This window comes from Danio rerio, chromosome 4 (genome assembly GCF_049306965.1).
Source record: "Danio rerio strain Tuebingen ecotype United States chromosome 4, GRCz12tu, whole genome shotgun sequence".
Classification (NCBI taxonomy): domain Eukaryota; kingdom Metazoa; phylum Chordata; class Actinopteri; order Cypriniformes; family Danionidae; genus Danio; species Danio rerio.
Window position 1 is genome coordinate 74,485,893 of NC_133179.1, and position 127,912 is coordinate 74,613,804.

The window sequence follows — 127,912 nt, forward strand, 5'->3', positions numbered from 1 at the left end:
CGCGAGTATCGGTTTGGGAAACAGCGTCTGTTTATCACTATGGAGCGCGTCAGCTGACAGTCACGCACCGCTATATGACTGTTGATTACCGTAAAGTGGCTGTAGGTATTACATTTTCAGCCGGTGTGCTTAATGACGACAGGGAAGCACAGTGGTCCACAGTAAAACACCTAATAGTTGAATAATTTAGTATGTGTGAAACAGGAGAGAAATGACAGTCTGCGTGATTTATTAGCTTATTACGGTTGTTCAGCTACAGACGCTTACGTCGGCGCTGTCATTACGCGGTTGTCGAGGTGAGGTTCAAAATGCAAATATGGGAAAGTGTAAATTTAATAATGTGACAATGAGGCAATGTGTATATTCTGCAAATAGACCTTTTCGTTAGGGACCATGGGCCTAAAAGCTGCCGAGTCTCACATGAAAGGTGGAAAGCAGCAGCGGTAACTTGCGTTGCAGCAGCTAACGTTAGTCATAGCGGGTCCAGGGTAATCCCTGCATTGTTTGCAGCTAGACCTAACAGTGTTACTAGTTCAGACTAGAGCAGAAGATTCTGGCCAGAACCCGAGGGGTTCGGGTGGGTTCGGACTTAATTTCTTATCATTTTAGACAGGGCCGGGCTTGGGTTTGCGCAGTAAATGAACAGTCATGTGATGCATTTCAGTTAGCTCGAGAAAGTAATCCAAACGTTTGTTACATTAAAATCCATCCCTGCTGAGGTGAAACAAATGATGACGGAGAAGTCAAAAAGAGCGGTACAAAGAAGTGGGAATGATGGACACTTCACGCACCCAACGACTGCAGCTTTGCTCACGTAGCGGGAGGGGCGGAGCTATAGGGTTAAGTTAAAGTTTTTAATCTCTCTGTAAATCAATCCAGAGTTCAAGTTTCTACTTCGAGTTGGTTGAACCTCCTTACTGAAACATGCCTGATGTGATTTATTTCCAGGGTGTCCGCGGGGTCTTAAAGTATTAAAAGTTGATAAATCAAATAAAGGTTTTTAAAAGTCTCAATCCTGTTTTTACGGGGTCTTAAATTTATGTTCAAGTGTTGTCCAAAGCGTTTGACTCCAAAAAAAAGTATAAATGTATTTATTTTCCTCCTCTGTGGGGGTGATGTCAAGTAATTTGCGTCAAACGGGGGGAAGTGATGTGACACTCTCTACATGTAGTGAAACCAGCATGGCCCTGGGGCTATAGCAAATCCAAGGACCCCCTTTTATTTTTTTCCTCAATTTCTGTTTGATGGAGAGCAGATCAGGAAAATATAAAGCTTAAGGGGCTAATAATATTGTCCTCAAAATGGTGTTGTGGACAAAAGGAGTTTATTTTAATTACTTTTGTGTATTTATTTATTTTTTACAAAAATGTTTAGACTAACAACAGATTATTCAATCTTTTTCTCTTGTTTGACACCATATACTGACCAGGCATACTTCTTTTTTACTGTGCTGCACACTTTTTAGAAGGAACTGCTGACAAGAGGGAAATAGCTAAACAAGAATAACTATAGGGCAGAGGCCCTTGTTCCAGACTGCTGGCTAATACAAAGTCTGGACATGTCACAAGATGCATGATGCTTGTAGAAGTTGTGAAATATGTTGAAGATGCACTTCACTGTTCAGTTCTGGTATGCAGAGAAGGGTTGCAGAAAGAGGAAGTATGTCTGGGGTACAAGAGTCAAAGGACTGCAGAATGACTGATCAGTGATGTTACAGCAGAACTCCACCTGTTGATATCAGTTCTGTATATATGCTGGAGTCAGGGAAATGCAGGTTATTAGTGAACCTCTTGAATGTAATTCTCGTATTGCATTGGGGTAACATAACCCAGAGCTCTGTCCTCCAATTATTCATTTGTATCTAATGAATTACTAATATTTTTGGCATTGAAGAAAACCCTCTCCTGACCTTTTCTTATTGAACACGCGTGTAATTGGCTTGATATTCCAACAGTGTCTAAAAAATTAAAAACTGCTTTTATTATAGCCAAAATAAATTATCAGACATGCTGTGAACATTTCCTTGCTCTGTTACACATCATTAGGGATATTTGAAAAAGGAAAAAAATCCAAAGGGGGGCGAATAATTCTGACTTTGACTATATAATTGTTGTTGTTTAGTATTATTAATGATAATAATTCACTAATTAATATCGTCTAATTTTCCATCATTTGATTTATAGTTGATTATTATATATTTTTCTATTTTATTAAAATAGGGCTGCAAGTAGGCTATACCAAATTAAGTGATGACGTGAAACAAAGTTTATAGATAAAACAGGCTGCAAAAATCGGCAAAACAAAAAGCATTTGCAATAATTCCTGCATTATTCCTTTATAATAAATCCATTAAATAAGGGTTTAGCTTTAAAATGTTTCTGTAGAACTTTAGCTGACTATAAACCCCTAATAATATACTATCTTTAATATCCACGCTTCTAATATTCAAAATATTGTGGTATATTATGAGTTGCAGGCTAGCATCCTTTTATTCAATTTTTTTTTTGCATCAGATTTCAGATGTATAACCAGATGAAAGCTAGTGCCAATATTTAATTCCTCCATATCACTGTCAATTTCATTTTAAGGGGCAAAGTGCACATTAATAAAGTTTGCTTTCTAACTGGTTCAGTTAGGCTTACTCTAAAGAAATACATAGCCTACTCCACAACGACGGACATTTTGATTACTGCTTTTGATAACTTCTGCTGTGGGCATGCGCTGGTTTCTTGAGTCCAGCTGTAACAGCCGCATGTCAGAGACTTCACTTCAGCTATCAGTCCATTCAGTATCATTCCGCCTATCCCAGCTTCTGTTACTACATGTGCAAGTTAATCAACGATGAAGACTGTGAGAGCCTACCTCTGGCTGGACGGTTCTCACGGTAGTGCTGAAATAAGGGAGTGTCCTGGGAAAATTGGGACATCTGATCACCCTTATGGGTGACTAAAACAGGGCTAGTCAATATTCTGATTGGGCTACAGCCTCTCTGAGCCACAGTTCAGAGCACTTTGAGCGCCGGTGTCACTGTTTTTAAACAACAGCAGGAATACTTCACATTATTGACGAGGGAAAGCATAACGCAAAGAAGCGTTTCTGCATCATAGCGCAAATTAATAGCCAATCAAGGGCCCCCTTCTTCCATGTGCCCTGAGGCTTCAGCCCTACCTAGCCCTGTGCAGCCCCTGTGTCAAACTTGGCCCGCGAGGCAATTTGTTCCTGCGAATAACAGCAGCTATAGTTATAAAGTGACGTATATTTGTTTAATACAGGGCGTATTGTTCAGAGCGTGAGTCACCTGACATTTAGCGAGTGAGTGGTGCGAGCAGCTGAAAACATTTGGATGCTTTGAAAGCTTATCAACGCCATGTTTCTGTTGCGTAACTGCTGCAACTAAAAGTTTTGCCACCTGTGCGCTAGTTTAAAGTTCCAAACTTATAGCTACACCAAGGCTAATAAGCACACACACTGGACTAACTATAGCAGCGGGCCGTTCACATATCACAACTTTCCATGGGCAAATTAGAATGTATACCAATATGCGCGCACCGAGTAGAAAACATCACGCTGTAGCGGTGAGAGTTGTGTGGCTTTAAGTGCGATGTAAACAAAAGATACGTCAGACGAATTATTACAAATTGCATATTATGATTATGTCTGTACGAACGCAGATAATAACAACCGTTAATTTAAATACTTACCTAATATATCGCTTAATTTTACATTAGATTTGCTGTTGTTTCATCACTCATATTGTCCTATCTCACTTGGGATACTTCATGAACTGGCCCCCATGACAAACTAATTGAATAGCCCTGCTACAGAATGAAACTGACGGCAAAATGGGAGAATGCAAGTTTGCAAACTCTTGGTTGGAGAAAGCCAAGATTAAACAGTGGCTGAAAACAACAACGTGATTTATTCTTTCAAGGTTTGCTTAACTAAGTTTTGTTGCTCAATTCAACTCTACAACTGTTTATTAGCAACAGTCAGTGTCCCTGCAGGATTTGGCCCCAACTTGCCTCAGCACACCTGCCTGGGTGTTTCAAGAACACCTAGTAAGACCTTGATTAGCTTGTTTAGGTGTTTGAGGGTTGGAGCTAAAATCTGCAGGACACCGGACCTCCAGGAACCAGTTTGGTGACCCCAGATTTAGACTTACTTCATTTAACTAGCATCATCATATCTGAAATCTGATCTGTTCAAAGCTTCAGCAATTTCTTTGCTGTTCCAGGGATCTTCTGAGCCAATTTTGGGAACAATCTGACAGGTTTGAAGATATTATGAACAAATGGTGGCATCTGTACAGCATGTTTAAATGTAATATATTAAAAGTGTTCGGTTTGGGGATTAAAATGTACATCGTAAGACAAAGGATCCAATAGGAAAACAAAATATTAGATAACAATACCTGCATTTGTTATATTCATCTTAGATCTGACACTTTTAAAAGAGGAGATTCAAGAGCTGAATGATGTCAAGGAAGAGGAAGACCCGAAGGCTCAAAACACACCACAGAAACATTTCAAACGCCACTATTGTGGAAGAGGTTTCACTGAAAAGCGAAACCTTACAGTTCACTCAAGAGTTCACACTGGAGAGACGCGCTTCTCCTGCAAAAAGTGTGGGGAAAGCTTCAATAAGAAAGACCTATTCGAAAAGCACAAGGAAATCCATTTGGCTGTTATTTGCCGTCATTGTGGACGGCAGTTTACACAAAAATACATTAAAACCCACATGAGAATTCACACCGGGGAGAGACCTTTCAGATGTGGTCAATGCGGAAAGAGTTTCGCTCAGAGGAGCACTCTTGACACACACGTGATAACCCACACTGGAGAGAGACCGTACGCTTGCTCTCACTGCGGAAACGGCTTTACCACGAAGGCATCACTAGATTGCCACATGAGGATTCACACCGGAGAGAAGCCTTTCACCTGCGAACAGTGTGGAAAGAGCTTTAGCGAAAAGGGAAGCCTAACAATCCACATGAGATTTCACACTGGAGAGAGACCTTTCGTTTGCTATCAGTGTGGAAAGGGCTTCGTTATTAAAGGAAACCTCGACAGGCACATGATCGTTCACAGTGGAGAGAAACCGTACTCCTGCCCTCAGTGTGGAAAGGGTTTTAAACATAAAGCAAGGATAGGTGTCCACATGATGATTCACAGCGGAGAGAAGCCTTTCGCATGTGATCAGTGTGGAAAGAGCTTCAGCACCAAAGTACATCTTGAATCTCACAAGAGGGTTCATTTGAAAGACAACCGTGTAAAGTGCCATCAGTGTGGGATGAGTTTCCCAGACGGCAGTCAGCTTAAAGATCATGTCCAAACTCACATCGGACAGAAACCTTTTATGTGCCCTGAGTGTGGAAGATCTTGCTCGAAAAAGCCGAGCCTCAAGATTCACATGAGGAGTCACGCCGCAGAGAAGCCTTTCACCTGCAAACAGTGCGGGAAGAGTTATTGTGTTAGAGGGGTGCTTAACGTCCACATGAGGATTCACACTGGGGAGAAACCTTACACTTGCAAACAGTGCGGGAAGAGTTTCTTATATCAGTCAGACCTGAAACGTCATTCGAAAACTCATTCTGGACAGGAAGATTAAAGCTGTGGTCACACTAGAGCAGTGGTAGGCAAACTCTGTCCTGGAGGGCCGGTGTCCTGCAGATTTTAGCTCATGCTAGCAGCGTTGTTGAGGTAAGTTGGTTTCTAGAAAGCCTAGTAAGAGCTTGATTAGCTAGCCCAGGTGTGTCTGATTAGGGTTGGAACTGAACTTTGCAGGACACCGGCCCTACAGGACCAAGTTTGGACATGCCTGCACTAGAGCAAGGGTTCTCAATCTAGGTCCTGCAGATTTTAGCTCTAATCTTAATCTGACACACCTGGACTGGATAATTAAGCTCTTACTAGGCTTTCTAGAAACATCCTTGCAGGTGTGTCGAGGCAAGTTGGAGCTAAAATCTGCAGGACACCGGCCCTCCAGGACCGAATTTGGACCGCCCTGGCCTAGGTCATATGATGACTTCAGTGCAATGGTCTTAAACTCAATTCCAGTAGCTCTGCACAGTTTAGCTTCAACCACCCCCAACTCAAACCTGCATAATAGTCTCTAGTAGTCTTGAGAACCTTGATTATTTGAATTAGCTGTGTCTGATTAGGGTTGGAGCAAAACTGTGCAGAGCTGCGGCCGTCCAGGAATTGAGTTTGAGACCATTGCCTTGGTGTCCTTTCTCTTCAGAGTTTGCTGTTGCTTTTTCTGTATGCCAAATGATTTTTTTCCTTAATCTTTTCCCGCCCATCGAAGAGGCACCGGACCTTTAAGACCGAGTTTGAGAACCCCTGCACTAGAGTTTGAGAGTGCTTGATCCTGTGGGCCAGCCTGAACACCTGCCAGTGCCCTGCTCACACCTGCAGCTTCTCCACGATGAACGTCCAGTGTTTTTTAGCCTCTGATGCCTGGACTGCAGCTCTACACAAAAAGTTTGGCCAGAGGAGATGTGGTCATACCCAACTGTTCCTTCACTTTAGTCAATTGGTGAAGTTCTGTTCCTCCACTGCCACCACTGGCTTGCTTGGTTTAAGACTTGTTGATCTGCGGATTGGATTTGCTCTTCAGTGTTTGGACTTTCAGCAGTGAAATTTAAACCACACTTGTCGAAACTTGTCGCACAAGCTTGTGTTTCAGGTCTGACACATTCGTGTTCGTATAAATGGAAGTCTGTTGGGTGAAAAGTGCAGTGTGGCCACGGCTCAAGGGTCCGTATATCCTGAACCAATGCAAGGACCAAAATGTCATTTGTGTATCTCACAGGTGTGACAGTTTAGCTTTAACTTCAATCACCCGTCACACTTCCGTAGGAACTGTGGGACACGCTACATAAAGATTAAGTCACTGACGTTACATTACAGTGTTCATGTTGATGGAATTGAAATATTAAATGCAAAAATCTTGAAAAGAATATGTGAGGACAATTCAATTCACAATTCATGCTATTAGCAAACCATTAAATAACGCTATTAGCTTAATAAATGCTTCTCAATAGTAAAGTAGTAGTTGGGTTTAGGATTTGAGTAGGATTAGGGATTTGGTATAAAATAATACTCTATTAAATACCAGTTAATATTGCTGGAATAAGCTAGTAGTGATTATCATTAATTGTGACTTAAGCTAAAGTGTTAGCGAATGTGTTTTAAACACTCTAGAAACAAGATAAGTAGGATTTACTGGTTCCTTCATTAAAGATTTACATCACAGAAAAGGTTTAATTCTTCATGTTTGACGCTGCTAATGGACGAAAACAGTGCATTTTAATCTGTCCAAATCATTCATACAGTAGTTAATAGGAGCCAGTAATTCACTTATTATAGACTGATTTCATGAAGCCGCCATTTTAAAAGCGAAATCGAGGCTGCGGTGGAAGAAACCCTGAAGTCTCGCCTGGAGTCACACAGGAACGTTGTGTACCTGGCTGTATATCCTTTAAGCGAAGAGAAACCAACACAAATTTATAATGTCACCACCTTCCGAGTGACCCGAAGGTCCGTTCTGAATGGATAGTGAAAATAAAAAGGGATATCGGACCTCAGTTTCAGCTAAGTTAAGGGAAATGGCACTAGCTAGCTAACGTTATCCTTCCCAAACACACATTTTAGATGCCATTAATCAAACTCAAGTTAGTGAACTGATTCCTTCAGTATATTAGACTCATCACGATACTAAATTTCAGTTTTGCCACACGGTATATGAATTTCTTCCCACTGCAGCCTCACTTCAGTGTTTAAAATGCCGGCCACGTGAAATAAGCGTATTAGTTACCCTCTTTAACACAGACATGTACAGGCATCTTAACCAAAGTCTTCTTTAATACAATAAAAAACAAACAGTTTTATAATGTACACATAAAAATACAGTACCAGTGCAAAACACCATTACATTTGGTGATACCTGATTCAGTTTGAGCCACTTCTTCAAATTTAAAGCGGAATTACGAACACATACACACGTTCAAGTATATCAGCGGTGTGAAGTAACACTCAAATTAGTGTAACTGGCTAGGTTTTCTCAGGAATTGTGCTTTACTAAGTAGTTTTCTAAATGTGTACTTTACTATGTTTACTTGAGTACATGTTTAGTTCTGTATCGAATGATGAGTCCTGCGATTCCCGTCCAATCAAACAGCATCATACAGAACAACCTCAAGAGACTACATCAACACACGCAATGACAGAGAGTGTTTAGATGCACGTCACTACTGAAAAGATGATGAATATCTGCTGCATGAGGACTGATATGGCCTTAAGCCTGATTTATACTTCTGCGTCAAGTGACCGGCGTAACCCATGGCGCAGGCAACGCGAGTGGCTGTGCATTTATACTGCTGCTGCTGTCTCTGTTGGTCTGCATTAACACTTCCGAAACGCTAGTTGGCAGTGAGGTGTTAATGCTCCTCTGTGTCGAGTTTCCTCGCTGCTGTTCTGCTTTTCCTGAACACTTCCGGGATGTACAAGTGACTCAAACTCGCTCATTTTGAGGCAGGAACCGGCGGACGTGCAACAACTTTAACTATGAGTTAAACACAAAACAAAACTTTCCATCCGGAGCTCCTTCACGGGACTCCACACTTGTAAACAATCGCTCGCGCCTTTCGCGTGGCTCTCGGTCCCGCCCAGACTCGTCAGCGCTACCAAGCCGACCAATCACAGAGCTTACGCTACGCGTCGTTGCGACGTGTAGTTACAATTTTTGAGAGGTGCACGTCAGCGACGGCGATGGCCACGGCAAAGGGCTATGCGTCAGCGCCGTAGCATACGCCGGCGTTTGACGCAGAAGTATAAATCAGGCTTTAAACAGTCACTAAATGCACTACAGAATGTTACGTTTTCAAACAAACACACAGATTCGATGTAAACACATCACACTGTAATACTCACTACTCCTGAGGGCTACTTTTACTCATACTCATTACTGAGTAATATTTATAACAGATACTTTTACTTGCACTACATTTTTGGGCAAGTAATGGCACTTTTACTAGAGTATGATTTTTCTTGTGTACTCTTTCCACCACTGATAGACACACACGCACACACACACACACACACACATATATATATATATATAATGCTCAATTGCTATGGCATCATCTCTCTCAAAACAGATGAAAAAATACTAACAGCATTGCTTTTGACTTAAATTGTGTGAAATAACTACATTTGAGTCTTTAAATCTGATAATGGCCCATATCATGTGGTCAGTCGTTCACACCATAACAGATGCTGGAATATTCTCCAGAATTGTAATTCTTCCTAGTTTTAATCATAATATTTTTAGTTTGAAAGATCAGTTAAAGTCTGTAACAGCAGTGCTTCTCCATGACGAGGCTCCGTCAGTCAGAACGAGGACCTGGAATATGAAGGATTATTAATAATCATGTTACATATTCAGTGTTTCAATATAATATATATCTTGTAAAGTATAAAGTTAGCGTAATAATAATAAAACAAAAACTTACCATCAGTAAATTGCTACTAGATTCTTCTCTATCGAAATAAAACAGAGTAGTTAATGGAAAAGTAAAACACAGGCCACTGTATTGAGTTTGTTCAGTAGCTGTTGTGCTGACAATACACAGGCCAACGTTTTAAATGATGTTGCTGGGCAACTTTGAGAAATGATGTCATCAATCACCAATCAGGTGAGGTAATGACAACTAATTAGTACAATGGGATTCAGATCTAACTTGATTATCAAGATGGCCAGTCATCTGCTGTGTGTACGACTATTGTTTATCCATTGTTTAGGGTTATTTTTTTTAAACTGTCAAGTCAACGCAACATAATTCAGTTCTGTGTACAGCACACTGTTGGAAATAACCCTGCTGAAAATAACAACTTAGGCTGGTTTTAGAGGGGTTTTGGCCTTCCAGGCTGGTTTCCAGCCATTTCCAGCTTGGTCTTAGCTGGTCAGGCTGGGGAAGACGAGCTAAAGCCAGCTTGACAAGCCTAGCCAAGCTGGGAGCCCAGCCAAAACCAGCTATTTCCATGATGGTCATTCCAGGATTTAGCTGGTCATTTTCCAGCCTGACCAGCTAAGACCAGGCTTGAAATGGTTGGAAACCAGCCTGGAAGGCCAAAACCCCTCTAAAACCAGGCTGGTCGACCAGCTAAAACCAGGAAACCAGCTTAGGCTTATGAAGGTAATTGTAATTATTCTGTGTTTGTCTGAGGTAATTAGTCTACTGAAATGTGTATATTCCATTCAAAGTATGAAGCGTATCGGTCAGTTCTTGTCTTAAAAGCTGACATGTTTTTATCTGGGAGCGCCTGGAAAACGTGAGTGCATCTCCAGCAGTTGATCTTCTTGCACAGACATGCTGGATTCACCTGATTTGTTGACAAATGGGTTGTGGATCTATTCCCTGGCAGTGGAGCCAGCGGAGCAAATATAGCCCGGCAACATTGCTCTAAAGGTTGCCCTGTGTGTCATCAGCATTATAGGTGAGTATCTCCACTTTGTCTCATATCTCCAGACCTGTTTTAGTCTTGTAGTAAATGTATCCAGCGGTGGCAATGATGATTCCCAGCACCGCGGAGGCATCTCCGGCAGCAGATAACAGCTGAAAATCCCACTCAAACTCATGGACAGGGGGCTCTGTGGGGGACACATGGCACTCATTATCACTGTATTCACTGTAAACAGGGGCGTCTGAGCAAAGAGAGGATACAGGGGACCACCCCACACCAACATCAACTTTAATGTTTAACCTTGGATTTTGGTGTAATACAAAATAATTCGCCAATTTAGCAATGAGTTGAATGTCAAAGTGTTGTGACTCACTCCAGTCAATGACTACAGGTCCGGTCAAGCTGGAGTGCTCCACCATACAGGAGATGGTCTCTCCAGATTTGGGGCTGAACACCAGCTCAGAGTGACTCTGGTAGTACCAGTCTCCATTGGGCATCTGCTCGCTGGAGGTCACGTCTGACACCACTCTTCCATCTCTCAGCCAGGACATTTTGATTTGCTGAGGGTAGAAGTCATAGGCACTGCACCTCAGCAGATACGGGTGTCTGCTATCGCCCTTCTGCACCAAACTCAGGTTCACCTTCGGCATCACTGAACCAACAAACACCACAGTCAACATCTGAGCAAACATTATTATGATAACGCTTTACATTGGTGTTCATGAGACTTCTTTATAATCATGATGTGGCATACAATCCTAAATCAGAAAACCTTGGGACAGTATGAAAAACTTTCCTGTCGTTCAGACTAGCAACACATTCCAAAACAGCTGTGACAGGAGCAGTTTAGGGCAGTAACCGGGTCAACTGGTGAATGATGATGTGATGTGAAACAGGTGATGTCAACAGGTGATTGTCATTATCATTTGGTATAAAAGCAGCATCCATAAAAGGTCTGGTCCTTAAGGAGCAAAGATGGGTCGAGGATCTCCAGTTTACCTATAAACATGTTGGGAAATTACTGAAATGATGAAAAACAATGTTCCTCAGAGAAAGAGAGGCAGACATTTGGATATTTCACCTTTAGCAATGCATAAGCTAATTAAAAGATTTAAAGAATCTGGTGAAATTTCAGTGCTTAATGGACAAGAGCGCAAGCCTAAGCTGAACAACCGTGATCTCGTGATTCCCCAGGCGGCGCTGCATCGGGAATCCTCATTCATCGATAACCCATATCACCACACGGGCTCAGGGTTACTGCGGTAAACCTTTTAGTTACATCCACCAATGCCAGTGAAAACTGTAGTGTGCCCAAAGGAAGCCCTATGTTAACAGTGTCCAGAATCATCGTCGATATCTCTGGGTTCGGAGGCATCTTGGATGGACCATCACATAGTGGTAAATACATTACTCTTCCAACTTTTTTGAAATGTGTTGCATGAACCAAAATTGGGATACATGTTTATTTTGAAAATAAAAATCACAAGGAACACATTAAATAATGTCTGTCGTATTGTCTGCTATGAAATACAAGTCAACGTAATTTAGAAATCAATTCTTTTTTTATTTGCGTCTTCCATACTGTCCCAACTTTTTCTCGATTTGCTGTTGTTATAAATGTAAAGGACATTTCATGCATGCTTGTGACAACAGTCAATAACTGTTATTCTCTCAGTCGTCAATTTAAATGCAAAGATGACACTGACCCAGCAGTTTAGTCTGATTTACAGCAGGACCCAGCATTTTTTAGTGCGTTCAAGACTTGGATTATCAGTTTTTCTTTTTTTGTTGTTATTTTTAATTGTACTTTCAATAACTTTATTTAAAATTTAACTAATTAGGTTGTGAGAATTGTTGTTGTTTTTTCCTCTACAAATGATATTTAGTCATTTATTATTATTAAAGTCTTTGACTTGGGTTGACAAATCATTATTTAAATTATAGGCTAATTGAGAAGAATATCAATTGCCTTCAAACAACTTTATCACTGTGTCCTAAACAGATACGACATGAAGACATGCGATTACAAATATATTCTCCGCTTTGTCTGCCCGGTGCTTATTATACAGTACAACATGGATAATTCAGCTTTTTAGGCAGGGAATTGGGCTCACAGTGGGAATCCTGTCTTTGTTATGACAACCTGCAATAACATCCAGCTGCAGGTCCGTAGAACCACACACATTTCAGGCACACACGATCTAGGCAAACTATATATGGTTACAACGAATGTTAATGTCATCGTCATCAATATTTTTTTATATTGTTAATCAATAGCGTAATAAACAATAGTGTATACTATTTCACAAATATGGCGATCATAAGCAACAAGCGAATGGGGTACTATTGTTTCCGATCGCCATTGATTATAATAGACTGGTGATTATTAGGCATTATTATTATCAGCTAGTGTGTGGTGTGCTGTGGTGTCATCCATCCCCACACTGGTAGTGAATGAGGAGATTCCCCTGAAAATGTGTAAAAAGCTTTGAGTGTCCAGAAAAGCGCTATATAAATGTAAAAAATTATTATTAAACAAACTGTCACGAATCTTTTTATAAACATAATGAGGCCATTATAACTGTGTCATGAATTTTATCGTTTTAATTGACCTCAACTGCAGTGCTTCAAATTGAATTCGTCATCACGTCATTTTAATGAAGACGTTATAAACTGTCTTAAACTATAAAATAATAAACTATAGACGTTATATTTGACAGAATACTGACATTTGACTAAAATATTTTAACCACAAACTCAGGTTGTTCCACTGAAAAAAAGTAAAATATTATTGATACCATTGTAATGGCCTCATGATGACAATCATGTTTATGACAGATTTATGACAACTTATGTTGCCTTGATAATGTCATAACAAAGACAACTCAAACAACGTCATCTTTCCATTATAAATGACAGAACTGAGCGAATGACACTTGGTGACTGTATACTATAAGCATGTATACAATCTCATTTATATTCATGACAGTTATAAATGTGTTATAACAGTCTTATGAACACCGTCTTGAGGTAAAGTGTTACCAAAATGTATTATTTCAGCCGTCATTTCTCTTGATCATAAATGTTTAAATCAATAGATCTGAGTGTTGTCCCACACACCTGCTTTATCAAAGACCGCTGATTCGTATATTTCAGCATTATGTCTGCAGAATATATCAACTTCAGCTCTCAACTGCTGTAAATAGGCTTCATTTTTGTTAAAGTTCTCTGCAAATTTAACTCCTTGCTCAGTATAACCTACAAAAATCCCCACAGTGCTGTTGAACTGAAGAAACATCCATTTATTGAAGTTAAAGCTGAGAATGAACACCATGTCACTCAAATCAGGATAGCTGTAGATGCACTGTGACCACGTGGAGAAATAATATCCATCTGCTGAAAAATAACATCTTCATTAGTATATTTAGACAATAAAAACACATCAGCAAGCTTCTGTTAGTCATATACACTCACCGGCCACTTTATTAGGCACACCTGTCCAACTGCTTGCTAACGCAAATTTCTAATCAGCCAATCACATGGCAGCAGCTCACTGCATTTAGGCATGTAGACATGGTCAAGACGATCTGCTGCAGTTCAAAGCGAGCATCAGAATGGGGAAGAAAGGGGATTTAAGGTACTTTGAACGTGGCATGGTTGCTGCTGCTAGTCAGGCTGCTCTGAGTATTTCAGAAACTGCTGATCTACTGGCATTTTCACGCACAACCATCTCTAGGGTTTACAGAGAATGGTCCGACAAAGAGGAAATATCCAGTGAGCGGCAGTTCTGTGGGTGCAGATGCCTTGTTGATGAGGTCAGAGGAGAATGGCCAGACTGGTTCCAGCTGATAGAAAGGCAACAGTAACTCAAATAAGCACTCGTTACAACCGAGCTCTGCAGAAGAGCATCTCTGAACACACAACACGTCCAACCTTGAGGCGGATGGGCTACAGCAGCAGAAGAGCACACCGGGTGCCGCTCCTGTCAGCTAAGAACAGGAAACTGAGGCTACAATTTGTCATGTTATAAAGCCTGAATCATCTCAGACTGGTTTCCTGAACATGACGATGAGTTCACTGTACTCAAATGGCCTCCACAGTCACCAGAGCTCAATCCAATAGAGCAGCTTTGGGATGTGGTGGAACGGGAGATTGGCATCATGGATGTGCAGCCGACAAATCTGCAGCAACTGTGTGATGCTATCATGTCAATATGGAGCAAAATCTCTGAGGAATATTTCCAGCTTGTTGAATCTACGCCATGAAAAATCAAGGCAGTTCCACACAGTCCAACCTGGTACTAGTAAGGTGTACCTAATAAAGTGGCCGGTGAGTGTACACCTACTTACTTACATTTTTTGACTTGTTTCTAGTCAAAATATCCAGCAATTCTGAAATCATGAAGTATTATATAGACAAGCAAAACTTGTTTTAGGAAATAATGAGTGAAAATGAAGCGAGTTTTTCCTTAAAACAAGCCAACGAGAATAATCTGATGTCCAAAGGAAAATCTAGATTATTCTTCTGACCACATTGGCAGATTATTTTGCTTGTTTTATGGGAAAAACTCACTTAATTTTGACTCATTATTTCTTAAAACAAGACAAGATGTTGTGCATGTCTAGAATATGCCTCTATAGATTTAAGAGTGTTTAGATATTTGGACTAGAAACAAGTCAAAGTTTGTAGTGTATTTTACTACATTCGATGGTACAGAGAAATCATAACAACAATGATAAAGAAAACATGCTCACACTTTATTTTGAAGAACAATTCTCACTATTTACTTTCACTTTTAGCTCATTATGAGCTCATTATTTGCTTATGAATAGTTATTAAAGCATTAGATTAGGATTAGGTATTGTGTAGGATTAGAGATCATGCAGAATATGAGCTTTATGAGCGCTAATAAACAGCCAGTCTTCATAATAGGTAGACATAAAGTAATAGTGAAAATCGGTACTTAAACTAAAGTGTTACCGAAAACATTTAAAGTCTTAGCAGTTCCCAAATAAAATAAAACACATTAATAGTTCATCAGTATAACTACAGCTACTAATGTCCTCAGAAACTCTAAGTTTTCTCACCTGCTCCTGTGAACACAGACAGCATTAATAGGAGGTTTGCTGGTGACATTGTCTCTCTCTCTCTCCTCAAAACACAACTGAACAGACAAAAACACTGAGCTTTCTAATGTCACGGTCTGAAAACATCCAGCCAATCAGAGAGCTGCTCTACATGAGTCGACTGTCGCTAAGCAGATTTCTGCGTTCATTTTTAAATCATATGCAAAACCTGGTTTAACAGATTAAACATGACGACCTTTAAACTTACATTCCTGAGGAAAAACCCAACACATTCTTATTGTGAATACATGGCCCTGTATACTTTTCTAGACAGTGCAAATTATGTAGGCAGAGGTATGTGTGGCTGCATTTTGTCTTTAAAAGGAATGCTATGGGGTGATATGATGCAATCTTTTCACGCTAACAGCTGACTGCTTACCGCCGTGTGGACGGCTTGTGATGCCGGGGTTTGAGTCCAGTGAAGAATGGTTCCAGCAGCTAAAACAGTTCAAGCAGGTAAATAAGAGGCAAACAATAAAATAAACAAGTAAATGACGGTGAGGATATTGTAAGAATCGAAAACGGGGTAAAAATCAGGCGGCCACGAGGACTTTCCTTTCTCTGAATTGCTTTTCAAGACATTGTCCACTAGGTTTAGAGATGGGGTTAGACACGGGTCAATCAGTGCATTTTAAAACACTATTAGTTGGGTTTATGGAAGGGGATGGGTGGGTCAACCGGTGCTTTCACAACAATATCGGTTGGGCTTATGGAAGGGGGTGGGTGGGTCAACCGGTGCTTTTAAAACACTATCGGTTGGGTTTATGGAAGGGGATGGGTGGGTTAACCGGTGCTTTTACAACAATATCGGTTGGGTTTATGGAAGGGGGTGGGCACGGATCAATTGGTGCTTTTGAAAACACTTTTGGTTGGGTTTATGGAAGGGGTAGGCACGGGTCAACCTGTGCTTTTGAAAACACTGTCGGTTGGGTTTATGGAAGGGGGTGGGTGGGTCAACCGGTGCTTTTAAAACACTATCAGTTGGGTTAATGGAAGGGGGTGGGCACGGATCAATTGGTGCTTTTGAAAACACTATTGGTTGGGTTTATGGAAGGGGGTAGGCACGGGTCAACCTGTGCTTTTGAAAACACTGTTGGTTGGGTTTATGGAAGGGGTGAGCGCGGGTCAATTTGTGCTTTTGAAAACGCTATCGCTTGGGTTTAGGGAAGTGGATAGGTGGGGTTATCGGTCAATCAATCAGTCAGTTGACAGCGGCCTCTGGTGGATTTATGTGAGAACAGCAGGCATGAATGACACTCGCAAGACAAATTTGAAATCTGAAAAAGCATACACAGCGCCCTCTGGTGGATTCACAAAAACTGCAAAAAACGTAGCTCCTGAGATGTATTTGGTGCTCTCCGGAAATGTATGCAGGGGTGCATATCAATAATGTGCCTGGGTTGGAAAAACCTTTAATAAGCACTCCACGCTGTAAAATAAAAACAAACTAATAACTATGGTAAAAATGTGGCAGCCGTCACAAATATAATAGAAAAGGTCAAAGAAAGTTCATATTTTTACAATAAAATTCTGTATTTATTGATAAAGCTTTTATTTTTTCAATAAATTACCAATATTATTTCTTTATAGAGTCCTACACCAATGTTTTAAAGTTCTAAAATCATACCTCTGTAAAGATATGATGGAAACTATATAAAATACATTTAAAATTTTACAGTAAACTACTGTATATCATTAAATTATAGTGTCATACGTCAATATTATAAAGTATTAACATCATACCTTTACAAAAATATGACTTAAAGCATAAAATAAATGTAAACCTTTTACAGTAAACTACCGTATATCAATAATTCACGGTAAGACTTTATTTTGATGGTCCATTTGAGTATTAGTACACTGTCTGCTCCTTCAACAGACATTTAACTGACTATGAGAAACTTAGCAAGCACATGTCAACTTACACTAACCCCAACCGGGCAGTCTACTTATAATCTAATGAGTATTAGTTGCAATGTAACTTAAATTCAACAAACGGACCATCAAAATAAAACCTGACCTCTAATTTATAGTTAAACTGTCATAACACCAATGATTTAAAGTGCTAACATCCTTTATAACAAGTATGATAGAAAGTGCAAAAGAAAAAGAGTTACAGTAAACTACCAATTATCATTCATTTACAGTGTGATACACCAATGTTTTGAAGTATAAACATCTACACGTTATGCCTTTGTTACACAGACAAAAGCACAACCACAAGCCTGTGAGGATGTGAAAGTGAAAAGATGAACTGAAGCTCATCGAAAACAACCTTTCCCACAGTACAGTGAAACACATCATATAATAACATACAGAATATTTAAGAGGAGCTCAGTGTAATTTACATGAAACATTACCAAACTTACAATTAAAGTAATGCGATAAACATCATTTATTAACATTAAATATAGCAGAAAAACTCTACAAATAAAAAAAAACTACAAATAACCACAGTAAAGTCGACAAAACATGCAGGGAATTGTTAATTTAACGTATAATTTAAGAAAACTTACTGCTAACAGATTTGTACAGCTGTTTTTACTATTAAATCATGCCATTTTTTAGTTTTGGAGGACTTTTTTTATTAAAGTTCAGCAAAAGTAGCATGTAATAATACATACACACTCAGAAATAAAGGTACACGGGCTGTCACTGGCGTGGTTCCTTTTCAAAAGGTACCTAAAGAGTCCATATTAATATCTCAAGGGCACATATTTGTACCTAAAAAAGTACAAGAGTGTTCCTATTAACAATTGTAGGTACTAATATATACTATTAAGATACCAATGTGGACCCTTTAAGTACAAATGTGTACCTTTTGAAAAGGACAGCCTGTGTACCTTTATTTTTGAGAGTGTACAGAGGCATTTCTAATGTTGGTTAAGTCCAGAAAGAGCCTTTTATTAATACTTAAGTTCAATATTGCATCAAATACACTGATTAAACCATCTGATTGACCACAGTATTTAGCTGTTTATTCATTTCAGAGCAGAATCAGAACAGAAACTGTGCTGAATGTCAGTATCAGGGCTGTTTACATGTACAGTGTGCATTCCTCTACATTTGATCACCTCACTAGTGCACATTTCCTTATTCTTTAGCACAGATAACATCATTCTCTGCTGTCTGTGATACAGGGAAGTGGTTTTCCATAAAAGATTGCATCTTCATATTTTTACTGTAAAGACTGCTGGCTTCAGTTGTTTTTGGCGTTATAGAAATGCTGTTATAGCAGGTCTGGCGTGTTTATGACCACCATTATGGCCGTCAGTTTTTATCAATACAGTCTTTCAACCATTTCCAAGCAAAATGCAAAAGTATTTAAACATATCTATTACAAAATACACAGGGTAATTAATGCTATCTTTTTAAGGGAATTTAACTATTGGTGGGGATATTTCAGTAGTCAGTGGATGTTGGTGGGGACACGTCCCCTTCATCCAAATCCATTCCCCTGATTTACTATAAACAAACAGTGAAAATACGTTTACTACAGTATTTATTAATGTTTGCTAATGTGAAGTTGCTCGCTGTTAGTTCTCAGTGCATTGACTAATGTTAACAAGCATGACTTTGGATGTTAATAAGGCGTTAGTAAATGATGAACTGCTGTTCAAGACTGATCATCATCCAATTTATCATCATTTTAGAGTGTGACTAGATATATAAATGACAAATCAGTGGTAAAATATCTGCTTTATATCATTGTAAAGTGCTTTCCAGTTAGAAGTGCAAAGCAATACACACATATTTCAGTAAAACTGGACGTAGATATTTAGATATTTATTGGAAATATGGAAAAATAAGACACACAACACGTCCAACCTTGAAGCGGATGGGCTACAGCAGCAGAAGAGCACACCGGGTGCCGCTCCTGTCAGCTAAGAACAGGAAACTGAGGCTACAATTTGATTTGTTTCTAATTCAGTTGTTAGCATCATACGTTTCTGTTTTTCTACACATTTCAGTTACGGTTTGTTTGTTTGTTTTGCTATTGTCATGGTTGTGTAGACCTGGATGTTAATGGATCCACCTGCTTCGAATGCTATCACTTTATTGAACGGACGTTATCAGCTGATAGATATGGGCCAGTAGGGGCCTACTTGTAGGCTTAGAAGGCTGTTATCATCCATCCATATGGTTAATGAGCAACACTAATAGAGAAAGCAGATCTGTTTTTACATTACTTTGAGGGTTGGGGTAGGGGTAGACGTTAATAAAATACAATTAATGGGACATTTAATACATAACATAAATAATTCTCGTTAACTTCCGGCCACACACCCCTGTGGATGGATGATTACAGCCTTCTGAGCCTACTAGTAGGCCCCTGCTGATCCATATTTACACCCATTCAGACAGATAGTTACACCCGCCAGATTTTAGCCTGAACCCGGCCCCTCCCGCTTGTATTCCGCATCTGTTGTCCCGTTGCCTGACCCGCCTTGTTTTCAACCCCGCCGCAGTTGTTCCCATTAACGAGGGGAGGGGGGGGGGGGGGTGTACAAAACTGAAAACCACCTAGCTATACAGAGTCTATAACAAGCTGTCTGTATAAACACACACACACACACAGACAGCCTCATGCTCCCTCTCATTCCCACACACACACACACACACACACACACATAGACAGCAACAAACAATACAAACAACAATCAGCGATATTGTTAGACCGCCCGCTCCCATCCAAAATTACACCAGTTAGCGTCCGCTTCCGCACTTTATTCGGAAATTTATTCCTGTGCTGCAAGAAATCTGGTCGGGTCCCATGGTAATGCAGACCTCTATTTCAGTCAGCGTGGTCTGCTTTCAATTAGATCGTGGTTGAGGTTAGCTATATTAAATCCAGCCTGATCTCACGAGGAAACGTGAGTATTTTACGTTTTGTCAGTTTAGTGGCTAATTTGTACGAATTCGATTTTAATTCGAACATGATTTTAAAAAGGAGGCGTGGCACCCAACCCCACCCCTAACCGCCATTGGGAGTTGAGCAAATCATACTAAATTGCACGAATTAGATCATACGAATTATCCACTAAATCAAAAAGTGATGAATTGCCGTCAGATTGCGTTGATTAAATCAGTAATGCTGTTAAATAGTTGGTTTTACTGCTAAGATGTTCAGTGTATTATGATGCAGGTCTTACAATTTCTCATGCAGAAACGTTTATCTCTCTACAATGTTCAGAGTATTGCTAGTTTTCACTGTAAAAACTTTGCTATTGAGATGTTCAGTGTATTTTGATGCAAGAAATGTCATTAAAGCTGATTTTATTCATTATGAAAATAAACGTTTTGAAGTTATATGAACTGACACCTGTGGTTTTTACTACGCTGTAAAAAGTGATTAGTTACGTAACGCAAGTAAACCAATTGCCTTAAACGCAACAAGTTGACCACAAAGATAAAGTAAACCCATTGTAACTTAAGTTGACTTCAATTTTATTATTATGCTTTTTGATAACACATTTTTTTAAACTCAACTAATCCTTTTTTACAGCGTCAGACTGTTTTAACACGTCTGTTTTTAAATTATTACTGTAGTTATTGCAACATATACGGTGCTTCATTAAGTCCATCTACAATTATAACATGTATTGAATTTAGAAGACACAGTGAGTCTGGAAGAGCGGATTTATTTTAGTTACTGTCATTTTGCTAGATACAGATAAGCTGGGGAAAAAAGTAATTCGTTTACTTTTTTTAAGTGAATACAATTTGCATAATTATAAAAAATTAAGTCCCATTAACAGTTCCAAATTACAATGGGTTTACTCACATTATTTGTGTAAAGTCAACTTGTTGCTTTTAAGGCACTCTGTTTACTTGCTTTAAGCAACTAAACGCTTTTTACAGTGTAGTTCCCATGTTGCCATACAATTTAATTATGCATAATCAAGACTGTAGGTTAAGTACACTTTACTAGCATCGTTCCTCAGAGTACCGTTTCAGGTGAGGTAACTTTACTGACCTAAGTAAATGTGACTCAATATGAGCAAGAATGACTTTTTCTATATTAGTAAATACTAACGCGATAGCGTTGCGATTGCTTAATTGAATTATGCAAACTCGTTGAATTCAAGCAAGTAAACGAACAAATGACTTTTTACAGTGTACTTGTAAAAGATTGAAGTTCCACAATGTGTGCAGTTTATGACTTCTTTAGATTAAGCTTGATGAATTGCAGATGTAATGTTTAAAGCTGAAAATCGTTTAGATTTGATCATGGATAGTGTAAACAGCAAGCAGCGATATATGTCATAATCTTCAAGCTGAATGTTTGGTTTATTATGATAGAACAATATCTGGCTGATATATAACTATTCAAATCTGGACGTCCATAAACATGAAAATACCGAAGAGCAAAATATAGCAGCCTGATCTCACGAGGAAACGGAAGAATTTTACGTTTTGCCAGTTTAGTGGCTAATTCGTACACATTCAGTCGTATGAAATTGTACGATTTTAAAAAGGAGGCGTGGCACCCAACCCCACCCCTAAACCCAACCGTCATTGGGGCATGAGCAAATCGTACTAAATTGTACGAATTAGATCATACGAATTAGCCACTGAATCAAAAAGTGACGAATTGCTGTAAGATTGTGTTAAAAATACGCATTTATCCTTATTAAAATGTACATTTTAATATGTTTACAGTAGAACATTTACAGAACGTCTCCATGACATTTCATTTAATGATTTCTGGTATTAAAGAAAAATCAGTCATTTTTATTCAACATAAAACAAATCAGTCCCACTTTATATGAAGTGGCCTTAACTACTACACACTTCAAGTTTACACTTAGCTGATGATTGATAGTAAAGCTAGTTTGGCGTGCTGTCCTGGGAGAGAGCCCTGAGCTTATAAGATCCTCGAGCCCTGGGCTCCCTCCCGTTGCAAGGCGAGAGGGGAGTTTGAGCTCAGGTAGATCTCGAGGACTCCCCCTCTTGCTTGTTGTAGCTAAGTGTCAGATATGGATGCTGAAAGGTGTACTCAGAGTTTAGCTAAAGTATTTGGATTAATTGTTTAGGGTGCTTGTTTTTGAACTGTGGGAGGAAACAGAAGGACCCGGGGAAAACCCATGCGACCACGGGGAGAACGAGCAAACTCTGCACAGAAATGCCATCTGGTTTGGAAAGGAATTAAACCAGGGGCATTCTTGCTGTGAGGCAACAGCGCTAATCGCTGGCCACCGTGACGCCCGTTTGAAAGGAGGGAAAGTAGGGTTGGGTGGGGGGGTTTCTTCAAGACGAAGCTATTGAGATAAGAAAAGTCTGGTTATTTATAGTGAGTTAAGGATCGTCTGATAGGATAATCAGTCATTAGCTAAAGTTGGAACAGCCATGAACGATCATAAGCACGGGATCCTCTCGAAATTTGTTTATAAATAAACTTCACTTAAAACACCATAATGTATTGCAGAACACAATACTGGATACAGGAAGGGTCAGGTTTGGTGGAATGGGTAGGTTTAAGTGTGGGTTGAGATGTGCCGGTAGTCAAGAGTGTAAATAAAGATGTAACTACGTTACATGTATTTAATTAATCATAAGTACATGCACTTACACAATAAGTACATACTGTAGTAACAAATGATTCACTTGCATTTTGCTTAAGGCCACTTCATATAAAGTGTGAGCAACACATCAAGCATTAAAGCAGACCTTTGTGTTTCCGTAATTCATCCGTCATCTGAAACCACACACAGATGCAGGGTGTGTCAGTAATCAAACTCCCACTCAGAGTTTCTTTATTGGTAGAACTGCATTAGTTTCTTCTTGCTCACTGCCGTGTCGGAGACGTCAGCTGTAGATCCTTTAATAAAGAAATAGATCCCCGTGGCCAGTCCCAGCAGTCCCACTGTAAATCCCAGTCCAGAGAGCAGAACCGGAGTCAGGCAGGGGCTCAGGACGCCCCCCTGCGGCACAACTGAGGAAAGATGGAGGACAGATGTTTATTAAGAGAGAAAATGCATGTTTATCACCAGGGCCAGACTCAACACGTGCAAGCTTTTGCTCTATTTATGTGCAGAATTTTGTAATAAATAAATTGGTAATCTGTATCGATAGTATAGAAGCTGGAAACCTAACATGTAATATATATATATAAGTACAGAAATTGTGTTTAGAAATATACAGGAGGGCTAACAATTGTACATCATTCACACAAAAAAACCTAAATGTCTATATTTTCATTGGTTCTATCTGTAATCCTCTTCTCACCCCATAGTTTGGTCTGCGGTTGTTCCTGGAGGGCTGCGTGGTTGACCGTGCAGCCGTAAATGTCTCCCGCTGCAGGACGGATCTTCAGGCTGGAGAACATGTGGAAGGTTTGATCGCTCCTGGGCCGGTACTGGCTCACATCCACTCCTTCGGTCACCTTCACATTATTCCTGCTCCACGAGACGTCCACTGGCGGAGGGAAAAACCCGGTCACGTGGCAGATGAGCACATTATCCACACCCAGCAGCACTTCATTCCTGGGGTAGATGGAGGTCTCTGGAGGCTCTGTCAACACGGAGAACATTTACTTCCAAACAGTGTCATGTAAACGTTAAAGAAACAGTTCACACAAAAGGGATCACTAGCTGTGTTTGCATTCAAAGATGCTAATTAGATTCATGCGCACAACTGTAATATTGCATAAAAGCAGCGTCAATACAGTTTTTTACATTTAATGAGAAACAAACGAGGACTAAATCAACACTTCTTGATGAACTGTCACAGAACCAACCCAAGCTCATTCTGGAAATGTACGACGTTGGACGACGACCGGGATCGAGTCCGGGGAACAGCAGGTTCCGAAAATCAGGTAAGACGAAAAACGGAATCCGAAAAATAAGGGCGAGAACGCGGCAGGATCCGAAAACGCGGCCGAAATCAAAGACGAGGGCTTTTGCTTTTTTTTTCTGGACGGCTTTTGTGAACCGTCGCTCTGGTATAGGGAAGGAGGAGAAAGAGGAGGGCGGCCAAATCGGCGGCTATTCGCGCGAGAACGGCGCGGGCGCAAATGGCGCGCACTCCAGAGAGGCGCCCGAGACGCGAAAAAGCGCGCACAGCGGCCTCTCACGGATCCGCGAAAACAAAAAACGCTCGAATACCTACCTCCAGGGACATAAATCGCGGTCCGCAGAAACGTTTGCGGGGCTACGTTTCCACAATGAGCCCGGGTTGCACAGAACTGTTGTTTAATGTGCCACTCTGGCGTTTGTTCTCTAACAAATGAGCTGCGCCTCAGAAGACGAAATGCAATGAACGCGGTGAATGTGGTGGCTTCTGGAGGCATGAGACGGGAGCGCAGACAGATGCTCAAGAACAATAATAATAGACGAAGACTAATAGTGAAGCACTGATGACGGACTGACAGAAGGCTGAGGCTTTTTACAATAAGCACAACAACATTTCACATCTGCAACAGTTGAACGCTGGAAACACGGAGAGCTGCAGATCAACAATAATGACGCGAAGACCCTCACACACATAAAGTCAAGCAAAGTCATTAATTGACAGGGGTATGATGATCTTCCATAGAATCGTTATTGACTTGAGTTTCTTCTGTTGAACACAGAAGATGTTTTGAAGAAAGCTGATGGCACTGACTGACTTCTATTGTCATTTTTTCCTAGCATGTAAGTCAATATGCATAAGCTAAATTAATTTACTATTGAAACTAGATCAGATCTTATTTAGATATGAGAGTCATGTTATTGACTGTCCAGCCTGATCTCACGAGGAAACGTAAGTATTAAACGTTTTGTCAGTTTAGTGGCTGATTTGTTCGAGTTCAGTCGTGCGAAAATGTACGATTTAAAAAAGGAGGCGTGGCAGCTAACCCCACCCCTTAACCCAACTCTCATTGAGAGATGAGCAAATCGTACTAAATTGTACGAATTAGATCATACGAATTCATACGAATTAGCCACTGAATCAAAAAGTTACGAATTGCCTGTGTTGGACTGTCTGGGTCCAGGAAATCAATTGTCCTGTGTAAAAACCAGAGGGATGCTTTTGAATTTGCCTACTACTCGAGTAGGAACTACATTTGAATTTACTACATGGCGTTTAGAAAAGTATAGCTGTAAAGTATGAATGTGAACAGTGTGGATTTACATTTTTCCAGTGGTGTAAAGATGAAAAATCATACTCAAGTAAAAGTACCATTACTTGCCTAAAACGGTAGTGCGAGTGAAAGTATCTGTCGTGAATATTACTCAAAGTATGAGTCAAAAGTAGCCCTTTTGAAAGTACTCAAGATTAGTGAGTCGTTAATATTACAATGTAAAAACCTGTGGATGTGTGTAAACGTAATATTCTGTAGTGGATTAGATAGACCACCAGGAACACATCATCATAAGTTAATATTAGGTTAGATTTAGGTTGTGATGTCAGGTGACCCAAATTTAAGTCTAGCCAGCGTCCAACATTATTTTAATGTCCAATAATGACGTTGATATTTGGTTGATTTTAGGTTTTGTTAGAAAGTGACCAAAGTCCATCGTTGAGCCAACATCTTAAACCAACATCATATTGACAACAAATACTGACATTTATTCATCAGGTGACAACCAAAATCCAATGTCGGATATACGTCATAGTGGTAACGTCCACCCAACGTCAAGCTGTAACATCATTAGACGTTGATATTTGGTTGATTTTAGGTTGGGAATTGACGTCGGGTGGGCACTTCAGATCATGTTGAAAGGGGATGTGGTTACTTTACACAACTAAAATCAGCAACTGCACATGTTTAAGTTCAGTTTACTTCGATTATGACTTTAGTCCGATAAATGTAATCAAGCATTGCTGTTTGTATGGTGTAGATTTTAATCAGAGCATTGTATTCATCGCATTTAAATTGGAGCATAGGTGTCCATGTAAACATACTGACTGTTGAACCCGATTCTCATGATCTAGTTTTAGATCTTATTAGATATCTTATTTTCAACATGTTTTAACTTTGCCAATACAGCACTTCGGATCCAGCCAAAGTGTTGAAAGTGCTCTATTAACAAAAAGGGGAGTCAATGCGTGCCATCAACCAACATTCTTCAAAATTTCTTCTCAACAGAACAAACAAACTCATAAAGGTTTTAAACACACACACACACACACACACACAGATGACGTAATATTCTCTATTTGTGTGAACTATCGTTTTATGAAAAACTGTATACTTCACAATAAACACTCATGTCGTACCCATTTCCTCAGGAGGGCTGTTGTAAGCTTTAATAGAGGTGGCTAGGTTTTGTTTGCATACTTCTTGATCCGCAACACTCTCTTCATATGCTCCTGGGAAACTTAGAGGATCTGCAAACTCAGGCAACGTAGCTACTCCCTGCTTTAGTTTGAAGTCAGAATGCCACATCTCCTCTCCCTCAGATCCATACAGCGCCTCCTTTTCTGTGTCGGAGCATCCATTGAACATGAAAAGGTTGTGTTTGACTGAAATAAGAGACAGTGCATTAGGAAGATCCACAGGTTAGATTTTACTATGCACACAAGATCGAATTGTTGGTCATTAAATTAAAGCACAAGCATTGCAATGATTTAAAAGGGGAGTTCCTCGGGTTTCATGGTTCTAGACATGAGTTCTAACAAATGAAGATATTTTGAAGAATGCAGCTATTCACTTCCATGCTAAGAAAAAGACACTGTGGGTATTAATGTGTGCCAGCATCCAGCATTCTGCAAAATATCTTCTTTAGTGTTCAACAGAAGAAAGAAACTCAAGGTTTGGAACATGTAACGGATGAGTAAATGATGACTGAATGTTCAGTTCTGGGTGAACTGTGCTGTTGTATTATAATAGTATGCATTATCAGCGCTGTTCTGATGATTTTATGCATAATTTATAAGTTATATGACTGTTTAGAGGAGATGCTGTAGTGTCCCTGATGAAAAATCCAGCTTAAACCAGCCTAGGCTGGTTGGCTGGTTTTAGCTGGTTGACCAGCCTGGTTTTAGAGGGGTTTTGGCCATTTCCAGGCTGGTTTCCAGCCATTTCCAGCCTGGTCTTAGCTGGTCAGGCTGAAAAATGACCAGCTAAAACCAGCTTTACCAGCCTGGTTTAAGCTGGATATAGCTGGTTTTGGCTGGACTCCCAGCTTAGCTAGGCTGGTTTTAGCTGGTCATCTCACAGACTGACCAGCTAAGTCCAGCTTGGAAGTGACCAAAACCCCTCTAAAACCATCCTGGTCGACCAGCTAAAACCTAGGCTGGTTTAAGCTGGATTTTTCAGCAGTGGTACTACATTGTTTACTAGAGTAAACTGGTGTATTGAAGTATAATATAGCATAGAGTTGTAGAAAGCTATACAGCAGTGGGTCATTTGTTTATATGACTATAGTTGTTGACTATCGTCACCACAACAGATTAAATACTTCACTATAGTGTTGTTCAAAAACCCCTGTTTACTATAGATTACTACAGTATTTCTAGTACATATGAAAGCTTAATGGTGTAACACATCATACAGAGTTTTCCTATTACAAATCCTCAAATGAAGTTACCTCGAGCATGGGTTGAGAGGACAACAGTGAAGGCGAGTAGCAGCAGGTACAGCAGCTCCATCTTTGCAGGCGACGCTGGAACAAACAGAGGAACAAACTCGAAGCGAATGTGAGCAGACTGTAATTCTTCTGAGCTGGGTTTCAGTTTCGTCAGCTCATCCTCCACTCACAATCTGGCCTCGCCGTGAGCCTGCTGTTTCTGGGGAAAACCAGATCTTCCTGTTTCAGGAAGCTGTAGCTTAAAGGTGCAGTAGGTGATTGCCTCCGGAAACGTGTGTTGCTTAAAGTGTCTTCATATTCCAATAGTAATGATTAAAGTTAATGATCTAAATATATTTATATATATATTTTTATATTTTGGGAAAGGCATAAAATTAAAAAGTGTTCATCCAATTAAATAGAGTCAGGCTGACATCTCTCATAATTCCGATAAGTAGCTCAAACTGTCTGCGCTTCACTGTCTGAGCACTTAGGTTGTAATGTTAACTCACAGCTCTGATGTGAACGGCTGAACACACACACACACACACACACACACACACACACAATAATCAACACACTTGTGTTTTGAATTGGAAGTTGCATAATAATAGTTGTGTGCATAAAATGTCGTTCACAAATACAAAATGACAGACACACGGGTGCACGGCAAATTTGATAGCATCTTCGCTCGACAACCACAAGTCGGCACTCACAACCTCTCAGATTCGCCAGTTCAACTACGAATCTCTCGCACACTGACTTTTGCTATATAGTACTATATAGTTTACCATGCACCTCTGAACATTCGCTCTGAAATAGCATGTCAGTTTCGCCTAGTAATGAGCGCCCTGCTGAAAAATCCAGCTTAATCCAGCCTAGGTTGGTTGGCTGGTTTTAGCTGGTCAACTAGCCTGGTTTTAGAGGGGTTTTGGCCATTACCAGGCTGATTTCCAGCCGTTTCCAGCCTGGTTTTAGCTGGTCAGGCTGGAAAATGTCATAGCTGGTTTTGGCTGGGCTCCCAGCCAGGCTAGGCTGGTCAAGCTGGTTTTAGCTGGACATTTTCCAGCCTGAAGAGCTAAGACTAGGCTGGAAATGGCCAAAACCCCTCTAAAACCAGCCTGGTCAACCAGCCAATCATCCTAGGCTGGTTTGAGCTGGATTTTTGGCAGGGTGTAATTCCTGCACGCCTCCGCCAGACAAGCACTAGTCGCTTTTAACAGATGAGAGAGGGCTCTTTAGCTGTGCTCGTGTTTCAGGAGGCGTGGCTCTAGACGGTAGGGGAGGGACTGTGATTCAGAGATTTATGCTAAGCTGTTAGCATTGTGGAAGATCACCCATAGATATATATGTAACTGAGGCCAGCTAGTAGGTGCTGTGCAGGTAACCCTCACTCTGACCTCTAAGAGGTGGTCTAGCGACAGATGCTAGAGGCCATGGTCTTTAGCCTCCTTGGTAGAGCAACGACTCCCATGTGGAAGGTCGCTGGTTTGAAACCAGCTCAGAGCAGGTTGGGTGGTGTAGAGCCGGCGGGCTTACATATACACTAGATATCGCATAGGGACCCTGAACATGTGTCAATATCGCCGCCATATTTGTACAGTGCTCCCTGGACAAGTGTACTACAATCGCACTAGTCAAGACAGTGTTATTACGTGAAGATGCTGGACTTTAGCGCTGTCTACAGGTGTAGTGACGAGCAAACAAAGGCAGAACATTTCATAGGTAAGATTTAGTTCTTTACGTTTGTGTATGTTCTGAACTTTTGTGCTAATCAGGTAACGTTATTGATGATAACAGTCACTTACTGCATTCACCATACGGCAAAGCAGCTCCGACTCGCACTAAACACTCGGCTTATGCTAGTGTTGTTGAATAAAATCAGCAAACAATGCAAAAGAAATATGACAACGAGATGCTGCGCTGCCAGAAACTTGTATTATTGTCGGCTAGTGAAGGAGTCGCTCATAATGGAGATTCATTCACAAATGAATCGCTCCCTCCATCAGTATGAGGAGTGAAAGCAGGAAGAGGAGCTGTGTTTCAGGACATGATTAGATCAAATTTAACAGGGAGGGTGAATAGTACATTTCCATACACACTAACACAAGCTTTTTGTCAGGAATGCCCGTGCGGTCACTGATCCATCAATGTAGAAAAGTGATGTAAAATTATAAGTTTCGTAATATAAAAAAAATTGCATACTGACCTCCGGGAAATCTCCCGATCATAGATATACGTTTATATAGGTGTTTCTCTGGTTCTGGATGGCCACAGTCCTCCACTGAAGCTTGGTCCCGCATTCATTTTAAAGGAGCGCTACCCTGTACTAAAATGGCGGCTCGATTGATGCATTCCTTCTAATAGACAACAACAGGGTAGGCGACAGCTAATGTGTGTGTATATATATATATATATATATATATATATATATATATATATATATATATATGAAAGATGACCTACTGCACCTTTAAGATGTGTTCAGGTCTGGACAGATCGTCAGTTTACATGAGTCAATACACACGGTTTAGTGAATTGGTGAACATCTTTGTTGATTCGTTTTCATCTTCCCAGAGGAGTATTTCCTAGCTGTGGCAGAATCAGGGAACACACTAGCATTGAAATCAACACAAAAGCAAAACACTCAGCTTTAATGCGCTTTTTAAATAAATAAATAGCAGCTGCTCGCCATCGTGACTGCAGTAAGATCCAACGAACAGCCGATTGCTTTCACTCCAAGATGGCGGAATCCGGGGCTGTTTCTGGGCGCTGCTGTTGCAAAGGAACATTCTATTGAGTGTCGACTCTTGGTCATTCTAAGCTCTTTGTGGCTTCAAAACGTTTCACATTAAGTAAACAGTTCACCAAACTCACCGCTGATAAACTTCACTGCCAATCAGTTATTTCTGATGAGCACGTAAACACAGCAGCCAATCAGTGGGGTTTAAGAACGCGCTCAAATGTTTGGAGGAAAAGGATGTTTTTAAAATGTCTGTAGCGATTGGTGCCAAAATTTAGTATCAGGACCACCTTGGTCTGTGATGTTAAAAGTATTCAATTGTTAAGCCATTACGTAGTCCTTATTACTGAAGCGTTTAATGACTGACCACATGGGGTTTGTTTCATGTCTTAAAGCCCAGCAAAACTATTGAATAGTGCAGATATTTTTTTTAAAGCAGCTTCAGACTTGATAATTTCCTTTCGTTCCGAGAACATGATTACATATTAAATAAAAAAAATATATATATAAAATTCATTACCTAAATGACATGTCCTTAAACGCCTGTGTACAACATTCTAGAACCCAGTCACAAGAAATCTCATTTATTGATTCGTGTTCAGACAATTAGCTTCACTTTTTTTCCAGTTTCCTCAACATGACTATTAACCTATAGTTACAATAGGCAGTATCTTCCATTTCTAATAATACAGGCCAGACAGAATCTGCAGACATTTTAGCTGAGGATTTTATAAAAAATAAAATAACCCAAGACCTCATTTGCATTAAAGTATTTATTAAAAGTAAACCCCAATGTAGGGACATCAGCAAATTTGTCTGAATCCACAGCATCAGACTGGGCGGCCTGTAAGAGAAGCAAAACCAAAGCTTAAATGAAGTGTAACACAAGTTTACAGAGTATAACAACTGACCTTGAGGACTGCGTCCACTTTGAGCACTAAGTCCATTTTGAGCACTGCGTCCATCTTGAGCACTGCGTCCATTTTGAGCACTGAGTCCATCTTGAGCACTGAGTCCATCTTGAGCACTGCGTCCATCATGACCGCCCCGTCCATCTTGACCACTGCGTCCATCTTCACCACTACGTCCATCATGACCACCGCGTCCATCATGACCACCGTGTCCATCATGACCTTCTTTATCATGACCCCCACGTCCATCATGACCACCGTGCCCATCATGACCTCCGCGCCCATCCCATCCATCATGGCCTCTATGCCCATCATGGCCACCCCGTCCATCATGGCCACCCCGTCCATTGTGGCCCCCACGCCCATCATGGCCACCCCATCCATCGTGGCCCCCACGGCCATCATGGCCACCCCATCCATCGTGGCCCCCACGCCCATCATGGCCACCCCATCCATCGTAGCCCCCACGGCCATCATGGCCACCCCATCCATCGTGGCCCCCACGCCCATCGTGGCCACCCCATCCATCGTAGCCCCCACGCCCATCGTGGCCACCCCATCCATCGTGGCCACCCCATCCATCGTGGCCCCCACGCACATCATGGCCACCCCGCCCATCGTGGCCACCCCGTCCATCGTGGCCACCCCGTCCATCGTGGCCACCACGTCCATCGTGGCCACCACGTCCATCGTGGCCACCACGTCCATCGTGGCCACCACGTCCATCGTGGCCACCACGTCCATCGTGGCCACCACGTCCATCGTGGCCACCACGTCCATCGTGGCCACCACGTCCATCGTGGCCACCACGTCCATCGTAGCCACCACGTCCATCGTGGCCACCACGTCCATCGTGGCCCCCACGTCCATCGTGGCCACCCCGTCCATCGTGGCCCCCACGCCCATCATGGCTACCCCATCCATTGTGGCCCCCACGCCGATCGCGTCCACCACTTGCTGATGTCAGCAAGCTGGAGCTCAGAAGCGTCACTGAAAAACAGAAACAGAAGAGCCAATTACACCTGTGCACTGCCAACCACATGATTAACAGCACAAAACTTAATCAAAATGAAAACCTTTGACAACACAATAATAAAGCTAAACAATATCTTCACTGCACCAGTTCATCAACTCACAAGCAAGCAATAAGCCGAGCGAGCGCATGATTCTGCTGTGGTCCTCCAAGGTGCATGAAGTCTCTACTGACTCTACTGATATTTATAAGCCGCTGGTGTGAGTGGTAATGAGTGACACCTGTGCCCCACACCTGTATGAGGGTTTGTCTTAATCGCTGTTTTCCCTAAAGATTAGGCAAACACATGCATTAAAGACCCCATTTGTCTGATTATAATGAAATATGGGCTAGATTCCATCTTCTTCATTGTGTTCATTAAAATCAGATGTTTAATCTACACTGAAAAGTAGTAGTGGGCAAAGCGAGGCTTCATGAAACACTGAAACAGTCAAAGCAAATGTACCGAAGCTTCGAAACGTTTCGAAACCCCACTCTACAGTGACATCTAGTGGTCATATTTTAATGTATTGCACAGGAACAGCTTCAGCAAAAAAACAAACAAACAAAAAAAAAAGAACAGTTGAGCAAATTGAGTTATTAAACCCCGCTTTGTAGCATTGAACCTTCGAGTGATATAGTGGAGCGGTAATGTTTCCTGGCTAGCGTGCGAGGATAGTGGGTTCACATCCAAGCTGACACAGCTATTTTGAAATGCTTTAATACTAGTCAGTAATGCTTTGTTCTTGTCTCGTTTTGTTTCAACATTGGTCTGACATCCGAATAAACACTTTGTGAATAAATTTGTCTTGTTTTGGTCATAAAACAGGGTTGTCGCTAGATCAGACACAGTTGTGACCAGAAGTTAACAGGAATTATTTATATTATTCATTAATTTCCCATTGTATTTTATTAAGGTCTACCCAAAACCTAAACCCAACCATCACAGTACTGTAAAAATATTCATTATTGTTTTACAGTGTTACAAAAATGATGCTAAATTGATGGCGCATCCGCAGCTGTATCCTATCTAGACTACACCATAAAACAACACGATTAAAATACATATAATCAGGATTTCGGAGTATTTGTACAAGTCGGGATTCAAACCCAAAAGTCATTTACAGCACAGTAGCAACATGCACACACACGGTCCACTGGGCCATATTAGACAGAATATTCTGTAGACCCTGTTAGTCGAATGCAGATACTCCAGGTCTCGAAACGCTTCTGAAATGATTCGACACTTTAAATTGCCTTACATGACCAGATGTTTTGAAACACTTTAGTCACGTGACCTAGGTGTTTCAGATCATGCTTCGGTGCAGGGTTTCGAAAGACTTGCGCTTCGGGATCTCAACACTGTGTCGAAACGTCAGTTTCACGTCAGCCATCCCTACTGAAAAGTGAAACAAGCTGAATTTAAACAAACAAAATAAGTCGAACATTACTAAATTTCATTTGATCTCTCGATTCTCAAAGGATACCGAATGTGTGCATCTGCCCAATGGAAAGTGAAAGCAAGAGCGTGTTGTGGCAAGTTTAATGTATAGGACAAGTGCTTTTTAAATTAGAAGTGCATTGCAAACTGTCCAAATGAAATGAAATACCACAGGCATATCACTAAACAGCAGTGTCTCCTGTGAAGGGGACGATCACCCAGTGTGATCAGTAAACATGAGTGATGGTATTGCACAGTTTCAGAAGTGCGTTTCAGATTTATTCAAACATGTTCTTAGCTTTACTTCTCCCACACATTGATCTTTTAATGAGAAAAACTATTGCTGTATTTGTGATTACGCCCATTGTAACCGCCATGCCCTTTGTGACCACCCCATCCATCGTGGCCAGCTCTACCATCGTGTATTGTCAAAGGTTTTCATTTTGATTCAGTTTTGTGCTGCTAATAATGTGATCCCCAGTGCACACATGTCTTAATCTACTCTTCTGTCTTTGTTTTTCAGTGATGCTTCTGAGCTGTACTCCGATGTAGGATAGATGTGAAAGCAAGTTTGACAGTATTGTAGTTAAGTCTTGGTCTTTTGACTGACTGGCGGTTTTCGATCACTGCGACATCACCATGCAGCAGAGGGCTGGGCTGTAAATGTGTCACACTGCTTGAGTGCAGCCCCCCCCCAAAAAAAATGGCTACTGATAAACAAGAACAGTTTCATAAATATCTGCCAAATTGCCTTGTCCACGCACCACCGCGATGCACTTCATCATTGTTTTCTATTTGGCATGAAGAGACATTGGGTGCATTTGAGTTCATGCAGCACTGTACAGATCGATCAAAATTAATTGAAAAAAATCTGTTATTTCTGATGAGCACGTAAACACCGCAGCCAATTAAAGGGGATTAAAAACGCACTTAAATGTTTGGAGGAAAAGGATGTTTTTTTTAAATGTCAGTAGCAATTGGTGCCAAAATTTAGTATCGGGACCACCTTGGTCTGTTATGTTAAAAGTATTCAATTGTTAAGTCATTACGTAGTATTTATATATTTCTGAAGCATTTAATGACTGACCACGTGGTCTTTGTTTCACGTCTTAAAGCACAGAAAAACTATTGAATGGTTCAGATATTTATTTTTAATAGCGGCTGCAGACCTTGATCATTTACTTTCGTTCCGAGAACAAATTTAAAAAAAAAAAAAAAAAAAAAAAAAAATCATGACCTAAATGACATGTACATGAACGCCTCGGTGTAGAACATTGTTTTAGAACCCAGTCCCAAGAAATTTTATGTATTGGTTCGTGTTCAGACAATTAGTTTCCTTAACATGACTTTTAACCTATTGTTACAATAGGCAGTATCTTTTATATCTCATATTAGGGGCCAGACAGAATCTGTAGACATTAACTGAGAATTTTATAATAAAAAAAATAATAAAAAAAAAACCACACACACAACCTCATTTGCATTAAAGCATTTATTAAAAGTAAACGCCAATGTGGAGACACCAGCAAATTTGTCTGAATCCACAGCATCAGACTGGGCGGCCTGTAAGAGAAGCAAAACCAAAGCTTAATGTTGTAAACTGGTGTTACACTTCAACTACAGTTCAACCGAGTATAACAACTGACCTTGAGCACTGCGTCCACTTTGAGCACTGAGTCCATCTTGACCACTGCGTCCACTTTGACCACTGCGTCCACTTTGAGCACTGAGTCCATCTTGACCACTGCGTCCACTTTGACCACTGCGTCCACTTTGACCACTGCGTCCACTTTGACCACTGCGTCCACTTTGACCACTGCGTCCACTTTGACCACTGCGTCCATCTTGAGCACCGCGCCCATCATGGCCCCCACGCCCATCATGGCCCCCTCGTCCATCGTGGCCCCCCCCGTCCATCGTGGCCCCCTCGTCCATCGTGGCCCCCTCGTCCATCGTGGCCCCCTCGTCCATCGTGGCCCCCTCGTCCATCGTGGCCCCCTCGTCCATCGTGGCCCCCTCGTCCATCGTGGCCCCCTCGTCCATCGTGGCCCCCTCGTCCATCGTGGCCCCCTCGTCCATCGTGGCCCCCTCGTCCATCGTGGCCCCCTCGTCCATCGTGGCCCCCTCGTCCATCGTGGCCCCCTCGTCCATCGTGGCCCCCTCGTCCATCGTGGCCCCCTCGTCCATCGTGGCCCCCTCGTCCATCGTGGCCCCCTCGTCCATCATGGCCCCCTCGTCCATCATGGCCCCCCCATCCATCATGGCCCCCTCGTCCATCGTGGCCCCCACGCCCATCGTGGCCACCCCATCCATCGTGGCCACCCCATCCATCATGGCCCCCTCGTCCATCGTGGCCCCCTCGTCCATCGTGGCCCCCACGCCCATCGTGGCCACCCCATCCATCATGGCCCCCACGCCCATCATGGCTACCCCATCCATTGTGGCCCCCACGCCCATCATGGCTACCCCATCCATTGTGGCCCCCACGCCGATCGCGTCCACCACTTGCTGATGTCAGCAAGCTGGAGCTCAGAAGCGTCACTGAAAAACAGAAACAGAAGAGCCAATTACACCTGTGCACTGCCAACCACATGATTAACAGCACAAAACTTAATCAAAATGAAAACCTTTGACAACACAATAATAAAGCTAAACAATATCTTCACTGCACCAGTTCATCAACTCACAAGCAAGCAATAAGCCGAGCGAGCGCATGATTCTGCTGTGGTCCTCCAAGGTGCATGAAGTCTCTACTGACTCTACTGATATTTATAAGCCGCTGGTGTGAGTGGTAATGAGTGACACCTGTGCCCCACACCTGTATGAGGGTTTGTCTTAATCGCTGTTTTCCCTAAAGATTAGGCAAACACATGCATTAAAGACCCCATTTGTCTGATTATAATGAAATATGGGCTAGACTCCATCTTCTTCATTGTGTTCATTAAACTCAGATGTTTAATCTACACTGAAAAGTAGTAGTGGGCAAAGCGAGGCTTCATGAAACACTGAAACAGTCGAAGCAAATGTGTCGAAGCTTTAGACAGTTTCGAAACCCCACTCTACAGTGACATCTAGTGGTCATATTTTAATGTATTACACTGGAACAGCTTCAGCAAAGAACAGTTGAGCAAATTGAGTTATTAAACCCCGCTTTGTAGCATTGAACCTTCGAGTGATATAGAGGAGCGGTAATGTTTCCTGGCTAGCGTGCGAGGATAGTGGGTTCAAATCCAAGCTGACACAGCTATTTTGAAATGCTGTAATACTAGTCAGTAATGCTTTGTTCTTGTCTCGTTTTGTTTCAACATTGGTCTGACATCCGAATAAACACTTTGTGAATAAATTTGTCTTGTTGTGGTCATAAAACAGGGTTGTCGCTAGATCAGACACAGTTGTGACCAGAAGTTAACAGGAATTATTTACATTATTAATTAAATTTCCCATTGTATTTTATTAACGTCTACCTAAAACCTAAACCCAACCATCTTAGTACTGTAAAAATATTCATTATTGTTTTACAGTGTTACAAAAATGATGCTAAATTGATGGCGCATCCGCAGCTGTATCCTATCTAGACTACACCATAAAACAACACGATTAAAATACATATAATCAGGATTTCGAAGTATTTGTATAAGTCGGTATTCGAACACAGAAGTCAGTTGAAGCACAGTAGCAACATGCACACACACGGTCCACTATACTAGACAGAATATTCTATAGACCCTGTTAGTCGAATGCAGATACTCCAGGTCTCGAAACGCTTCTGAAATGATCGACACTTTGAATCGCCTTACTCACGTGACCAGATGTTTCGAAACACTTTAGTCACGTGACCTGGGTGTTCCGGATCATGCTTCAGTGCAGGGTTTCGAAACACTTGTGCTTCAGGATCTAAACACTGTGTCGAAACGTCAGTTTCACGTCAGCCATCCCTACTGAAAAGTGAAACAAGCTGAATTTAAACAAACAAAATAAGTCGAACATTACTAAATATCATTTGATCTCTCGATTCTCAAAGGATACCGAATGTGTGCATCTGCCCAATGGAAAGTGAAAGTTAGAGCGTGTTGTGGCAAGTTTAATGTATAGGACAAGTGCTTTTTAAATTAGAAGTGCATTGCAAACTGTCCAAATGAAATGAAATACCACAGGCATATCACTAAACAGCAAAGTCTCCTGTGAAGGGGACGATCACCCAGTGCGATCAGTAAACATGAGTGATGGTATTGCACAGTTTCAGAAGTGCGTTTCAGATTTATTCAAACATGTTCTCAGCTTTACTTCTCCCACACATTGATCTTTTAATGAGAAAAACTATTGCTGTATTTGTGATTACACAAATACTGACAGGGACAGAAAAAACTTCTGTCTTATATGGCCTAGTGCACTGTGCACGCTGTTACTGTGCTTCAACTGACATCTGTGTTCGAATCCCGACTTGTACAAATACTCCGAAATCATGGTTATATGTATTTTAATCGTGTTGTTTTAATAAAATTTAATAAAATACAATGGGAAATTTAATTAATAATGTAAATAATTACTGTTAACTTCTGTTCACAACTGTGTCTGATCTAGCGACAACCCTGTTTTATGACCAAAACAAGACAAATTTATTCACAAAGTGTTTATTCGGATGTCAGACCAATGTTGAAACAAAACGATACAAGAACAAAGCATTACCGACTAGTATTAAAACATTTCAAAATAGCTGTGTCAGCTTGGATTCTAACCCACTATCCCTACATGGTGGTCACTCCACTAAATCTCTTGAGGGTTAAATTTTACAAAGCGGGGTTTAATACCTCAATTTGCTCAACTGTTCCTTGTTGAAGCTGTTTCAGTGCAGTACATAAAAAATGACCAATATAAAAAGTGGCCATGATAAAAAGTGGCATAAAAAATGACCGTAGAGTGGGGTTTCAAAACGTTTCGAAGCTTCGACACATTTGCACAGATCCTAGATTAGTCTAGTGATGCGATTTCGCAGGTCAGAGTTCACCAAGCTTGAACTTTGCAATCCGATGAACTGCGAAACTTGCCGCACGGATATGAGTTTCCGGTCTGACATATTTGCGTGCGTATGAATGGAAATCTATGGGGAGAAACGTCCAGTGTGACCGCAGCTTTAAGACTAATGCTGCGTTCAAACCAGACGCGGAACGCGCGGATAAATTGTGCTATTCGCGCGTAAATTGCCACTTGAACATTTGAGTTTACTCGCTTCATTCGCGCGTCAAATCCGCTTCATTCACTTGTCAAATTCACTTCATTCTCGCGTCAAATTCATGTCAGAACAGACGCAGATTCGCGTGGCAGATGGGCTTCTGTCTGCCCGGTGACTGTAGCTTCGTTGCTAAACGGCTAACATGGATTTTATGAAGAAAATAACAGTGCTTATGTGCTTTATGAAGACTGAAAAACAGCGTCGATACGTTTAGAACAGTGTCTGAGTCCACTACATGCTTTCAGAGGAGCTCTGTAAGCTTATAAACTCCTCCAGAAACTGAACCTGGATGACGGAGGCTTTCAGCGGTGCTTCTGACTGAGCCAAGCCCAGTTTGATGACTTGTCAGTGTCGCCTGGAGGATTTCCCCCGGGACACCATCAACAGGTTCTACGTCACAATCACGCCCCCACAAGAGCAAGCTTCTGATTGGTTAACACGGCATGAATGTCCGCTGAAGTTCAGATTTTCGAACTCGAGTGATTTGCGCGAAACGCGGGTTAAGCACGTCAAACCTACAAAACGCTCAATTCGCGTCGCGCAATTCGCATCATTCCTGCTGTGCTATTCGCGCGTTTGCATTGACTTAACATGTAAATCACTCCGCGTCTGGTGTGAACGCAGCATAAGAAAGCACAAATCTTTAAAGACCTAATTTGTTTGATTATAATGAAACATGGGCTAGATTCTATCTCCATTGTGTTCATTACACTCCGATGTAAGATGATAGATGTGAAAGCAAGTTTGACAGTATTGTAGTTAAGTCTTGGTCTTTTGATTGACTGGCGGTTTTCGATCACTGCGACATCACTATGCTGCAGTGGGCTGGGCTGTAAATGTGTCACACTGCGTGTGTGCAGCCCAAAAAACAATGAATACTGATATTTGATTGATTTTATTTGACAATTTTACCAAAAATATACAAACAAGTCCAGTTAGACTAATTCATACATATTTTAAAAACTGTCGAGGATAAAATACACAAAAAAGCCACAGGCTTATTTTCATTGTGGAAATAAACAAGAACAGTTTCATAAACATCTGCCAAACTGCCTTGTCCACGCACCACCGTGATGCACTTCAGCATTGTTTTCTATTTGGCATGAAAAGACATTGGGTGTGTTCGACTTCAATGCAGCGCAGCATTAGTCTTAAAGTGGCGCATGCTGGTTAGAAATGTTGTCCAGATTGATGCTGCACTGATGCCACATGACTGTCACATGTGGCATCAAAGTATGGCGACAGCGCTCTGAGATCAGACGACTCACTCAGGCCATGCAGCATCTGAAGGGCGACTGCATGAGCTCTGACGACGACACGATATTAAACGATTGGCCGAGTTCAACGCATGACAAGAACCACGTGTTTTCAACTCCGCCCCTGCCTGCGCTCTGCTAATCTCGTTGATCACCGGCTGCAGCTGTGCTTCATATCGAACGCACCTGCTAACTGGAACAACGGGATGTGACCAGGGCTGCGTCCGAAACCGCCTACTACTCAGTAGGTACTGCATTTGAATGTAAACGTACTACTCGGTCATTAGAAAAGTGCGTTCTATACAGTATGAACGTGAAAAGTATGAATGGAATTCGGACGTACTACGTACAACATTTTGTCATGGTCATGTGACCTGCTTTGCTTTACTCCCATTCATGAATTTGCTCGCGGGGCATCATGGGATAGCGCAGCATGCATGGGATGCGCACTCTAGAATCTCGCCGGAAGTAGTAAGTCATCCGGGTACTTCTCGCATACTGATTTTCTAATTCTATGAATTCAAATATCAAATGCAGTATTTGGCCCAGATGTTAAAAAATGTGGGCCACGTAAGTTTGGCCTACCTTGACCCACTTTTCAAACACTTTCCAATTATTTTTGAGTAAGGAAAAAATTCTACCAATCGTGTTGCTTTGAGGTAAAAGCATCCCCATAAAGCGAAATGCTTCATGGATTTATCAAATTCATTGCAGTCGGAACACACCAACATATCTGACCCAGTTCTGGGTTATCAACTTGGCTGACACTTGGCCCAGATATGGTCCGTGTTTGGCCCTTGTACACTTGGTCCAATTATGGACCGTAATTCACTGCGGCATGTGGGCCAAGCAAAAGCTGATTGTGAGGAATTTTGCTATGTGGGAGCTCCTACAATACATCCACACACTTGCACTAAATGGTTCAAGTGCTAATTTGAACCCCACTAGGAATCGAGTCTTTTCGGCTTAGTCCCTTTATTAATCTGAATGCCCTTCCAGCTGCAACCTATCTCTGGGAAACGTCCATACACATTCATACACAACAGACAATTTAGCCAATTCTCCTGTACCGCATGTCTTTGGACTGTGGGGGAAACCGGAGCACCCGGAGAAAACCCATGCAAACAAGGGCAGAACATGCAAACTCCACACAGAAAGGTCAACTGACCCAGCTGAGGTTTGAACCAGCGACCTTCTTGCTTTGAGGCGACAGCACTACCTACTGCGCCACCGCGTCGCCCCCTGACCATTAATGGTTTTTTAAGGCATGAGTCACAGATCTACTGCTACTATGAAGTTTGTAAGAACAAACATTATGTATTTATATATATTTTAAATAATAAAAATAGTTTGCCCACACACACTTATGAGTTATGAATTTCATTCATTCAACAATGTTCAAGAAGCATATGTGCATGAAAACACAATAACTGTAATAAATATAATGCCTAAAGTACTGCATACTTGTTTTAATTCATGCATATATAAATACCTAGCTGTACAATAATCATATATTTATAAAAAAAAAAGAGACAAATTAAGAATGATTTTTGCATTGCGGTTATTTTTAAATGCATCATTTAGATCAGGCATTTGCAACAGATAAGCACATGGGGTCCTAACAAGACCTGATCACAGGGGTGATCACATGAGATCTGAAAACGGGGGTGATTTGTAATCAAACCGGCACTGATTATATCTTAATTGGGCTTTGGAAATGAGTATGTTTGTTTATAATTTCATGAGGTGGATTAGAGTGCTGTTTTGCAGTATGCTGTGTATTTTGTGAGTCGTTTAAGTGTTATGTTTATGTCATTTGTTGGGACTACAATAATGGTATGTTCCAGGAAAGGGCGGGGCCTAGACTTTAAAATGGCTGACCCAGAAGCATCGGCACGTGGGAGAAGTATGAAGTAGTGGGAGTGTGTGTATGTCAGAGTTTACCAAAAAACAAAACAAAACTAATCGAGTAGAAAGTATATTTTAATTGTTTTATTTGAAATAAATTCTTCAAAACAATTTACAAACAAGACCAATAAGACTTTCAGAGATTTATACACATTCAAAAAACGATTTGCGCTTTATTTTGATGGGCTTTTTATTACCCCATTTTCTCTAGATTTAAAAAAATATAATTGGAATGCAAACAACATCAGCTCAACCACAAAAAGATTATCAATGATGAAACATAGTTTTTAACTTTCCTTTCGGATAACACTGTCCACTTGAATCTCTTTAACATATTTCAAGCAGCAGAGCTAGTAAACTAAAAATCTTGAATTTACAAGGATGCGTTTCTTTACCACAATAAGGGCATTTAATAATATATTGATGATGTATAGATCTCAATTTTCAAAAATTGACACACATGGCTTGTCGCATCTATAGCTAATTTTAAATCACCTTGGTTTGGACTTTAATAATGGTATGTTCCAAAGAGGGGTAGGGCCTAGACTTTAAAATGGCTGACCTAGAAGCAATGGTGTGTAGAAGTAGCGGTAGCGTTGTATGTTGAAGTAAAAAAAACAAAAAACTCTGGAGTAGAAAGTGTATTTTGTTTTTTTTATCTGACAAAATTTCAAACAAGCTAGTCCAACAAGACAGTTGAGAATAATTGAGTTTTTTTAAGGGCCTATTTACACCATATTTCTCTCTATATATACACAATGGATAAGCAAATTTGTAATTGGAATCTACAGAATATGAGCACAACTACTCCCCACAAAAGATTCACAACATTTTTACTTCCCTTCTGAAAATACTGTCCACTTGAATGCTCTTGGGTAATATATTTCAAGCAGAGCTACTAAACTAAAAACTATTTCAAGTTTCACTCTTGAATCTATAAGGATAAGTGTCATCAGATCTATAAGCATAAGGTCATCAGAATAGTAAATGGATAGCATGTCATGTAGACATTTTATACATTTTCTGTAAATATATCCAAACTAAATTTGACTAGTAATGTGCATTGCTGCTAGCTGTAGTAGTTTATTTATGTAGCAAATTTTTTTTACAACACCACCTTGCCCAGAGTGATGAACACAATAACACAGAACACACACTCAAAACAAACCCCTCAACATTGGAAAGGCTCAAATGCTAAAGAGCAAAGATGCAGTTTTTAAAAACGAGTATAGTTGAAGCGTGTCTATTGTGAGGTGGAAGCTTATTTCAGCATTGTGGAGAGAATAACAGCTGAAGCCAGATCTTCACTTGCACCGGGTCATCGGTACAGACAGAAAATACTGATCTGATGCTTCTTAACGACTTACTGCTGGCATGTCAAAACTCGGTCCTGGAGGGCCGGTGTCCTGCAAATTTAGTTCCAACCCCAATCAGTCACACCTGGGCTAGCTAATCATGCTCTTACTAGGCTTTCTAAAAACGTTGGAGCTAAAATCTGCATTACTCCGGCCCTCCAGGACTGAGTTTGGACACCCCTGACTTACTGGGACCATATACATGTAGGAGATCTGATAAATAAGGATGTGCCAGACTGTTTAGTACTTATAAACAAACACAGCCAACCCAGAGCTGAAAGAAATAGGGATATGTATTCATGCTTTAGAGTTCAAGCACCAGGGGCTTTTTTAACCCTTCTATATTTTCAAGTAGTTGTGCATCAAATACTGTTAAAAAAACATGCATCAAGTCAACTTATTCAGCCTTCAGATGATGAATAGATCTCTATTTACAAAATTAGACATCAAAATTAATTGCTTGTTAAGTCTGACGTCCCACATGATGTGGATTCCAGGTCCAAGTGCTCTATCTGTCTATATGGGAAGGCTTAACAAATGGGACCAATAAACATCTATAGAGTGCTGTAATACTTTTATTGTTTTTCAATCATGATCGCAGTATATCCATACCTAATATGAGATGGCCAGAATGTGATAAGATTTAGGAGTTGTTAAAATATTGGTGTGTGTGGTGCAGCAAGTCTAGAGACTGTGGTGTACACCGTGATTTAGGTAGAGATTCACATTGGCACGGATGTCCAAACTCTGTCCTGGAGGGCCGATGTCCTGCAAAGTTTAGGTCCAACCCAATCAGACACACTCGAGCAAGATAATCAAGCTCTTAAGCTGCGGTCACACTGGACTCTTCTCCGTATAGACTTCCATTTATACGCACGCAAATGCATCAGACCGGAAACGCAATGTCATGCGTTAAGTTTCGCAGGTTGCTGCGGTGCGAAGTTTAAGCTTGGTGAACTCTGACCAGTGAAATCGCATCACTTGACTGCATGAGACGAGTCTAGGTTCAAAACATGAGCTCTGAAGAGGAATTCAAACATGGAGCAATCGCTCACATTTTGAATGTCTAATAATCTTGTTTAATCTTGCCCCTTTTCGCAGCGCTGCACGACAGAATTTCGGATAATCAAACTCTTAGTGTGACCGCAGCTTTACTAGGCTTTCTAGAAACATCTTTCCAGGTGTGTTGAGGCAAGTTGGAGCTAAAATCTGCAGGACACCGACCCTCCAGGACTGAGTGTGGACACCCCTGCTTTAAACGACCATTTTCTCAATTGAAGCAAGTAGCGGCCTGGACCCAGTAAAAGTACTTTATACATCACGATTTTACCGAAACTTACAGGTGTGTCAGATAAAGAGAAGACTCTTAGATTCAATTAATCAAAGACAATTTAGTGAGAAAAGGAAAGACACTCCAAGTACACACTGTTTCTTGAGGTCTCAGCTGTCTTACCAAAACTGGTACAATAGACATTCTTTCACTGGCAGCTTGCTAACACAGTTCATCTTTCATACAAGGGAATCATTTAAAGAATGAACACATTAAACACTGAATAACATCAGCTAACCGTTGTACCACCCAAGAGATCTTCATGGTAGATCCTAAGAATCTAGATTTGATTTACAGAGACCGAAACAAAAGACATTTCAGCTGAACACATTACTACATTAGGTTCTTTCACTGATCAAAATCATGTAAAAGATTAAATGATTCAATTAATATTAATTAAAATGAAGTCATGAGAATCTGTTTTGATCCCTGGATGAGTAATCCACTCCTTCAGTTCCTCATTTTGACCAACACGGAGTCCAATACTTCTCTTCTGGTCAACGAATGTGAGGCCGTTACAGAAAAGTGGAAGTGGAAGCGCACGCTCCAACAGCAACTTCTGCTATCTGGCGACACGTGCACCCGATGAGGCTAAAAGTCTTTCTAATCTTCATCAATGTTGTACATATAACTCACTACTATATCCAGTCTGTCTACATTCGTCATGTAATTCCATAACCCTTGGAAGTTTTGGCTCTATAACTTCACCCATAGCTCCAGTTCCTCTGGATCATCAGCAGAATAAAGTCCTCCTGAGCTCCACAGTTTCACAATGTTTATTTGCAACCACCCTTTTCATGAAAGCGAGTGCTGTTAATGAACAATTTCATAGCATCAGGCAGAGGCTCAGTGTCCAAAGGACTCCATACATCATCATCCAGGAGCTGTGCACAATTGTAGGCAGTTCCCATGGTTGAGGGAGTTTTTTTTCCATCCGTTCATTTTCTTTTCAGCTTAGTGCCTTTATTAAACAGGGGTTGCCACAGCAGAATGAACTGCCAACTTATCCAGCAAATGTTTTAGCGGCAGATGCCCTTTGAGCTGCAACCCATCACTGGGAAACAATTCCCCTATAGCACAGTGTGTTTGGACTGTGGGGGAAACTGGAGCACCCGGAGGAACCCATGCGAGCACGGGGAAAACATGCAAACTCCACACAGAAACGCCAACTTACTCAGCTGAGGCTCAAACTAGCGATCTTCCTGCTGTGTGGCGGTTGTCCTACCCACTGTGGCACCATGAGGCCCTTTCAGATTAAGGCAAATAATTATAGAACTGTTGTCCATGCAAATGTAGTCACTAATTTGTCTGATCAACCCTTGTGACCAGAGGAGGGAAGATGCGTTTAGCTCTGTGCTTGACGCACTTGGTTCATCGTCAGTTTAAAAGTTGTACTTCAGCTAAAGGAATAATAATAGGTTTAATATTTTAAATAAGTACAAGAAAGAAACGCTGGGAAGTTGTTTGCAGGATAGTTTCACACTCAATACCAACATCGAAAATCGACTGAATCTAAAAAAGGAAGTCAATGAATTAAGGATGATACATAGCCTAATGTAAATGTATTCAACAGATATGTCAGCCATCGGGAAGTAAATTCAACAGCGATGAAAAGGCTAAAAGCAAGGAAGGAACACAGGATTTAATTTGAAGATTGTATTTGGAGGGCTGTCTTTCTACACTCTCAGAAAAGATAGTACAAACCCTTGTCACTGGGGCAGTACCTTTTTGTGGAAAAGACTTGTACCTTTAAGATGAGGAAACTAATTTGTGGCATTGCAGTTTGTACCTTTTTAAGGACATGATTTGTACCATGGGAAACCCAAATGTACCTTTTTGGTTTTTAAAACCTCCAGATACAGTATTGTACCTTCATCAAAGCTACAAATCTGATCCATGAAGGTGCCACCAGTGACCAGACACTTTGTACCTCACCATCTTCAAATGTGTTCCTTCAGCAACTATTTAAAAGTGTTTTGCTTTATCCAAAATGCCTCAATTTATTTTCAGTAAATATAAAACATCAAATATATTTTTCAGTTTAAAAAAAAGTTTTGTTTTGTGTAAATACACATTTTCAAATTACAATAAAGAATAAAAAATACTTAAACATCAATTAAAATATCTATTTTTTTGCTAAACGTTTCAGAAAACTGTTACAGGAACACATTCTCCCATCTACAACACATTTTTCCACCAATGTTCACACTAATCTTTGTAATCACTTAAGTATTTAATTAACTGAATTTTGAAACTGAAATAAAATTATGCAATACCATTTTAAGGAGATATGCTCAATGTCTGATTAGTTTTACTATAGTAAACATCTGAATCAACACTTTGCATATGCAGGACTTTTGCCAGCTCACGTGTGTAGTGGAACGCAAACGCCAAAAGGTGCAGATATCAATAATGAAACTGTATTTATCAGAAAATGCTCACCAAATGTTTATTAAAAATGCCTTAATTTATTTTACCACTTAATGTAACATAGAACTTAAAGAAGTTTAAGCATACGCTTTTAAATGATTCATGTTTTATATGGAAATTTATCATGAATCATTTTACCTTTCCAGTCAAATTTATCGTCATAGATGTTGTAATAAAGGAGTTGTTCAACACTTTTGTACCTTTTTTTTAATGAGAACATTTGTGTACCATCTTATCACTTGTACCATAAAAGGTACAGAGCAGTATCATAAGAGGTCTTTTCTGTACCATATAAGGTACAACTTTTACAAAGGTACAAAACTGTTCCTTAAGGCACAATTGTTTCCACCATGTACCTTTTTTCTGAGTGTAGCTTGTAAAGATAGTAGTGGGGGTAGCCCAATGGTGTCCACACATGGTCCTGGAGAGTTTAGCTCCAACCCTATTCAAACACACCTGAACCAGCTAATCAAGCTCTTGCTAGATATACTACAAACTTCCAGGCAGGTGTGTTGAAGCAAGTTGGAGCTGAACTCAGCAGGACACCGGCCCTCCAGGACCGACTTTGGACACCCCCCGGTAGGCCTATGCAATTTCAGCTAATAAGGAGTTTACATGATGAATACACTTACTAATGAAGTGGACAAGGTGTCACTGGCCAACTCTGTTCCTTTCCTCTACTTTAATCTCTCATGTGAATATATATATATATATATATATATATATATATATATATATATATATATATATATATCACTGCATTTTTAGCACATTTTAAGTTTAATACATCATTAATGACATTAAAAAACTTTGTATTATATTGTAATTTATTCCTGCTATAAATGGATTCTTCTCAAACATTACACAACTTCCATTTGGACAGAATCTTAGACGCTTTTATTAATAGTTATTAATATGCACCTCTGTTTAGATTATTTCAGCTAATCTGACACTTGCTTCATTTGTGCATCTTTGCGTTTGGTATAAAAGGCGCTTTTATTTTGACATTGCCTCGTGACGTCATCAAGTTGCACCGCGCTCCTGCGTCTGGTTGTTGATGTGCGCGTGCCCAAGCGTCCGCAGCTGTATCCCTTCTACACTTTGATTCGACTGAAGAAAGGTCTGTCATTCAACATTCAGGTGTTTACATAAATGAAACATTTTCCATTTTTATTGTACAGGAGATGAACACATGATTCATAGTCTTCGAATGCAACATTGTAGTAGCAGGTTAACAAACAAACAAACAAACAAACAAAACGCTCATCAGTGAATAGCAGAAGAGGTTCAAGCTCTTGACTACATTTATAAAGCCTTAAAACTAAACCATTTAAGCCTTGCTGGTGGAACTGAGTATTAATTCAGACTTTGTGTAAATAAATATCTCTAACATATATGTACAAACTGCTTTACTGTGGGGGAAATACAGCCTCTGTCTGTTTATTGTCCTCATATTTTTCCTGATATGACTGATGTAAATGTATGTGGTTCTGTTTGATGTCAGTGAAGGTAAAACTCAATTAAATTGAACTACCTGTGAAGTGAGAGTTTATCATGAACACAACACGGTGATGGAGAAACTGAGCTATTTAGAAATAAAGTAAAACATTTGCTGAAATGATAGTTAGGTTTGTCATGTTCTGACGCTAACTGCTTGCCGAACAGGTTAAATAAAGAAACACAAACATACGATAAACCTTTAAACCAATGGCATGTTTTCATGACAGTCTAAGTTTTATCTACAAGACAGTAAAGGCAGCACAAATGACTGATCATTTTATTAATACACAGCTTTTAAATGGTTTTGTCGGATCAGTAGATGTGATTCAGTGCACCGACTAGACTCAGACAGAGGTTTAGTTTGCATCTATTCTTCTTTGTTGATTCTTCTCTTAAACACACAGGGGAAAAACTCCCGCTGAAGTGACCGAGCGAGTATAAAGATGGCATTTATTAAAGAGGAGGGTGAAGCTGTGAAGACTGAAAAGACATTCAGAGTCAAGCATGAAGATCCTGAGGAGATAACAGGTTAGCTTTCATTCACTAAGCTCAACTCATCCTCATTCATTTGTAAAATAAATAAAATAATAGAGTGTGTTTTGGGTCAGTAAATACTTACTGGCATGAGAAATATATCCATAGAGCCCTTAAAGAAAAACTTCTCAAATATTTGTAATCCATAATCGATATAACACAAACGTGAGGGAAACACATTGATATAATGTAGAGTAGTCTGTAAAGTAGTCAAAGTAAAATAAAATGAGAGAATGTAAAGACAACTGTAGAAATTTAGCAGTAGAAAGGACTATTAAAATAATATTCAAGAGCCTAGCTAAAAAGGCACGTTAACATCTCTTAGGTGGACTCTCACGGAGAAAGCTCTGTCCCCTCTACGATTCAGTCTGGACTGAGGAACAGGAAGATTTTGATCATTTGATCTAAAAGATCTTACGGGAGTGTAAAAACGCAACAGCTCTGAGAGATAGGTTGAGGTGAGATTATTAAGGGATTTGTACACCAGTAAAAGCACATTAAAATCAATTCTGAATTGGACGGGCAGCCAATGGGGGACCCTTCGAAGAGGAGTAGTGTGGTCATATTTTCTGCCGTTACAGATAAATCTTAGCATTTTGCATTTTGGACCAACTGAAGGCGAGAAATTTGAGATTTTGAGATGCCACAGTAAAGTGCATTGCTGTAGTCTAATATTGCGTTCACACCAGATTCGGAAGAAAAGTCAAGCTCGAGTGATTTACATCAATGCAAAGACGCGAATAGACATCCTGCGTTGCGAATGAAGCAGAGCAAGCTGAGTGTTTTGCGTGATTGACTCGTGAAACGCTCTAGTTAGAAAATCTGAACTTTAACAGACATTCATGCCGCATTAACCAATCAGGAGCTTGCTCTTGTGGGGGCGTGATTATAACGTAGTGCCTGTTGTTGGGTGGAAAATCATCCTGCCCACACGCACGACAGTTCATCAAGCTGGGCTCGGCTCCGTCAGAAACAACGCTGAAAGTCTCCATTCAGGTTAAGTTTCTGAAGAAAGTTGAGCTCAGAGCTGATGCACCTCTGAATGGATCTAGTGGACTCAGACACGGCTCCAAACGAATTAATGCTGTTTATCAGCCTTCCTAAAGCACATAAACACTGTTATTTTCTCAATAAAATACATGTTAGCCATTTAGCAACGAAGCTACAGTTGCCGGGTAGACAGAAGCCCTGCCCGTTACGCAAATCCACGTCTATTGCTCTGTGAATTTGATGCGCGAATGAAGCGGATTTGATGCGCGAATTAGGCAAGAAAACTAAATTTTTATCATGCATCTATTTATGTGCGAATACCGTTATTTTTGTTTTTGTTTTTTATGCGCGTTCAGCGTCTGGTGAGAACACAGCATTAGAAAAGAGGTAGTGTAATGTTTTTTACTATTACAAATAAATCTCGCAGCACCATTTTGGACCAACTAACGATGAGAAATTTGAGATGCCACAGTAAAGTGCATTGCAGTAGTCTAATCATGACGTAATAAAAGCGTGGACAGCCATCTCTAGCGTGGTGGGATTTAATAACCGTTTGACTTGAGACAGCAAGCGGAGTTGATAAACTGATATGATATGTCTAGTTTCAATGACTCATCAAGGATGACACCCAGATTTCGCACTCAGGGGGGATCTGAAGGCAGATAAGCAGCCCAGATCTAGGCATGTGGCCTGAAGGTTATCAGTAGGGCTGAAGACACTCACCTCGGTTTTATCAGCAGTTGATGTTAAATTGTGGGATAGCCAGATTTTAACCTCAACTAAGCACCTTAGTAAAGTACTAAGAGCGAGAGGGTCATTCCTCTTAATAGACAAGTAAATCTGGGTGTTATCAGCATAGAAATGGAAAGACACCTCATGACTTTTTGGAAAGCCCCCTGGCAGAAGCATATATAATGAGAAAAGTGAGGGAGCTAAGACTGAGCCTTGAGGGAGGCCACAAGTGAGATCAGCAAATGAAGATGAGAAGTTACCTACAGTATTTTAACTGAAAATGTTCTATTAGATAGAAAAGACTTAAACCACTTTAGGACTGTGCTTTTCAAGCCCACGTCTGACTCTAATTCGGACAGCAGAATAGAGTGGTCAACAGTATCAAATGCTGCTGACAGATCTAGAAGAATCAGGACCACAGAAACGAGTCAGTGGCTAGAAGGATATCATTAAGTACTCTGAAAAGGTTTCAGTGCTATGAGCCATTTTGTACCAAGACAGGAAGATTTCAGTGATAGAGTTGGTATTTAAAAGTGTAGAAATTTTAAAAATCTAAAATCTTAGCGCAGAATGGCAAGACAGAAATTGGGTGAAAATTATTCAGAGTAGAGGGATCTAGTGAAGGCTGTTTTTGTCAAAAAGAACCACTCCAAAATTCCTGGTGCCACTGCGAGTTGATTATTGATGGGGTTCTTAGCTATGGTAAAATTTTAAATATGTTGGCGAGGCTGTTATTACATGCAGTTCTGTGTTGGAAAGGTTGAGTCAAAGATGATAGTAAGTCATCCAGCCTGACATGCTGATATTTGTCCAAGGATTGTTGGGTCATTTGGCTTGAATGAAAGGTACAGTTCAGTGTCATCAGCATAGCAGGGTAGGAAAACCCATGTTTCTAAATGACAGATGCAAGTGTGATGTCATGTTGCTGAGGAGAAGTGCTCCTAGGACAGAGCCCTGAGGCACCCCATTAGCAAGATTTTGTGGCTTGGACACTAAAACTCTCCTAGAGACCCTGAGAGATCTGTTTGAGAGACTACGAAAGAAGTTCCTGAGATGCCCATTGTCATGAAAGTTGCCAAGAGAATTTGGTGGTTAACCATTAGCAGCAGACAAATCCAGCAAGATTAGCACGGAGGATTTGGATGCAACTCTTGTGAATCTCAGAGTTTCTCCAACTGAGTGCAGGGCCATCTCAGTGGAGCGCCAACCTGATTTCACCAAGTAGGAGATGTTCCTGGATTAGCTTCTATGTTGATCCTGGAACAAAATTCCAATCAGAATTCAGGGATACGGTTACCAATTATGTTAAGTTTAGGCTTGCTTGTACACGATTGTTATGCAACTATTGTTCCCCTCTGATCTTGAGAATAATCTAGAGTTATGGTTCGGTCTGGTGGTAGGGAATAAGTATGGATGTTTCAAGATCGCATCATACTTGGCAAAATCGTGCCTCTGTGGAGTGTCTGTTTTTAAATGCAGACTGATTGGTGTGTAGAAGGTTGCAGAGACATGGTTGAAGAGAATGCATTTACGTGTTTTTGAAATGAATGACTAAAGGGATATTGGCCTTTATTCACAGTCTGTAAACTTACTTTGGCATACTGGAATATTGGCATCCCCTTTTGGCATTAGTCTTTCTACTATAGAAAGAACACTAGTAAACAATGCCAGCCAAGAGGGAACACTATGTAGATGGCTGTCATTTTCTTATATTTTAAAATATTTAAAAAATGTGATCGACAAGGTACTGTGAAAATGGTGCGCAGTCATTGCTTTTAGTTTGTGGGCAGCACTAGTTGCAATCTCCCTTTTTGGGGTGATAACACAGACTATACTTCCACCTGTAGGTATGGACCAATATCTTCTCATTCAGGTGCAGAACATACAATGCTATTTCAGTTGGTTGTTTGGTGTATTTAAGATTTGTTTCTTGACCCAGAACTGATACAACTGACATACAGGTGGCTAGGCCGTCTGTTTTCACCACCGCTAGTTCTTTTAACATTTACTTGGTGTATCCTAGCCTTTATGGATCGTTTAGAAGTCCCAAAAAGAAGATGCTAAACAGTTGCCTTTAGGTTGCAAATCTACTAAAAAGTAGAATAACACCTGTATTTCACTTTTACCCTAGATCTGATGCCTTGGAAAGAGGAGATTCAAGAAGCAAATGATGTCAAGCGAGAGAAAGATTTGACCGAAAAACAATTTATATCTGGTGAAGAATCTTTTCGATGTTCACCGACTCAAAAGTCATCACAGAATGGAGAGCCTAATGCAGTAGATGCAACATATTTCACCTGCCAACAGTGTGGGAAAGGTTTCACTACAAAACAAAAACTCGGAGTTCACATGAAAGTTCACACTGAAGAGAAATCTTTCACCTGCCAAGAGTGCGGGAAAAGCTTTAATCGGACAGGCAAGCTTAAGAACCACATGAGAGTTCACACTGGAGAAAAACCGTACACATGCCCTCAGTGTGGAAAAGCTTTTAAACACAAACTAACACTCAATGACCACATGAAGGTTCACACTGGAGAGAAACCCTTTGCTTGCCAAGATTGTGGGAAAAGCTTCATTAAGAAAGACCACCTTAACAGCCACATGAGAATCCACACGGGTGAGAGACCTTATATCTGCTCTCATTGTGGAAAGTGTTTTAAACATAAACCATCAATAAATGTCCACTTGAGAATTCACACTGGAAACAATCCACATGCATGCGATCAGTGTGGAAAGAGCTTCAGACGTAAGGAAGAACTTGAGCGCCACAGGAGGGTTCATTCAAAGGAGAGCTGCTTTATGTGCCGTCAGTGTGGGATGAGTTTCCCAGACGGCAGTCAGCTTAGAGATCATGTAAAAACTCACATCGGACAGAAGCTTTACATGTGCCTTGAGTGTGGGAGATCTTGCTCGACGAAAACAAACCTCACGGTTCACATGAAGGTTCACACTGGAGGGAAGATTTTCACATGTGGTCAGTGTGGAGAAAGCTTTGGACGCAAGACAAGCCTTAAACGCCACATGAGGGTTCACTCAACAGAGAACTGTTTTGTATGTCACCACTGTGGGATGAGTTTCCCGGACGGCAGTCAGCTTAAAGATCATGTAAGAACTCACATCGGACAGAAACCTTTCATGTGTCATGAGTGCGGAAGGTCTTGCTCAACAAAAACAAACCTCAAGGTTCACATGAGGAGTCACTCTGGAGAAAAGCCTTCGCCTGCTGACAGTGTGGAAAGAGTTGTAGTGAAAATGGAAGACTTAGAAGAGGAGTCACACTGGAAGGAAACCTTACAATTGTCTTCTGTGTGAAGAGTTTCGCATTAGACTGCACTAATATTGGGAATTTGGGCTCAAAATATACTTGAAAAGAAGGGGGTGATCTGGAACACTGGATATGCAGACAGTGCATCTGATTTGGGGATTATTTAAATGAGGATAAAACCGTGACCGAACGTTTAGCATTGTAGGTTGGTTTTCAGTGCCTACTGTGCTTGGGGGTTTCCCCAAAACATATAATCATTTCCTTTTCAATGATTGAGGGAAACTGATAGGCACAAGCACCTAGAATAAAGAAATTAAAGAAATGTGAAAATCTTCAATAGGTTTAGATGACACAGAAGTGTTTGAGTACAAACATGGTTTATCATTTGCCCTTCAAAACATGCCTAAAGTAATATGGTAAAGGGATGTTTCTCTGCCTTTTTAAGCTCTAATTTGACCAGACACCATTAGTGCCTAGCTTTCGAAGAATTTACCTAACATTATAGTCAATTCTGCTGCCTTCAGTGCCCTGCTGTATGTATGCAACACATGCACACAAATGTTAAAACAGCAAGAGTCTGTGTTGCATTTCTAAAAGATACCTCATGCACTTGGGTCTTTAAGAGAACTGAGAAATAAATTCCCATGGATGTCTTCAGATATAAGGTTATCATGCTATAACCTTCCCCCTCCTCTTTATTATGGGAAAGCAAAAAAAATCCTACATAGAAAACGTGCAAGGCAGATTACATCTTAAAACACCTTGACCATCTTAGCTTGCATGCCAGGGATTCCTGGGTTCTGGGATACCACAAGGCAACATCTGCACTTAGAACAAATAATAGGAGTGTTCACCTTTTGGTTTCCTTGCTTGCACAACACATATTTTCCTGGATGCTGTGGGATCACCAGCAAAACTTTCCGGGAGGCACATTTGGACTGGTGCACTATTTAGGGTGGCTGCAGGTGAAGTGATGAGCTCTGTGGGTTTAGAGATCATGTCGGAAATCAGCTGCAACTCTTGAGTTTTTGGGTGAAAGGGGCTTTTCTTTTCTTCTGAAAGTTTGAAAGAAAGACACTCACTGTTTTTGGAACAAGTGGAGGGTGGTTAAAATATAATGATTTAAAATTTTGGGTGAGCTATTCCTATAAGGCAAAGTACTCTGAATAATTATAAATCTAAGGCAATCTTCCAGGCTGTATCAGCAATGACTACAGATGGGTAGTGTTCACAGCGGTAACAGAAATAGTTGTATGAATACTGCCTGAGAGCACTAAAGTGGTGAAACGCTTCTCTCAAGGAGCCGTGTGGCACTGTAGTCCCAGAATGAGAGTGCGCAAGATCCTACCAAAAGAAATGTGATTCTGCAAAGAAAACAGAATGTGCCGTTAAACATATGATTTTATTTTATGTAAAACAGTTGTACTAACCAGTATACACATACTTGCCGAAAGGCCATTTGTGACAAGAGAAAGTGGGATGAAAAGAAAGACACTGCTGTTGCAATTATGGAATCCTGAATTGTAGTCCTGAAACTACATTTCTGCAGACTGGGCATGCATTGGCATAAACAAACATGTCAAAAATCCCATATACAGTTGCTTGTGTTGTAACAACAGAAGCATTGCTAAGGTCCGGAGGACATTGCCCTGGGCAGTATGGACAGGTTGTTTCTGTTGGCATAAAGATTTCTTGGACTTTCCTGATTCGGATATTTCAAGTGGACGGTCTTCTGGTATTCTTTGGCAATTCTACAAGTAATCAGTCATTGTGATCACACTACTCTGTGAACAGCCTAAGTGCTCATCCATGCCAACATTTCCATTGATGCACTACTCAATATCCTCTGGTGCATTTTTGGTCAAATAAGGATGCTCCTGAAAGAGCCGCCACATAGACCTGTATCTGTAGACACAGCTGACTCTGTTCTTTAAACCAATGCACTTGCAGGGCTGTTTACACAATTTATGTCAAATGTGGAAACTGTCCTTCCAAGCTTACTCCAGGAGTCCTTCTCCCCAGTGTACACAGATGACAAACCATATCTCTGACAGATTGTGTTTCCCCAGAAAAAGGGAAACACTGTTCACTTCACGTGAACAAGCATGTTGGTTTTCATACATTCCTCTTGCCTGGACTTAGAGATGAGTCCTTCTTCAACCAACTCCTTTACTGATTCCTCTTTTAGTGCTGCTGGTGGAATGTATGCGCTTGCTTGCTCTGTCCACTTTAAGTGGTGGCATTCTTTACCTGGGTTTCCACTTTCAGCAGCTATGGCCATAAAGTCTCTGCATTCTTCCACTTCACAAATCGCACAGCTGTGAGCTTAATGTCTTTTGTACATGGATTGGCAATCTGATACCATGGGAATGCTTTATTGAAATTTCTGGGGGGTCAATGCACAGCATTGGTTCTTGGCCGGCATGCTGCTCCTTTTTATGTCGTTTCAGGTTTGAGTTTGGGCTTAATGTCTTTCATTCATATTCTTCTGCTTTTCTGGGGATGGGTCGTGGAGGCAGCAGTCTCAGGAGAGAACCCCAGAACTTCCCTCTCTCCGAATACTTCCTCTTGGAGATTTCTGAGGAGTTCCCAGTCCAGCTGAGAGACAGAGACCCTCCAGGGTGTCCTGGGTCTTTCCTGAGGCCTCCTTCTGGTTGGACATGCCTGGAACACCTCCCTAAGTTGGCATCCAGGAGGCATCAAATACAGGTGGCTGAGCTACCTCAGCTGGCTTCTCCACAGAGGAACCTTGGTCCAGTGGGCAAACCTTCTTCCATGCCTTTTTCGAAAGTAAAAAACAATCTTATTTGATTGCCGCCAAGTCCGGCATGGCAATACTCACAAACATTGCTTGCCAAGATGGACTTTAAGGTAAGACAATGACATGGCATGAGCGATTACTTACGGCTATGCAGATGGATTGCTTAAGTCAGAGCTCTCCAAACGGTTCTGGAGGGCCGGTGTCCTGCAGGTTTTAGCTCCGATCTGCTTCAACACACCTGTAAGGATGTTTCTAGAATGGCTAGTAAGAGCTTGATTAGCTAGCCCAGGTGTGTCTGATTGGGGTTGAAACTAAACTTTGCAGGACACCGGCGCTCCAGGACTGAGTCTGGACATGCCTGGCTGAAGTTCTCAGTTTAGTCAATGCAATTAATTTTTGTTAGTGGCAAACTTCAAGAATGAAATGTCAAACTGAGATGTGCAGAACATCACAGTCAACATTCCCATCTATCTAGGGTTACCACTTTTAAGACCAAAAAAAAAACCACGGGGCGTATACTGCAGTGGGGGCCACATCCTTCGGGGGCCTAGACGACAGTGATCACAGGCCCAATAGCATGCCAGTGGTGTTAAATCACAACTTAAAATGTGTTTTTAGGAAAGTATAAACGCGTAGTCTTTCATTGAAATCTTTGTAAACAGAAGCAGTTAATCCCTTTTACAACTGGATAATTTTCTTTACATGAGCATTATGTTGTTTATTAATGTATTAAATGCAATGTTTCATGTAATAAATTATTGCTTTTGTGTCTGACTTAACCTTAACATACAAATCCTAATATTAAATTGGATTATGATCCACTTACATCGTATTAACAGAATTTGTACAAATTACAATTTGTGACCCAGTGTGTGAAAACCAGGCCAGAGATAAAGTTTGATTTTAGCTATTCATTTCCCTGTGATTTCAGTTGTTGACATAGTTTATTCGGTTCATATTAAATACATGTGTTTTAATTATTTTCAGACTGTCCTTTATTTCATGTATAATACAGAGCAAAACCTGTCCCATATTGATTCAAAACGGGACGGGTGGCAAACCTACAGCTATCTCAAACCGCCCAATTAGCTGTAGACACCACTCCCTGATTATAAGTGTGTTTACAGAACACAGAGCTTACAGAAATTGAAATGTAACTAGGTTATTATTTAATATGAATTGTTAGAATTCAACCAGCGGCATCTACAGGATTTTACTCCAAGATACGCACAAATTCCGCCCCGCCCTGCCCCCTTCCCCCAATCATGTCAAGAAACACTTACGGTCAAAGGCTACATTATTTAAGGGCATTTCTTACCACATAATTTGTTTTCTTTTTAAATTTTAATATTTCGTTGAAATCTAAATTAAATAAAAGCACATCAACACCAAGGAAAAAGTAGATGCAAGACGTAATTTTTAAAATAATGACATTAAAACATTTGCAAAAATGACAAAAGATAATAGATAGTGAAGCATTAATAAATCCTCACTTTGCACTGACCAGAAATCATCCACCCGCACAGCTGAGTAGGGGAAGTGCTCAAACAAAAATAGAATTTGTATATTTTTCTAGAAATATATATCTTTTTAAAACAAAGTTCGTATGTCTCTTTGTTTAAATATTTTTTTCTTGGTCCGTTATCTTCCAGATTAAATAGAAGAACGAATAACATTTGAGGCAAAGTGCTTCAAAACAAATCCGCCATGCTTCACTAATGCAGAATCACGAACTGGATTGTCGAATAAAATAATCTAGCCTAAATAACATTAAAGTGAAATATTGCGTTTCAGAGAGACCTACGTTTTCCCTGGTGTGCCGGTCAATTACAATTTAATTCATTTAATCAAATAATTTGAGCAGGACAGCCGTTTACAATATCCGCAACAGCACTGGACATGTTCCCTCATTACCTGGTGGAACAAACTCGGTTGGAAGAGTGATACAACTCAGAAACTGGTTGTGAGAATGGGGATGTCTGCTTATTTGTGCCGTTCTGCCAGATAACATTGTTTAAAACACCTTGAATGGTAGCTGTTCCATGCGAGGAGGCTGCGCAGCAGGTGAATCTGATCTGTCTGATGAAAGACCATTTCCCCGGCTCAGGTGCTGATAAGAGTGCGGTCTCCACCGTTTGGGGGATCAGTTTTTGTCTCATTAGTTTTAGGCCTTTTGGCAAATGTCCCAAATAAGTTAATCTGTTTTAAAGAGCGTTTGCTTATTTTGAGCCTTGTTTTAAACAATATTTATCTGAATTGTAATTTTTAGAGTGTGGAAAAACCGCCAGCAGAACTAAAGCCAAAAGATTTCTCCCACCATTCAAGCACATACACGCTTTAAAACACACAAACACACCTTTATTTATTCTTACTCTTTCTTGCTTTGTCGATATATCATAGTGTATAACGTTTAAAAATCTATTTAAATTATATAATAAATAAATAAAGCGGCATTAATTCCCGCCCTCTTATGGTGTGAATGCACAGTCCGTACGGCTGCAGGCGCCACTGAAGTACTTCATTAAAAATTGAAGTAACAAATAAGCTCATTTGTTCTGACACAGTGTAGAGGCAGGCCCGTAGCCAGGGGGGTCCAGGTGTTTCGAAATACCTAACCCTCACTGACAAAGGAATTTGTCTCATACATGAGCTCATTTGTCCAATTTTGACTGCTATGCCATCAGAATTGTAAAGAAATATATATTTAGTTATGAAAATAACCTACCGTATAAGGCTTTAAGACCAAGTGGAGTCCTGTGTTGGCTGTTGCTTCTGTCTGATTTTCCATTCTGAAGTGCTGAATTCAGCATCCTAAATTCTGAGGAAGGCTGAATGTGCTGGCCAGTTTGTTATTTGCCTACTAAATGACAGTAAGCCATGGTTTTTTAATTTAAAACTTTTGACAGATTCATTTTTTTTCTAATGTTAAATAATGTGATATATTTGTATTTTAAAAATAGTAATTTTTTTCATATTTCTTAATTAAATTTTTTAAGAAATGTTTTTGGTTCTGGTTATTAAAAATACTGTGCTTAAAATGTCAATAAAATGCAGTATCTAAACCTCATATTTAAATAGAAAATGAGGTGAATAACTGCAAAAAAAGGTCTACTTTTTGAGAAAAAAACCCGCCCCTTACTCGAGGCTGGCTCAGCCTGAGAGGGCATACTGAAAAACAGTAGATTAATTTCCAATACTTAAATAATATAGTGCAACCCCCTCAGCCCTCCTAACACCCCCCCCCCCTCTCTCTCTTTAATAACTAAAGTTTGATTAATGACATTTATTTTATCTTGATTACTGTTGAGTTGTGTGTGTTCAGCTGGTGTGTGCGGCATCTGTTCACTTAATAACAACTAATTTATCTCTACATAGGCAACAACTCGCACAAATAACCCTTTTTTTACTGCTGTTATTTTAAGTAAATGTGGATTTTGACAAATAAATATATATCAGACAGTTTACCAGTATTTTTAAAAACACACACACACACACACACACACACACACACACACGGTCTGTACAGTAAAATGATATGTCTGTTACCGTCCTGTATTATTTTTATTTTTATTTTTTTAACTCTGTCCTGTTAGTTGAAGTTAAAGGTTAGGTTTAACACCATAAACAAACCTTTCATCTAATCCTATTGAATAAATGGTTTCTCCACTCAATGATTACATAGATTTTTTTCTATTTGGACAGAATCTCAAACCCTTTCATTAGTGTTTCTCACCATTATTTGAAAGCCGACATCTGCTTTATTTGTGTGTAACGCACTTTTATTTTGACAGTCATGTGATGTCATCAGGCGGCGTCACGCTTCTTCGTCGGCTGTGCTGTGATTCATCAGAGAACGGTTTGTGTTTAGATAAACGGAGCAGCTTTTCTGTTGTTTTCAGGCGATATACAGAGGTTTTTATTATCATAGTTTACAATGTTGCACTAATCATTTTTCTGCCGTTTTATAAACGAAACGTGTTGCGAGTAGCGTTAAAGCTCGTTAATTATTAACAGAAGAGCTGCAACTCATGTCTCTCCGTGTGCTGTTTATAAGGTTCACCTTAGGAAATATTCACTGTTTCATGATGGTCTAATATGATTAATCCATTTTTACAGATCAGTAAACAGCATAGATGGCTGACAATTAAGTGTGTGTACAGTGTTGGAGTGTTTAATCTGTTCAGATCGTCACTGAGTGAGCTAGAGCAGTGATTGAGACACAGACAGAGGTTTAGTGTTGATTTCTTCTTGTTTGTTGATTCTTCTCCTCTTAAACAGACAGAGAAACTCCTGCTGAAGCGACTGAGCTCCACTATTATAAAGATGGCCTTTATTAAAGAGGAGAGTGAAGACCTGAAGATTGAGGAAACAGTCAGATATGAAGATGCTGAGCAACAAACAGGTTGGCTTTCATTCTCGAAGATTTTTCCTCAAAGGGCTTTTGTTGGACATAGGACAGACACTGTGTTTAAATCTACAAATACAACATTCAAAAGTGAAGAAGACAAAGTTGTTATAAATAAGCAAAACTCTTAAACCTTAAAAACATGAGAAATATATCCAGTGATTTAAACTTAAAGGGTTAGTTCACTCAAACATTGTGCATATCGTAGATGTGCTGACCCCATACTAGTTACAGGGCTCGAAATTGCGACAATTTTGGTGGCATATGCACCCGAAATTTTTATCTATGCGATCTCAAAATATATTTGGGAGCATTTCTGCGAGTGCTTAAAATTGTTGTGTGCGACCAGTTTTTACTGCAAAATGTTCAGCACATGCATGGATTCGGGAGATATTCACGCAGAATGCATCTCTAAGGTCTTTGTCTGCACTTTAAACGCGTAACACAGCGCTCAGGAATGGTTTTAAAAAGTTGTCATGTCGACTTGCTGCAGTAAACAAAGCCAAGTCAGTAATGCTTGCCCCGCCTTCGCGCTCTTCGTCTTGGCCCACCACTGCTCTAGCACTGAAATATCAGCTGTCAATCACTCAGTCAGCGCCTTTTGGCTTGGGAAGACAGAGAGAGCTGCTACTGCGAAAAACTGTAAGCACTGAAGAAGAGAATGAAGATAACCCTGACAGATTTAGTTTTAGAAACCATGACATCTAAAGTTACAAATAATGACACATCTTACTAGTGATCATGTGCTGAATGTTAATCCACCATCTACACTTTTAGAAGAGTGGATGAAAGACTTCAATTGGTTTCAAGTCCGTTATGAAAAGTCTGTGGTATGGAGTTTTCAGGTAACTGTTTGCCACATCTAGCACGAGACCTTCTGTTTAATCCTTCATATAATCACCAGATGCTGTCCGTTGTGCAAGAGGCAGCTATATGTCAAATTTAACACCACGTACACCATCGCAAACGGGCTTACACTGACTAAACTAACATCGCTAAGCATAAAAAGACTGGTATTGCTATTAACATGACGTATGCATATAATAAGGTACAGTATATGTCAAAAGCACCAGTGCAATATCAGACAGCACCCGTGAGATCAGCACAGTTATACCGTTAATAGATTCATTCATGTCCAGCAGTGTGTGCAGAGCCGGTGAGCGCTCCGTGTATCTTTTGTCACTCAGTTATGTTATAAAATGTATTTTCTTGTGAGAATGGGATTTCGTTGAGACATATTTTCCTCACGCTTGCATATATATATATATATATATATATATATATATATATTTTTTTTTTTTTTTTTTTTGCTTGTTAGTTTGATTAGTGTTGATTTCAAATGCAATAAATATGTTTGTATAAAACTTGTAGTAACGCTGCTCATAATTGGTGGGTGCGACTAAATTTTGGCTGATGTGCCTACGTTTTTAAAGTTAGGAGCACCGGTGCTACCACGCACAGGTTAATTTCGAGCCCTGAGTTATCAGCTTTAATACTGCACATATTTATTGTTTTCACTGACTAAATTTACACTGTGTGTCCTGCAAAGTTTAGTTCCTATCCCAATCAGACACACCTGGGCTGTCTAATCAAGCTCTTACTAGGCTTTCTAGAAACATCCTTGCAGGTGTGTTGAGGCAAGTTGAAGCTAAAATCTGCAGGACTCCGGCCCTCCAGGCTATGAATGTGTGGCCTTAATAATATTATGGACCCTTTTCACAATACTGTTTAATGGTCCTCATAATCTTAAATCCTTGAAAGTTGTTAATATTTTGTATACATATATATATATATATATATATATATATATATATATATATATATATATATATATATATATATATATATATATATATATATATATATATATATATGTATACAACAGTCCTGTCTGGTTCTCAAATCTGATTGGCTGATAGCCGTGCGATATTCTGCAATATCAGAACTCCTACAGTGTGCTATATTTAATAGTGCTCAACATCTGCTCTAAAGTTTAATACTCTAAATTCACGTTTAAGATGTTAATCCACTTATTTCCACATTTTTTAAAATGTATAACTTGCTAATTTAAATGTAATGTTTAGTATTATTTTTAAATAGAGCAAGTTGCTAAAACATTTTAAAGTCAGCAGAAAAGCTAAAATTATGCAATTTATTACTTGTGGTTTAAGTGTGGCCCCCTTTGCTTCTGAACTTGAATAACCCGTTCTAGAATGCGTTTAGGAAAATATTTTTATTATATTTTATCAAGTCTGGATTGTCGACCTGAGTAAGTTATGATGTGCTCAAAAAAATAGGAATATACATAAACAAAACTTCAACACACTGAACCACTACAGCCTCCATTGTAGTATTGCTCGTTCACAGTACAGTTAACTCTTAGCCATGAACCGGCTGATGAATGACAACTCTTTAAAAGTTCTAAATCTTTAGATAAATTTATACTGTCCGCTGAAATGGTTATCACAGAAGAGCCGAGCATGGAAAAAAAACTGTAAATGTGATGATTGTGTACATATTTGTGTACACATATGGCTTGATGGAATACAGTGAGAGCAGACCACAGTGAACACTGTACTTGACAATGTAATCAATTGATTGAAGCATGTCAACTCAACTGACATTTCACAAAAATTAATCCAGAGCATGAATACTACAATTTAAAATGTTTTAAGTAAAATTGTTCATTTAACGGGGTTTATTTTTTTTGCGGGGCACCAAAACGATAATGATAAAGTTTATCTGCTGATAAAGTTTGAGAAGCAATGCACTACCTGAAAAAAAATGGTATCCTATCCAAGTTTTAGGAACAACAAATGACTTGACTTCTAGTTGGTCATTTGGTACCAGAAGTGTCTTATATTAAAGGCAAAGGCCTCTAGATTACGCTTATTTGATCAAAATAAAATATAATACCTCGATAATTAAACATTTATTAGGATAGTAAGGTCTGACTCTGCTTAGACAGAAGTCTTTTCACTGTCACTAGTATAGAATATAAAGTCCTGCTGCAGTGGAGACAGAATGAATATTGTGTCTGACTCCATCATGAGCTTGGAGGACTGCATCCATACATCTCTGACATGACTCAAATCATTGATTAATAAAGTCATCTGGAATGAAGAAGAAAGCCTTCAGCAGGACTCCCAGAGCTCATCAAGATTCTTTGGATTCATCTTCAACGCCTCCTCCTTCATCAGCTATATAATGTTCATGTCTGGTGACTGGGCTGGCCAATCCTGGAGCCGCTTGACCTTCTTTGCTTTCAGGAGCTTTGATGTGGAGGCTGAAGTATGAGACGGAGCGCTATCCTGCTGGAGAAGTTGCCGCTCAAATGTCTCGATACCTCAGGCTGTTGATGTTGCAGATCTCTCGCACGCCCCAATACTGAATGAACCCCAAACCATGCCTTTTCTTTCACCAAACTTGACTGATTTCTATGAGAATCTTGGCTCCTTGTGGGTTCCTGTAGGTCTTCTGCAGTATTGGTGATGATTGGCATACAGTTCAACAGATGATTCATCAGACAAATCCACCTTCTGACACTTTTTCACATAATCAACTAGAAGTCGAGTTATTATTTGTTGCGCTTACAACTGGCATCCACCACAAGACTTCATCAGGTAGTGTATAATTGCATTAAGATGGTCCATGTGAATGCACTCAGCGAGAAATCATAGTCCATCTGGGTAGACCAGTGCTTCCTAATTTCAATCCACCTTTATAGATGGTCTAAGAGACCCTTAATTTGTCAAATTCCTATTTGTGATTGCCTCTCTTTCCTATGTACAGTTCATATGACCCAGTCTAAAAGGAATAATACCTGCATTTGTTTTCTCCACCTTAGATCAGATGCATTTGAATGAGGATATTGAAGAACTGGATGATGTCAAGGAAGAGAAAGATCTAGAGGAGGAACAACACTCCACGTCTGGCAAAACCCCTTTAGGTTCTCAGACTGAAAGTACGTCACAGAAAACCGCCCAGAGTGGAAGAGCTGCAAGTTGTTTCATCTGCCAACAGTGTGGGAAAGGTTTCTCTACAAACAGAAAACTGAACATCCACATGCGAATCCACACCGGAGAGAAGCCGTTCGCCTGTCCACAGTGTGGAAAATGCTTCGCTGAGAAGGGCAACCTGAAAAGCCACATGATAACCCATGAGGACACTGGAGAAAGACCCCACACATGTGAGCTGTGTGGGAAAAGCTTCTCCAGAAAGAGATATCTTGATGTCCACATGATGATTCACACTGGGGAGAAACCTTGCCGATGCGAACAGTGCGGGAAAAGCTTCTCGATCAAGAAGTACCTCGATGTTCACATGAGAATTCACTCCGGGGAGAAACCGTACACCTGCCCCCAGTGTGAAATAAGCTTCATTCACAAAAACAGCCTGAAAAGGCACATGAGAATTCACACCGGGGAGAAACCTTTTGCGTGTCCGCAGTGTGGAAAGCAGTTTACGAGAACCACGAACCTTGAAGTTCACATGAGAGTTCACACTGGGGAGAAACCGTACGAATGTGAGCAGTGCGGAGACTCTTTTACTACACACAAAAAACTCGAAGTCCACATGAAAACTCACACCAGAGAGAAGCCTTATGATCAGCGTGAAGAAACATATGACAGTCATACCAGTAAGAAGCCTTACATTTGCCCTCAATGTGGGAAACACTTCAAACACAAGTCAACACTTACTCTCCACATGAGACTTCACACCGGAGAGAAGCCTTACACGTGTGAACAGTGTGGGAAAAGCTTTTCTCGGAAAGACTGCTTTGAAAGCCACAGGAGAATTCATATGGATGTGAAGCCTTACATTTGCCCTCAATGTGGGAAAGATTTTACCCTTATCAGGTCGTTTAATCTGCACATGAGAACTCACACCAGAGACAAGCTTTTCACGTGTGGTCAGTGTGGGAAAAGCTTTGTTCAGAAATGCAACCTTGACAGCCACATGATCATTCACACCGAAGAGCGGCCTTTTGTGTGCTGTCAGTGCGGAAAGTGCTTCAGAAGCAAATCAAACCTTAAGTCCCACATGAAGGTTCACTCAAAAGAGAGCCGTTATATGTGCCGCCAGTGCGGGACGAGTTTCCCGGACGGCGGTCAGCTTAGAGATCACGTTAAAACTCACATCGGAGAGAAGCCCTACATGTGCCTTGAGTGCGGAAGGTCTTGCACTAAGAAAACAAGCCTCAAGATTCACATGAGGATTCACAGCGGAGAGAAGCCGTTCACCTGCTTGGAGTGTGGGAAGTGTTTTTCTTGTAGCAAGGGCCTGAAGTTTCATTTACAAAGTCATTTTGGAATAAACCTTAAAATGGAACCAATTACGCACCATTCAACTTGAACTGATGTGTTTCCACAACCAGCAAACCACAGAGGTCACCAATCTCGGACCTGGATCGCTGGTGTGCCTGCAGAGTTTAGCTCCAACTTGCCTCAATACACCTGCCTGGATATTTCAAGTATACCTAGTAAGACCTTGTTTAACTGTGCTTGATTAGAGTTGGGGCTAAATTCTGCAAGACACCGGCCCTCCAGGAACAAGTTTGGTGACTCCTACTGGGAACCTTAAATGGATGTTGTCCATTTTTGGGATGTGGTGCTGGTCCGTACTTAATGCCTGCCAGAACCTGGTGGTTTTTAACTCTGGTCCTGTGGTCCCACCACACTGCATGTTTTTTGTGGCTGTCTTATGTGACATACAGCTCAGTCCATGCTTCTCTCTGATAATAAGCTGATGATCCATATCTAGTGTGATGGATTAAGGCAGGGGTGTCCAAACTTGGTCCTGGAGGACCGGTGTCCTGCAGATTTAGCTCCAACTTGCCTCAACATACTTGCAAGGATGTTTCTAGAAAGCCTAGTAAGAGCTTGATTAGCTAGCCCAGGTTTGTCTGATTGGTGTTGGAACTAAACTTTGCAAGGCATCAACCCTCCAGGACCAAGTTTGCACCCCTGGATTAAGGAGACAAGTGAAACATGCACAGCAGTGAGTCCCTAAGACAGGCATGTCCAAACTCAATCCTGGAGGGCCGATGTCCTGGAAAGTTTAGTTCCAACCCCAATCAGACACACTTGGGCTAGCTAATCAAACTCTTTACTAGGCTTTCTAGAAACAACTTTCATCAACACACCTGCAAGGTTGAAGCTAAAATCTACAGGACACCGGCCCTCAAGGACAGAGTTTGGACACCCCTGCCCTAAGATTAGAAAAACCACTGAATTTGATCTCAACAATTACACCAGGGGTGACCAACCTTGTTCCTGGAGATCTACCTTCCTGCAGAATTCAGTTGCAACCCATATCAAACACACCTGCCTGTATTATCAAGTGCTGTTCAGGTCCTAATTAATTGGTTCAGGTGTGTTTGATCAGGGTTAAAGCTGAACTCTGCAGGAACGTAAATCTTAGACTACACTTGGTTCCACTACAGGATTTCCTCAAACAAGAGTTCTGGAAGGCATCCAGCTTTCCCAAGTCTTTCTGCACCACTCTCCAACATTTGGAGCTGTATATAGTTGACTTTACATTGCTTTTATACAGTTTGATCTTTGTTACACTTTTGCTTAAGTTGTACAGTTTGGAATTTGTGACGGGGCTTGACATTGTGACCATTTTGGTCTCATATGTGGCCGATGTTAAATCCCAAAATATATTTGGGAGCATTATTGGGAGTGCATGTAATGGTTTTCATACGAGCTGCTTTTGTTTCTCTGAAACGAATGTGCCTTCGCTGTGCTGAAACAGTGACTGGTTAGTAATGCTTTGCAGATTTTATATATGTTGTAGGTAAATACTATGTTAATCTGAACATATGGTGAATGTAAACGCACCAGCCCAAAAATAAAGCAGTTTTTGGAAAGACTGTTTGAAAGACTGTGATTGGCTTGGCCATGAAACTATAAAGCCTGTGGGATGCACTGACCACTGATGTACATGTTTTATGTACAAGAGCTTGGTTAAACTGAGAGAATGCCAAACTAAAAATGCAGGAACATGTGCTTGGCAAAAAGTTTTCATGTTTACTATCACTTTTCTATAACCTTTCATTAAATTGGGATTCAATTAATTAAATGAGTCTGAGTCTGGGCCGGAGTCAAGCGAAGGTTCCCAAGATGTGCATTATCGTCATTTATCAATTGTCAGTGCCAACTAGACTTCCCGTTTAAGAGAATTTCTCTTCCATCTCTAGTGTGTTACCATCATCTGTGATGGGTGTATACACATTTGATGCACATAACTTGAGCTTTGGTAGGTGGACTTATATTAAGAACTGTATGTTTAGCAATGATGTTCAGCCTAGTTGTTTTCTCCTGCAGGTGGTTTTACTTGAGGAATTATACAGCAAGGCTGCACGTTGGTGCAGTGGGTAACACGATCGCCTCAGCAAGAAGGTCGCTGGTTTGAGCCTCAGCTGGGTCAGTTGGCATTTCTGAGTTTGCATGTTCTCCCCATGTTGGCGTGGGTTTCCTCCGGGTGCTCCAGTTTCCCCCACAAGTTCAAAGACGTGGTATAGCTGAATTGGGTAAGCTAAAATTGTAGTGCATGTGTGTGAATGAGTATGTATGGATGTTTCCCAGTGATGGGTTGCAGCTGGAAGGGCATCCGCTGCGTAAAACATATGCTGGATAAGTTGGTGGTTCATAATGCAAGAAAATGCATTATATAGCAAGGTTGTCCACAAAGTCTAGATCAGAGGTCACCAATCTTGGTCCTGGAGGGCTGGTGTCCCTGCAGAGTTTATCCTTAACACACTTGTTAAGAAGTTTTAAAGCTGCGTCCATACTATATAATATGCTAAAATCAGCATGTGAGCCGAGTAGAATGTCCAAATTCAGTATTCAGAAAACAATATGCGAGAATTACCCAGATGAGATACTAGTACTGCTGAAATTCTGAAGTGCGAATTGGATGGATAAGTGAGAGTGAAGAAATGCAACCAACCTGGGTAGGTCACATGATGGTGACAAAATGCTGGGTGTAGTACTTCCGAGTTCCATTATTATTATTATTACTGACATCCACAGTATAGAATGTACTTTTCTAACAGTGAGGCCATGATGGGAAATGGCTGATGGAGATAATTTGGCCAGGACACCGGGGCTACAGCCCTACTCTTTAGCAGAAGTGCCATGGGTCATTTTAATGACCACAGAGAGTCAGAACCTCAGTTTAACGTCTCATCCAAAAGGCAGTGCTGACTGAGCGTATAGTGCCCTCTTCACAATACTGGAGTGTTAGGACCCACACAAGCAGCAGGTTGAGCGCCCCCTGCTGGCCTTACTAACTCCACTTCCAACAGCAACTAAGCTTTGCCATGTGGTATCCCATCCAGGTACTGACCAGGGCCAGCCCTGCTTAGCTTCAGTGAGCAACCTGCTCTTGGACTGCAGGGTGAAATGCACTAAAGGCACTATACAGTAGGGGTTCTCAACTACCTTCACATTCTGTCTTTGTGGTATATGTTCGTCATAAAGTGATCTGTGCTCAAGTGATTACCACTTCAAATGTTTTTTATTTCGAATAAATAAATCAAACCTGCTCCGAATGTTTTTTTTTTTTATGACTGCCGAAAGTTTCGGAGGCAGTGTGTCAATGTGACTGACTCAACCTGATGTCAGTCAGCCAGATCGACTTCTGCTGGTGATGGATTTCCAGGATCATCAGGTTCTGTTCTGGGAGTTTCATCAAGATGTTTTCCCCAACAGGCACTGCTTGATGAACTTCATCTGAGGCCCCCCTGGTAAATGATATGGGTTTTATTTACTTGTACTGTTTATGAGATGTAATTATTTGCACATTGTTGTAAACGCACACGTTTAGCTAATTTCATCGACAATGCAATAGTTATGCTGCTTATTGTTATTGGTTGCTGCGCATAGATCAGATGGTGTTTGTAGAGTCCTGAAGTGTAAGCTGGCCAGGGAGCCCAGGGGGAAAAAGAAAAAGCATCTACTATGATGCTGTACGATGATGTTTTCTTTTAATATCTGTCATTCTTTTGTTAGACGTAATATTTTATTAAAATCATTATTTTAGACTTTTTATGAGTGTTTTCAAAACATACAAACACAAGTCGCTTGGTAAAATGACAAATTTTATATTGACTTATAAATTTGCAATATATTTGGAGTTTATGAAAATGACATGACATAAAAGTTCATATTTGGATTTCACAAATGTCAAAATATTGTAAAATATATATATATACTTGGACATTATATTTTACACACACACACACACACACACACACACACACACATAAGTGTATATATATATATATATATATATATATATATATATATATATATATATATATATATATATACTTGAGCATAGATTGTATAATGATTTAGTCTATCATTTGCATATATTTTAATCTATCATATTTCTCTATGGGCACATTTCACATTGTAACATTAGACTTTTATATTTGGACAGAATCTTTTGTTAGTAGTTCTTATTTTTATATGAATATTTCAGAACTATTTAATAGCTGTCGCATGCTTTACTTGTTTATGTCAGTAAAAGGAACTTTTATTTTGAAATAATCGGACGGCGTTATCAGGCTGCGCCGCACTGTTGTGATTCCAGCAAAGAGAGGTCGGTTTTATACATTTACGTTAGAAGATGTCAGGCTCTTCGTATTTTCCAGGCGATATACAGATGTTTATTTGTCATTTGGTTTAATTTTGTTATTTTGTATCTACCATTAATAAACGTAATGTGTAGTGAATGAAGCTCATTAATTAATAGCAGAAGAGCTGCGTCTCATTTCTCTCCTGTTGTTCATAAGGTTCACATTAAAATTAACTTATGAGGAAATTAAGATTTTAGGCAGGAAATAATACTTTAGAAATGGGATAAAGATGTATTTATAATAGTGTAATGTTTCCAGGGCCTTTCTACAGATCATGAATATGTAACTAAAGATTGAGTGTCTGTACAATGTGGATCTTTTTTTGTTTTTAATTATTTATTTATTTTAGTAAATTAGGATGTAGATGCATTAACTGAGTGATTCTCTTCCAGGCTAGTGCACTAGAGAAGTGATTGAGACACAGACAGAGGTTTAGTGTTGATTTCTTCTTGTTTGTGTTGATTCTTCTCCTCTTAAACAGACAGAGAAACTCCTGCTGAAGCGACTGAGCTCCACTATTATAAAGATGGCCTTTATTAAAGAGGAGAGTGAAGACCTGAAGATTGAAGACACATTCACAGTCAAACATGAAGATGCTGAGCAACTACAACTGTCCTGTACAGGTTGGCTTTTATTCTCATAGCTCAACTCAGTCATTTGATCCTCATTCAGATCTGCAGATCTACGATAATGTAGGATATTGTTGAAGAATGTCATTTAAGAGTGTTAAATGTCTGGAAATTTTATGTTGCTTTTGTCCTAGTCATGGTTTATTCAGTATTTTTGTTTGTTATAGTCATCAAAATGTATTGATTTAATTTGATGGTGAAATCTCAGCTTTGAATCACAGAAGTAAACTGAATTTTCAAAAAGAAAACGGTTAAAGTTGTAATCATATTTCACAATTTAACCCCCTTTCCTATATTTGTGAGCAGAATTAGCTTCTTTCAAAACATGAGAAATGGTACTGTTTCCAAACTTCTGACTAGTAGTGTACACTCACCGGTCAATTTATTAGGTACACCTTACTAGTTGATATTTTGCCTTCAGAACTGCCTTAATCCTTCATGGCATAGATTCAACAAGCTAATGGAGATATTCCTCAGAGATTTCGCTCCATATTGGCATGATGGCCTCAACTGTTTATTTAGATGAGTCACCATTTATGATAAATGCTGTGTTTTCAAAGCAGTGTGGGGATCTTTCATGTCCTCATCCTTGTGCCTATTTCATAAAGGTATCCCCAGGCCGAACAGAACTTTGGCTTTGAAAACTGGCCATCAAACTCGCTTAAGAAAGCGTGGACCATCAAAACCTAAAACACCTCTAAAGGCTGATTTATACTTCTGCGTCAAATGCCGGCGTATGCTACGGCGCTGACGCATAGCCCTTCGCCGTCGGCGTCACTGACGTGCACCTCTCAAAAAATGTAACTACACGTCGCAACAATGCGTAGCGCAAGCTCTGTGATTGGTCAGCTTGGTAGCGCTGACGAGTCTGGGCAGGACTGAGAGCCGCGCGAATGGTGCGAGCTCGATGGAGTGATTGTTTACAAGTGTGGAGTCCCGTGAAGGAGCTCCAGATGGAAAGTTTTGTTTTGTGTTTACCTCATAGTTAAAGTTGTTGCTCGTCCGCCGGTTCCTGCCTCAAAATGAGCGAGTTTGAGCCACTTGTACATCCAGGAAGTGTTCAGGAAAACAAAACAGCAGAGAAGAAACTCGACACAGAGGAACATTTACACCTCACTGCCCACTAGCGTTTCAGAAGTGTTAATGCAGACCGACAGAGACAGCAGCAGAAGTATAAATGCACAGCTACGCAGAAGTATAAACCAGGCTTAATACATATAGGCCCAGTTTCACAAACAGGCCTCAGGTTAAGACAGGACTAGGCCTTAGTTAAGTTAGGCTATTTAATACACATTTATAAAAATGGCCTTAGAAAAATATTACTGGAGTGCACGTGGAGACAAATAAATGACAACTTATTTTGAGTTGAGACAGCTCAAACATGCAATTTAATCTTGACTTGGCTTAATCCATGTTTGTGAAACCGGGGGCTAATGTCTAAATCCCTGACTTGCCAGGAGGGCCCTCTTGTTCTCATGCTTTAACTTTACCGTCTCCTATTATCCAGCAATTTCACACCCCTTTCCGCTGCTTGGTCAGTCTTTAGTTGTCGTCAGTTTGGCTCAGTGAAGTAACACCACATTTATTACCTCAACGTTACTTTCCTCCTTAAACCCCCAGACTTACATGACCATAGATGACATCCAATCCTCAGTACCGCATCAGTCATTCCTGTGTGTCTTGTTTCAGTGATTTTGAGCCAATTTAAGTACGATTCTGACAAGATTGGAAGGAATCGTGATTAAATAGTGTCTACAACTTGAGAGACTGATCAGTTTGTGAAAGGAATTATATATTTTAGAACCAAGGATTCAACAGATAACCAAAAATAATGATAACTAGTCGTGGTGCTGTATAGATAATCCAAGAGGCATCTCAATTTAGGAATAATACCTGTATTTGTCTGTTCCCCCTTAGATCTTATGCCTGGGAAAAAGCAGATTCAAGATGTGAATGATGTCAAGGAAGAGAAAGATCTGGAGGAAGGGGGACAGTTGATATCTGGTCAAACAACGTCAGAGAATAGTGCTCAACAGACTGGACCTGTAAGCGGTTTCACCTGCAAAGAGTGTGGGAAAAGTCTGACTACGAAAAGAACGCTTAATGACCACATGCGGATTCACAACGGAGAGAAGCTTTTCAGATGTCAGCAGTGTGGAAAAGGATTCACTACAAAAAGAAATCTGGCGGTTCACACGAGGATTCACACAAGAGAGAAACCCTACATGTGTCCCCAGTGCGGGAATTGCTTCTCTACAAAAACGTCCCTTGAAGTTCCCATGAGAATACACACAGGGACGAAGCCTTATTTGTGTCAACAGTGTGGTAATAATTACACCACAAAACAAAACATTAAGGTTCACATGAGAACTCACACTGGGCGGAAACCTCACATCTGCCAAGAGTGTGGAGTAAGCTTTATTTACAAAACCAGTCTTGAAGAGCACATGAGAAATCACCCTCGATTGAAACCTTTCACTTGCCAACAGTGTGGGAACAGGTTTACTAGAAAAAGAAACCTTGAAGATCACATGATTACTCACACTGGGGAGAAACCCTTCACATGTGAACAGTGTGGAAAAGGTTTTACTACAAAAAGCAACCTTAAGGTTCACATGAGGATTCACACTGAAGAGAGGCCTTACACATGTGAACAGTGTGAGAGAAGCTTTACACGTAAGGACAGCTTGGAGAGCCACAGGAGAATGCATATGGCTGAGAAGTCTCACGCTTGCCCTCATTGTGAAATGTGTTTTGAACTTAAAACAACTCTGGTTGTCCACATGAAGGTTCACACTGGAGAGAAGCTCTTTAGATGTGGTCAGTGTGGGAAAAGCTTTGGACGTAACGCAACTCTGAAACGCCACATGCGGGTTCACTCAGCAGAGAGCCGTTTTATGTGCCGGCAGTGTGGCGTGAGCTTCCCGGACGGCAGTCAGCTTAAGGATCATGTCAGAACTCACCTCGGACAGAAACCCTACTTGTGCCTCGAGTGCGGGAGATCTTGCACAGAGATAACAAACCTCAAGGTTCACATGAGGAGTCACACTGGAGAGAGGCCTTTCACCTGCCAAGAGTGTGGACTGAGATTCGCGTATGGAAAAGCCCTGAAACGTCATCTGCAAACTCACTCTGGAAAAAAGCTTTAAAGTAAACTCTTTAGGCACAGTTACGATTTTTATTTAAACACTCATGGAGATAAATGTTATTAATGTAACCACACATGTGTAAATAAATGTTTTTTAAAGTAAAATTCACACTCCCAGGAGAGAACCCTGAGCTCTGAGATGATTGAGCCCAGGGCTCCCGCCTGGTCCATGAGCATGTAAGGGGGTACGAGATCAGGTAGTTCTCGAGAGCTGCCCCTGGTAGAGGAGGAAAGGGTGGAGACGGGGGGAATCTTCAAATAAAGATAAGAGAGTAATGCTGGATAGAATATTTATAGTGAGTTTAAAATAATCAGGGGCGAGGCAGTGGCGCAGTAGGTAGTGCTGTCGCCTCACAGCAAGAAGGTCACTGGTTCGAACCTCGGCTCAGTTGGTGTTTCTGTGTGGAGTTTGCATGTTCTCCCTGCGTTCGCGTGGGTTTCCTCCGGGTGCTCCGGTTTCCCCCACAGTCCAAACACATGTGGTACAGGGGAATTGGGTGGGCTAAATTGTCCGTAGTGTATGAATGTGTGTGTGGATGTTTCCCAGAGATGGGTTGCGGCTGGAAGGGCATCCGCTGCGTAAAAACTTGCTGGATAAGTTGGCGGTTCATTCCGCTGTGGCGACCCCAGATTAATAAAGGGACTAAGCCGACAAGAAAATGAATGATAAAATAATCTGATTGGTTTGCTAGTGATTACTGATGGGAGATCAGCCGCGATCAATCAAATCATGGGCTCCTCTCGAAATCAGTTTGTGAAACTTCACAAATTCCTGTAATGAGTTATGGATTGGTTTGTCATGTGTGGGATGAATGACTGTTGAAAACCTTTCTCTATATCATTTTAATCAGACATGTAAAATGTGTTACCAGTATAAACTTATACTCTAAACCACAGGTGGCGAATTCAGTTCCTGAAGGGCCACAGCTCTGCACAGTTTAGTTCCAACCCTAATTAAACACACCTGATCAGGCTTACTGAGTCTTTCAGGCTTGTTTGAAACCTACAGGTAAAGTAAAGGTCTGGTGAACTCTGACCTGCGAAATCGCATCACTTGAGTGCTCGAGGATCAAAACATGGCCTTTCTGTACAGGAGTTTAAAATATGGAGCAATCGCTCGCTTTTTTGAATATCTAATTATCTTGTTTAATCCCGCCCCTTTTCCCAGCGCCGTACGACAGAATTTCGCAAGCTCAAACTCTAGTGTGTTGAAGCAGGGTTGGAACTAAACTCTGCAGGGTTTGACACCCCTGCTCTAAACTACAGTATACCCTTAAGCCTCATAATGTGATGAGTCACACCCCCACACATACCTCATTGGTCCAGCACCATTAATTAGGCGGGATCACCAAATGGCCCAGTGACAGGAGTACACGATAAATCTCTGAGAAATAGATTTCCAGTACCTTGTTGAATCTCTTCCATGAAGGATTAAGGCAGTTCTGAAGGCAAAAGGGGGTTCAACCCGGAACAAGTAAAGGTGTACCTAATAAAGTGGCAGGTGAGTGTATATTGGTAAAGCTTTGTTTTATTTTTATACTATTTTAATGATGTCATCCTGTCATGGCTGTATGAAGTTTGAAGTGAATTACAAGTATAATAAACTATATAGGGGCACAAAAGTAATGTGGTCTTTGGGGCATTTAGAGCGGGTTTGTGTTGCTACAGTGTCCTATAGTACATCCACAATTACCCAAAGTGGTACCAGAGTAGCATGCTTGCTGAGCATTATTTAATATGCTTTGAAACTACAAATTTGAAACCAACACAAATAATATAACATTTAACTTGATTTATCCAACACCCCTGCAGTTCTTTATATGTCGCATGCATTTAGACGTGTATTTTACAATTATTTCCTATCTTTTTTGTTTGTATTATTTCATTTGTGTTTAGGGAACTTTTATTTTGGAATGGCCATCTGATGTCATCAGGCTGCGCCGTTCCTGCATCTGACGGGGTTCACTTGAAGAGAGAGGTTTGTTGTTTTAACATTTGTAGTGTTTAAATAAATGAAACATTTCAGGCTGTTTTATTGTTACAGGCGTTTGTACATTTGCTCACAGATCATTGGAGGCTACTTGGTACCATTCCCCCGCTAAAAAATCCAGCTTAAACCACCCTAGGCTAGTTGGCTGGTTTTAGCTGGTCGACCAGGCTGGTTTTAAAGGGGTTTTGGCCACTTCCAGGCTGGTTTCCAGCCATTTCCAGTCTGATCTTAGCTGGTCAGGCTGGAAAATGACCAGCTAAAACCAGCTTGACCAGCCTGGTTTAAGCTGGACATAGCTGGTTTTGGCTGGGCTCCCAGCCTGCTAGGCTGTTCAAGCTGGATTTAGCTGGTCATCTCCCAGCCTAACCAGCTAAGATCAGACTGGAAATGGCTGGAAACCAGCCTGGAAGTGGCCAAAACCCCTCTTAAACCAGCCTGGTTGACCAGCTAAAACCAGCCAACCAGCCTAGGCTGGTTTAAGCTGGATTTTTCAGCAGGGTCTTTATTCATGGCTGTGTTTTTGGGCAAAATTGTGAGTGAGTCTACTCCCTTGGATGAGAAGCAACCCCACACATGAATACTATTATAAAAACTTAAGCAGCAACTTTTCCAATTTCCAATATTTATGTTATTCTCAAAACTTTTGGCCACGACTGTACACCTTCATTTAACTATAAAAATCACATCAAAAAATATAATTCAGGATAATTTTCAGGGACCTTCCTGAACCCAGAGCTGTATATGCCATATATGCAGATTAGTGAAAGGGAATTTTCAGCTGTTTGTTTTTTTAAATATTTAATTTAAATGAATAGCAACTTGTATACATTTTTTTTTAAATTTAACAATATTACTTTTTAAATTTTTTTAAAGTAATGCGTTTTTTTCATTACTGTGAAAAGTAATATTGTCATGCAACTCACGCTATGTGTATACCCAAAACATATTGTGATTGTCACTTTAAGACAGTGGTCACCAAACTTGTTCCTGGAGCGCCGGTGTCCTGCAGATTTTACCTCCAACTCTAATCAAACACACCTGAACAAGCCAATCAAGAGCTTACTAGGTATACTTGAAACATTCAGGCTGGTGTGTTGAGGCAAGTTAGAGCTAAACTCTGCAGGGACACCGGCCCTCCAGGACCAGGATTGGTGACCCCTGCTTTAAGAAATCAGTTTTTGTTTTAGAAATGATAAAGGAAGCAACACATTTTGAGTATTAGTAGACTGTCTGCTTAATATCTGCTGATTCTGCTCCTTCAATAGACATTTAACAGACTACAAGAAACTTTGCAAGTACATGTCAACTTTTACTAACCCTTACCTAACAGTCTACTTATAATCTAATAAGAATTAGTTGGCGTGTTGATGCAATGCGACTTAATTCAGACCATCATAATAAAGTGTGACCTCATTTAATTTAATTTAATGTGATATTTGCTGATTTCGGTAGAAACGTTTTTTGTGTAATCATTTATTTAATTCAAGATTTGCTCAAATGTAAAGTCCACACTGACTGTGCTGGCTGCTTCATAAAAGAACTAAACATTTTTACATTTCTAAAGTAGCCTTATTATAAAAAATAAATAATAACAAAGAAGCAAAGAACTAAATGTAACTTTATATAAATCATTACTTTTATTCTTGCATTGTTTTCCAACTGCCTGCAAATAGAATATATTAAAACACTGCATATCGAATATGGCATTGATATAGTATTTAATCCATGCAAAATTAAATGACTTATGCAAGTTTCAACATATGTGGTCAGTCTCACTTTTGCTGATGTACTCGGGAAAATTTCTCAGACCTTATCATTTGTAGTGTGGTCTGAAAAGACCTTCGTTTGAAGCACTGTTTGGCAAGCAAACATGAATCAGGACACCACTGTCTAATGCGTAGAATAGGGATTGTGCCTTCATTTGCATTTCTTCATTGTGTTGATTCTTCTCCTCTTAGACAGACAGAAAAACTCCTGCTGAAGATGGCGTTTATTAAAGAGGAGAGTGAAGACCTGAAGATTGAAGAAACATTCAGAGTCAAACATGAAGATGCTGAGCAACTAACAGGTTGGCTTTCATTCTCAAAGATCTGCAGATCTACACTAATGCAGGAGGACTTTGAAGAAGTGTTGATGCAAAGATTTGAGGGTATGAGATCCAGGCATTCAACGCCTTGCGGTTTCAAATACAGTGCTTTTCTATAAACACAATGATGACTCAGCAAATGCAGTTACAGATATGCTAGTATTCCAAGATCTGAGCAATTTTAGGTCTGTCGAGCTGAGTTCAGAAGATAATCACTGGTCTGTCTTCATATCAATTGCCCATAGTTAATATGTATTTATTTGAACTAATAATAACCTATAACATAAATACACTCATTGTATTTATATTTAACAAAGTAATTACATATTTAATGTATTTCTGTATTTACATTTATAATTACACTGTTGACCCATTCTGTACACTAGAATCTGGAGAAGAATTGTCTAGCACAATAGTGAAGTGGACTGCTTCAGTGTTATTAAGGACATATTCTTAAATATCCTCAGAAATAATCACAACATTCGTAAAGTTAGCCCGCATGCTCTCCTCACAGCAAAAAGATTGCTGGTTCGACTTCCGGCAGGACCAGTAGTCCTTTCAGTGTGGAATTTGCATGTTCTCCCCATGTTAGTGTCGGTTTCCTCCGGGTGCTCTGTTTTACCACACACTCCATAGACATGCACTATAAGTGAATAGGATACATTTAAACGGCTGTAGTTTGTGAGAGTGTTTGTGGGTGTTTTCCAGCACTGAGGGTTGTACTTGTTGCAGGTCCACTGCGTAAAACAATTGTCAGAGTAACCGATGTGGTGATCCCTGATGGAGCAGGGAGTAAGTCGAAGGAAAGAGAGTGAGTGTTAGTAAAATCCCCAAACCAGGGAAACACACCTTGGGCTCTCCCAGCCAGCTTTAGGTAAGATGGTTGAAACCAATGTGCAAATTGGCAAAGCCAAAGGTAGCATTGACTTCTCCCATACATTTGAAGAGGTTATACCCATCAAGCCCCGAGAAATGTCATGTGGAGGACATCACATTACTAGTTCTGGAGGAATACACTGCTGGCCTAATACTAGGGCATCCATGGCTCATTTCCCAAAATCCCTCCATCTAGTGAAATCCTAAAGTGGGGTAAGGCTTGTTTCACTTAAAGTTTCCTTGATCTTCCAATGCCTGTCCAGTCTCAAATAGTTGAAGAATGCCTCCATCAACTTTTTCAAGAAGTGTCAGTGTAGCCTCGGAGTTACCACCACATTGACCATAAGACTGTGCCATTGACCTTCTGCTCAATAATCCAGTGTGGAGAGGAAATAGTCTCTCTCCATCCCCCAACAGAAGACCATGGATGAGTTAATCAGGGATGCTCTTAAATAACAACTGTCAAATAGAGGTATTCACTTCCCCCATTGCAAGAGCACTGGAACAGCTTTGTGGAGCCAGGATCTTCATTCCTCATGAGCCAGGAACCCATTCAGTCCTGGCCTAAACCCACCACCAATGAATGTTAACAATTCGTTGATTTCTTCGATTTATAAAGATGTTTTACAGCCAATACTGCTGCACTAACCGATCTTCTGAAAGGCAAGTCTCTATCGTAGATGGTTGAAGCTACCAAAGCCATGCAAACAGTCCAAAATGCCTTTCCATCTAGATTCATTAAAAGCCTTCATCATTAATGTTTACTCATTAACATCATGAGTTGGGCCCATAATGTCAAAGCAGTTGGGAAATCTTCTACGACTGCATCCATGTGCCTACCTCTTCAAGAAGTTGTCCCCCGCAGAACAGAACCATGACTTTGGGAGCAGAGTTACTGGCCATTAAACTCACCCTTGAAGAATGGAAGCACTGACTGGAGGTGGGCCATCATCTTTTCAATGTTTGGATAGACCATACCCAGAGTACCTCCAATACATTTCATGTCTAAATCCCAGACTAGCCAGGCAGCCACTCTTCTTCACATGATTAACTTTACTATCTCTTGTCTTTCAAGAGAATTACACCCCTCTCCACTGATTGGTCAACCAAACAGTCTTGTCGTCAGCTGTTTGTCACTTCAGCTCCATTAAATAACATCTGTCATCACATCAATTATTAAATCAATGTTTCATTCTCCATCAAACCACCATGCTCGACACGCTCCTCAAAACAGCTCAGAATTTCAATCAGTCATTTCTGCGCGTCTTGTTCCAGTGATCATCCGAGTCCATTTAAGTAAGATTCTGACAAGATTAGAAGCAATTGTAAACAAGTTATGTCTACCACCTGTAATATATATATATATATATACAGAATATCAATCAAAATATACATTTTAAAACCAAGGATTCGATAGATAGCCAAAAGAAAAGTTCATTTTTGAACTGGTTGTGATGCTGTATAGATAGTCCAGTCCAGGAGAATAATACCTGTATTTCTCTTTTCTAACCTTAGATCTTTTGCCTTGGAAAGAGGAGATTCCAGAACTGAATGATGTCAAGGAAGAGAAAGATCTGGATGAAGAAGGACATTTGATATCTGGTGTAAAAACTTCAGAAAATAGTGCTCAACAGACTGGACCTGTAAGTTGTTTCACCTGCAAAGAGTGTGGGAAAAGTCTGACTACGAAAAGAACGCTTAATGACCACATGCGGATTCACACCGGAGAGAAGCCTTGTCAATGTAAACAGTGTGGAAATCGCTACATTGATAAAAGCACCCTTAGAAGGCACATGATAACGCACACCGGAGAGAGACCTTTCACATGTCAACAGTGTGGAAAAGGTTTTACTAGAAAGAGCAACCTAGAGGTTCACACGAGAATTCACACCGGGCAGAAGGCTTTTACATGTCAACAGTGTGGACATGGATTCACTAGAAAAAGTAACCTAGAGGTTCACACGAGAATTCACACAGGAGAGAAACCCTTCATATGTCCCCAGTGCGGGAATTGCTTCTCTAGAAAAATGCTCCTTGAAGTTCACATGAGAATTCACACTGGGAAGAAGCCGTACGCATGTCAACACTGTGGTAATAGTTTCACTAGAAAACAAAGCCTTGATGTTCACATGAGAACTCACAATGAGGAGAGACCTCACATCTGCCAAGAGTGTGGAGTAAGCTTTATTTACAAGAACAGTCTTGAAGAGCACATGAGAAATCACACTGGGGAGAAACCTTTCACTTGCCAACATTGCGGAAATGGGTTTACAAGAAAAAGAAACCTTGAAGACCACATGAGAATTCACAACGAGGAGAGACCTCACATCTGCCAAGAGTGTGGAGTAAGCTTTATTTACAAGAACAGTCTTACAGAGCACATGACAACTCACACTGGGGAGAAACCTTTCACCTGCCAACAGTGCGGAAACGGGTTTACTAGAAAAAGAAACCTTAAAGATCACATGATTACTCACACTGGTGAGAAACCCTTCACGTGTGAACAGTGTGGGAAAGGTTTTACTAAAAAAAGTAACCTTAAGGTTCACATGAGGGTTCACACTGAAGAGAGGCCTTACACATGTGAACAGTGTGGGAAAAGCTTTACACTTAAAGACAACTTGGAAAGCCACAGGAGAATTCATATGGCTGGGAAGTCTCACACTGCTTACACCTCAATCATTTGATCCTCATTCAGATCTGCAGAAACACACTCATGAAGGAGGATATTGAAGAATGGCATATGAGAGTTGATGCAAAGATTTGTTGGAATGAGATTCCAGATCCCAACAGTGTAGAAATAGTTTCACTGGGAAAGGCAGCCTTAATAGACACATAAAGATTCACAGTGAAGAGAAGCCGTACACCTGTAGCGAGTGCGGAAAGATATTCAACGTAAAAGGCAGCCTCAAACTTCATGTTAAGAGACATTGTAAAGGGTTTCGGTTCTAATATAGTCCTGGTGGCCATTTTGATTTGTTTTTAATTTTTGCAATTTAACCACTTCATTTAAGATTTAAAGGGGTGGTCCACTATGACATCATATTTGAAACTTAAGTTGATGTGTGATGTAGCTGTGTGAACATAAACTACATCTCTGAGTGTAAGATGCTCAAAGTTCAATGCAAAGGGAGACCTTGGCTTTTACAGCTCTAGCTTAACAAAGCTTACAGCAAACAAAGTTTGGGGACTACAAACTCAGCTAATGATTGGTTATAAAACTTGTTTTACATGCTGTCTCGGGAGAGAGTCCTGAGCTCATAAGATCCTCCAGCCCAGGGCTCCCTCCTGTTGCTCAGGTAGAACTCGAAACTCCCCTGCTGTAGTAGCTAATGAACAGATTAAGAGATAAATACTTACTAGGAGCATGTCTGTAGTGATGATTTGGATTAGTCAATTAACTTAAGTTGCATGTTTTTGGATGGTGGGAGGAAACCGGGGGAAACCCACATGAGCACGGAGAGAACGTGTAAACTCAGGACAGAAATGTCAAGTGGCTTGGTAAGGACTAGAACCAGTGATGTTCTTGCTGCGAGGCAACAGTGCTAACCACTGGGCCACCGTGCCACCTAACGAGAAAAGAGTAGGGGTGGAAGGGGGGTAAGAAACTGTGGTTATTTATAGTGAGTTAGGAATTTTCTGATTAGTGAATTGTGAATTGGCTGATGCAGGACCAGCTGTGATCAATCATGAGCATGTGATCCTCGTGAAATTAGTTTATAAATAAACTTCACTTATTGCTCAGCCTTAATATACATATTTACAACAACATATACACAGCAGTTCTGTCTGGTTCTTGAATCAGATTTTTGTTGGTAGTAAAATAGTACCGTGGTCCCTCATTATAACGCAGTTCACCTCTCGCGGTCTCAAAGTTTCGTGGATTTATTTTTGTGCAATTTGACATGCTTTTTGTTCTGCGTCCTGATTGGCTGTTGTCAATCAATCTCCGTGTCTCCTGTACAGTACAGAATGCGTTCAGCTTGCTAAGTTAACATAAATCTTCGATGGCTAGCAGTGTGAGTTCCCCTAAGGAAGGCTTGTCACTGTCCACAGCGTAAAGGGGGTCGCACGCCAGATGCACCACGCCATCCATTTTAAAACTGTAAACATAGGTTTATATCAGGGTACGCACACCAGCACCGAATGTCTGGCACCTGTCCCAGCTACGACTCAGGACACTGTTCATATTTCTGCTGAATAGTTTCATTTAAAATAACATGCGAATGTGCACATCCTGTATGTGTTACTTCCAACTGTCACATGCAAGGCGCATCCGAGGTTGCATGTCGACCCCCTTAAGGATGTAGTCCACTTCAGCTTATGGATCAGTGACTACAGGTAAAAGAACATTAAATTAACCTTTTGCGCCTGAAAAGAGGTTTTGATGTTCGGTTTCATTCGCAAATGCTGGACTTATTTTTCTAAAACAAGATAGAAAGGTGTGAAAATGTCAATGCCCGAAATGTTATAGTATCTATAATAAACATCTATAAATAATTGTAAAAAATAAAGTGGACTACTTCACGGATTTCGCCTATTGCGGGGTATTTTTACGTATGTAACTCCCGCGAATAACAAGGGTGTTTTATGTTGTGCAAAGCAATTCAAAAGCGATTATAGCCAGTAATACTAATGTGAAGCTGTATTTGTTTTGGGTTTTATACTTATGAATTTTTTCAAAATTACATGCTATAAATATTTTCTGAAACATATAAGCCCTGTTGTTGTTTTTTTTTTTTTTATTTATTAACAACTGAACTGAACAACTGACACTGTCTTTTGTTTATTATTGACTGCTTTTAAGTGAGTTCTGGGAGGGGCGTTTCTCCAGGATCTGGCAACCCATGCCACGCATCTACTAAATGAAAGTGAAAGCTGACGCTTTTTAAAGCAGATCAGATCTGTTATTCGCAGTGCAGAATATTTTGAATACTTTTATAGAAGCGTTTGCTACTGTGTGCAAAACCAGTAGGTATTATGGTATTCTGAATGAACGATGTATTTGACGTGTTTCTGGCTGACTGAATCTTCATGTCTGAACAATATCAGTGATTATGTATCCGAGTGAACAACAGCACTTTGCCTGTTCCTGCTGAACTAAAGACTCCCGAATTGCTGTATTTCATGACTGTTTACCAGCTTCCTCCAGAGAGGGCGTTGGCGATAGAACATTGCGTTCAGCTCTGTCATGGAGGACACACACACATCTGCAGAGCGGGATTTGTTTCAAGGATGCAGGTACTATGATTACTCAATTCAAGTGTATCTGTATATAAGCTTTTCATAATTAATTTTGTAATGCAGCTTTTTAAAGGGCGTGGTTGTTACATACATAATAAAAGTATAGTACTTTCTTCAAGCTTATACATTCATTCATTTTCTTTTTGGCTTAGTCCCTTTATTAATCCGGGGTCGCCACAGTGGAATGAACCTCCAACTTATCCAGCATATGTTTTTACGCAGCGGATGCCCTTCCAGCTGCAACCCATCTCTGGGAAACATCCATACACTACGGACAATTTAGCCTACCCAATTCACCTGTACCGCATGTCTTTGGACTCTGGGATAAACCGGAGCTCTCGGAGGAAACCCACACAAACACAGGGAGAACATGCAAACTCCACACAGAAATGGCAACTGACCCAGCCGAGGCTCAAACCAGTGACCTTCTTGCTGTGAGGCGACAGCGCTACCTACTGCGCCACTGCACCGCCCTCCAGCATATACATATTTAATCTAAAGTTTTATTTTGGCTAGAATAAAAGACGTTATTATTATTATTTTTATTTATTTAGCTTCACATGAGGGTTTGACTACATTCAACTGTTAAAAAAGTCATATTTATAGAAAAAAAAACAACAAAAAATGCCTGTTTAAAATCTGCTTAATTGATCAAAATGATCAATAAAGGTCCAATCTGTTGTGTTTTAGAGCTGTTCAGCTGGAAAGATCAGAAGAGTCCAGCTGTGTGTCTGTGAAGAGCGACGCGTCTCTGGATCGACCCATACAGTTTAAGGATGGAGATGCGCAGCCTGATCTCCAGTGTGTATACTGCATTCATTTTGAGACTAAGAGCATGTGATTATCACTGCTGTGGAAGTAGCACTGGACGATGTATCATTACAAGCAAAATTATTTGAAATCTTTTTAAAAAGAAGTTACGTGAAATTTGCCATTTGTGGGTTTTAACAATGTTTTAAGTGGTTTTCAGTCACGTCTTCATATTTACATGTTGTTTGAGAGTCCCTCTGCAAGCCTTTCATTTGCTGTGAAAGCTTTTCTCTTAGATTTTAGATAAATTTGTCATAAAATTTTTGAATTATAAAATCGATTAATCAATAATTTTAGCATTCATTTGAATCATAATAGGCATATGTGTGTTATGTCTGACATGACCCTTTGAGAGTCCAAGGAAGCAAAGCAAACCTGCCATATAATGGGGAGGCCAAGATAAACAAGTTAAATTGACAATGCAACTGGGATGCCTGGTGCAAACTGTAACACATATGAACCAAGGGTCATTATGTTTATAATTTTTAAGGCAGTGGCTCACAATCCCAGTCCTTATCCCCCACTGATCTGTGTAACCCCACCAGTCCTACACCGCCCAACCTGCTCCGAGCTGGGATCGAACTGGCGACCTTCCGCATGGGAGTCGGTTGCTCTAACGAGGAGGCTAAAGACCATGGCCTCTAGCGTCTGTCGCTAGAGTACCTTTAGAGGTCAGAGGCGTGAGGTTTACCTGCACAGCACACACTAGCTGGCCTCTGTTACACTCACCCCCCTAAACATCACTCCCATCCGGGTCACGGCACCAATGTAGCTACACCGCCCAACCCGCTCCGAGCTGGGATCGAACCGGCGACCTTCCGCATGGGAGTTGGTTGCTCTAACAAGGAGGCTAAAGACCATGACCTCTAGCGTCTGTCACTAGAGTACCTTTAGAGGTCAGAGGCGTGAGGTTTACCTGCACAGCACACACTAGCTGGCCTCTGTTACACTCACCCCCCTAAACATCACTCCCATCCGGGTCACGGCACCAATGTAGCTACACCGCCCAATCCGCTCCGAGCTGGGATCGAACCGGCGACCTTCCGCATGGGAGTTGGTTGCTCTAACAAGGAGGCTAAAGACCATGGCCTCTAGCGTCTGTTGCTAGAGTACCTTTAGAGGTCAGAGGAGTGAGGTTTACCTGCAAAGCACACACTAGCTGGCCTCCGTTACATCTGCATATTTAGCATGTGTAACACCTTATTCAGATAACAGCTCATACACTCATTTTGTGCTTCATTTCTATGAAATTAAACAAGTTTTATATAAATGTACTTTAAAGAAACTGATTTAAAGCAAGTAGATTTCTTAAATATAGTTATTTACAGCTTTATTCTCTTCTGTTTTAGTCGAGTTCATCAGAAGGGATCAGAAGCAGAGCTCAGCTGTGTGTCTATGAGGAGTGATGCTTCTATGACTCAGCCAATCCGTTTTAACAGTGGTGAAACACTACGGGATCTCAGGTATAACATTATATACCCGGGTACACATCATATGCCTGTATTTCAGCAAACAGCTCTAATTTAGTAAACACTCCTATTTAGGAACGTGTTGGTTTGGGAACCTGACAACCTATATAGTCATATACACTTATATTGGCCTGACATGAAAATTAACCTCCTTCCTGAAGTGTTGGAAGTCTTTAAAGTAGTGGTAGAATACAGATTATCACTGCTGAATTCAATGAAGAGCAGCTCCACTAATGCGCGGCTCCAACTACAGCCTTAACGAGGCAAGTCAGAGGCAACATAGGCAAGGAACCATTCATTCATTAATTTTCTTGTCGGCTTAGTCCCTTTATTAACCCGGGGTTGCCACAACTGAATGAACCGCCAACTTATCCAGCAAGTTTTTACGCAGCAGATGCCCTTCTAGCTGCAACCCATCTCTGGGAAACATATACACACTCATACACTACGGACAATTTAGCCCACTCTATTCACCTGTACCTCCGCGAAGGCAGGGAGAACATGCAAACTCCACACAGAAACGCCAACTAAGCTGAGGCTCGAACCAGTGACCCAATAACCTTTATGTGTAAGGCGACAGCACTACCTACTGCGCCACTGCTTCGCCCGGCAAGGAACCAAAACTTCCCTCATTGTTGGAAGTGAAGAACAAAAAGAGAGAAACCAGGTTCAGCTGGGGTGACCAGTTCTCTGGCCAAATATAAAGTGCAGAACTGTAATCCGGACATTGGAAGCTTGAGAAGAGTGTCCGTTATCAAGAAGGTGCGGGTCAGAGTAGGTCACTGGGATAAGGACACAGGCTAACATGACCGTAGATGTCATTCAAAATACAGTGCCTTCTTTGGAAGTGTTCTCGGCTCTGGTTGCCTTGATTAATGCAGCCTAAGAATCCTCAAGAGATTATTAGAAGCAAAAACAGCTTCAGCTGTGGGGACGATTTACAGAAGGGTTATTTGTGGGAGTTTTTGACCATTTTTCTTGAAGCTCATTAGTTAGGTCAGGCAATGATGTTAAGTGAGAAGGCCTGGCTCACGGTCTCCAAATGTGTTCACGGAGGTTGAGGTTAGGACTCTGCGCAGGCCTGACAGGTTCTTCCACACCAAACCTGCTTTATGGACCTTGTTTTTGGTCGTGCAGTCACTTTGGAACAGGAATCCCAATCCCCAAACTGTTCCCAGAAAGTTGGGAGCAAGAAATTGTCAAAAATGTCTTGGAATACTAAAGCATTTCTTTCCCTGGAACTAAGGGGCCAAAGCCAACCTCTGAAAAACAGCCCTACACTATAATTCCCTTTCAACACACTTCACAACAAACTTATATTTGCCCATCAGACAGGGAAGAAGACAGTCTCGACAGAGTCCAGTTGCAGTGTAAATTGTAACACTGCATTACACTTGATGATTTAAGGCTTGCGTGCAGCTGCTCAGTCATGGAAACCCCTCTACTTGAAGCTTAGGAGAAGACTTCACTGAAGGTTGTGTAGCACAGTTCGTCAGTAGCGATGTTAGTGTGTTGTCTTTCAAGAATCTTAACCTTAACCTTTTGTTGGACTTACCATTGTACCAGTTAGTACAAATGATATGACACTAGGCATCCTCGGTTGTTTGGTTTGAACCACTTAGTAGTGACTAATGGAGATCTAAATAAACAACTGAAAGAATCATCTATCGTTTCCTGTGGGCCATACAACTCTATTGGTCATTTGCTTTTCACCTACCAGAATGCTTTTGAGGCACACTCATTATACAAATACCCATGAGGAATTAAGCTAGCCTAAAGCAATCTAGAACATCTCACAACTAGTTTGTTGTCTGTGTTTTTCAGAGACGATCAGACTGGAGACCTGCAGCAGAATTCAGCCCAACTAGTAGATGATGTACTACAGAAGGTCAAAGAGCTGCACAAAACCACTATGAAGAGAAAATATGATAGCTTATATGAGGGAATGAAAGTTCAAGAGAATCAAACCCTCCTGAACAGGATCTACACACAGCTCTACATCATAGAAGGAGAGAGTGAAGGAGTGAATGAAGAACATGAGGTTTTACAGATGGAGAAAAGAGCCAGAACAAAACCCTCACAACACACTCCAGTCTACTGCAATGACATCTTTAAAGCCTCAGCTGGAGCAGGACATGAGGAGAAGATCAAGAAGGAGAAAGCCCAGATCAAGACTGTTCTCACTAAAGGCATCGCTGGAATCGGGAAAACCGTCTCTGTGCAGAAGTTCATTCTGGACTGGGCCGAGGGAAAAGACCATCAGGATGTAGATTTCATGTTTGTGCTTCCATTTCGAGAGCTGAACTTGATCAGAGATCATCAGTACAGTCTTCACAGACTTCTGCTGGACTTTCATCCTGAACTTAAAGATCTGGAGCCCAAGATTTATGAGCAGTGTAGAGTTGTGTTCATCTTTGATGGTCTGGATGAAAGCAGAATCACACTCAACTTTTCAGATGAGGAGAAAGTTTGTGCTGTGACTGAATCTTCATCAGTGGCTGTGTTGATGCGGAGCCTCCTGAAAGGAGATCTGCTTCCCTCTGCTCTCATCTGGATCACCTCCAGACCAGCAGCGGCCCATCAGATCCCCTCCAGATACATCAAGCGTCTGACAGAGATTCAGGGATTCACTGAGCCTCAGAAGGAGGAATATTTCAGGAAGAGAATCAGCGACGAGCATCAAGCCAGCAGAATCATCTCCCACATCAGAAGAGCAAGAAGCCTCCAGATCATGTGCCACATACCCGTCTTCTGCTGGATCTCCTCCACTGTGCTTCAGAAGCTCCTGGAAGAAGATGTGAGTGCAGAAATCCCTCAAACTCTGACTGAGATGTACATCCACTTCCTGCTGATTCAGATCAACATGAGGAAGCAGAAGTATGAAGAGAGAGATCCAGAGAAACTCCTGCAGTCCAACAGAGGAGTGATCCTCAAACTTGCTGAAGTGGCTTTCAGACAGCTGATGGAGGGCAATGTGATGTTCTATGAGGAGGACCTGATTGAGAGCGGCGTAGACATCACTGACGCCTCGGTGTATTCTGGGATCTGCACTGAGAGCTTCAAGGAGGAATCTGTGATTCATCAGAGGAAAGTCTACAGCTTCATCCATCTCAGCTTTCAGGAGTTTCTGGCTGCTTTCTTTGTGTTTTACTGTTGTTTAATGAAGAACATAGAGACAATGCAGCTGTTTCTGGGCGAGAAATATGAGAGGTGCAGGTCTAAGAAATCCTCTTTGTATAAGCTACTAACATCAGCAGTTGATAAAGCCATTGAAAGTGAGAATGGTCATCTGGATCTTCTCCTGCGGTTTCTCGTGGGCATCTCCATGGAGTGCAATCAGAGACTCTTACAGGACCTAATAACACACAAAGTAAACAGCTCAGAAAGCATCAGAGAAACCACACAGTACATTAAAGACAAGATCAAGACAGATGACCGTCTCTCAGCTGAAAGATCCATCAATCTGTTCCTCTGTCTGCTGGAAATAAAGGATCAGACTCTGGCCAGAGAGATTCAGGAGTTTGTGAAATCAGACAAACACTTCGAGAAGAAACTCTCTCCTGCTCACTGCTCAGCAATTACCTACATTCTTCAGATGTCTGGGGAGGTGTTGGATGAGTTCGACCCTAAAAAATACAACACATCAGATGAGGGAAGACGGAGACTGATACCAGCTGTCATCAAATTCAGAAAAGCTCTGTGAGTGTTTTCAGAAAATACAGATTAATAAAGTGTGTAGATCATAATCGTGTTCATATTTTTAAAAAAAAGTACATTTGTAATAGATTTGTTTAGATGTTCTGTTTTATTACAAGTTGGTATTCACCTAAAACTGTGTTGCTATAAGTTGCAGTTGTCGCTGCTTGTCTTTTATTTTCTGCTCCCCTTTCTTCTGTAGTTTTGTTTGGTAACAATGGGTGCTTCCCTGATGGCTCCCGAATGTAATTCCTGCCTTACACACACAATAATGCTACTGGTTTGTTTTGTTGAAAAACACAGGCTACAGTGGTGCAATCTCACTGCCGAGTCCTGTGAGAGTTTATCTTCAGCTCTACAATCCTCAAACTGTGTGCTGAGAGAGCTGGACCTGAGTATCAATGACCTGCAGGATTCAGGAGTGAAGAAGCTCTCTGATGGACTGAAGAGCTGTAAGCTGGAGATGCTGAGGTGTGAGTTCAAGTACATTCATAGACTTTTTAAAAACACATTTCTGAGATTAATCCTGTATGCAATTACTTTTTGTTCTTCTTCAGAGTTTCCATGTGTAATCTCAGTGCTGAGGCTTGTAACAGTTTGTCGTCAGTTCTACAATCCTCAAACTGTGTGCTGAGAGAGCTGGACCTGAGTAACAATGACCTGCAGGATTCAGGAGTGAAGCTTCTCTCTGATGGACTGAAGAGTCCAACCTGTAAACTGGAGATACTGAGGTAAAAATGATCTGAATCCTGCTGAATCCCCGCGTCGGAATGCAGACACAGTGGATAGCAGTACAGTAGCCTTTAGCCCTTCTGGTAATCTAGAGGATTTTAGAGTGATGTGTCTGAATGGTAATGAACTCAACTGATAAAAGACACAGTCCGCCATTCTCCAATTCGCGTACAGCTCTCTCGACAAAAATGCTTGCTAAACACTAACAGATCGGCTGTATCAGTAACCCTGACAGCATCACAGGATAAGCCATGCAACAAACCCTGTGGATCATTGAAACAAACACATACAACCTTTCACAACCACATATCGATTCTGATCCCGGCGCAGTAATGATTTTAAACCCGGAAGATGAAATAAGCTGGCAAAAGCTCAAAATGATCCATTTTTATCCACAGTTAAAGCTAACTGGTGCTAACAATGTCTTTACTGATGCTCAACACGCACAAATCTGTTTAATCTCATAAAAAAAAAGTACTCGAGAGTTTTTTGAACCTTTTAAATGGTGAGAGGAGATTTTGCTGAGGAAAGTAAAGATCTGGATTTGGCAGACATTTAGGCCTTATGTTGGTCTTCTGATTCTTTCTAGTTTGTGCCGCTCCTTCAACAATAAAGTCATTGATGATTTAGGGAAATTTTTTGTGCAGTCATGTTTTTATAGAATAATTTCGAGGATCATAAGGTTTGATGATAAGCAGTGCCAGCACATTTATAGAGGCGACCTAGGCAGAGTAGACAGAGTGGCGTCCACAACATCCCCCGCTCTTCACTTTCATCCACCGCAACATCTAAACCCCCCCCAAACCCCCAACAGGCTCGCTCTACACTTTCAATTGCGACAAATGACCCATGTGTTTTCATGTGTGGCTTGAACCCTGTGAGGGCGGCATGATCGTCATTAGTCTATAGCACCAGTTCAGCTCGCTCCGGCCCTGACAATAAGCACACATGAATTGTTCTATATGCAATTGATAATTTAGCAGCATTCCAGCTTGTGCAACTAAACTAAACTTTGCAGGAATTTGACTCTCCTACTCTAACCCTGCATTCACACACCGAGGGCGTGTCTAAAGGTTGACGCGATCATCATAGCAGTATCAGCCAATCAAATTAGTCCACAATCAGCTACTATCTGAGCTGGGGTATCTGCATAAAGCAATCTGATTGGCTGACGCTTCCGTTGGTGCTTAAAAAGTTGGGAGTTTCCCAACTCCTGCAGCGAGGCGCCAACGTATCCACAATGCAGTTCAGCAACACCTCAACTCAAGGTGAATGGAAAGCATTGATGCTCACGCCCCGTGTGAAGAGGGCGTTAAACAAGCTACCCCTGACAAATGCAAGTAATCACATGCAAGTTTTCGAGTGGACAGCAAGAAAAGATCCAGGGGATGCACACAGAACCCCTGCTATAGTATATTGAATATCATGTACACTCTCACACTTACACACAGAGCAGTGGGCAATCAGGGTAGAGATATCACAGCTAGCTTCATTTTGAAGAATCCCCCCTTCCACCCCTGCTCCTCCTACTTACCTAGATAGGTGGCACGGTGGCCCACTGGTTAGCACTATTGCCTCACAGCAAGAACGTCACTGGTTCTAGTCCTTACCAAGCCAGCTGACGTTTCTGTGTGGAGTTTACACGTTCTCCCCGTGCTCACGTGGGTTTCCCCCCGGGTTCCTCCCACCGTCTAAAAACATGCAACCTAAGTTAATAGACTAATCCAAATCCGCAAATCGGTTTTCCTAGTAAGTAGTTATCTCCTAAGAGCAATCACTATCTGTTCTTTAGCTACTACAGCAGGGGAGTTCTTGAGATCTACCTGAGCTCAAACTCCGTTCTCGCCTTGCAAACCGGAGGTAGTCCCAGTCTCGAGGATCTTATGGGCTCAGGGCTCTCTCCCGGGACAGCATGCCAATCACACTTTATAAACAATTATCAGCTGAGTGTGAACTCTTGAAAGCAGGGCGAGAGGGGAGTTAGAGCTCAGGTAGATCTTAATAAACTCCCCAGACTTATTTCTGGCTAATGACAGATATAGGGATGGCTAGGGAAAGATTCATGGCTTGCTAAGAGCTTGACCATGATGTCAATTTGATAAGTACTTAGGTTGTGCGTTTTTTGAACTATGGGAGGAAATCGGAGAACCCGGGGGAACTCACGTGAGCACAGGGAGAACATGTAAACTCCACACAGAAACATTGACTAGCCTAGTAAGGACTTGAACCAGTGATGTTCTTGCTGTTAGGCAACAATGCTAAGTACTGGGCCACCATGCCACCTTATCAAGGAAAAGAGTAGGGGTGGAAGGGGGGAATCTCTTTAAAATGAAGATACTGTGGTAAGAACCTCTGGTTATTTATAGTGAGTTAGGAATCATCTGATTGGTGAATCATGTGTTGGCTAATGTAGGACCAATCGTGAACAACCATTAGCACGTGATCCTCTTGAAATTAGTTTATAAATAAACTCCACTTAAATTAAGGCTTTTCCCCTGTGTTTGTAGATTTTCTGGCTGTATGGTGACAGAGGAAGGCTGTGGTTTTCTGTCTTCAGCTCTGACTTCAAACCCCTCACACCTGAGAGAGCTGGATCTGAGCTACAATCATCCAGGAGATTCAGGAGTCAAGCTGCTCTCTGAACAACTGGAGGATCCAAACTACACACTGGACACACTCAAGTACGCTCAGCACTTTGTATAGAGTTGGCAAGCCTGGTTGTTGGCCGATTAAAAGTCACAGTGTTGTGTTTTATAGGGTGGATCATGGTGGAGAGTTCAGGATTACAGCAGGACTACGTAAATGTATGTCTACGCAATCACACACACACACACACACCTTTAGTTCTTTTTAGTGGTGTACCAACTTCTCTCTCTTTGTGTTCAGATGCCTGTTTCCTCACACTGGATCCAAACACAGCAAACAGTCGTCTACTTCTGTCTGAGGAGAACAGAGAGGTGGCATGTGTGAGAGAGAAACAGCCGTATCCTGATCATCCAGACAGATTTGATGTCTGGTCTCAGGTGTTGTGCAGAGAGAGTGTGTGTGGACGCTGTTACTGGGAGATTGACTGGAGTGGAGATAAAGATGTGTTTATATCAGTGTCATATAAGAGCATCAGGAGGAAGGGAGGAGGATATGACTGTTTGTTTGGAGTTAATGATCACTCTTGGAGTTTGATCTGCTCTTCCTCCAGTTTCATATTCAGACACAATAACCTAGAGACTGGACTCCCAGTGGAGGCGCTCAGCAGGAGAATAGGAGTGTTTGTGGATCACAGTGCAGGAACTCTGATCTTCTACAACATCTATAGAGACACAATGAGCCTCATCCACTCAGTCCAGACCACATTCACTGAGCCGCTCTGCCCTGGGTTTACTGTTTGGTGTGGATCATCAGTGAAACTGAGCTCATGATAATAATACTGCTCAAATGTAAATAGCATTCTGCAGTAAACAACGTAGACTTACATTTCCCCGCTGAAAAAAACCTTAAACCAGCCTAAGCTGGTTGGCTGGATTTAACTGGTTGACCAGGCTGGTTTTAGAGGGGTTTTGGGTTTAAGGCTGGGCTCCCAGCCTGGCTAGGCTGATCATCTCCCAGCCTGACTAGTGAAGACCAGGCTGGAAATGGCTGGAAATCATGTTTTGGCCTCTTTACCAGCCCACTGTCAGTTTAGCCAATTATATTTTAGCACTCTAAGTTGCCTTTGTAGAAAAGGCACTGTATTTCATTTCAGACCTGAAGGATAGCCTAATGTATATGGCTGTAGCTGAAAACATGACCTCTGGAGAGTAGCAGTAAGCTCCAAATTGAGACCTATATTCTGAGTTATAAAATCCACATGAGGTGGTTTTTTACATTTTACATTTACATTTAGTCATTTAGCAGACGCTTTTATCCAAAGCGACTTACAAATGAGGACAAGTAAGCAATTTACACAACCAAGAGCAACAATGAATAAGTACTAAAGGCAAGTTTCAGGTCAAAATAATATAAGTATTACAAAGGTAACCATTTAGCTGAGAAGCTCATATTTGAAAGCTTGCTCGTCAGGCACACTACTGTTTGTGTCGTCAACCTGGCAACCCGCATGTGCTTCAAGCCCTTAGAGGTGCAAAAAACTGCAATATTTTGAATTGGGACTGCAGTACCCAATTCAACCACTAGGAATGTCAATCCTACACACCACACCTTTACCGTACGTTTGACACCGAAAGCGGCGAGAGCGTCCAAGGTCGCTCTGGCCGCCCTGGCGACAATGCTGTCTGCCTTCAGCTCCGGCGGCGAGAGCGTCAAAACTCGCTACATTGATCTCGTACTTAAAGGAGCCGTTGCAGCATTATCAGTTACATTCCTGCATAAAACATGTTTCTAGCGTGAAAATGTTGCGTACTTCTTATCAAATTCATTTAACAATGGAAGATCAAGTTGCGTGTGGTGTGGCTTTGCTCTATTTATCCAATATGTGTCCATATGTCTGAAATATCCTGAAGCAGCAGTGCTGTTTTGTACCGTCACGTCGCGTGAGATTCCCGCTTTTTCAAGATAAATTTATATAAAATTAATGAACATCAGTAACTCGGCAGTAACTTATTTAATGTATGTTCCTGTAAGAAAACATTGTTAATAATTGGAAATCCGGCGACCGCAATAATCAAACCCTTGGGAACAACTGTGGTCGGAACCAAAGTTCACAGGTCTGTGTTCCCTGAACTGCTATCAAGCGGTGAACGTCTTCATTCTTATTGCTTGCCGCCGAACCGCGTCATAGCTCATTACCATAAAGTTGACTTCATTTCAACTCTCCTCGACGCTCACGCCGGCGAAGACGCGCCGCGCTGCTCCTCGCCGCTCCTCGCCGCCTTTCGCCGCTGGCTCTCATTGAAAATGAATGACTTCCGGCTACTTTGACGCTCTCGCCGCTTTCGGTGTGAACGTATGGTCAGGAACTGAGTTTGACTCCTGTGTTCAATCGAATCGTGAGAGGATTTTTAAAAAGGTTTATTTTTCTGATCAACTCAAATTTTGTAAACAAAAATTGCGAGAAGGCAGTGTTGGGTACTCTTGCTGGCAGTACAGACTTATGTGCCCAATTTGCACACTTCTACTACGCCCCAAAAGTATGTAGATTTTAAGAAGGAAAAGTACATACTTTTGAGTTTGTAACAGAAAAGTATGCGAGCTTTGGGACTAACTACTCCCTCATTACCAGATTGTTATGTTTATTTACGTCTTCTATCAATCATATCGACACTTCATCCACATTTCTGTCATATTAAATTATCCTGTTTATTGGGGATTCAGCTGTGTGTTAATCAGTCTTTCATGCAGAAAACACTTTACACTTTTTACACAAGATTGTAGTTCTAATTAAATTCAAGTCTAACGTGTCGCGCATTAGCGGTTAGAGTATAAACGCTTCTACGCTTTCAATTTCTAACAGAAATTGACCCTCCAGGAACCGTTAGCATACTCTTTTTAACATACTATGGTTTGGGACAGACTGACTCTTCCAATATATTTATGACGAATAGTATGCAAATTGGGACGCAGCAATAGTAGCTTATTAGCTGAATGTCGTGCATGCTTCTGCAGCCGTGTGTTTTGAAAGATAATATACAGGGTGGCCTCACAGCAAGAAGGTCGCTGGTTTGAGTCCCGGCTGGGCGTTTCTGTGCGGAGTTTGCATGATCACGTGTGTTGGCGTGGATTTACCCTTACAAGTCCAAACACTTGATGAAATAAATTGTCTGATGTGTTTGAAGGTATGTGTGAATATGAGTGTATGGGTGTTTCCCAGTACTGGGTTGCAGCTGGATAGGCATTCGCTGCGTAAAACATATGCAATAGTTGGTGGTTCATTCCAATGTGGAAAATAAGGCATTAAGCCGAAGGGAAATTAAAGGAGTATTATAAAGAATGTGGGGATTGTGGGATTATCATGGAGGAGGTAATTCTGCCATTTCCCCAAACCCACTTCTCTGGCTGGTAAATTGAGAACAGATGAAGTAGTGCAGCAAGATGGAAACGTAAGCATAATTTATTACCACAATTTTACTTTATTTGGAACAACTGTGGATGTCTTCATAAGATGACTTTTTCAGTAATGGAGTGATATTAATTATCAATGATTATTCTGGTTATATTTTGAATATCACCTTTCCATATCTAGTAAGAATTAAACTGTTCACATGTCTTCAGATATGTGTATCATAGCTTGTTGAGTTCTTGTTGGTCTTTAATTCTAGACTTAATCGCAAACCTTTGCTCTGATTCTCGTTGGTGGAACATTTTGGATTATTTTAAGTGGTCAGATGTGAATTCACTCCCTCCAAAATGAATATTATCGAATAAAGGTCAAGAAACATTGTTTTATAAAATAACCACACTTCTTTTTAACCTGATATATAAAACTGACAGTGATGCTTCTTAATATTTTTCCTCATTTATTTTGGGAATTTCATGTTCTGTTTTTATGTTGTGTAATTTATAATAGCAGCGTAATTGATTTAATAGCAGGCGTTTACTCTAAACATGAGAATTTAGTGAAAACTAATTCAATTTATTCCAAAAGTTTTGGAAAAGTGATGGAAATCAGATATCTGTATACTTGACTATAGGTTACTTACTTCTATTCTGTCTTTGGCCAATCACATACTCTGACATTACTAGTGCGGAGTCAGCATTATCCAAATCAATTTTACATGGATATAAATATAAACTAAATGGACTGCTCCGTGTTTTACGAGATGCTGTAATGAATTTGAACATGCATTGTTTATCTTTTACCACTCATGTATAGACATTGCATTAACATTAGGTCATGAAAATTTACTTGAAAGTCTTGGAAATTTAGTAGTAAATATTTGTATGAACCCTGAGGTTTGTAAAAAAAGAAAAAACTTGCAATTTATTAGAAAGTTATGAAAATATTCCAAAGAAGGAAAGAGCAGCCACCGGATATGATATGAGCAATAAATGGAAGTGAATAGCATTCTTCAGAATATCTTCCTGTGCTCAACAGAAGAAACTCAAACAGGTTTGAAACAAGTGGAGGATGAGGAAATGATGACAGAAAATGTCTCAAGGGAAAAATAAAGTGGATAAACACTGCTATAAACATCTTCAAGTGAACATTCTGCTGATGTATGTTGTACTTATATAATTTTTATACAATATATTCTTTCTCGCTGAAGGCTTGTGTACAGGTCTTGTTTACAAAATTCACCTTTTCAGCACTAATTGAGCTTTGAAGGACTCTGACACTGAATATATTTACAGCCAATGTGAAATTTAAAACAATCAACTCAGGTTATTTTTCAGGTTTGTGGCTGCCCATATGTTGCTCTATTATTACTCAATATCATCCACATTTTGCACAATCTATAATTATTGACTAATCAAAAATGCACTTTAATCTGAAACAACAAGATTCCCCAGATTTTCTTTCTACTAACAACAACTCTCATAACCATTTGCGAAGTTATAGTCATGTACAAAACAAAACAATTGGTTCATAAATTAACTTAATAAAACTTTACAAATAATAGTATTTTTATATTTTAATGTTATTTTTTATTTAATCTAGTGAAATATTATTTGATGAGATAGATTTAACATTCAACAAGACTAATATTGTCATAACATTAGACGCCACTTCCAGTTCAACACAATTCAACATCTTTGCATTTCTGTTTAATGTTTGTCGTCTTTTTTCATCTTTATTTTAGTGTTGTCACTTTATGTACACTGGAAGCTTCTGTAGCCAAAACAAATTCCTCGTGTGTGGAAGCAATAAACCCGATTCTGAAGTTGCAGCGGGACTTTTATTTTGCTTTCTGATGCGACGTCATATCGCTGGGCCGCGCACCTCGACTGAAGGTTTGTTTTCTTGCTCTTATTTAGATGTTTTAAGTTTAAATAAACGCATTCTCTGTGTTATTATAGTTTACATGTGATGTGCAGCGGCTGAATGATCACTTAATGTAACCCCGCTGTGCTTTATCCAGCGTTAATGATGGCTATTTAACCCCAGTATTAGCCCTAAAACAACATTTAACTTAAGTTAATGTTAACTTGCGTCGTTAACGATTAACAGAGCTCTGGAGTTTCCTCAGAATCAGTTTTAAAGTGAACAGAAATGTGTTATTGATGTGAACTTTTAAAGATTATTCATGTAATGTTCTCAATTTTCTGACAAACTGTTTAAAGATAGATAAAGTCACGTGTGACATGAATTCCGACAGAGATTAAAGCGGTAAAGTCAGGCTGAAGAGAAGGAGAGTAAACACAAAACACATTCACAGTAGCAGTAACACGCTTGATATTTCTTAAAAAGCAAAACCTATCTGCATATGCTTATAATTAGACTACCACAGCGGGTTAACAGCTGTCATTGAGGTAAAGTTGGTTTTATATTCGCACATTTGTTTTCTCAAGTAGGACTTCTGAACAACATCAACACTATCTGATTGACTGTACACATGGTTGTACTTTGATAGTCATTGGCTGCTAATATGATTTCCCAATTTAGAATTAGCAAAGAATACTATTCTGACATTATATTACTAAGCAGAATGTCTGAATATCCCAATATAAAACCAACTTTACCTCTTTATATAGCTGTCTGACTGAATTTTAGTGCTAATTTGCAAAGAAAAATCTTGTTTTTGTTAATAATATACTAATAGATTAACCTGAAAATGGATGAATCAGGGCTTGATGATTAATCTTCTTTAAAAAGTTAATTGTTCACAATCTGACAATATGATGTGTATGTACATAGCTTTATTAAAATGGTGTCATAATTATGCTGTAGATTACAGTGTAAATGTAGATTATATATATGAGCAATTCTGTGCAAATGTCAACCTTGCCATTTAAAAAAAAATACGTTTTTTCACCAAAATATGGAAACAGTTTTTGTGTTTTTTTTTTTTTTTTGTATTTTACAGTACTTTAGAAATACTCAACAATGCATCTGTCAATGTTTTCAAACTATTATATTTTATTTACCAAAGTCACACAAGTGGCAATTTCATATCTGTCACATCCATAACCACACTTTTTCCTCATAAATGTAAAAATAATTAATAAAATCAATCATGTTCGTTCTATAGTGAGCAACTCGTATCTCTTTGTTTATCATTGTTTCTTTTGGGTTGAGCACTTTAATTCACAGAATTTCTACAAAGTATGTTGTTTACTGTAAACCCGCAGACTTTTTTTTTTTTGTCACATCCATAACGCATGTTTATTTTCCTTATTTAAACTACGAATAATGTTTACAGATCGATGTTTTTCTGGTCCCATAACTCTGTGGCCAGTTGTTCTGGAAAATATGAACTGATGCTTCAATATAATGCTAACATAACTTACACTTTCTATGCAAAACACGTGTCATGGATGAGACAAAAACCGTCTGCTGGTTTACATTACTGGGTTCAACGCTAAGGAATTTTTCTACTGGCCCGATTGGACCAGTGGTTCAGATTTTTACTTGCCCTGCCAATATTTTCACTGGCCCAACAAAAAGAAAAATGAATAGCTATTTCTTAGCCACAATTTTAATAAATGTTTGTGAATCGAGAATCTAAATATTATAAAAATGTTAAAACTGTACAAAACATCAAATTTTTTTGTTTTTTTGTTTATTAGTCGTGGTGTACCCTCTGCTTTAAAGAAGTTAAAAACAAGCGTTTTCTTTTTGTATGCTCATTTAATGTTGCCGTCTCTTCGCTGTACTGGCTGTTATGGAAAAAAATAATGTGCTCACAACATCCAATCAGGTAAGAGGAACCAAAAAGTAATATAGTGCTCACGACATCACAGAGAAGGCAGCATTTGAAGGCTTAAAAACCCAAACTGTTTCTCCATTCTAAGACTGTATTTGCAGGCAATTGGCAAATAGTCGCAGACAAATTAAATTTAGTGATGTAACCCACTCACTCTGCGGGGTTACAGTGACAAGGCAGCACTGACCCAATCTGGCCAGTAATGATCCTGTCTACTGTCCCAAGCATCTCACATGCTGGCCCCGGGGCATCGGGCAGTCCTTATTGTTGAGCCCTGCAGTATACAACATACTTTGTAGAAATTATGTGAGTTAAAATGCACAACCCAAAAGAAACAATGATAATCAAACTCAGAGAATAGTTGACTTATATAGAACAAACATGATTGACTTTATTTAATTTAATATTTTCACATTTATGAGGAAAACGTGCCGTTATGGATGTGACAGATGTGAAATTGCCACTTGTGTGACTTTGGTAAATCAATTATAATAGTTTGAAAACATTGACAGATGCATTTTTGAGTATTTCTAAAGTACTGTAATATACTTGTTTATCCACCCAACCCCCCTCCCCCCACAAAAAAAAAAAAACAACGGTTTATGTATTTTGGTGAAAAACTAAATTTGTTTTCATGGCAAGTTTGACATTTGCATAGAATTGCTCTTATAAAAAAAAAATATATATATATATATATATATATACCAATGACTGTAAAAAAAATGGATGACGCGACAGCCCTTTTTCCCATTGAACGCCTTGAGGGCAAAACGCCTGCTTGACGGGCAAAAACTGTCGCAAAAGACTGCTGAAATTGGAGCCTTGACATGGGCAGAAGGATTGTCTGATGGAGCCAGAGGAGGAACCGCGAAAATGAGCAGAGTCAACTTCCAATCAAACGCTTTATGTAAAATCAACCACGCCCCCCGAACTGCTCAGCATGCGTTTGCTGTCATATCAACACAAATGGATGTAATAACGTTAACAAATATGAGGGTTTTATATATTCAATCGCGCCAGCTCCGGGCCGCAGTGCATAACCTACTCGCGGCGTCGCAGGCTGATTCCGGCTCGCATGCGGCAGCGCCGGCTCGCTCGGCCACCGCATCTGGCTAGATTGACTCGGGCTGGAATCGGGCTTTGAGTCCAGGCATCCGGAGTAGGTCCAGCAGAGGTAGTCAGTCTGAGCTCTAAGGGATAAGTCTCCGGCAGGCGAGAATCTAGCCGGAACTGTGTTTTGCTATCTGGGTGGTTAGGCGTGTATCAGCAAACTAATAAAGCCCGAAAAAAGCCCTGAACTTAGCGAATAAACAGTGTTCCACCAGGATCATGTATGTCAGAAACTATAGTTTACTGCTGAACTCATTTTGTCATGGTAAAATAACACAGAAATCGAATAATAACACTTCAGTCTCCTGCCGAAGCTCAGACGCCGCGCTTTGAGAAACTGTCAATCACAGCTGTCAATCACGATGACACGGCCAGCATTAAATTACTGCTAAAAACAAACTGTTTACAAAAATGAAGATCTGCACCTATTTCAGCACAATAACCAGTGCCTTAATCCACCAGAACTATCTTTCGGGACATTTTATTGCAAGTGTAATACATTTTTTTTATTTGGGCTCAAGTCTCCTTCATTAACACGGAGGAGGCGGGCTTTATGACTTGTACTGCAGCCAGCCCCCAGGGGGCGATCTAACGGCCGAAACCTTCATTCAAACGCAGGCTTGCGGCACACTTGATATATACACACACACACATATATATATATATATATATATATATATATATATACACACACACACAATTTATTATAAATGTATCTACTGTATATTAAATACTGTAAATTAAAGTGTATTATACTGCATATTATTAACATTTCTTTGTAAATAAGTGCTCCAGCATACTGTAGTATTAACTATAGTAAACTAAAACCATTAATAACTACTAGTGTACTTAAGTTTTACAACAATAAACGTGTGTAATGTAATTTAGCCCATAGTTTGGGAAAACTACAATATTGGGTCATTTGTTTATATTCCTACAGTTCTTGTGTTAGCATAGCAATTAGCAACTGTAGATTTGCCACTACAGATTAAAGTTCTTTACTATAGTTTGGCTAAAATCCACTAGTATTTGCTGTAAATTACTATATATCTTTTACAAAATGTAGATGGGTTGTGAGGTTTTGCGATGCATTGTGTTATTATAATCACTACTATATCTTGGAATATTTCTTATTTTATGAATTGGATATCATTTTAGGAAAGCTGTGATTAAAAATGCACCAGCATATACAAAGCTTTAGCAAACAAATTCAGTCCTGCAGAACAGTTCAGCATTAGCAGTGTTAAAACACTTTTTTTTTTCCATGTTTGAAATGTGCTTAGATTTTAGATAAACTGCTTGAAAATGCAGTCGTGTTGCTTTCATTAATATTTGTCTATCGTAACAGGAAATTAAACTAAACTATTGGATTAAAATGAATCTGCTTTTGAGTGATATTAAAAGCACCATTTGCTTAAGCAGTGATTTCAGTGCATGGAGATAACCATTTCATGAGTGATCAATGCGTAAAATTAAACTACTTAGACTAACGTTAAGGATGTGAGATAAAAACTGCTGTCTAGTGGACATGAATTTAAAACTTAAATCTTCAATTAATACAGTTTTACAAAACAATATAATGTGATGCTCAGATGTTTACATATATTCTAACACCCATTTTCAGAAGGAAAGAAATTTAGTGGGAAATGGACATTTTAAAATATCAGTACCAGTTGATCCTGAACTCGAAAATGTGGAAAACCCTATTACAATCAACAAATGTGGTAACTGGCAAACATTAATGGGGAAATTTGAGTTTTTTTCTTAATTTGATTTCATTGAATCTGGTCTCTGTAATCTTCACCTGCTGGTCAAACATCAAGATGAACCAACATGAAGATTTTACAAACTGACTGCAGATGTTGCTGTAATTATAAATCATACATTTCTAAACATGATTGTTTTGTATAAAGTGTGTTATTTATGTGAAATTGTTGAGCTATTTTTTAACGTTGTTTTTTTCCCTCAACAGGTGATTTAAGGAAAATTAATGACGCACTCCCTCAGCAGTGTGCTGACCCTGAATCTGTAGCTCACAGAAAAAACCCTGAGTGAGGATAAAGATGGCGGATATTAAACAGGAGAGTGACGACATCAGGATTGCAGAAGTGTTCACACTGAAACAAGAAGATCCCGAGGAGCAAACAGGTTGGTTTCCATTCTCAAAGCTCAACTCACTGAACTTCTTTAGCTCCACACAAATATAGTATGCTTTTGAAGGTCATTAAAGTGCCCCATTAAAGTGCTTTGATTGGACATGGAGACTTAAGGACAAACACTAATGATGCCTTCAGGTTGAGTCCACAATGTTTTCTAGAACGACCTGCCACAAGATGAACTGAGAGAAAACCTCTGATCAGACTTTGTGTGAACAGCTTGTATCGGCATAATAAGTATGTTTATATGAGTACTTCCGTAAGTGAACGATACCAAACATATGATTAATAATAGGAATTTTCAGACCACATTACTGCAACTGCCCAATCATGTAGACTCGCTCTATATAACATCAGGAACATCAGACCCTTCCTATCTGAGCATACTGCTCAACCACTTGTCCAAGCTTCCCTTCTGCAGCTGAATTCAACAGCGAGTCTGGTCTTCATTGCACTGCGTTCTCTGGAGTCCTCTCAGGGCAGACTACTGCATTCTGATTGGTAGCTGCTAAACTACGTATAGCTTATTCCAATAAAGTTGACATGACTTCCACTCTCCACAACCTCCACACCGTCCAAGGTGTGCCTCTTCCCTCACAAACATTACCTGTCGACCTGAGACTTAAACATCCAAGCATCATGCATATGCTTAATGCTTAGATGCATACAATATATACTATGCATGAAGACTTTACAGATATACTCTGCACAATACAAATAAAACCAATTTAATACGAATTCCAGCAAATAAACACTCTTAATGTGTCTATGCCTCTATAAAGATTTTCCTGTTGATGTTTATATTCACCGTTTCATTTAGGGAAACTCCTGAACTTTAATAATCTATATGAAATGCTGCGCTTCCCACCTCCAGTCGCAATGAATTCTGGGACTTCTTATGCTGCGTTCACACCAGACAGGAAACGTGCGTCAAGCACGAGTGATTTACATGTTAAGTCAATGCAAACGCGCAAATAGACATCCTGCGGCGCGATACATGCGAATGACGAGAATTGCGCGAATGGCGCGCTGCACATGGCGCGGCGCGAATTGAGCGTTTTGCACGTTTGACGCGCGAATCACTCAAGTTCGAAAATCTGAACTTCAGCGGACATTCCAGCAGGTTTGAACAGCCCACTTAAATAACTACCACAATAAATAATGTTGTGGCCTACAATAATAGTAATATAAAAACTGTATTTCCCTATTTTTGTGTGCAAGGTAGCGACAGTAACTTATTAAGCACATAACACCAACATGGATCTTCAAGATGAAACGCAACTTTAATACTACTATACGGCACTGTGAACTAATTTACATACAGTGCTGAGGAGTTCATGAAAAATGACTGAAAGTTAACCGCGTTAACCAATCAGGAGCTTGCTCTTGTGGGGGCATGATTGTGACGTATCGCCTGTTGTCGTTGTCTCAGGGGAAATCCCCCAGCAGACACCGTCAAGAAGTTCATCAAACTGGGCTGGGCTCAGTCAGAAGCACCGCTGAAAGCCTCCAATAGCCAGGTTTAGTTTCTGGAGGAGTTTATGAGCTCACAGAGCTGGATGCACCTCTGAAAGGATGTAGTGGACTCAGACACGACCCTAAATGTATCGACGGTGTTTATCATCCTTCATAAAGCACATAAACACTGTTATTTTCTTCATAAAATCCATGTTAGCCATTTAGCTATGAAGCTAGAGTCACGGGGGAGACAGAAGTCCTGCTCATCACGCGAATCCGCGTCTGTTCTGAAGTGAATTTCACACGCGAATGAAGCGAGTAACCTCAAATGTTCACGCGGCTATTTACACGTGAATAGCGCGATTTATCCGCGATTTATCTGTGTGAACACAGCATCACAGTGCTCAAGTCTGCATCGATGTGTCCTCGATATCAAGAACACATCCAGGAACTTTCACGTGTCCTCTGTTCTTGAGGTCTTGAGTTTTGGAACTGAACTTTGGCAGTTAATGACGTTACACGACACGCAAGATCGCTGAAGAACGCATATTGGGAAACAGCCATGGTCCTCAGCTTCAACCCTGATCAAACACACCTGAACCAATTAATTAGGACCTGAACAGCACTCGATAATTACAGGCAGGTGTGTTAGACATAGGCTGCAACTGAAATCTGCAAGAAGGTAGATCTCCCCCCGTAAACAATGTATTCGGTGTCATTCTGATATGAAGGATATGACATGATTTTGTCTATTAAGTCAAGTCATTGTATTGCATGGCCCTGGTTTGTTGGCTTTAATCTGAGGTAAACCTTGCATTTGTCTTTTCCTCTTAGACCTGTTGCCTCTAAGAAAAGAATTTCAAGGACTGGATAATGTTAAAGAGGAAGAAGCTCTGGTTGAGGAACATCAGGATATAACACCTGCAGAAAAACGCATAACTTGCTCAGAGACTGAAAACACCACACAAAAAGCGTCTGAAAAGACAGGATCAAGATCTTCTTTCACTTGTGAACAGTGCGGAAGAGATTTCGCCAAACAAGGCACACTTAACAACCACATGAGGATTCACACTGGAGAGAAGTCTTTCACCTGCCAACAGTGTGGAAAAGGTTTCACCCAAAAAAGAACCCTTAGAAACCACATCAGATTTCACATCGAGGCAGAGTCTTTGTCCTGCCAACAGTGTGGAGAATCCTTCACTCAGAAACAAGACCTCACAGACCACATGAGAGTTCACACCGGAGAGAAGTCTTTCGTTTGTGACCAGTGCGGGAAAGTGTTTCTCCGGAAAGACGGCCTTGAAAAACATTTGAAGAATCACCATAAAGAGAAGCCTCACGTGTGCCCCTGTGGAAAGAGCTTTACAGACAAAACCAAACTCGAGGAACACACGAAGACTCACACCGGAGAGAAACCTCACACTTGTGACAAGTGTGACGAATGTTTCAGTGGGAAATACGATCTTATAAGGCACATGAGATTTCATAGTGCTGAAACTCCCTACATATGTCAACAATGTGGAAAGAGTTTTGCGTTAAAACGAGTTTTAATGACGCACGTGAAAATTCACACTCGAGATAGACCTTTTCTTTGCAAGCAGTGTGGAAAGTGTTTTTATCGGAAAGACAACTTTAACAGGCATGTGAGGGTTCACACTGGAGAGAAACCTTACGCGTGCTCTGAATGCGGAAAGAGCTTTTCAGAAAGATTTCAATTCAACGAACACTCAAGAACTCATAGTGGAGTGAAACGCTTCAGCTGTGAGCAGTGTGGGAGAGGTTTCAATCGCAAAACTGAGCTGAAGAGGCACATGAGAGTTCACACGGGAGAGAAGCCTTACATGTGTCCTCAGTGTGGAAAGACGTACGCGTTCAAAACTGGATTTGATATACACATGCTACACCACAATGCAGAGATGCCTTACATTTGCCCTCAGTGCGGAGAGAGATTTTCAGTAAAACAGAGATTTGATGTCCACATGAAAATTCACGCTGGAAACTCAGACAAGTAGTAGACCCCGCTTTTTAAGTCAACATGAAATGGTGTTCAAACGACATCCTGGCCTGCCAACCTGGACTGACTCCTAGATCTCTGAATGAACTCTTGCCCCTTCCATTTTCCTGTCAGCCGCAAAGAAATGATCACGAAATACTGACGATTACAAGTTAAACATTTAGTGTGTTTTTTTATTTTGCTTAAAGGTATTCTTGCTAAGTTTGCTTAGGTTTTAGTTTGTCTGCATTCAAATGTGTTTGCTTTTACAGTGATTTTAACATTTGTAGCTTATGAGCTCAGCTGCATGTTTGGAAATTTAGGATGCGTTGGGTTAAATCAGGGGTCACTAATCTCATTCCTGGAGGGCCGGTGTCCCTGCAGGGTTTAGCTCCAACTTGCCTCAACACACCTGCCTGGATGTTTGAAGTATACCCAAGACCTTGATTAGCTTGTTCAGGTGTGCTTCATTAGGGTTGGAGGTCAAATCTGCAGGACACCGGCCCTCCAGGAACAAGTCTGGTGACCCCTGGTTTAAATGATGAACGAACTCTGACTCCTGTAGGTTCCAACTTCTATAAAGTTTCATGACTTTCGCATTGGCTTTGTGCATTGCTTCTGTTTTAGGCTTTGCTGTTCGGCATTTTAACTTTGGCTTTACATCAATAGTCCCAAACTCAATTCCTGGAGGGCCACAGCTCTGCAGATTTTAGCTACAACCACGTCCAGTTCACACCTGCTTAATCGTCTCTTGTAGTCTTGAACACCTTGATTAAATGGATCAGCTGTGTTTGATTAGGGTTGGAGCAAAACGGTGTAGAGCTGCAGCCCTCCAGGAACCGAGTTTAAGACTCATGTCCTACATCGTTGTCTGGATGTTTCTTCCTCACCTTGCAGCATTACATTGCTGTAACTGTTGCTTTTACAAAGAATTAAATTCATGAAGCCTTGCCTACTTCATCAAAAATTAAGCCATCTTCACTGCCTAGGCACTGATCTGCTCACACCATCACACTCTGAAGGAAGCTCAGTTGTCCTGCCTCAAGCAATCTGGTCATTTAGTCAATCCTTCAGAACTCTGACAATCCTTGAAAATCTCGTGACTCTGGTGAGAGCCGAGTCTGTGGACGATTACATTCAGCACACCACCCGCGTTTTCATGTTATTTCTCCATAACCTGGACAACAACCTCCAAGTTTCACGAATCCAGAAAACTCCTTTCACTGATAAAGGACATCCCAAATATGTCCCCCCATAACCAATCAGCTGCGACAAGTGGAGAACTCGAAACGAGAAGAAAACCCAAATGTCCCAACAGAACTCATTCATTCATTTTCTTGTCGGCTTAGTCCCTTTATTAATCCGGGGTCGCCACAGTGGAATGATCCACCAATTCATCCAGCAAGCGGATTTACACAGCGGATGCCCTTCCAGCCGCAACCCATCTCTGGAAAACATCCACACATACACTACAGACAATTTAGCCTACCCAATTCACTTGTACCACATGTCTTTGGACTGTGGGGGAAACCAGAGCACCCGGAGGAAACCCTTGTGAATGCAGGGAGAACATGCAAACTCCACACAGAAACGTCAACTGAACTGAGACTCGAACCAGCGACCTTCTTGTTGTGAGGCGACAGCACTACCTACTGCGCCACTGCTCCCCCCACCCCAACAGAACTCAAATAACAAAGTTTCCATCGTTGATAAAACTGGCGCATATTTGATTTAAGCTGTGTGTTTATGGTTTTCTAGGGTGCAATGTCAAGATCTTGACAAATGCTAGCTTTTGGGACTTTCAGTCATTTTTCATGAACTCCTCAGAGCTGAATGTATGTTTGTAAATTAGTTCACAGTGCTGTACAGTAGTATTAAAGTTGCGTTTCAATTTTAAGATCCATGTTGGTGTTGTGCTTAATAAGCTACTGTCGCTACCTTGCACATAAAAATTAGGAAATACAGTTTTTATATTATTATTTTGGCCACAACATTATTTATTGTGGTAGTTATTTAAGTGGGCTGTTCAAACCTGCTGGAATTTTCACAGATTTAGTGTCTTGTACATGACACAGAGTCCAAAGTATGGTGTTTTATCAACCCAAACCCTAAACCCAACCTCACAGTAACCTGTTGTGTTATTAACGTCTACTTAAAGCCCAATTTTAATTAAAACCTGACAGATTTCCTAAAACAAGTATTGAACTCAGTTTTAGCAGATGTCTTTAAGTGTTTACATTGTTTGAAAGCCAAAGTTTGACCTCGTCAAGGCAGGACAGTAAAGTCAGCTGAGCAAATGGGTTGTTGCTTTTGCAAGCAGAGTGTGAGCAGCACGCATGGAGAGCAGAAGCAGCGCACAGGTGTTTGCCTACAGCACGCAGTAGATCTGTGGCTATCTATATATATATATATATATATATATATATATATATATATATATATATATATATATATATATACATATATATATATATATATATATAATACACATTTTTTTCACTAATTATATAGATCCTATAGAGCTGTTTACCTTCTCAAGCTCTATGATGAGTGTCATTTATATCTTTTATTGTGCACTCGGCCAGAAGACAGTGACCCACATGTTATTTTGTTAACATGTTTGGATGTTAATGAAAAAATGTTTCTAATATGGTGTCAGACACAGAATCACTCAGCATTGGTAAAAACATGAATGATGCAGAAGATTTGACTCTAGCACAAATACATGAAGTTTTTATAGTTGGGCTAAATTTTAATAATCAAAATGAACTTCGTTTATAATTTTAGTGATTCAAGTCAAATTATTATGATTTACAGACTACCAATGCTTTTCTTTAAAAACAGCCATTTAACAAAAACATTAAAACAAACATTACACATAGTTAGAGTGAAGCTTAAACTCGTCTATTAGTAGTTTAGCATTTTCAACACATGAAAGGACAATGTGTATTTCAGTTAATATTTAAAGCGGGACTTTTATTTTGAACTAGTAATGTGACGTCATTAGACGGCGCCGCACTCCAGCGTTTGCATGGTTCGGTGGAAGGAAGGTATGTTTGTGTTTTAATCATTCATTTAAGTAGTTTCTACTGTTTATATAGTTTTTCTAGCGGTGTGCAGCGGCTGAAGGATCGTTTAATGTCACAATGAAATGTTTTGTACTGTTAATGAGGGTTATTTTGAGATGTTTTGTTGCGTCTCTTTTCACTCCCTTCATCAGTTTAACAGTGTTTACACACACAGCACGGTAATGCAGAGTAGTTAGACGTGTAAACAAGTCAAACAAACACATGAACGCGTGTTAAATACAACAACAATGTAACAAACTCGTCAGTGCTTTATTTTAAGTCAAGCATAAAAGTTACTAAAGGAAGTAAATTAATGCTCAGCCATTTACTGTGGTAATTTACTTTCTTCATCTAATCTGGTCAGGGGTCAGTTTTCTTCAGTAAACCCAGAGTTTTCCTTATCTTCCCTTTTAAAGCTTGTTTAAATCCTTTATTCATTTATTCACACTGCAGAATTGTGTATTCTTACTAAGTATTTGAATTGAGGCAAAGTTAATTTTATATTCACACATTCAGACTTTCATCTTAATATAATAATAATATCAGTAAAGTATCACTTGCAAACTCGTATAAGCAGCCAATCAGCATACAACATTGTTCACAGTCAAATACACCGTGCTATTGTTGTTTTCAAGGCATACTTGCGGGTTATTTCAGGCTCAATATTCAAAGTACCATAGTAAACAATAACGGGAGCGGGTCACAAGTTGTCACTGAATGAATGTGCGAATATAAAACCAACTTTACCTCAATAGTGTTTGATTGTATATTTTTATTTATTTATCATGAAATTATATTAGATGGCCCCCACGGCTGGTCTGTATATTACAAATGTATCATTATTGAGATAATATCAGGGCAGACTTAACCATTAAGCGAGGTAAGCAGCCGCTTAGGGCTACGAGGAATTAGGGGGCACCGACCAATGCCATGAAGCCTATATTAATCATTTAACTTATAAGTTTTCTATCATATGTTGTAAAGTCTGTCCATAAGCTTTGTAATTTTAACGTTATTCGCCTACTTCTTTTCAAAAGTGACACGTTCCATCTTTGCTAAAATCCAATCACAAAAATGGCTAATTAACCTCACATACTTTGTGAACTTCATTTTCATTTGTGATTTTTTAAAATATTCTTTACATTAATAAGGTAAAGGTTACACTCAAAATATATTTCAAACATGCAGTTTATTTACAAATGATTTAGACGTTGAAACCGGCTTGTAGATGTTTTGAGTAGTTTGTGTGACTCATGTTAACAGTTAACTGTTTTTTGTTTGTTGTCTTTTAGACCCATGTGACATGTATACTGCTTAATCTTGGCCAGGGCACTCTTGTAAAAGAGTTTTTTAATTTCATTCCTGGTAAAATAAAGGTTAATGTATATATACATGTGTAGAGTTACTGAAGTTTGCCCTGCGCGCTTGCGGTTTTTTTAGTTACTTCTTTGGTTTGGTGCGTCAGTCTTATCAATACTATTATTCAAAAAAAGGTAATGATTGGCACTCAATTGCTTCGTACTGTTTTTATTTTTCTTACATTTTACGGGTGATTAAAAGACAGATGTTTCGGCACAAACCGTGTGTGAACTGAGGAAGGCTTTGTGCCGAAATGTCTGTCTTTTAATCACCCGTAAAATGTAAGAAAAATAAAAACAGTACGAAGCAATTGAGTGCCAATCATTACCTTTTTTTGAATAATATATATACACACATGCACAGTTGAAGTCAGAATTATTCGCCCCCTTTGAATTTTTTTTTTATTGATTTTGAAATATTGCTTAAATGATGTTTAACAGCGCAAAGAAATTTTCAGTGTCTGATAATGTTTTTTCTTCTGGAGAAAGTCTTATTTGTTTTATTTTGGCAAAAAAAAAAAGAAGCCGTTTTAATTATTTAATTAAACCATTTTAAGGTCAATATTATTAGTCCCTTTAAGCTATATATTTTTTCGAAAGTCTACAGAGAAAAAAAAAAAAAAAATATATATATATATATATATATATATATATATATATATATATATATATATAAATATATGTGTGTGTGTGAGTGTGTATATATGAGAGAATGCTTTGAGTTTTAATGCTAGGCCCCCAAATCATTAAGTCCGTCCCTGAATAGTATACATAAGAAAAATGTCTCTTCAAAACCTATATAGAATATTAAAGGGCACCTAGTTTACCCCTTTTGTCAGATTTAATATAAGTCTTTTGCGTCTCTAGAATGTGTATATAAAGTTTCAGATCAAAATACCCATCAGATTTTTCATTATACCTTTTACAAGATGCTGTCTTATACTGATTTCCAGCAGGGGGTGGTTTTGTCGTACTGCGCCTTTAAGACGAGTCTTTCCCGCCTACTGTTTCTACATGCCTCCTCCCTCAGCTGCGTCAGACAACAGACAGACTTAAAGGAAGAAGGTCTCACGTAGCGTTTGTGAGATACTACAGTAAGAACTAACCTTTACTAATCAGTATTGTGAAGTTGCATTGATGAGTCACACACAATATCGTTACAAAGTTAACGCGCACACACACACGCAGGCAGGCAGACAGACAGACAGAGCGTGCTAAGCTTAGTTAAGGCTAACCTCAAGTGTGGATATCTGTTATGCTAATGTACAAAATAAACCTGATTTAACTTCCACAAACCGGGATTGAAGCGTCTTCTTTTATAATTGTTCTGACACGCGGCTGTGCTGATGAAGTAAAGTTGGAGTAAAACGCTGTAATTAATTACACACATACTCTGTTTTAAAACACTTTAAACATGTGAAACTTACTCTTAATCACATGTGATGATGATTGCTGATCCTAGCGAACTGAACAGACCTTTTATTCCCGGTTGCTCTGCGTATGTCTGTCTGGTCTTGTTGACATATACACGCGACTACCGGAACATGTTAATGCACGCAGCTGTCAATCAATTCGGTTGGCGGGGGGATCGCACACACCTACGTAATGGTGCGATCGATTTGAAAACAGCTCCAATTGGCCGACCCTTTTTTTTGTAGTTAAACTGAAACAAAGGACTGGGTGTGTTCATTTCACCCCAGTATGACGGTCTATACACTATACCAACACACAGATCTGTCCAAACAGCTTGAAAAGTAGATTTTTTACCATAGGTGCCCTTTAAGTATTCTATATAAGTACTTGTATTTAAAGAATTATTATAAAGAATAATTTAATTTGTTTAGATTTTTTTTTTATGATGTGGATGATGTAGCTTTAGCTAGGCAGTCGAAAACTCTTTATTTGTCTTTCTGCAGTCAATGCACTTTTAAAAGATGCTTAGCCCAACTTTTAGCGTTTGTTGCAACGGGCATTGTTGGTGTCCTCTCGGGAAATGCAACCCGTTTGGTTCTCTCCACCACTCTGCAAGCTTACGAATACGAGCTGTGTCGCGAGCTATGTGTGTGCACTTAGCGCTAGCCACCACACAGCCAAGAACTGTGGCTTTTGCACTTGACGCGCTGGCTGGAAACCCGAGCTTTGCCAACTGTGCAGACGAATATAAAATATTGCAAATTAGAAAAGGTTGGTCCGTTAATTATGCAACTGTATGTAATGTTAACTACCCAATACCGATAGCAGAACCGGTAATATCAGAGCTCATCGATACTTCTTTTTTTTGTATTTTAGCACCGATACTGATAAAGGACCGAGTTACAGTACCCATCTCTGTCAGCTATAGTGTATCGCCTATCTGCATCCATATCTTAAGAGTTATAGTTTATCAATATCGGCCAAAATATCCATATCTGTGTATTCCTACATAAAACTTCATGTTTCATTGCTAGAGGATCATGTTTGAAGAATTATTCAGTGGCTGGTTGCCACCTATTGGTGAAATAATGTAATTGCTGCCTACAAATGTTTGAGCTTCGTTAAATGCATATGATGGTGATTTAAAATTTTACCATAAACATCAGTGGGTTCATCTAAACTATAAACTGTTCTCCCAGTACTGATATGTTATTTAACTGTTTGTTAACTAAAGACTGAATCTCTTTCTTGATTTGAATGCAGCAATTGGAAGGATTATTAAACATATGCAAATCATCATCATTTATAATTTGTTGCGTGGGTGTTGAGATCCCGATCCTCTAATGATTAACAGTGCAGCTCTCTCCCATGGAGAGTTTTTATATGTTAATCTGGATCAGTTTTGAGGAAAACAAAACAGCACAATACAGAATGTTAATGGAAATAAATGTATTTAACTATCAGGATTGCAATTAAAAAGGTATCTGAGGAGACATTTAAAAGCAAAGATATGCTATGATATAATTATATTCAAATGCAAGTTTTGCTTCTGACAGTGTTAGTTAAGGTGGACTAGTTGCGTGGGTTTGTCGAGCTAGTTTTTAATGTTGGTGATTTAAGGCTAATGACTGACTCCCTCACCAGTGTGCTGATCCTGAATCAAGAGCCCATCAAGAAACGGAAAAACTCCTGCTGAAGAAGCTGAGCGAGGAGAACGATGGCAAAAATTTAACGGGAAAAGGAAGAAATCCAGATTGTTAGAGTTGAAGCAGATCTTGAGGAACCTACAGGTTGGTTTTCATTTTCAAAGCTCAGCTCTGTCATTTGATCCTCATTCAGATCTGCAGAAATGAAGATGATTTTGAAAGTCGTATGAGTGTCTCGTTTAATTTTGCATGATTTAGGATGTTAGCCTTTGTAAATGCTTGGCCTTTATGATATTGTTTCTATTTTTTACTGCCAAACCAAACGTTATTCTTCTTATAAACAATACACCATTTCTGCTCTAACAACTAACATAACAGATGAGCTGTAGCATGTTTTTCAGCTTCTGGCTCAACACTCTTACCTGATTTTCCTTTATTTCCCTTTATAATAAAGCTGCTTTGACTAAATTTGCATTGCATGAAGCAGGGGTCACCAATCTCGGTCCTCTAGGACCAGTGTCTCTGCAGAATTTAGCTCCAACTTAGCTCAACGCACCTGCCTGGAAGTTTCAAGTACACCTAGTAAGATCTTGACTAGCTTGTTCAGGTGTGCTTGACACTGGCACGGGAGTCAGGAATGGTCTGTACTGGTCTGGAACTTGATTGTACCAAATGCTTGTTGACATGATTGTTCAACATCAGGCTGCATTATTCTGTTTTAAATCTGGCAATTCAGAAAATTGGTGGTCATCTTCTGCTAACACTAGGAACTTCTATGCATCTTAAATTGGAGAGTTCAAACTTTCCTGGCAAGTTTAACTCCATCTTTTCCAAACACTCCTTAAAAAAAAGTTGTCAGGAAGCTTCTAGAATGCATAGGATTTTATTTGTTAAGTATGTATAATTGAAGTTGGAGCTAAACTCTTCAGGACAGTGGCCCTCCAAGATCAGGTTTGGACATTATTGTCCTAAATCAGGGGGTCACCAATCTCGGTCCTGGAGGGCCAGTGTTGCTCCAGGGTTTAGCTCCAACTTCCCTCAACACACCTGCCTGCCATACCTAGTAAGACCTTGATTTGTTTGTTCAGGTGTGTTTGATTACGGTTGGAGCTAAAATCTGCAGGACAGTGGCTCTCCAAGATAGGTTTGGACATTATTGTCCTAAATCATGGGTCACCAATTTCGGTCCTTGAGGGCCAGTGTTCCTCCAGGGTTTAGCTCCGACTTCTCTTTACACACCTGCCTGCCATACCTAGTAAGACCTCGATTAGTTTGTTCAGGTGTGTTTGATTACGGTTGGAGCTAAAATCTGCAGGACACCGGCCCTCCAGGAACAAGTCTGGTGACCCCTGTCCTAAATGGATTATGGTTTGGGAAATGAATCCACAGGCAAATTTGCTGGACCTTGTTTTTCTTGACATCTTGTTGTGAGCAAGAAACAAATGCAATCTTTTAAACCAGCTTTATGAACACCTTGAAGAAGTGCTGAGATGGCTTTGTAGTATCATTGATGTGTTAAGTACAGCACCTTCCTCTCACCCAATGCAGTACCTCATCCATTAATCTCTGGATAAAAAGGAAATCCAATAATTCATATAGCCTAGCATAGAGGTGTCAAACGCAGTTCCTGGAGTGCTGCAGCCATGCATAGTTCCAACACACTTACCTGTAGGTTTCAAACAAGTCTGAAGGACTCAGTTTGATCAGGTGTGTTTAATTAGGTGTAAAGCTGCGGCTTTTCAGGAACTGAGTTTGACACCCCTGGTGTACACCAAAGAGTGTACTGCAGAAGACCCCTCAGTCAAACGCCTGACTCTACAGTCTTCTGCCTCATCCAGGATGGAGAGGAGTCTGCAAATAGACAGGATCTTGAGCAGCTAATTGTCTGGCGTGGTCACAACAACCTGGAGCTGAACACGCTTATTCCCAACCTTCAGAGGGGTCTCGAGGACCACCTGTGTAATGCTGCACTAGAACATCTAGGCTTAAAATCTGTTTTCCCACTCAGGCTATATCCACCTGGCATAAGATTTTTTTTTTACATTCAGAAAGTTTCCAAACAAACTTTGTCTTTGGCATTGTGGGATTTTGCTTGTATAATTTGTCTGTCAACTATTTGAATGTTTTCAAAAATCATCTTGGAAGAAAGAAAATGTTTGATGCCATTAATCTGCGGTTGAACTTTATCTTTTCCCCCTTAGACGCGATGCCTCTGAAGGAGAAGATGCAAGAACTGGACACAAGACAAGCGAATGATCTGGCTGAGAATCCTCAGAATTGCGTAACCGCAGAAAAGCAGACTACAAATACACCCCAAAAAGCGGCTCAAAAGAGGGTACTCCGAGTGTTCTTCAACTGCAAACAGTGTGGGAAAAGCTTCACCACGAAAGACCACCTTAAAAACCACACGAAGACTCACACTGAAAAGACATCTCTCACCTGCAAACTGTGTAAGAAGGTTTTCAGTAAATATATCATGCTGCATAACCACATGGGGATTTACCACGAGGAGAAATCCTTCACCTGTGAACACTGTGGGAAAGGTTTTACTCAAAGAGGACCGCTCAAACTCCACATAAGGACGCACACTCAAGATAAATCTAAAACCTGCCAAAACTGTGGACAATTCTTCGCTCAGAAAGCAAAACTTAAAAACCACATCAAAACGCACCTTGACGGGAAGTCTTTGATCTGCGAGGAGTGCGGGAGGACTTTTTACCACAAAGAAGCCTTCGATAGGCACATGGTGGCCCACACTGGGGTCAAGCCTTATCATTGTGATCAGTGCAGGAGGAGCTTTGCCATGGAAGCGGCATTCGACAAGCACAAGAAAATCCACGCTGGAGAAAAACCTTTGGTTTGCAAACAGTGTGGGAAATGCTTTTATGACAAACTCAAGCTTAAAAGTCATGTAAACAGTCACGCTTTAGAGAAACATCACAAGTGCTCTAAATGTGGAAAGAGCTTTTTAGAAGAGGAGAAATTTAACCAACACATGAGATTTCACGCTGGAAAGAAGCCTTACAAGTGCGTTCCCTGTAAAAAGAGCTATCAATCCAAAGCAGGACTTGACCTCCACATGTTCACTCACACGTGCTCTCAATAACAGCCACATTTGCACAAGTGGGCCAACACCTCAGAAAATACATATTTCCCTTATTATATTCATTTTCACGCTGACCAACTATTGGCATCTAGTGATCTCACCACCCTTTTTTTCTGGTTATTATTTTTTTTATAGCATCCTCATTTTCAAATGCTCTTTGATGAGCGATCCTTCATCCGATATGTCTTTCTCACACACACACATGCATCATAACGCGCACGTTCATTACCAAACACACCTTTCAAACATGACAACAACTCCCGACAACTGAGAGTTACTGGCTGTTGTGTCTTTCATCAGGTGGCAGGCTCTACACCACATTAAAGAACATCTTCAAGAAGGACACAGCGCAGAAATATCCCTAATCATATTGCCTTTATTTAATGCAACATCATTTGATTTAAAAGGGAAACATAAGGCTGATCTTAAGCTATAATGACCTCTAAGGTGTTTAACGTGATATCTTCTTGACTAGTTGCTCTATGTCTTGTTCTCCTTTTTGGTTCATGTACTTTCGTGCACAACTGCAAAACTAGTGGAATGGACAGACTCTGCCTAAGGTATTTGGCTGGACACGGAAGTGACTGTGGAAATGTGATTAGCCCAGGTATGCTCGCTTAATGCATGACAGTAGAAACTCTGCTAGTGGAAAGAGCTTTCTTATAGAAAGATCAACCTAATGCCCACATGAGAATATACACTGAAACATACAAGAAGTAGACCCTTTCACGTCAATGTGAAACAGAAGATCCTCCTAGAAACAGTCCGGAAGAGAAGAAAGTAATGTAGGGGGGTCCGTGATTTGGTCAGTTTGATCTCACGAGGAACTTAACCTATTTTATGCTTGGTCAGGTTGATGCAGGGGCGCTCAACTCTGTTCCTGGAGATCTGTCTTCCAGCAGAGTTCAGCTGCAACCTTGATCAAACACACCGGTCTGTAATTATCAAGTGCTCCTTCAGATCCTACTTAGTTGGTTTAGTTATGTTTGATCGGAGTTGGAGCTACTCAGGGTATCTTCAGTCCATTCTCTATCCCTTTTCAAATTAAAAAAAAGTAAATTTAAAGAAACTGACATTTAAAAAAAAAAAAACAAAAAAAAAAACAATTTTTTATTTATTCATTATTTTTTTGATTTAGGGTAGGAAAAGGGATAAACCACTTTAAAATTCATTATACACATGTAGGTGGTGCTAAAACACCCCTTTTCCTCTGATTGACCAACCAAATCTGAAATAAATATAACCAAATATATATATATATATATATATATATATATATATATATATATATATATATATATATATATATATAGAGGGAAATTAAATAAAAACAAATGGGACTTATTGATAGAGCCCCACGGCCCCATGTGTTCTTATTCTGGTCCCGCTAACAACTGTTAAAGAAGCTAAACATTAAAAAAACACTATGTAAACAATATTTATTAGTAGTATTATTATTTAGGCCTACAGTAGCTCTGAAGCAGTCATGCAAACCAGGTGCTGCTCAGAAATTGTTATTCTTTTAAATTGTTATCAGCATCAGGTGCACAGCAGCAAGACGTTTGGTAGATTGGGACCTTATTTTAATGACAAATGTGTAATAATACTGCTAATTTACATTTTTTTTAAATTTATGCAGACACAATGAATGTAAGCTGCTAACTAATCAAATGACAGAATATGTAAACTTAGTTTATATATATATATATATATATATATATATATATATATATATATATATATATATATATATATATAATTAAATAATATAATAATAATTAAAAGCCTGGGTATGGTCTGCAGAGGGCTCTTATTTTGAGGGCAACACCACGAGCTCAGATTTGATTGACCTATCAGAGGAAAAAGGGTGAATCGGCACCGCCTACATGTGTATATTAAATTTTTAAAGTCGTTTATCCGTTGTCCTACCCTAAACCAAAAAATGAAAATTGAGCCAAAATCTCGTTTTTTTTTTTTTCTCGTTTTCATTTTTTTGAAGTTGTTTGCTTAATTTTCCTTTTTTTGTTTGAAAACGAGTATAGAATGGACGGAAGATACCCTGATTGGAGCTGAACTCTGCAGAAAGGTCAATCTCTAAGAACAGGTATGAACACCCCTGGTTTACTAGCTATTTCATGTGAATTCTTGCGAGGTCAGTCATATTAAAATGTATGATTTTTAATTTTTGTGGCACCAAAGCCCACCCCCCCTAAACCCAACCGTCATTGGGGGATGAGCAAAGCGAACTAAATTGCACAAATACGATCACACTAATCCAAATCAACCACTAAATCCAAAAGTTACGAATTGCTGTGAGATGGTGTTGGATTTTGTTCTTTGGGAACTGATTGGATAATGGGAAAATGGGCATTTCTAACAGGAGAAAGATTTGAACTGAGGATTTCTATTTATGGGGAGTGATGAACATCTGTGTTACTTTTCATGAGTATCTGGTATTTGATTAAAGAAGTCTTTCCAGGAAGGAGAGAGTGTTTTATATATATATATATATATATATATATATATATATATATATATTGTGTATGTATATATATATATATATATATATATTGTGTATGTATATATATATATATATATATACAATAAAATAACACAGAGAAAGAGACCAGCTCTAAAACTGGGATGCTGGAATGTCCGTACAATGCTTACGGGCCTCTCCGAGGACTTACGGGGCATTGACGACTCACGAAAAACAGCTGTCATTAACAACGAACTACTGAGGCTAAACGTAGACATCGCTGCTCTACAGGAAACACGACTAGCAGACTCAGGAACTCTAAAAGAAAAAGACTACACCTTCTACTGGCAGGGAAGGGCCCCAGACGAGCCCAGACAGCATGGCGTGGCTTTTGCTGTGAAGAACAACTTACTGAGCATGGTAGAACCAGGCAGAAATGGTACAGAACGACTTCTTACCCTCCGCCTCAACACCACCACAGGCCCTCTCACTCTTGTCAGCGTGTACGCTCCAACTCTGAACGCAACACTGGAAACTAAAGATAAGTTTTATGGGAACCTAACATCTGTCATTAACAACATCCCTGATAAGGAACAACTTGTACTTCTGGGCGATTTCAATGCCAGAGTGGGTGCAAACCACGAATCATGGCCCTCGTGCCTAGGCAAATTTGGCATTGGAAAAATGAACGAGAACGGCCAACGCCTGCTCGAGCTTTGCGCTTTTCACAACCTGTGCATCGCCAACTCATACTTCCAGACCAAGCCCCAGCATAAAGTCTCCTGGCGGCATCCGCGGTCAAAACACTGGCACCAGCTGGACCTCATCTTAGTTCGCCGCTCAGCTATCAACTGCGTCCTGCACGTACGCTCTTATCACAGTGCTGATTGCGACACAGACCACTCCTTAGTGTGCTGCAAGATCAGGTTAAACCCAAAAAGGTTTCACCGTTTAAGGAAACAAGGGAATCCTCGCATCAACGTCAGCAGGATGTCGCAGCCTGTTCTGACGCAGAAATTTGCAGAAACCCTTGTGAAAGAACTTGACACCGCACAGACAGGTGATTCTGCCCTGGAAATGTGGGAATCACTACGAAACACAATACAACGCACTGCCCTGGCAACTTTTGGAAAGAGGACCACAAAGACGCATGACTGGTTTGAAGCAAAGGCCTCTACGATGATCCCATGCATAGAAGCCAAGCGTGCGGCCCTGACAGAATACAAGCGGTCACCAACTCAGAAGAACCTTCAAATTCTCAGATCAACTAGGAGCAAGGCTCAACACATTGCCAGATATTGCGCAAACGAGTATTGGCAAGAGCTCAGCAACGACATCCAGAAAGCAGCCATAGCGGGGAACATAAGAGGCATGTACGACGGCATTAAGAAAGCGCTAGGCCCCACCCAGTGCAAAACGGCACCCCTTAAGTCATCTACTGGGGAAATAATCTCCGACAAGCAACAACAGATGGAGAGATGGGTGGAACACTACTCCGACCTCTACTCTAGACAGAACACGGTGTCCTCCGCAGCACTAGACGTCATTAAATGCCTGCCAACCATGGAAGAACTTGACGAGGAGCCAACAGCAGAAGAGCTCAGAAAGGCTATCGATAAACTGGCCTCAGGCAAAGCCCCTGGCAGCGACGGGATTCCTCCAGACTTGCTGAAACAGTGCAAGGATTCCCTACTGCACCCTCTTCACAAAGTCCTCTGTCAGTGTTGGAAAGAAGGGGCCGTACCGCAGGATATGAGGGATGCTAAGATCATCACCCTCTACAAAAATAAGGGTGAGAGAAGTGATTGCAACAACTACAGAGGCATCTCCCTTCTTAGCATCGTTGGAAAAGTATTTGCTAAGGTCATCTTGGCCCGACTGCAGAAGCTGGCTGATCGTGTTTACCCAGAGTCACAGTGTGGTTTTCGCGCCGAACGGTCAACGGTAGACATGATTTTCTCCCTCAGACAACTGCAGGAGAAGTGTAGAGAACAGCAGATGCCCCTATACATCTCCTTTATTGACCTCACCAAAGCCTTTGACCTGGTCAGTAGAGACGGACTTTTTAAAATCCTCCCCAAGATTGGCTGCCCACCAAAACTGCAGAGTTTGATTGAATCTTTCCACACAGATATGAAGGGAACAATCCAGTTCAACGGCAGTTGCTCTGAGCCTTTCAGTATAAGCAGTGGCGTCAAGCAAGGCTGCGTTCTTGCCCCCACACTGTTCGGAATTTTCTTTGCCCTGCTCCTAAGGCATGCCTTTGGTTCAGCAACGGAAGGAATCTACCTCCGCACCAGGTCAGATGGCAAGCTATTTAATCTTTCTCGCCTGAAAGCCAAGACAAAGGTACGCGAGACACTGATTAGAGACATGCTTTTTGCTGACGACGCTGCAGTCACCACACACACCCAGGAAGAACTACAGTCGCTGATGACCCGTTTTTCCATGGCCTGCAAAGACTTTGGGCTGACCATCAGTTTGAAAAAAACAAATGTCTTGAGCCAGGACACTGCCACTCCACCAACCATCACAGTAGATGATTACCAGCTCGATGTCGTCCACCAGTTCACGTACTTGGGCTCCACCATCACCGATAACCTCTCCCTGGATGCTGAACTTGACAGAAGGATCGGGAAGGCAGCCTCTACTCTAGCCCGCCTGACAACCCGAGTGTGGACAAACCATAGGCTGACAACTGCAACAAAGATGGCAGTGTACAATGCTTGCGTCATCAGCACTCTGCTGTATGGGAGTGAGACATGGACCACCTATGCAAGACAGGAGAGGAGACTGAACACCTTCCACCTAAGAGGTCTGCGTCGCATTCTGGGCATTACCTGGCAGGACAAAGTCTCCAACGTCAAAGTCTTGACTCGAGCCGGCCTTCCCAGCATGTATACCATGCTCCGACAACGTCGCCTGCGCTGGCTTGGCCATGTGTGCCGTATGGAGGATGGGAGAATCCCAAAGGATATCCTTTACGGAGAACTCTCATCTGGGAAGAGAACAACAGGACGCCCATTTCTGAGATTTAAAGATGTTGTGAAGAGGGACATGAAGGCCCTTGACATAAACACCAAGTCCTGGGAAGACCTCGCAGCAGACCGCCTGAAATGGAGGTCCACCCTGACCAAACAGCTCAAGTCAGGTGAGAAGAACATGATGCGTGCGTCAGAGGACAAGCGAGTTCACCGAAAGGTGCAGAGCGTCAGCCAGGGAGCCACCTATCAATGCGACTGCTGTGGTAAAAAATGCCTCTCCCGTATTGGTCTCTTCAGCCACCAACGACGCTGTCTTAGACAATCAGTCATGCCTCAATATAAAAGCTAGGATACGTCATCCATGGTCAACACTGACCGACGGAGGCCTACTATATATATATATATATATATATATATATATATATATATATATATATATATATATATATATATATATATATATATTTATATATATATATATATATTGTGTATGTATATATATATATATAGTGTATGTATATATATATATATATATATATATATATATATTTATATATATATATATATTTATATATTGTGTGTATATATATATATGTTGTGTATACACTGTTAAGGGAAGTAGGGGACCTGATGCCATTTAGTATCCTTTTCTAGTCTTCGGGGAGTTATGAAAGTTATATTTTGAGCATTTTCTTTATTTACACGTAAGGTTAGTCATATAAGACGTTTTATTTGTTGTTTTGCTTTTGTCAGTTAATATATTCCCACACAAATCCAATAAATCACGTTCATTTTTTCACATCTCTCTGGTTCAACGCATTTTTTCATATATAATACAGGGTTCACACAAGCCTTCCAGTCATGGAAATGGCCTGGGATTAATAGAAATGACCAAATGTAAATCATCATCTTTGTCCTGAATTTTCTTTTCTGGATTTTCAGATCGGATTTTCATATAGCATGGACATATGCAGCCCTGGATGTTTTCTTGATATCGAAAACGGTTCGAACACAGGCTTGTGAGAGCAACAGTCTTTCCAATTCCCAGAAGTCATTGCGGCTTAATAAACAAGGTTGGAAGTGCAGCGTCTTATATTGACTTATTTACAGTTCAGAGATTAAAGTTGTTTATCACAGGAGTTTTTATTAGAACGTAAACATTCACATGAGAAGTTTAATAAAGGCGTTAACACTTTGTAATCTGCCGTTGGCGATGCTGTGGCGTATTCTCACAGCAAGAAGGATTGAGCCTTGCCATTTCCTTGTGGAGTTTGCATGTTCTCCCCATGTTTCCTTCGGGTGCTCTGGTTTTTATTCAGAGGGTTACATTCAGAGCTTGTTCAGACAATCTTGGTTCATTAACAATTATTTCACCAGCATGGACCATGCCACACTTTTGAGCTAGACTTTATTGTAGGGATGGTAGGGGAACAGTGGGATGAAGGGGAAGGGAAGTAAGAGGATAAACAGTAAACAGGTGGGTAGGTTGATCGTTGATGCCCTGAAACTCAGAGTTTGGGGTACCATCTCTGTATTATTTTGGTAGAGTGATAGGACCCCCCAATTCCACCTAGGTGACAAGACAGGGTTATAGGATTGTTAAAAGAAAGCGTGGAAATGAAGGGAGGATGGGTTTGAGAGAACGAGTTGAACAGTGCTAGAGGGCTGGTCTGCCTGAAGTTTTTGGGCAGTAGGTGATTGGTTAAGGAGACAAAGTGAGACGTGGTTCCGCTACCGAACCATTGTTAACAAGTTAACTCCATTTTTACTTTGATGGCCACGTTACAGTCAATTCAGACCGAATTTCTAGCCGGCATGAAGTCAAATGCAGTGATTCTTATTACAGTGACAAATGTTCAGCATGAGTGTTAGTGAGATGCTCTGGAGTCTTTTCATCTCACTGTTACTGGCTGATCCTGCAGTGGATTATGGGTTTAATCTCTTGCTAATTTATTATAATTCATCAGCACAGTTTTACTGATGTCCCAACTGAATAAACCCAAAACCCAGGATAGAGCGGCTCAGTGAATGTGGTCTGGACTGAGTGGATGAGGCTCATTGTGTCTCTATAGATGTTGTAGAAGATCAGAGTTCCTGCACTGTGATCCACAAACACTCCTATTCTATGGCATAAGGAGAGGGGATTAGCAGGAAGCTCAGTCTCTATATTATTGTGCCTGAAAGTGTATTCGTAGTTAGAGCTCTCCAAACTCCAGGATAGGTCATTACCACCAAAATAATGTTCACGACCTGGTCCCTTCCGGCAGATTCTCTTATATGACACGACTATAGACACATAATCACCTCTCCACTCGATCTCCCAGTAGCCGCGTCCACACACACTCTCTCTGCACAACACCTGTAACTCTTCAAATCTCTCTGGATGATCGGGATACGGCCACGCTTTAAGAGAACCATTAACCGCTCTGTTTCCATTGGAAAGATGAAGGTGTTCATTCACTGTATTGGGATCCAGAGTGAGCTGAAGGGAGTCTGGTCAGGAGAAAAAGCATCAGAAATTATGATCTTTTAATGTAATTAAACTTGTTTATAATAACAGCAAGGTTTCGGGCTGACAACAGAAGCACAATATCCAGTGCAAATCACCATTTGCAGGATCAGCTTCCAAACTCTTCTATCATGTGTACTTTGACCTTTTAAATGATCTTAAGTTGTCTTTTAAAATAACTTACATTGTAAGAAGTCCTTTCTTGTCTTGGGAATAGTGTTGGTGACCGAGGCTGTGGAAGTCAATCAACATAAATGGTGTTAGGCTCTTTTCTAAAGAAACTGATCTTAATTCCTAAATGATGTTCCTCACAATGTGAGATAAGGGACTTTACACTTGCCAGAGGTCTTTTGGAGCTCCTCTCTGCACAAATTCTGCAGTGTCTGCCCCAGCTGTTGGATAGATTCTCTCATGCCATCAAAAGAGTTGAGAAATCTTAAGGGATTGTCAGTTACAGCTGTAGATTTAGGAGATGCAGAGAGAGTCTGGAAATTCTGAAAAAAACAAAAAAAACAATCAGACCTCATCACTTTAACTTTACAGCCAAATAAAACAATACTCCAAACGTAAGTAGCCTACTCGAGACTGATTAAACCAGGCATGTCCAAACT

General features: G+C 40.5%; 12 protein-coding genes and 1 long non-coding RNA gene across 41 annotated transcripts in view; 9 read left to right on the top strand and 4 right to left on the bottom strand.

The window, feature by feature from the left end:
* The window catches only part of LOC110439379 (uncharacterized), a 12,599-nt gene extending 5,638 nt beyond the window's left edge, over window positions 1-6,961 (top strand). For 3 of the 8 annotated variants that reach the window (XM_073948459.1, XM_068220554.2, XM_073948455.1), the window contains one exon: window positions 4,436-6,961. In XM_073948459.1, the coding sequence (XP_073804560.1) occupies window positions 4,436-5,607 (1,172 nt within the window). In that variant the 3' untranslated portion in view covers window positions 5,608-6,961. Of the gene's footprint in view, window positions 1-1,524; window positions 2,255-4,083 lie in introns of those variants that run through there. The other 5 variants (XM_073948463.1, XM_073948457.1, XM_073948456.1 and 2 more) reach the window with 5 other exon arrangements.
* Window positions 6,962-7,847: 886 nt separating this feature from the next.
* mhc2d4b (major histocompatibility complex class II d4b) lies at window positions 7,848-15,632 on the bottom strand. 5 transcript variants are annotated; one of them, XR_012402649.1, is made up of 7 exons: window positions 15,554-15,632; window positions 13,587-13,859; window positions 10,840-11,118; window positions 10,534-10,653; window positions 9,515-9,542; window positions 8,852-9,405; window positions 7,848-8,304 (listed from the first exon to the last, which is right to left on the bottom strand). XR_012402649.1 is itself a non-coding variant. In XM_002661896.8 (6 exons), the coding sequence occupies exons 1-5, from the start codon at window positions 15,600-15,602 to the stop codon at window positions 9,517-9,519; spliced, it is 747 nt and encodes a 248-aa protein (XP_002661942.3). In that variant the 5' UTR covers window positions 15,603-15,632; the 3' UTR covers window positions 7,848-9,405; window positions 9,515-9,516. The 5 variants fall into 5 exon arrangements, 2 of the variants coding, with proteins under 2 accessions (XP_002661942.3, XP_005168179.1); XR_012402648.1 differs by having other exon boundaries at window positions 13,587-13,862; XR_012402650.1 differs by having other exon boundaries at window positions 10,840-12,227; window positions 13,014-13,862.
* Window positions 14,883-26,800, top strand: LOC141381945 (uncharacterized). Its single transcript, XR_012402856.1, has 2 exons — window positions 14,883-16,048; window positions 23,829-26,800. It is a non-coding gene; the product is annotated as an uncharacterized lncRNA (long non-coding RNA).
* Window positions 19,366-28,327, bottom strand: zgc:123107. 3 transcript variants are annotated; one of them, NM_001037404.2, is given in 5 exon segments: window positions 22,202-22,387; window positions 22,998-23,528; window positions 23,822-24,106; window positions 26,798-27,043; window positions 28,111-28,208. In NM_001037404.2, coding segments are annotated over 4 exon segments (771 nt in total). In that variant the 5' UTR covers window positions 28,172-28,208; the 3' UTR covers window positions 22,202-22,387; window positions 22,998-23,349.
* A 2,952-nt stretch (window positions 28,328-31,279) lies between these two features.
* Window positions 31,280-32,935, bottom strand: LOC108184065 (uncharacterized). Its single transcript, XM_017355854.4, has 3 exons — window positions 32,880-32,935; window positions 31,744-32,733; window positions 31,280-31,676 (listed from the first exon to the last, which is right to left on the bottom strand). The coding sequence occupies exons 2-3, from the start codon at window positions 32,665-32,667 to the stop codon at window positions 31,548-31,550; spliced, it is 1,053 nt and encodes a 350-aa protein (XP_017211343.4). The 5' UTR covers window positions 32,668-32,733; window positions 32,880-32,935; the 3' UTR covers window positions 31,280-31,547.
* A 15,784-nt stretch (window positions 32,936-48,719) lies between these two features.
* On the top strand, window positions 48,720-58,467 carry si:ch73-158p21.7. Of its 3 annotated transcripts, XR_012402565.1 has the most exons (4): window positions 48,720-48,825; window positions 49,610-49,733; window positions 53,593-57,672; window positions 57,828-58,467. XR_012402565.1 is itself a non-coding variant. In XM_068220556.2 (3 exons), exons 2-3 carry the CDS (start codon window positions 49,649-49,651, stop codon window positions 54,771-54,773), a joined length of 1,266 nt encoding a protein of 421 aa, XP_068076657.1. In that variant the 5' UTR covers window positions 48,720-48,845; window positions 49,610-49,648; the 3' UTR covers window positions 54,774-58,467. The 3 variants fall into 3 exon arrangements, 2 of the variants coding, with proteins under 2 accessions (XP_068076657.1, XP_017211340.1); XM_068220556.2 differs by having other exon boundaries at window positions 48,720-48,845; window positions 53,593-58,467; XM_017355851.4 differs by having other exon boundaries at window positions 53,593-58,467.
* A 2,806-nt stretch (window positions 58,468-61,273) lies between these two features.
* Window positions 61,274-70,445, top strand: zgc:113209. 10 transcript variants are annotated; one of them, XR_012401560.1, is made up of 4 exons: window positions 61,314-61,635; window positions 61,766-61,889; window positions 65,740-68,916; window positions 69,097-70,445. XR_012401560.1 is itself a non-coding variant. In NM_001017546.3 (3 exons), the coding sequence occupies exons 2-3, from the start codon at window positions 61,811-61,813 to the stop codon at window positions 67,245-67,247; spliced, it is 1,587 nt and encodes a 528-aa protein (NP_001017546.1). In that variant the 5' UTR covers window positions 61,274-61,343; window positions 61,766-61,810; the 3' UTR covers window positions 67,248-68,155. The 10 variants fall into 10 exon arrangements, 3 of the variants coding, with proteins under 3 accessions (NP_001017546.1, XP_068075719.1, XP_068075718.1); XR_012401557.1 differs by having other exon boundaries at window positions 61,314-61,399; window positions 65,740-67,321; window positions 67,714-70,445; XR_012401559.1 differs by having other exon boundaries at window positions 61,314-61,343.
* A 1,018-nt stretch (window positions 70,446-71,463) lies between these two features.
* On the top strand, window positions 71,464-75,597 carry zgc:172128. Of its 2 annotated transcripts, NM_001114473.1 has the most exon segments (3): window positions 71,464-71,507; window positions 72,026-72,167; window positions 74,091-75,597. In NM_001114473.1, coding segments are annotated over 2 exon segments (1,329 nt in total). In that variant the 5' UTR covers window positions 71,464-71,507; window positions 72,026-72,070; the 3' UTR covers window positions 75,323-75,597.
* A 1,149-nt stretch (window positions 75,598-76,746) lies between these two features.
* Window positions 76,747-84,987, top strand: si:ch1073-398c20.3. 2 transcript variants are annotated; one of them, XM_068220553.2, is made up of 4 exons: window positions 76,747-76,822; window positions 77,218-77,299; window positions 79,274-79,379; window positions 81,789-84,987. In XM_068220553.2, exons 2-4 carry the CDS (start codon window positions 77,246-77,248, stop codon window positions 82,958-82,960), a joined length of 1,332 nt encoding a protein of 443 aa, XP_068076654.1. In that variant the 5' UTR covers window positions 76,747-76,822; window positions 77,218-77,245; the 3' UTR covers window positions 82,961-84,987. The 2 variants fall into 2 exon arrangements, with proteins under 2 accessions (XP_068076654.1, XP_021331002.1); XM_021475327.3 differs by lacking the exon at window positions 76,747-76,822 and having other exon boundaries at window positions 77,248-77,299; window positions 79,270-79,379.
* A 103-nt stretch (window positions 84,988-85,090) lies between these two features.
* On the top strand, window positions 85,091-105,242 carry LOC103911019 (NACHT, LRR and PYD domains-containing protein 12-like). 2 transcript variants are annotated; one of them, XM_073948245.1, is made up of 11 exons: window positions 85,091-85,514; window positions 86,208-86,318; window positions 87,677-87,790; window positions 89,621-91,495; window positions 91,796-91,963; window positions 92,050-92,223; window positions 94,732-94,905; window positions 94,982-95,028; window positions 95,111-95,247; window positions 99,958-100,108; window positions 105,104-105,242. In XM_073948245.1, the coding sequence occupies exons 1-11, from the start codon at window positions 85,465-85,467 to the stop codon at window positions 105,184-105,186; spliced, it is 3,084 nt and encodes a 1,027-aa protein (XP_073804346.1). In that variant the 5' UTR covers window positions 85,091-85,464; the 3' UTR covers window positions 105,187-105,242. The 2 variants fall into 2 exon arrangements, with proteins under 2 accessions (XP_073804346.1, XP_068076640.1); XM_068220539.2 differs by lacking the exons at window positions 99,958-100,108; window positions 105,104-105,242 and having other exon boundaries at window positions 95,111-97,526.
* Window positions 100,047-109,554, top strand: zgc:113119. The gene is made up of 3 exons (NM_001014293.2): window positions 100,047-100,108; window positions 105,104-105,279; window positions 107,580-109,554. Exons 2-3 carry the CDS (start codon window positions 105,195-105,197, stop codon window positions 108,755-108,757), a joined length of 1,263 nt encoding a protein of 420 aa, NP_001014315.2. The 5' UTR covers window positions 100,047-100,108; window positions 105,104-105,194; the 3' UTR covers window positions 108,758-109,554.
* Window positions 109,555-111,753: 2,199 nt separating this feature from the next.
* Window positions 111,754-119,304, top strand: zgc:153116 (the record flags this gene model as incomplete). Its single annotated transcript, NM_001045423.1, is given in 3 exon segments — window positions 111,754-111,788; window positions 116,222-116,367; window positions 118,425-119,304. Coding segments are annotated over 2 exon segments (953 nt in total), but the record flags the coding sequence as incomplete, so codon positions are not given.
* A 6,612-nt stretch (window positions 119,305-125,916) lies between these two features.
* ftr51 (finTRIM family, member 51) overlaps window positions 125,917-127,912 on the bottom strand; it is a 7,952-nt gene continuing 5,956 nt past the window's right edge. The window contains exons 4-6 of one of the 2 annotated variants that reach the window (XM_021475328.3): window positions 127,642-127,795; window positions 127,486-127,533; window positions 125,917-127,285 (exon numbers count right to left, since the gene is read on the bottom strand). In XM_021475328.3, the coding sequence (XP_021331003.1) occupies window positions 126,756-127,285; window positions 127,486-127,533; window positions 127,642-127,795 (732 nt within the window). In that variant the 3' untranslated portion in view covers window positions 125,917-126,755. Of the gene's footprint in view, window positions 127,286-127,485; window positions 127,534-127,635; window positions 127,796-127,912 lie in introns of both variants that reach the window. The other variant, XM_009301048.5, reaches the window with a different exon arrangement.

What these genes read in the sequence shown, in the direction of transcription:
- zgc:172128 (XM_005168116.6), top strand. Translation starts at nt 72,071, where the DNA reads ATGGCCTTTATTAAAGAGGAGAGTGAAGACCTGAAGATTGAAGACACA. An exon ending in ACTACAACTGTCCTGTACAG is followed by an intron (nt 72,168 to 74,090) that starts GTTGGCTTTTAT and finishes GTTCCCCCTTAG; the next exon opens with ATCTTATGCCTGGGAAAAAG.
- zgc:113119 (NM_001014293.2), top strand. Translation starts at nt 105,195, where the DNA reads ATGGCGGATATTAAACAGGAGAGTGACGACATCAGGATTGCAGAAGTG. An exon ending in AGATCCCGAGGAGCAAACAG is followed by an intron (nt 105,280 to 107,579) that starts GTTGGTTTCCAT and finishes TTTTCCTCTTAG; the next exon opens with ACCTGTTGCCTCTAAGAAAA.
- zgc:123107 (XM_068219734.2), bottom strand. Translation starts at nt 28,171, where the DNA reads ATGGAGCTGCTGTACCTGCTGCTACTCGCCTTCACTGTTGTCCTCTCA. An exon ending in CAGCCCTCCTGAGGAAATGG is followed by an intron (nt 24,107 to 26,797) that starts GTACGACATGAG and finishes CCGTGTTGACAG; the next exon opens with AGCCTCCAGAGACCTCCATC. An exon ending in ACCGCAGACCAAACTATGGG is followed by an intron (nt 23,529 to 23,821) that starts GTGAGAAGAGGA and finishes ATCTTTCCTCAG; the next exon opens with TTGTGCCGCAGGGGGGCGTC.
- si:ch73-158p21.7 (XM_068220556.2), top strand. Translation starts at nt 49,649, where the DNA reads ATGGCATTTATTAAAGAGGAGGGTGAAGCTGTGAAGACTGAAAAGACA. An exon ending in AGATCCTGAGGAGATAACAG is followed by an intron (nt 49,734 to 53,592) that starts GTTAGCTTTCAT and finishes CTTTTACCCTAG; the next exon opens with ATCTGATGCCTTGGAAAGAG.
- mhc2d4b (XM_005168122.6), bottom strand. Translation starts at nt 15,602, where the DNA reads ATGTCACCAGCAAACCTCCTATTAATGCTGTCTGTGTTCACAGGAGCA. An exon ending in ACCTGTAGTCATTGACTGGA is followed by an intron (nt 10,654 to 10,839) that starts GTGAGTCACAAC and finishes TGTCCCCCACAG; the next exon opens with AGCCCCCTGTCCATGAGTTT. An exon ending in TTACTACAAGACTAAAACAG is followed by an intron (nt 9,543 to 10,533) that starts GTCTGGAGATAT and finishes TTATTTCGATAG; the next exon opens with AGAAGAATCTAGTAGCAATT.
- LOC103911019 (XM_068220539.2), top strand. Translation starts at nt 85,465, where the DNA reads ATGGAGGACACACACACATCTGCAGAGCGGGATTTGTTTCAAGGATGC. An exon ending in GATTTGTTTCAAGGATGCAG is followed by an intron (nt 85,515 to 86,207) that starts GTACTATGATTA and finishes GTTGTGTTTTAG; the next exon opens with AGCTGTTCAGCTGGAAAGAT. An exon ending in GATGCGCAGCCTGATCTCCA is followed by an intron (nt 86,319 to 87,676) that starts GTGTGTATACTG and finishes CTTCTGTTTTAG; the next exon opens with TCGAGTTCATCAGAAGGGAT.
- si:ch1073-398c20.3 (XM_068220553.2), top strand. Translation starts at nt 77,246, where the DNA reads ATGTCATCAGGCTGCGCCGTTCCTGCATCTGACGGGGTTCACTTGAAG. An exon ending in GGGTTCACTTGAAGAGAGAG is followed by an intron (nt 77,300 to 79,273) that starts GTTTGTTGTTTT and finishes CCTCTTAGACAG; the next exon opens with ACAGAAAAACTCCTGCTGAA. An exon ending in AGATGCTGAGCAACTAACAG is followed by an intron (nt 79,380 to 81,788) that starts GTTGGCTTTCAT and finishes TTCTAACCTTAG; the next exon opens with ATCTTTTGCCTTGGAAAGAG.
- LOC108184065 (XM_017355854.4), bottom strand. Translation starts at nt 32,667, where the DNA reads ATGGATGGGGTAGCCATGATGGGCGTGGGGGCCACGATGGACGGGGTG. An exon ending in AAGTGGACGCAGTCCTCAAG is followed by an intron (nt 31,677 to 31,743) that starts GTCAGTTGTTAT and finishes CTTCTCTTACAG; the next exon opens with GCCGCCCAGTCTGATGCTGT.
- zgc:113209 (NM_001017546.3), top strand. Translation starts at nt 61,811, where the DNA reads ATGGCCTTTATTAAAGAGGAGAGTGAAGACCTGAAGATTGAGGAAACA. An exon ending in AGATGCTGAGCAACAAACAG is followed by an intron (nt 61,890 to 65,739) that starts GTTGGCTTTCAT and finishes TCTCCACCTTAG; the next exon opens with ATCAGATGCATTTGAATGAG.